We start from the raw sequence: 118,324 nt of genomic DNA on the forward strand, positions 1-118,324 counted from the left end.
GTCTGCGCACAACGCCGAAGAGTTTTTCAACTGTTTGTTCTAGAGCGTGTGTTTTCTTTTCCAAGTATGCGGAGCAATGTGGCACCTTTCAGATATTTTGCAGCCGTAATCTTTAGATAGAAGCAGTATTTATTGTCAGACAGCACACTCTCTCATACTAATAGACAGGGTGGACTTCAAAGGGGGAACACAAATAGACTGGCATTGTCCTGTCTCTATATCCTCTAGAGTTCAAAGGAAGAGTTTTGAATAGCAGTGTTTCCAAAGCCTCTCTTTCAAACCTGCTGGGATGTAAAGCAGGTAACCTGCTATTGATACACGAGAACACACACACACACACACGCTCGCGTATATGTTCGTTCGCTAGTAAACGCTTCCTGCGAGCCGCATCTCGTAATCGCGGCAGGATAATAAAGCTGGGAATGAAAGTAAACACTTTATTTTGCCGTCTTCGCTCGCCGCCTCTCCGAATAAACAGGTACTTTAGGATATTTGCAGATTAGCGGCGCGACGCTTTTGCGCTGACTGATGTGTGACAGACAGACAGGCATGAGAGCCAAACAGATGTCGGGTACAGGAGTGGGCGCCCTCCCTAAAGACTGATTTAATGAAGAACCGCGGAAAGAGAGCGGGTTAGAGGAGAAAGACAGAAGGAGAGAGCGAGGTAGCGTAAGATGTAGAAAGAGAAGGGCTGAGAGGGGGAGAAGGAGATAAAAGAGTGAGTGGAGTACGCACATCAAAGACTTGCTAATGATGCTGGATGCCATTAGGGCTTGTAGTGGCCTTTGTTTCGGCTTCCTAACACCTGCAATTTGTTGAGGGCTTTCTATGCCCCGCTGAATTACCCACATTTGCATGAGCACTGAGTGAATACCGGAGGGATAAAAGTGGGAGATTTTGCCCCGCTGCATTTGGACTTGAATGTGGGCCGTGGCCAAATCTCGCCAATGTTCGGCATCTGCCTCAGCACTAACTCAGCTATTAGCCAACTGTGTCTAAAACATTTACTAGTCTTGTGTCTAAAAGATTTACCAAACTACTCTTTACTTTGTCTGTCGATTCGCATGAACTTAAGTGTGTTTCCTCAACTATGGGTTCTTTTATGTTCCAGGATCTCTTAACTTTTTAAAAAAACTGTTTGGAAACTTTTCACCATGGCTTCATAATTTATTTTTGTTACTTTTAAAAAATACTTTATTTAAACATGATTATTGTAGCCAGATTTTTGCTCCTAAAATATGAAAATCATAATATTTTTTTAAATTGTCATTATTTGTTACCCTACTCTCAGTAAAAAAAAAAAAAATAAATAAATAAAAATGTTTTTTGAAAATGTTTTTTTTTTTTTTTTTTTTTTTTTTTTGTGGTAATGTTTTATGCTTACCAAGGCTGCATTTATTTGATCAAAAATATAATAAAAACAGTAATATGGTGAATTAATTATATAATGTTTTAAAAAAGTAAATATTCCTGTGATCAAAGCTAAATTTTCAGCATCATTAGTCCAGTCATAATTTCCTTCAGAAATTATTCTAACATGCTGATTTGCAGCTTAAAATAAATCAATTATATATATATATATATATATATATATATATATTTATAGGACAATATATGTATATATTTAAAGATTCTTTGATAAATAGAAAGTTCAACAGAACATCTTTTATTTGAAATTTTATGTATAATTTAAGTTTTTACTGTGACTTTTGATTGAAATTGTAGTGCATGTGAAAATTATTTAGATGTATGTATTTATTTTATAATTTTACACAAATTGGCAATCAGACTACCAATAAATAAATAAATAATAAAAAAATATAAATAATATATAAATATAAATAAAAAAATAATAGCATTTATATTTGGGTAGCACTTTACAATAAGGTTCATTCGTTAACATTAGTTAGCTACATTATTTATGTATTAAAATCAAAGTTGTGTTTGTTAACATTAGTTAATGCACTGTGAACTACCATGAACTAACAATGAATGACTATTTTATTAACTAACATTAACAAAGATTAATACATTGTGTGATAAACGTATTGTTCATTCATGTTAGTTAGTACATTAACTAATATTAGCAAATGACACCTTATTGTAAAGTGCTACCAAAATTAGTTTTTCTCCAAGGAGACAACAGCGTTAGTGAAAGAGCTTAATATGTATGAGAAATATGAAACATGATCTGTGAAGAAAACAAAAAATCTATATAAATATATTTTTATTGTTTTACAAACCAGTTTGTTTGTGAAACTGTATAAAAAGTTAAAATATGATTTAATTGTGTTTATATAAAATAATAATATCCTAGCTATAAAACTGTCTTTTAGCATACCGTAAGTATTGGGTAACACTTCACAATAAGGTGTCATTTTATTAGCATTAGTTAATGTATTAACTGATATGAACGGACAACGAACAATGCATTTATTACACTATTTATTAGTCTTTGTTAATGTTAGTTGATAAAAATACAGTTGTGCATTGTTTGTTCATGTTAGTTCACAGTGCTTTAACTAATGTTAACAAACACAACTTGTGATTTTAATAATGCATTAGTAAATATTGCAATTAATATGAACTAACATTAATAAATGCTGTAGAAGTATTTTTTATTCTTAGTTAATGTCAATTAACGTAGTTAACTAATGTTAACTAATGAATCTTATTGTTAAAGTGTTACCAAATATTGTGTTGAGTACAAAAATTAAATACAGTAAGTAGTTGTGACATGCAATGAAACAGGATGACAAATTTGTCCTGTGATCTAGTGTAAATCTACTGTTAAACACTGAAACACAAAAATTAAATAAATTTTTCCAAAAGTGTTTCAGCGTAAAAATGCTGGATTCTGTAATCATGAGGTATGAGCTGAAGACTATCCTGCATAAGCACGGCCATATGGAAGCGCATGTAGCCCATATCTCCTGAAAATGAGCTAAAGTTTCTTTTCCTGCGGGGCTTGGATAGAGGTCTGGGGAAAATCAGAGCATGAAATTGCGATTAGCCCCTGTTGTTTGTGCAGACCAGGAATAGGCTACAGGACTTGGCATGGCCGAAGGTGTAACCTGTTTTGTTTGGCCTTGCTGAGGCCCTCCCAGATGGTGCTCGCAGCTGCCACTGAGTAAACGCAAGCAGGGCGAGCGCTGAGAGAAGTGGCCAGGACCTGTTTACATTCAGGAGGCAAAACAACAAATCTGTCCCTTACAGTCAGGACAAGCTATGGAAAGAAACTGTGAGACAGTTCAAACGGTTTCGTACAGCTCGTCATAATGTACACACATAAAGATTATGGAAAGTAATTTACCTAATTAGCTTCTAATCATTAGCTTCTCTACACAAAGTGTCATTGAAAATTAGTTCTGTGACATAAAAATAAATAAATAAAGTGGCTGAATCAGTTTTATTTAAGTTTCATTTAATTCATATTTTTAGTTGTAGTTACTTTAGTTTTGTCAGTTTATTTTTTTAAATGTCTATATAGTTTATATTAATCTTTATTTCAGATTTAGTTTGAGTTATTTTAGTATACCAAATGTGTAAAATGGGAGATGTTTACTACTGCAACTAGCCGAAATAAAAGTTTTTTGTTAGATTTTATCTATTTCAAGTAACTTTTTCATGGTTTTAGGTTTAGTTTTAATTATTGACGCTGGGTTGGATGACTATAATACTTAATTACTAAAATGTCAGACTAAATCTTTAATATCTAAAATGTGACTGTGATTCAAACACAGATTAAATGAAGTGTATTGCTTAAGTCTCCTGATTCACAGATTTTTAGTTTGAGAAAAAGACTTCAGTAATCTCTCAGGTCAACTTTAAAGTTTCAAAAGAAGCCGCAATTATTTCTCAAACTGTGATCGGATTTGGCAAGATACTTTGTTTGAAAATGAATCTTAATATAAACTCATATTTCTCATTATATTCTTCCAAGAGCAAATAATTTGAGCTGCCGTCATTTACTTCATATCTCTGTTATTGAGTCACTATTGACTCATTTGTGGATTTACGGAGCAACATTTGCGATAAAGTTGATGCTTAAGTCCAGCTGAAAACTCAGTTATGTCCTTTAAAGTAATATTAAAACGCTCTGGGATTTGCGTTTTTTGCAGCTCTGTTTTGCATCATTCAGTGGTTTGAACAATATCTCTAATTCCAGTTGGATTCCTATTGTTTAATTTTAATTTGTGTACAAAACTGTTTGTTGATAAGAGATTCTAGTGAAATCTGAATGCTAATTATCTCACTGTCTGTGCTCAAACTGAAATGTTTGATTAATTCAGCAATAAAGAAAGCCTCGATTGTCCCAAGGACAAACATCTGCACAGGGCTTCAAACCCCATTAGACTGAATCTAAAATTAGTAAACATCCATGAACTAGATGTTCTGGCCCCTCCGTCTAATCCGAAACCTCTGATCACGCTCGAGGAAGCCAGACGTGACCCCAACAATTACCCCGGGCCGGCGGGAACAGAGCGGGTCAGAGCCGCGTTGCCACACACAGCGGCGAGCGGGTGTTTAAGGGGCGACCTCTCCCTCATCTCCTGACCCGAGGCCCGTCAGCGCACCGCTCCAGCCTGAGCGCAGGCAACAGTATCAGATTTCAGGGGAAAATGTTGGAAATTAGCAAGAGCAGAGTCAGGCTACACAGCGTCGAGGGCAGAACACAATGGCAGCTTTCTGTCAGGGAGAAACTTCAAAGGGCAGCTGAGTGACTACTCTGAGTTGGACTTTGTTGTAGATCACTGAGGAAATTCACAGATGTTTTCTCATACGAGACACCATTACAGAGGCTCTCGTAGCCGGTAGCCCCGAGCATTTCTCTGCCTTTCCATCTCTCCTGCTCTTGTGTGTGAGACAGATGTGGAACCCCTTTCTTTTTTCAGACTTTTTGCTTTATTTTCTTCTGCTGTCTGTCCAGAGAACATGAAAAGTTAGACAGGGCTCTGACCTGTCCGAAAGAAGCCTTAAAAAATCAAGAAACTGTTGATGCTTTTATCAAAAACTTACGGACAATGCTGTGATAACGCTGTCAAAAGTTGTGCGTCAGCACCAAACTCTTGTAGATTAGACTGATATTTTACAATATTTGCGTGTGATTTGATTAAGCTCTTTTATGAGCCATATAAAGCCTACTGTTTTTAGCCATCTAGATTATCAACATGATCAAAACTTTCCTGGAAAATCTTTTGCACACAATCTGATTGATGGTTCAAACTTTTTTTTTAGCAAGTAAAAGGCCATTTAATGTAATTGTAAAAACGTCTCCCATTCCGCTAATGGTTCACATGTCTTTTGATGTGAAATCTTTATTGATTTTCATGGAGTCAGTGAAAAAATAACCTTTATATTGTTAATAATATTTCAAGATGAACACTTACTGGACTGAAGCTACTTAGGTTTATTATTTGATTATCCATGCAGTATACTTAGTAAAATCATGTCAAAATGTCTCAAATATAATACACAAGGATTTTGAGGAACATTTAGATCTCTCAATCATTGTTATGCATTTATTATATGTTTTGCCCACAGCAATAAAAACTAGAGAGCTTTTTATAAAACTATATGTATTTTAAATGTGATCTTACTAAAACATATCATTAGGAGATGCAGAGTAACACTTAACAATAACGTGTCATTTGTTAACATTAGTTAATGTATTAACTAACACGAAGGAGCAATGAACAATACATTTATTATACGATTTATTAATCCTTGTTAATGTTAGGTAATTAAAATGCAGTCGTTCTTTGTTAGTTCATGTTAGTTCACAGTGCTTGAACTAATATTAACAAACACAACTTGTGAATTTAATAATACATTAAATGTTGAAACTAACATTAACTAAGATTATTAAATGCTAGAAGTATTGTTCATTCTCACTCCATGTAACTAATGTAGTTAACTAATGTGAACTAATAAATCTTGTAAAGCTGATGTTTACACGCATTCTATGTAGTCTGCTATTTTTTAATAAATCATTTAAAAAATGTAATCTTACATTTTGGTTACATTTTGAAACGCTGAAAACTAACTACCCTCTTTTTCTTTTACAGATTGCCTTCTCCAGCCTTTTGCTACAAAATGTGTTGTATATGTAAAATAATGAGGGGTAATTATTTAAGTATTCGTTATGTTCAGAGTATTTGGATGTATGTATTTATCATGAAAGACAAATGTGCTATTTATCAGTTTTCTTGTAAAATAAAAAGGAAAAATGCATACTGTGGTTAATTATATAAGGACTTTCCATGGCAGCCTGTTGAACTGTTAATATTTAAATTAATATGTTGCCAAACAACATGATTAGATGAGTGATGGCTCACTCACTGTACTTCAGTTGTTTCTTTTTTTCTGTTTAGTCTGAGCTGTTTATGCGCAACAGACCACAGAACAAAGTGTGTACATCGTCATGAGAAAGAGTGATCAGCTGCTCAATAATGTGCTTTCTTCACTGTACAGAAGCAGAGCGTGTAACTGAGCAGGGCTGTAATGTGAGACTTGCTGTTCCAGTAACAGTTTGGTACAGATCTTAAATCTGCCATTATTATAAAACTCCCTCTGGTGATAGATTCCAACTACACAGTAAAGATTTTAAAAATATATAACATCTGGAAAGTAACACACTGCATTGTTGTGAGTTTGGGTGAAGTTTCAGCCTTGTACAGTGTTGGTGTTCTCGATCCAATCTTGCCAGCTGTTTTGTATCCTAATCTACCTAAAAACTAAAATAAAGAATATCAAGTTTTGTCATTTATTGTGTGCTGCCGTTAAATCTCATTGCATGCACTGCATAACCTAAATCTGCATAAAATACCAGGTATATATTTACATATAAAGAGAGGTTATAACAGTATGCACCATATAATTGGAGGCGACTGTTAAGAAGAATAAACAGAATTGTGCCCTCTTGCAATTCTCTATGGACTGCAGGAAAACTGAGATCTCCTCCCGGTGGGAATCCCCCTCCTTCCCCCATTACTATGTGAGAAACCTTAATCCCATCAAAAGAGCTGATCTGCTTCAACATCAACCACTCCAAACTGCTCGAAAGGGACAGTTTAAAAAGTCATAGATTAGACACATCTCTCCGTGGGTGTTTACTTGTCTTGTTTTTTTTTTTTTTATTTTGCCTACTGCTCACATTTGAAGTTGTACTGATACGACAGCCTGCAAAACTTTGAAACTCCTAAACGCATCCTACTTTGAGGCACTTTTGGTTTTTAGCTCTCACTTATAATGCTTAGTGTTTGATTCCTGTGATATTTGTGGAGGTGTCACATGTGCTGGAGACTGGGTTGCACTGAAGGCTTGACTGGTTCAGGGCGGAGCAGAGGGAGGAGAACTGGAAAATGTTCAGACTTTCTCAAAGATTGGATCTCCTCCTCTTGCCAGCCTGCGAATCATCACACAACTAAGACATCATCATCATCACCATCATGTCACCTCCACACCTCGATGTCTCGACGTTGACTTTCACAGGGTGCTGTGGGATTGTTCTTTCCTAAATAAATTGTCTTTTTAACTATGAAAACAATAAGCAGATGCTTGTTCTTTTTGGTCTTTAATCACAAGCAATTAGTGCAACCAAAAGAAAAGTGATTTGCTTTGTTGACTTCCTACACAATAATTATTTGTTAAAAATTTTGTTGCCATTAAATCTGTTGATCACAGTCATGTGTTTCAGACATATTTTAAGGTTCATTATTACTGTATTAAAATGGTTTTACTGCATTTACTCACAGGACATCTAATTATTACATAAAATATGTACTTGTAAAATATGTCAATTGCACAAGTTTGATGTCTGCATTAGTGTGTTTATATACTGCATACGATATCAGCAGATATTATGACATGTTATATTATGAATAACTGCAAGTCAAACTCCTTGCAAGTGTAATAATCGTAGGCAATAATCGTAAATTGCGGGACAGAAAAAGTACGTGTGAACTTTCCACTGAGTCAAATGATTCCTTCCTCTTGAAGTTATCTCGTAAGCCTGTACCAGATCTCTGGAGATAACACACAGTCCTATTGTCGCACAACAAATCCTTAATTACAGAAAGGGGGATCGGGTGACTCCGGCATCCAATAGCGGGGGTCTCCAGGCGGCGAGGGGGTCTTTGATCAAGAAAATCCAATTATTTGTGTATATACATTTCCCACATAGTGATTACTTCATTAATTGTCCCGCCTTTATCCCCACCCGTCCCATCCCCCCCTAATAATCAGCCCTTTTATCCAGACCAACAAACACACCATAGGAGCTTTGTGTGGATTCAGAGGATTTGCTTCCCCCTCTCAAAGAGCCGCTCTTCTTTGATGATTGGGCAGCGGCGAACTTCAAAGTCATAAATCTCACTCCTGACTGGCTGGCGGCCCACCAAAGTCCTTATCAAATCCAAAGAAGTGATCCTTCACTCCCTCAGATAGTCCAGGGATAGCTGGAGGAGAGGAAGCGACGCGACCGCACTTTCCATGAGAAGACGTATTCAAGTATTTTTCAAGAAGTGAATTTGGCTGCTGTAAATCGGGAAGCTTGAGGAACTCGAGGAAGTGTTGCCATGGCAGCTGTGGCTGTGCTGAGGAACGACACACTACAGGCATTTCTTCAGGTTCGTCAAAAGTTTCAGATATTGTTGAAAATGTCCTGCGTAACGCGCGGATAACGCAAACGAACGCTGGTTTTTGTCGAGAAGTGTCTCTGAACTGCGCGAACTCCTGCTGATAACGAGGCAGTTCTACTTTATTTGGCGAACGATTGTTCGAACGATTTCATATTTAACATACAGCACATAAACAAGACTGTGCGAACTGTAGCACTTCCTTCATCTTTATGTTAAAACGATGTTTCCATCTATTTAATTAGTAATTACTGAGTTTTTGAGAGTTTCAGTTCGATTTTCATTCAATTTAGTGGAAGAAAAGTGCAATAAACTTGTTTTGCACTTCATTTTACATTTATTTTAAAGTTGGTTTAATGCATCTCAGATGAAACGTCTTTTTTGCTTAAACATTACTGTAAACGTATTTCCCCAACGCAGCTAAAGTTATGCATACTCAAATAACCAAATTCCGTCGTTTTATCTAACTTGAGCAGAAATCAAATGTCATTTCATTGGCTGATTTTGAAATCACATCTAAGTAATGATTTGCTTTTGTGGAGAATTTTGTATGTATCTTTAAACAAAACATGGAAAAGTTTATCCAAAAAGTTCAATCTGATCTTTAAAAAGTCTTTTCAAGCATGTGTCATGTGTAATTGTTTTAATGTGGCTCTTTCCTACGATCCAGGATCGCACTCCCAACTCCTCGCCAGAAAACAGCAAGCATTCTCCTCTGGCACTTCTAGCAGCGACGTGTAACCGGATCGGTCATCATCACGGATCCACTCCCACGGACTTTATTCAAGTTCCCTACGACACGACCCTCGGGTCTCCGTCACGGATTTTCCACCCTTGGAGTAACGAGGCGAATCCCCAGTCCTCGCTTTCCAACAATTCTTCCTTTGGACTATCCTCGAAATCTCACCTGCAGGGCTCCTACACCTCCCACCATGAGCTCCCGTTAACCCCTCCGGCCGACCCCACGTATCCGTATGATTTCTCTCCGGTCAAGATGTTGCCATGTTCCATGCAGTCGTTGCAATCAAGCTGCCCGCCGACCTACGTGCCCGCAGTCACCTACGCGGCGCCGGCCCCCATCCCGCCCGCCATGCCCGGTTTCGTGCCGGGACACTCGGGCCTGGTCCATCAGCAGCAGAGACAGCTGTCTCCGAACCCGGGGGAGGATATACCATGGTGGAGCCTTCAGCAAGGAAACCACGTCAGCCACCCGTCGACCCTCGGCCACCACCGCTTCCCCATCCAGAGGGGTTTGGTGCTGGGACACACAGACTTTGCACAGTACCAGACTCAAATCGCAGCCCTCCTCCACACCAAATCACCCCTGGCCACCGCCAGGCGCTGCCGGAGATGCCGGTGTCCTAACTGCCAGTCGTCCAGCTCCAGCGACGAGCCCGGGAAAAAGAAACAGCACATCTGTCACATCCCCGGATGCGGGAAAGTATATGGCAAAACCTCCCACCTGAAGGCGCACCTGCGCTGGCACTCGGGAGAGAGACCCTTCGTGTGTAACTGGCTCTTCTGTGGGAAGAGCTTCACCAGATCGGACGAGTTACAGAGGCACCTGAGAACTCATACCGGGGAAAAACGCTTTGTGTGCCCGGACTGCTGCAAGAGGTTCATGAGGAGCGACCATTTGGCCAAGCACGTGAAGACGCACCAGAACAAGAAGAGCAAAAGTCACGAAAAGAGCTCTGATTACGTCAAACGAGAAGACCTGAGACCTGTGTAGTAGACTTGGATGACCATAGACTAGTGCAATATAAATATATAATCTTCAGGATCCTCATGAAGTGGAAAGAAGTTTTTTATTTTTTCATTAAAAAGGTTGATGAGACTTAACAAGACTGGGAGTCTTTTTTTGGACTTGTAAATATAATTTTCAAGTCATTCTCAGTTCCTAAAGGAACCCTGGAAAATGTTTCCTGTCCCTGAGCTACTCAAAACATTAACAAGTTTTAACTTGTGTTCAGATCTCTGTCTTCGGTGGAAGATTTCTTTATTCTGTAAATATATTGATAGCTTTTGTTGAATGAAAGTGTCAGTTCTCGCTCCTTGTGGGGTGTTTTAGCATGCTATTGAAAACCATCTGTTAAACTTTCAAAATTATTGTGTGAAAATAAAGACTATGACCTGTACATGCCACTGAAACATAAGGCGGTGAAGTGGAGTTATTAAAAGTGCATAGAATTATTTTTTGAAGAGGAAAACAGCACGTTTGAATTCGAGTAAGTTTTATAGTGTGTATGAAACGCTGAAAGAAGAGAAACAGTGAAACTCTGTTAAAAATGAGCAGAGAATGAAGCACTGTGAGAGTTATCAGTTTGGTATCACTAGGATATGTAGATCTCTGATGTTCAGTTCAAAGGACAGCTTTTATACAGATTTTAAGAACAAACTCAGCAAAAATTACAATAAAGCAAACGTTAACTGACATCAGCTGTATTTTTATGTTTTTCGTAACGTCACTCATAAGCATTTTGCAGATGCTGTCAGTATTTGATATGTTAAACATATAAACATCCCCAAGCTATTCAACAAATCAGTTTTTTTGCAAATGCATAAAATCCAAAAATCGCATTAACGAAAGATCGTGAGTACTTGTATGGCGGATGTGTTGTGCTAGACCGTGCAGGATTCCTAAGTTCATATAATACCATCTGTGTGACCCAATTAGAAAATGGAATATTAGTACTGTGGCGTTTAAATCTGCTCCATCTAGATACAACATATTCAGATACACAAGTAATAGCAAGATCTCATTTCTGTGTGGATCCTGATGTTGTTTTTGCTGAACTGAAATCAAATTTATAATCTCAGTCTGTGCATTTAGATTTTGCTTTCTGCCAGTGCACTCTAAATAATAGAAATAGTACTGTAGTTAATTCTGAATGAGGCTACTAACAATTTTGCACTGAGAAAGACAGAAAAAAGTGAGTCATTTGTATTATCTTGCATGCCTTGACAAAGCATTTCATACATGACAACATCTAAAACATCAGATTAGAATATATGAAGTATGTGTGTATTACTGATATTGGGGGGGGGTTGGCACCTAGAAAGATGTTAATTCTTTGAAATCTATGGTGCAGTTTCTCCTGCAATAGCGCCTCCATTGGTAAAATCCTGGCACAAATCACTAAAAGCTTCTCTAATATTGCCCGCTTGGCAGTGTTTAAAGGATCTAGCTATACTGCTTGTTATAGGTGTACTAGTTAGGGTTAGTCTCTTAAGTGACATATATCTATATACACATGATGACTGCATTCATAATTGTTATAGTTTTGCTGTAAATTAATATTCTATGAAAACAGTTATTTATTCCTGTTTCTTAGGAACACTATACAATAAAATTTTATTCAGATTCATAAAACCTCTTTCACTGAGGACATACACTGACAGGTTGTTGGTCGCTTTAGATAACAGCATTCGATAAATGCATAACTGAATCATAGTAAAAGTTTCTTACAATTGGGTGCTTTGTAATGTGTTCCTGACATTATGTACTATCCTTTCAATTTCTAGGAAAATATATATATATATATTTTATATATATTATTGTTTTTTATTCTTTAATATTTTTTTCTAGTTCTAGTTCTAGTTTCCTAACTCCTAATACCAATCATTCAATCATGCGCTGGGTCTTCATCCATAAACACGAGTGAGCTCAATATGTTTACAACCATATTCTGAATTATGTAAAGGAGAGAAGCCCTATTACAATGTTTTCCAAATTAATCTTAATTTGTAAATAAGTTGATATATATTTCTATCATAATGAATAGTGATTTTGTCAACATGGAACTGCGTATTGTTATTTGTTGTTTGTGCAAAACAAGAAGACAAATTATCATAGTCATCTCTTTACATTAATTCATGTTTTAGCATGTACTCTCTTAACAGAGTAATATATAAATACATGATCAGTAAGTTAGGCCTTAAACATCATGAGAAGCCCATACAAATTCATCAATTTACTAAAACATATTCAGTTCACGAAAAAAATTGCAACAAGAGTGTGGTGTAATTTACTTATAATAGTCAAATAATCATGTTGAGTATTTGTAAAGTAATCTTGACTGACAAAAAAACATCTGTCAAGTGCTTTAGTAGATGTGTCAGTCATGCTCTAGAACTAATAATAACTCAAAATGTCCCATTATGAAGTTAAAAACCAACTGCTGAAGGATCTGCACCAAGAGCCTTTTCAGGTACTGAGTAACATGTCTCAATGTGCCTCTGCACCAGCAAGCAGTGAATTCTTCCCATAGGGCAGAAAAGGCTGTTCCTCTCCTTCAGAGAGTGAGATATGGTCAGGCTATCACAACAACACATGTGGCTTTGCATGGAGGGACTGCTGGAGGGAGTTTGTGTTTAAGCCTCACCGTGACCTGATCTGAATGCCACACTCTGATCTTCCTTTGATGTCAGTCTGTTGAAAGTCTGGCAGAATCAGGCATTTAGACACACATACTTAAGCATGCATACTTGAAATCTAACATGTGCTTGTTTATTTTAGAGTATTAAATGTGGGTAAAAAAAAATAATAAACCCAGGCCGGGCTGAGCATCAAAGGTTGTTTGGGGTGTGTTTAAGAGCATCACTTCTGGCTTGAGAATGAAGTGACGCTTTGCGTCAGAAAATTGATACATTTCTCACCTCAGCCTCACCTCAGTGTCCCATGCTACTTTTTCTTTCCTTTCCCTTATTCCCCCCAAAACAACACATTTATTTTGTAAAGCAGTGAGTGACTTTCTAAAAGGGTTACTACATTTAAAAAATATTGCATATACGCTTCATTAAATCATTATTTTATTAAGCTAATTTACTATGTGAAATCCTTCCACTAAAGATATGGCCCTAATACTTGTTTCTGTGCTTTACACATAATAATCCACTATAGGCAGGGTGGATTCCTAAATTAAACAGGCCAAGGCTATGGCTAAAATGCTGTACTGAGCAATCAGAATCCAGGATCAAAACTATTCATATATGCACAACAAACAAACAAACAACTTTTATTAATTAATTAATTAATGCAGGTTAAGTTGTCTTGAACATTCTTTTTAGGCTATGAAATCTTTACATTAACCCTTTAACTGTCACTCCCATTTTTGAACACCAGATCCAGAGTTAATTTTTTATAATTCATGAATAAAAACATTTTGTAATATGATTTTGATGTACATTTTCCGTAGTAATGCAATGTCTGATTTTAAAATGCCTTTCTAAGGACGAATTTTGAGATTTTAAGTTTTGAACTGATATATAATTTCTTATGATATCTAAAACGTGATAGGGAAAAAGGCAGTGAAGAATGTCTTTTGTGACAAAGGTCAGAACTCATCTTATGATGTAGATTTTTTAAGTTGCACTCATGACGTATATTAATCTATTACTTTTCCTATATAATTTCTAACACAAAAATATGGCAAAATATCTATTTAGGAATCTTAGACCTTTCCCAAAATGTATAGTTTGTCTTGATTAGATTAGGATTCATTTGTAATATGGTGAAGTAAACTTAGGCGTCCCACTGGGGGGACGGTGACAGTTAAAGGGTTAATATCGTGGGATTATTATTATCATTATCACTGCCTACCTGAAGCATATGATCTCCTGACCACATTAAAAAAAGTAAAATGTCTAAGAACAATGTTTAATGATATCCCAGTGGCACCTTGATACCATTTTCACATCAGATATTTGTCCAAACTTGATCAAGATGCTGTAACATCATTTTAAAATCAGTTTGGACTGCAATTTCTTCCAGTGGTATCTTAAGTGGGTGAAAACAGGAAGTTAATCCCACACTGAAACTGGTTTAATGTATATGTAGGCCAATATGTTTGACGTTCAGTTGACATCAAATCACCGTCATGTTAAGTTTTTGACGTCAGTTTGATTTGGATATTGGATTTTTGACGTCAGTTTTGATGTCAGTTTGATGTCTTTACAATCATAGTACAATTATTTTATTTTATTATTCTATTTTATTTTGCTGTCGAATATCTACCTAATGTGTCTCGGGGTTTTTATATACAACATGACATAATTTGCATAGACAAAAAAGGTGCAAGCCATGACTGAGCTTTGTGGACCGCTACTAATATGCCAGCGCCATCTTGCGTCGACTTGAGGTTCTGAGGCTACAAAGTGTAATCATATTCTGCTTCTGTTTGCTGCTTTTTACTGAAATTACTATGGCATGGATGGGTTATTTAAACATGACATGATCAGCTGTACTTATAATGCATAGGTGGGTATAGTTCCACAAATTCGCGTTACAGTCAAGAACAGCGATGTTTGTTTTTTTTTTCTACTGCAAGACCAGAAAACTTGCAGTAACAGTGCTTTATTAGGTAATTACCACAAATGTCTAATGTCTATGGAAAAAATACTGATAAAAAATAAATATATAGTTGCACTGTTAAAAAGTTTCTTAAGTTACTCAGTAAGGGTTTCTTTGTTCAACAAACAAGCAAGTGTAACAGTAATTTAAAGAGCTCTATTCAACAGAAAATTATTCTCCATAGAAGAAGCTTTTTTGAGTTGGAAAAACCACTGAAGAACCTCTTTGTAAACAGTAAACAGCATGTATAATGAGTTTTCAATTTGATTAACTGAAGCTTAATATATGCTTAGTGCTGTTTTTGTTGCAGTCCTTTTGCAGATTTGAGTCACAGAGGGAGCTGTCCAGGTGCTGAAACGCCACGACGATGTCCTACATAAATATTGACGTACAACATGACAGAATCTAGCGATCGGTATTGTTCCTATACCGTAGACTCATTCTATCATTTCAAAATGTTTAAGGAAAATAAAGCTTAACGAAATATTATCACCTTAATGAAAAAAATAAAGGTAAAAAGCACTGCATGCATGAACTAAGAATGTGCGTGTGAACCGCATGAGTTTATTACATTAATTGAACGCTTGCTGCCACCATGTGGAATGCTCCTACAACACCAGTCTGAACAGCATTCCCATTCGTGTCCAACATTTAGGACTAAAACTTCTCAGACAAGAGCTTCTCTTTTCAAGGTTAAGAAGATCGCTTGCCCTTAAACATATAGGCTGACCCTTCAAAGCTCGATGAGTATGACGCGTAGAGATATTTATAATGAACAACCTGTTCAGAAACAGGTGATAAAATGCACGAACACTCTTGACATGTGGTGTTCTACAAGCACTGTTGTCCTTGATGATTCAAGGTCAGAATGACCCAGACTCCTCTCACAGCCTCTTAAGCTCCAGAGCAGCATGTAATGTATTGTGTTGTGCGTTGCTGTCGTGTGTGGCTGTTGTGTCAAACTTGCAAAGAGTTTGTTCGTGACTTGCGTTCTCATTTAAGGCACAAAGTCCTGCGGGAACGTGCCAGAGCTGTCGTAATGCCCGTGCTGATGCTTATGTAGAAATGAGATGTGTTTCAGAGCCAATCTGATGTTGTGGAGAGGGTCCGAGGATTACTAACGCGCATGTAGTGTCGAATAAATACTGCTACGATTGACGCCTTGAGTAGCAGCGAATAAAACATTGCCTCCGGAAAGGTCATCGCGAGCCGTCAATGAGATTTTTCGGCTGATATTTGTGAGCTGATTTTGGAGGATTGAGGGCGCATCTGACGTCGAGGAAATTTAGTTGCGTGGAGATTTTGGATACTGTTGCATACTCTCGATTCTTTCACAGGTAAGCAGCTTCCTGGAGTTTTGAATGCTTTTGTTGATCGTGTAAAGTAAAACTGTAATTATTAATCTAACAGGTGCTTCACGACAGTCAGGCGTTCAGTAAAGCGCAGTCTATGCTTTTGTACTTTATGTTCATTCGGTAAAGCAGTAAATCTTATGTTATCCGAAAAAAATCCGAAAAAATTTTAATATAACAATAGCAATCTATATTGCATACTGATATCAGATTTCTATTAACCTTTCAACAGCTATCAGTTTCGATCATCCATATGTCACCTGAATTGAGAAATCAATATGCACCATTTCTTAATCAATGTTAACATGTGTAGGCTATATTAATCAAGACAATATGCGATTCCTGTTGGCATGATGATGAGCACCAAATCGATTTCATGTGACAAACTTTTAGAGAACCGTTTCAGTTCAAAGGTATTATTTCAGTGCAGAGGTCTTAAAATCATTTGACATATTGATCCAGTAGTATTTCATCAGTGAAGGGGGGAAAAGCTAAATCGTCATGGGTTTGTCATGGTATGCTTATTCTCGGCTTATTTGAGAAAGTTATCCTACAAGAAATCATTTTAAGGCTGGACAACCTGTGTGCGCGTAATAGTTTAACTTTAAACCGCATTCACTTAATTCTTTATGCTGAAACGGTTTTGTTAAGGTTCTGTTCTTCTGCTATTATTTGGGGGAAAATGTTCTGTTTTCAGAAGAGCTTGTAACCCAAAAAAACCTAAAGTAGCCTATTTTATTTTTTTAAAGAAACGTGTGGCACATACAGACTATATGAAACCATCTAGTTCGTTAGCATATTCGACATAATTATTGTTTTAATTTATGACATGAAAAATCTGTTTCAATTAAATGATGCTAGATATGGACGTTAAATTATGCAGGTATTGGTGCTGAGCTTCCATATATCTCCCCTGCAGTCAGCTTGACTTTTTTTTGTCTGCTAAAATAGGAGCCGTTTCTCTGAGAGTGACAGCGCTCTTTGAATTGAGGACTTAAACACTGGGGCTGATGGCGGCGTCGGCACCCTCCTCCTCCTCCTCCTCTGGCGGCGATCCGGATCCCAACTCGACAAATTTACGGCCACCTTCCTCAAGTAGGTCCATCACCGATAAACCGCTATTTCACTCAGGCTATTTGCTTTGTGGCCAACGTCATTAATCTTGTCGGTGAGGCGGGAAAACGGCGCTATTCGCAACGCGTCAGGACCTACAAATCACCGCAGCATTGAGCGCGCCGCGGACCTCCCGCGCCAGCCGGCCAGCCAGACCAGTGTCGTTGTCAACATAGGTGATGGCCTTTAAACACACCTGCTCAGAGGCAATTAGCGAAGACAGACGAGCAGCCAACTCTGATGCGTCATTACTCATTTGAAATACATTTTTGCCGTGCTAAATGTAGTAACAGGTAGGCTAATCTGTAAAACACTATTGTTTAAAATGTATTATTTAAATTATCTTATTTTTATAATTAGCCTATTATTATTATTATTATTTAATATTGTATTATATTTTTGTGGTCTCTGTCTAAAAGGAAAAAAGGGAACAAGTCTGTCTGCAGAAGTGTGTAATTATATGAAGTGTAGCTATAATTGTAGGCACTCTAAATCGGTACTAATGGCTCACTGCTCGCTTCAGTGTGTTTCTCTGTGATGGGGGAAGCACACAGCTCTGTTTATTAATTTCCTTATGACCGGAACAGAAACACGCTCTTCAAAAATTAGTCACGGCATATTGTGACTTTGTGTATGTCTGTAGCCTAGCCTCGGGGTAAATTCATTCTGAGCTCTGTTTTCTTTATTTTTTAGATTATTTCTCATATTTTTTATATTGTTTTTAAGAATTTTCAAAAGCGTAAAATCATCGCTATTTATTCTGTTCCATTATTCTCCTCTTTAAGTGTCTTACACTCTTAAAAAAATAAAAGTTCTTCATTGGCATCGATGGTTCCATAAAGAACCTTTGAACATCAATGGAACCTTTCAAATGCAGAAAAGGTTCTTTAGATTTTTAAAATGTTCTTCCAAATGGTTCATTTAAGAACTGTTCACTGAAAGGATCTTTGGGGAACCAAAAATAGTTCTTCCATGCAAAATCACCTATCTGGAACCTTTATTTTTAAAAGTGTATATGCAGTCTTTTCAAAACAAGATGTTAGTAAATTCGTCATTTAGGCCCCTATTAAAATGTAGAAATATACAATTTCATCAGATTTCAAATAATCATTTTATGCCACATTTATCTACCAAGCATGGCAATTATTTACATCACAGTCTAATAAAAGTAAATCAGAATTGCAGTTGAAATAGAAAACGATTTAATGCACCTGAGATGAATAAAGGAGAATCCATTTGGAGAAGAATGGGACGGAATTGCTGGGAGACGCTGGGCGGCTGAGCTCTGGACCGACAGAGATAATGAGCTGGTAAATGGTGCTGAACTCGTAATAGCGCTGCTGAGGATTTGGGCCGCAGGGGCGGGACCGCGGCGGAGCTCCAAATGAACCTCTTGTCCTGATTTGGCCTGTATTAATGCTGAATTCTGTTCAGCTGCCACATTAATTTCATATTAGTAGCATAAAGGATGGCGCATTTACCGCTTCGGTACATTTAGAAAGAGCGCTTCAGTTGTATTTTGTGGGTAGGCGGGAACCATAATTATTGCTTTATTTGCCAGATTACTTAGAGGTTTCGCCGTTTTTTCCCCGTAGACTATGACTGGAGTGGAGTCGCTCATGGATGTACGAGGAAACTTGGAATGAAGATATGCGGTAAGTTGAAAAAAAATAAATAATAATGTTAATAAAAAAAACTTGACTTCTCTATAAACAATTCAGTAAATAAGAGGGAATTGTTTAATGGTTCGTAGGCCTGAAATAGCTATGCCAACGATTTTGAAATACCACCTGGCACTGTGATGCATAATGTCTGTATTAATTGCTTTTTGATAAGCAGACGTGATAGCGCCCCCTTTTGGTGGTGTCTGCTGGTCACCTAATTGATAGTCAACAGCACCATAGCAATTACCTCTATTATGTACCCATGAATGGAGAAGACTGAAAATGCTTCTTTTTATAGACACATTTAAAGGGGTGAGTATTTGACTCGTCTGAAAAAATGAAGATGCATTGCAGTAAATAGACCATTGAAGAAAAAAAACAAACATTGTGAATTTTACAGAATTTTCTAAATGTTGCTTAAAGAAAATACCTTCGAAAAGGTGCGGTTATTAAAGATAAAGAATAGCTTTACGATTGTTTTGTCCGGCATATAGTTAGAATGGAGTTAAGAGGTGAGCAGATAAATCTCTATGTGTCCCAAGAGAATTTATGCTCAGTGGAGATCTATTAAACGACGATCCGTCAAGCCTCTGTTTTGCCGCGATAACACAAGTCCTTTACATAATGCTTACTGATAAGAGGTGCTTTCAAAAGAAATGGTCTTTCATGAATCAGTCGTGCTAAGTCGGTTTAGGTTGTGTTTCATTAGATACAGACGAATGAGAATATAAATAAACATTTTCGAATATAAATAAGACTACCTATAAAATGACAATGTGTTTTACGGAGTCAAAAAATATAGCCTATCATTTCTGAAAAACAATTTAAATGAAATATTACGTCATTTATAATAGGTTCATTTGGCGTATTTGAAATGTGACGCTGCCGTGGTAGAAAAAGAGCGTTCATAAGCACCGCTTGAATGATCCAATATCAGCTGAGGAACATGAGGACGAGGACAATGAGGAAGCCGAAGACGACAAAATGAAATAACCTCCAGTGGCGTTCATTTGCGGATGGAAAGCGTCTGCTGCTGTCTCGATGCAGAGTTTTTTTGTGTGTGCATTGCTAAACTAACGTTATGCTATAATTCCTCTGTAGTTGTAAATGCAGTGCGATGACATCTTAAATTCTGCACTCATGTAGATGTTTTGTTGGTTCTTGTTTTTAAACGAAAGCACCGTGCCAAGCTAAACAATTAAACTAAAATTATTTAGATTTTTACAGATTTTTATTATTAATTATTTTAATTAATAATAAATACAAATTTCTAAACTGCAGTACATCATCAGCGCGTCCCCGCGTCTCGGTCTCTGTGGTGTTGAGGGTTCATTGGGCATTTACAGTCCATCTAAATCACTGTTACACTGATGTCATCAGTGGTGGCCTCCCCCCAGATAACCTGTGCCATAAATACACAGGAGTCGGACAAATAAGAGCATCCTCACTGCTCCGAAGAGAAGTTTAAAGATATTTAATCTGTGTTCAATTATTTGCTGCAATGTTTGGAAATGGAGGCCGCTCATTTCAGTCTTCTTCTCTGTGTAATGATATAGGATTTTTGCAGAAGAACAATAATGTTGACGACAAGAGCCGAATTGTCGGGTTTTTTAACGATCAGCAGCCAAAGAGCATTTTAACACGGGACAACGAGCCAGACTCTCGCTTCAGACGAACAGAGACAGACTTCTCCAATCTGTATGCAAGAGGTGAGTGACAAAAGCCAAAAGCTGCTGTTTTACAGTAGCCTGGTGTCTTTTTTTTTTTTTTTTTGGCCTTTTAATAAAATAACTATTTTCTGGTTCAATTCAAAAGCTATCATATTATAAAAAACACTTCTACAATTTCTAATATAATTTGCAATGGGATACTTTAATTGTATTGTACATATTTCTTCTGATATGCAGTTAATTATGTTTCAGAATGAATAAAAACGTAAATAAATAAATTCCAAGGTTTTCAGCAGTAAAGCAGATGTTACAACAAAAGATGTCTCTGCATGTCTATATGTAGTTTTCATATAAATAGTTTGTCAAACTAAATGTTAACATGATTAACATTTTTGTAAATTATTTACATGATTTACATTTATGACATTTATAAGTATTTTCAGTTTAAATATTACAATTTTTTAAATGTTTTTGAAGAAAGTGTCTTGTGCTCACAGGCTACATTTATTTGATCAAAAATACAGTAAAAATGTCATATTTTGAAACATTATTAAAATTTTAAATTACTGTTTTCTATGTGAATATATTGAAAAATGTCATTTATTCCTGTAATGCAAAGCTAATTTTCAGCATCATTACTTCAGTCTTCACAATCCTTTAGAAATCCTACTAATTTGCTGATTTGCTGCTCAAGAAACATTTCTTATTATTATCAATGTTGAAAATAGTTGTGCTGTTTAATATTTTTGTGGGAACTGTAAATTTTTTTTTACATTCAAAAAAAAAACAATATGAACAGGAAGTTCAAAAGAACAGCATTTATCTGAAATAGAAATCTTTTGTAATATAATATGTATTTGCTGTCAATTGCTAAAGTATTCATTTCCTTCTTTGACAAAGTATTAATTACTTTTTTAACCTTTGAATTGTAGTGTATCATATTTGCCATCATTGGAATACATTTTATTTCAAAACATATTCAAATAGAAAATGGGTATTTTCAACTGTAATAATATTTCATATTATTATTTTTTTATGTATTTTGATCAAATAAATGCAGCCTTGGTGAGTGTAAGAGACCTCTTTCCAAACATAAAAAAGACAAGAAAAAAAATCTTAATTATTCAAACTTATTTTTATATTGATGATGGCAACTGTCAGAACAAACTGCAATTTGATTGACTCAATATAACAGTGTAACAAAATTGGTCACAGATCTACTTCCTGCCAAAAATGGTGAGGAGTATACAATGCAGTTCCTGTTGGAGGTGGTGGACATCCTCACTAACTATGTGCGGAAGACCTTTGACAGATCCACTAAAGTGCTGGACTTCCATCATCCTCACCAGTTGCTGGAAGGAATGGAGGGCTTCAACTTAGAGCTGTGTGATCAGCCAGAGAGCCTGGAGCAGATCCTGGTGGACTGCAGGGACACGCTCAAATACGGTGTCCGCACAGGTGACCCATACCTGCTCTTCTTGCATTATTCAATGAACTTTTCAAGAGCATTACAGTAACACGTGGTGAGTATGTCTAATTTTCTTTCCTTATTTCTCTGCAGGTCACCCAAGGTTTTTTAACCAGCTGTCTTCAGGTCTAGACATCATTGGTTTAGCTGGAGAGTGGCTGACCTCTACTGCCAACACTAACATGTGAGTTCAACCTTCCTTCCAGGTGTCATTTGTTTTGTTGAGTGAGTAAATTAAGTTTTACGGTGCTTGCAAGACAGAACCGTTAATGTTCCTCAAACTTCCTAGATAGAGCTTGTTATAAACCTCAAATGTTATGTTAAGTATTAAATGTTTACTATTAATTTAGACCAGACAGTTTAAATGTGCAGCCTCAATTCAAGCTTTGTCAGATTTACAGTAGTTTTACATCTGCTGCCAAGAACCTTATTGACTGGTTAATTGATTTGATTTGATTTTTTTACAATTTGAAAACCTCCTATTGATTTGATGTCAAACATTCAACAACCATTCATTCTGTAAAAAGTGGTGACCTTTGTTGTATGTAGGTAGGTTCAGTGATTAGTTAAATTAAATAATTGTTTAATATTTAAATAAATTAAATAATTATTATATTTTTTTTAACATTAAATAAGTTGCACAGTATTTTTGACTTAAACTGAACCAGTAACTTTAGATGTTACTATTTTCCACTGCAACAGAAGTAACATTTTAACTTTTGCATAGTCAGTCTATTCATGCACAGATGGCAGAAAACATTATTGTACTAATGCAGCATAGAATCAAAGCCTGAAACATAAATTTAAACTTATTAACCCTTTTAAACAAAAAAACAAACAAAAAAAAAACAAAACAAATAAAGTGTAATGCTGCTCTGTAAACTGAAGGCTGGGATAAAATGTACCATGACTGGCATGTACCTGCTTGTGGCAGCTCAGAATAACACACATTAGCTCTCATCAGAAAAGCTCCAGTGATATGTGACAGCATGTGGATTGACATGGCCAGAATGGGGAGTAACACCTCATTGGTCAAGACTAATTTACAGCTACACGCTGAGACACAGTGCCAGCTGAGACTCTGACACAATCCACACCTCCACCCCCATCACTCCACCCATTCATTCATCTGTCCATCAAACCATCCATCCATTCATCTGTTCATTCTAATGGTACACTGGTATCTGTAAGTAGTGTTCAAAAATGTCAAAAATAATAGTGGTATTATAAGAGTAAATATACCAAGATTTTTAAAAAGAAAATATACTTCCCAATGCATTCTTAGCCACAGTGTTAAGGCATTGCTTTGCTGTTGTTAAGGTTTTCTGGTTGTTTTAGTGTGTTGCCATGCAGTTGCTAGGTTGTTGTGGTTTCTTAGGCACAAGGCAAAAAAGCCCAAAGTCTTTACAATGTTCTGATCTCTAGATATTTCAATAGTCTAATAGTCTAAGTGAGCTCTTTGTTTTGTTGTATAGCAGGCGAAAATGGATTAGTTTTTGTCATATTCTGTTGTACAAATGATGAGTGATGGGCTACATGTTTGTTCAGATCCTGAATCATGAGCTATATATATATATATATATATATATATATATATATATATACTGACCAAAATTATACAACACTTTTGTTTTTGCCCTCATTTTTCATGAGCTGAACTCAAAGATCTAAGACTTTTTCTATGTACACAACAGGCCTGTTTCTCTCAAATATTGTTCACAAATCTGTCTAAATCTGTGTTAGTGAGCACTTCTCCTTTGCCAAGATAATCCATCCACCTTACAGGCGTGGCATATCAAGATGCTGATTAGACAGCATGATTATTGCACAGGTGTGCCTTAATTTATTTATGAAATTGTTTATTGAACTTTTGGACAAATGAAAAGTCTGAAAAGCATGTGCTTTTTGTTGAGTATCATATTTGATACATCAGGCTTTTATGGTTCATAAAGTATGATATAGGGGAATATGGAGCTCATATTTAAGGAGGAAAAAAATAATTCAAATTAGAAATGAATTTAAAATTAGAAAAATTAGAGGACCAAACTAAACAAAACATATGCAATTTGTTGCAGTTGCTGATATTTATATGGCCAGAAAGTAAACTGAAATTCTCACAGCTTGTAATGTAAATCACACAAAATGCATATAAATATCAGTTGTATTTCCCAATAATGTGTATAGCAAGTTGATATTTAAATGCTTATTTTTATGATCAAAGCCCAGTTTGAAAGCATAAAATGCAATGCAATGATGATTGAGAGGATAACCAAATAAACCTAAGCTGCTTCAGTCCAGTAAATGTTCTTGAAATATTATTAACAATATAAATGTTCTTCTTATTATTATCATTTACAATTATACAAAAAAAAAGGCTAAAAATACACTGGGATTCCAGCTGTTTTTTAACCATGCTGATAATTTTGAGGCCTTATAAGTTTATGTATCACATATGATACAGTAGGCTTTGTTAAACGTAAGATATGTAAGGAATACTAAAACTAACCAAGCCAGTCCTTTAAAAAACTATATGGCTGCATGGTCTGGTCTAATGAAATGTCAGATTATAAAACTAAAAGGAAGTTTAATTCTGCTCTCTTAGTATTTTTATGGGTCTGTTGGGATCTTCTTCATTTATATAAGGACAGCAGCAGTGAGTCCCCTGATGCTGTTTGACCTCTGAGAGTCAGAGATTTTATGACGTCTTTCACAGTCCATGCCCAAATTCTCCTTTGATCAATAAAAGATTTACTCCACATTCTCAGATTTACTTTCCTCATTCCCAGTTGACTGAACCTTTGGATTTTAGAGGCTGTATTGTGTGACACTGCTGCTTAACGCCTATAATGGCCAACAGTCAGTTTTATGACAGAAATGATGGTGTCGTAAAAGCAGCTAATTAACACTCTTAGAAAATGACATCCAATCTAAGCATGAAAGGATAAAATGCCGTGTTTTCTTCTTGAAGTACTTCAGAGTAAACATATACAGATGTTTGTATGTGAGGAAATATATAGAAAAAAATTGAATTTTGATCTTTTATTCAAAACTCAAAGTGAAATAATTGTGAAGCATAATACAACTCAAAAAATGACAAAAACCAAGAGATGCATTTAAACCGTTGTAATTTATTTAATAAAATGATTATTTTATTGGATTTACCCAACAGCTACTACAAAAATGGTCATCTGGAAGACAGAATGCACATAAGAAATACTAAATGTAAAACCACTGATAGGGAAATCACAATGATAATTGGACTTTTCACTAGAAAACTTGTGACAACTAGCCCCGGTCTACTCTGCAGTATATGATTTCAACTTCTCATGTTCGCACATGTTCACGTTGTTTCTAAATTATATGTCAGCACTGTTTATATTGATTAGACAGAACTGCCTGAGCACTTGACATTTGCATGTACTAATGAGCTGCTCATCATTACTAATCACCGTGGATGATTATTGACTAGCGCTAATAGGTTGAAGATGCCTCCAGTGGGGTTCGTCCCATCACAATGATTCTGTGATGGACTGAACAGACTGACATGAATACAGATAGTTAGTTAGTGAATTACCTCCTGCTGTCAGGACACTCATTAATGTGGGACAAGTAGAAACGAGGTGTGTGTGTGTGTGTGTGTGTGTTTACAGGTTCACATATGAGATTGCACCGGTGTTTGTACTGATGGAGCAGCTCACCCTGAAGAAAATGCGAGAGATTGTTGGCTGGCCAAATGGAGAGGGCGATGGCATTTTCTCACCAGGTGTGGTTATGTAAACAACAGAATAATGAACAGTTTGAGAAATGTTAATATAAAACATCAATGGCTAATGTTTTCCTTCTTTCCATCTTCATCTAGCTGCCATGTTAATATGTGTTTCTGCTGACAATTATAAATACATACATGCACAAATATGAACTTGACCCAATATAATCCAGCCACAGAATATTCTAAAACTGGCTTATTCCATATTCTGTTGTTATTCAATTAAGGCTAATGTGAATGTTTCTGTCTGCTGAAAAATTGAGGCCCAGTCTGAGCAAACGTGTACATATATTGCCGTTTGTGTACAGGTTTTTCAGCAAAGTTTTGATCATGTTGAAAAAGGCCTTAGAAATGTGTGCATCAGATATGATTTAGTAAGCTTTATAGACCCATTAAATGTAGTAAAATGTGTGTTTTTGCAGGAGGAGCAATCTCGAACATGTACAGCGTGATGGTGGCACGATATAAACATTATCCTGAAGTTAAAATCAAAGGCATGGCAGCTGCTCCCAGACTGGTGCTTTTCACCTCAGAACATGTAGGTCATTTACTCACACTCTTTCTTCACTTTCTTACTTTTCCTTCCTTCATATATACAGTTCCTTGAAAAAGTACTCATACCCCTGGTGAAAAAAGCAGCATATGCTGGTTGGTATGTTTTGATGCTGGTTTAAGCTGGTCCTTTGCTGGTTTATGCTGGTCATGTTGCTGGTCAAGGAGCAGCATAAACCAGCAAAGGACCAGCTTAAACCAGCACCAAAACATACCTACCAGCATATGCTGTTTTTTTTTTATCAGGGACCCCTTCATTTATTCATGTTTTGTTATGTTGCAGCCTTATGTTAAACTGCTTTAAATTATTTTTTTCCACATCAGTCTACACTCCATACACCATAATAACAAAGCACAAAACAGACCTGTGACAACTTTCTAATAAAAAAATCTAATAAAACACTGAAATAAGTATATTGCATTATTACACCAGTACTTTATTGAAACACTTTTACAATCTCAAGTCTTTTTGGGTACAATGTGACAAGTTTTGCACATCTGCATTTGGCAATTATCTGCCATTCTTCTTTGTAATTTAAAAACAGTTTAACATACAGCTGCAACATAGAAAATGAAAACTTTTGCAAGGCACTGTATATATTTACATATAATTGCAGTTAGATGCTTATGATTTGAGAGCCTGAAAATGTTATTTAATAATAATAATATTTAAGTTATTACTCAGCTTGCATTGTTACTATCAAATGTTTCAAAAAGCAACACATAGAATATGAATGGGACAAAATAGGAGAATTCTGTCATCATTTACTCATCTGTGTGATTTTCTTTCTTGCGAAAGAGAGAAGAAATTTTTTTTGCAGAATATCCTGGTGTCTATTTTTCATATGCAGTGAACTACAAAACTGACAAAACAAGCACCATAAAGTAGTCTATACAAATTGTGCATTGGGCATATATTGTAAGTTTTCTGAAACAATATACTAGTTTTTTTGTGAGACCAATTCACTGTGAACCTTTTCCATTTGCCGTAGCTCTCACATTTCATTTGCATGCATTAAGATATGCATTAAGATATCAAATGATCTTGGTTCCATGGCAGATCAGCATTAATGTCAAACCTGGTGTGATGTGCACCATTTGAATGTATGCCAGGGCAAATGCAATGTGGAGTTGCTAGATGGTGCTTCCCTGTTAAAAAAAAAAAAAAAAAACAGCATATGCTGGTTAGGTAGGTTTTGAAGCATCAATGCTGGTTTAAGCTGGTCCTTAGCTGGTCTTCTGCTGGTCCTAAGCAACTAGCTCCTGCTCAGGACCAGCACATGACCTACTAAGGACCAGCCTAAACTAGCTCATGACCAGCTAAGGGCCAGCTTAAACCAGCCCAAACCAGCATTGATGCTTCAAAACCTACCTAACCAGCATATGCTGTTTTTTTTCAACAGGATTCTTCCTGTGTCTTCTCTGTCAGATATGAAGCTTCAGATGTAATTAAATGTACATACCACCATACACTTACCAGTTACAATATTGTTCCCAGAGTCACTACTCTATAAAGAAGGCCAGTGCAGTTCTGGGTTTCGGCACAGAGAATCTAATCTTGCTGAGGACAGACGAGAGGTAAGTGTAAGCTCCCTGTGTCTGTGCTGTGTGTTTGTGGACTGTCTCATCAACGAGAGTCTGTGTTACATTTGCGTGTCTTTGTTAGAGGTAGAGTGATTCCGGCTGATCTGGAAGCCAAAGTCATTGATGCCAAACAGAAGGTGAGTCTCCTGTGCACAAGAATAAACTCTTCAACTCTAACCAAAAGACTTCAACATTATATGAGATTATTGTGTTTAAATTGCTTGCTGTCTTTGTACAAAGTTATAATCCAGCCTTGACATTTCTGTCACAATCATGTAAACCCTTTAAACACAGTCATTCTTTTTCTCACAATAAGCAACAATGAAGTCAATAATGCATAATAATATGTTTGTCTGTTTTTGTCTTTTTTTTTTTTTTTTGTGTTTTTTTTTTTTTTTTTTTTTTTTTTTTTTTTTTACAATAGCTCAGATAATGCACTGTGTTATAAGGAACCGTTAATAGTGCTTGAGGAAAATGCAAACTGCATTTTAATGAGTTTAGTGAAAGATTTAGTTCTGAGCAGCTCTGATTTCCATTGTGTATGCGAAGTCAGTTTATCTGGTGAAATGGCTTTGGTGTGTCTCTGCTGTCCAGGGGTTTGTGCCAATGTTCGTGAATGCTACAGCTGGATCTACAGTGTACGGAGCCTTTGATCCAATCAATGAGATTGCTGACATCTGTGAGAAATACAACATTTGGCTTCATGTGGATGTACGTTTGTGATTATTTCATTAATCACTTTAACAGACTTATGGTGAAATGCTTTGAACTGATGGTGTGAATATGTGTTTTAAGGGAGCGTGGGGTGGAGGTTTACTGATGTCTAGAAAACACAGACACAAACTGAATGGCATTGAGAGGTATGATACATTATTATCAGTTTGCTCCATGAGTATTATTTGGGTGACATAACATTCACATAGTAGTCCTAATTGATTTGATAAAAACAAAGTATGTGGGAATTGCTGCTTAACTTTCTTGTTCAACTTAGTGAAAAAGAAGTGAGCTCTAAATTGTATTGAATGCCCACTTGTAGTGTACTTCAACTCTTAAAAGTATATATATATAAAAAAAAAACTGTACATGCAGATAATATTAATGAAATAAAGACACTTAAAGTATACTTAAGAGAGTACACATGATTGTTTCTTAACCCACTTAAGACTCTTTAAAAACTGCACTTTGTAATAATGTCAAAATAATTTTTTATGTTTTTGATGCTTTTTCTAATATTAATTGCTGATAATATGCAATTAATTGTCCAAAAACATTACATTCATTCCCTGCAGTTGACTGGATTTTTTTTTCGCACTGCAGATATGCAACGTAATACTAAAATATAATGATTTTCCAAAAGTGATGCAAATTTCAAATTTCTAAATGTTACAACTGTTGCTATGCACCTGATAAACAAACAACATGTGTGAACAGCGTGTTCTGATTAATGTTGTTTCTGCAGAGCAAACTCTGTCACATGGAACCCGCATAAGATGATGGGCGTTCCACTACAGTGCTCCGCCATTCTGGTCCGAGAGAAGGTAAGAGGAAAACAGAAATGAGGATATCAGAGTAAATGAGTCTGAATAGCAATGGAATGGAGTAGAATTCAGTAATAGAATACAAAGAAAACTGAGTGAGGTCGAGAAGACAAGACAGGTGGAGAGACAAAGAGTCAAAAGAGAGATGGCTGCTATATGACGTTATTATGTTTATCTCAACTCAGTGTTTCTGCTATCCCATTGTGTTCCTGTGTGTGTTCATGTTTTCAGGGTCTTCTGCAGGGCTGCAATTCCATGTGTGCTGGATATCTCTTTCAGCCGGATAAGCAGTATGATGTTACCTATGACACAGGGGACAAGGCCATACAGTGTGGCCGCCATGTAGACATCTTCAAATTCTGGCTTATGTGGAAGTCGAAGGTGTGTGTGCACATCCGTGAAATCGTGAACATCGGTGTTAATGCATTATTTTTTATGTTTTTAAAGGACGGATGAAAAACAAATTGGATTGGTTGTATGGGTGATGAATGCATTGGGTGGATGGATGGATGGATGGATGGATGGAAAGAAGGAAAGAAGGAAAGATGGATGGATAGATAAATGAATGGTTGGATAAATGATGGATTGATGGCATGGGTTGATGGCTAGATTATGGATAAATAGTATTATTATCCATATAATAGTATATGGATGGATGATGCATTAATTGATGAATGGATGAACAGATGGATTGATGAACAAATAGATGGATGATGATGATGAATGGGTGGAAGTTGAACGGTTGTCTGTATGAAGGGGTGGATGTATGTATGTATGTATGGATGGATGGATGAACAGTTGGAAATGATGGATGGATGGATGAACAGTTGGAAATGATGGATGGATAGATGGATGGATGGATGGATGGAAGAATGGGTAGAAGATAAATGGTTGTATGTTTGCAGAGGTGGATGGATGGATGGATGAACAGCTGGAATTAATAATGGATGGAAGAATAGATGGATGATGAATGGTTGCATGTTTGAAGGGGTGGATGGATGAATAGTTGGATGGATGGGTGGAAGATGAATGGTTGTATGTTTGCAGGGGTGGATGGATGGATAGATGATAGATGAACAGTTGGATGGATGGATGGATGGATGGACGGATGAACAGTTGAAATTTTTAATGGATGGATGGATGGATGGAAGAATAGGTGGATGATGAATGGTTGCATGTTTGAAGGGGTGGATGGATGGATGGATGGATGCATAGTTGGATGATGGATTGATGAATGGGTGGGTAGAAAATTGAATTGATGAATGGATGAATAGATGATGGATGAATAGTTAGATGGATAATGGATAAATGGGTGGAAGATTAACAGAATTATATGTATGAAGGGGTGGATGGATGGATGGATACATGATGCATGAATAGTTGGATATTGAATGGATGGATGGCTGAAAAATTGGATGGAAGATGGATTGATAGATGGGTGGGTAGATGGAAAATTGAATTGATGATGAATTAATTGATGAATGGATGAATGATTAGATGGATGATGGATGGATAAATAGTTGGATGAATGGTGAATAAATAGGTGGAAGATGGACAGTTGTATGCATGAAGGAGTGGATGGATAGATGGTGGATAGATGAATGGATTAACAGTTGGGATGAATAATGGATAAATGGATGGATGGATGGATGGATGTTTGATGCATCTTTACTGTATTGTAATGTATAGAATATAATGTCAATCCAACACGATGTCTGTGTAGACTATCAACTGTCATGTTATGGATCTCTTGTCTTTAACAGGGCACTATAGGCTTTGAGAAGCACATTGACAGATGTCTGGAGCTCTCGGAGTATCTTTACCGCAAGATAAAGAACCGAGAAGGATATGAGATGGTGTTTCAAGGGGAGGTGAGTGAAAACAATCACAACAGAGTTTGCCATCACATGTCTATCACATATTCTATAGTATTATTGAAAGTCAAGGTTTCTTTCGTAACTTTTTAATGCTGTCCTTCTGTCTGTTTCTTAGCCCCAGCACACCAATGTGTGTTTCTGGTACATTCCTCCAAGCCTCCGGCTCCTGCCAGATGGAGAGGAGAAAAGACAACGACTTCATAAGGTAAGATGATACTCAGACTCACTCCTTCTCTATGTAAGTTGCTATTTCACCGCTAACATTATTTAGCCATGTTACCGTAAGCTTCTGTCCTGTGACTTCTATCTAGGTTGCCCCCAAGATCAAGGCAATGATGATGGAGTGTGGGACGACAATGGTGGGCTACCAGCCTCAAGGTGATAAGGTTAACTTCTTCAGAATGGTCGTCTCTAATCCGGCTGTAACCAGGTCTGACATTGACTTCCTGATTGATGAGATAGAAAGACTGGGACAGGATTTATAAAGCACAAAGGTTGGAAAGTCTGTAGAAGTATGGGAAATGGAGAAGACATTCTGAAGTATTGTATCAGCTGGACATTCCAGAGTATTAGACCAGTGAGGTGCTCTAGAATAATGAACCTCTTGGATATTCTAGAATGTTCCACTAGGAAACTGGACATTCCAGAATGCGGAGGTGGTGAGCTCTTCAGACTATAATTTCATAATGAAGGATCAGATTTCCTCCTATGACATTATATGTCCTCTCCTCTTCCCTTCTCCCAGTGGCTCCTGTCTATTGTGTTCTCTTCTTTCTTTGGTAACACTAACAATAAGGTTCCATTTCTTAACATTGGTTAACTACATTCATTAACAAGAAATGACATCGAAAAATACTTAATATTTACTAATACATTACTAATTTTTTTTTATAATAAAGTAACCAAGGTTAATAAATACTGTAATGCAAATTTTGTTCATTGTTTGTTAATGTTAGTAATAATAAGGGGCTGTTGAAATCTTGATTCTTATTTTCAGAGTTAAAGTAGTTCCAGTCATTACAGTTATAGTGCATTATTTTCTAATAATTCAATGCCCCGTTGTCAGTTATTCATTACTTAGTGCGTTAACTAATGTTAAGTAATGAGACGTTATTGTACAGCGTTACCCTTTCTTTTAAAAGAAAATATTATATTCACTTTACAGCACAAGTGTATATTAAAGAAATGTTCATGGTTCAATACAAGCTAAGCTCTATGATAGTGGCTGTGATACTCGGTTGATTACCACAGAATTTAGAAATAATTTGTCTCTCACTTTCTACAAAGAAACAGGAATTGTGCTTACAGTATTGCTCTCAATGCAAATTTAATGGGCAAGGCTTCGGATTTTTGTATAAACTGAGGGACGTGACTTTTCAACTGTGAACATTTCCTTTAAAATCCGGATCTGCTCTGTAAGAATATACTGTAATATACCACCATCAAAGAGCCATCTGGACTGTCAGTGTGATTGCACAAATGCATAACTTCTTAGCTGTTATGTAATGAAGATTAATTGAAGTGTGTACCATTGTACCAAGTACTGTATTGACACGCTGTGTTTTTAGAATTTATGACTCTTTGTGTAAATTGTGATTGTTTGTGACAAACATATATCACATAGTTTTACAGTAAGAAATGTTTGAATAGTGGTAAAGATTCAATAGCTATAACTATTTATATCATAAGAAGAATTGTGTGACAGAGATTATTCCTCTATTTGTACCCTCCAAGTATTTTCATTTGTATTTTGAGAGACAATATTTATCTATATTGTTTAAAACAGTGCATTAGAGATTTTAATTAATTTATTAACCAAAGACATGGAACAAAATGACATTTCATTGTCAGTCAACACACCTGTAATACTCTGCTACATTATATGGCCAGAAGTATGTGAACATCTCATTCTAATTAATGGGTTTTGCAATTCCAGTAACTCCAGTAAGGATAAATGTCAGTGTTACACCATAATGCCCATCGAGAGAAATGATGTGGTGGGGAAGACCTGTTCTGTCCTGCACAAAACACAGACGTGAACCCCACTAAACAACTCTGCTAGACCCCCCTCATCCAACATCAGTGCCTTTGGCCATATAGTGTATCTAACTTAGTGTAAGAAATGAATGTCTAACTTAGGATATCAATATAACAGAGCATTTTCTAACCATAGTGCAATGAATGCTGTAGCTGAGATTTAGTCACTGGTGTTCATGAATTAATATAAAAAGTTTAAAAAGGAAATAAAAAATCTAAAATATAGTCTCTTAACTTTTGTTAAGAGAAAAGCACAGCGACGTCACAGCGATGATCCTCCAGAAATGGAGATGTATTTTATTAGCAGCTATTTGTAGTATTAGTAATTAGGTTTCATTTCTTCAGTATAGACCAAACAAAAATTCACATTCCTGAATCAACAAACTATGCTAATATTTTGTGTACGCTATGCTTACTTCCGTCTGCACAGTAGATGTAAAGCTAATGATCTCTAGATTGAAGGGCCTGAGTGTTTACTAACTAAAAAAATGTGCATTAACTGGCTTGCAGTATGTGCAATATTACTGTTCACTGTCACCGGTACAAATAAACACTCAGCTTGAAACATGTTGAATTATTTTGTGTGTATTCATTAAAGGAAGGGTATAATGGTTGTCATGTATCACTGAACAGAACGCTGCTGAGAATAGAGCACTGCTTAGAAATGATTTGCGCCGCTTCTATCTACAGTTGCTATTGAAATGGTTCAACCCCCTTGACCTACAAGACATTTGGCTGCAAAGAAAAAAAAAAGTGAAAACAATTCAACAAAGGCATCAGTACACTATTAGAGAAAGTTTATTAATACACTTAAGTCATTCTGGGAATGCAAGTTGATGAATAAAAAAAAAAAATCAAATTTGCTCTAAACGTTCATGTTCAAAATTATTTAACCCCCAAAAGTCAAATTGGTGTAGAATCTTTTATTCTTTATTCTTTTATTCTTCTGTCACCTCTCTACTGCAATCTTGGCCCATTCCTTGCCTAAAAAAGCTTTCAGATCACTGATAATCTTTGGTTTTTACTTTGCCACTGCTTTCTTCACATTCAATCAAATATTTTCAATGAGAATCAAATCTGGAGACTGAACAGACCAGTCATGAACATTCTATGACTGATCCCTGAACCAAGCATAAGTAGATTTGAATGTTTACTGTGGGATGATTGTCCTGCAGGAAGGTCCACTGATCATTAGCTTCAGTCTTTGCACCGAATGCATCACAATTCTTGCCAAAATGGCCTGATACTTCAAAAAATCCATAATGTCCTTCATATGATCATGATTTCCATATCCTGCTACAGTAAAACACCCCTGCAACTGGACTAATCCATCTCAATGTTTGACGATGGAGATGACATTCTTCTGCTCATAAGTTTTGCCTTTTTTTTTTGCACCAGACATACCGCTGATCCATGGGTCCAAAAAGTTCCAGTTTGGTAAAATCATTCTTCCAGTACTCCACAGGTCTAGCCAACTCAGTTTTAGCATATTCAAGTTTTATGTTTTACGTTTTATGTTCTTCTTGCTCAAGAGCGGCATTCAGCAAGATGTCCCAACATGAAATCCATACTTGTCTTGTGTTCATCTTATACTCTGCTTTGAAATGTTTTCCCACCTCTCATTGGGTAATCTTCAATGTCTTTGGCTGTACATTGCAGTTTTTTCCTCAGTTGCTCTGATCAAACATTTTATAATATTGTGCTTTTTCTTCAACACCCTCAAAGGTTTTCTGATTCAACACATTTTAAGCCTAGGAATAAGGCTGCCAGCTGTGTCTCTAGGAACTTTTATTCTCTATAGCATTTCTAAAGCTTTTGTATGAGCACTGTTGACTTTGCCATATTTGCTACTCAATTTCAACACATGCATGGGCTAACTGCATATGTGTAACAGCTCAAGCTAATTCTGTTTACTAATAAAGTTCATAAGTGTTTTAAGATAATTTTGTTCCATGCCATGCAAATAAGTGACATATGCTGCATTCACACCATATCGTAATTACCGTAATTTCGAGATGATGTACCAGGTGGTACAAGGGTCATGTGGTACAAGTCGTAGCTCTCAGAAGACTCCCAGTTCACAAGCTGGGTAACACTTTAGAATACAGATCTGTCATTAATGAATAACTACACAGGAACAAATGACTAATGTACTATTAACATTCTAGTAACTACTATTAACTAACAAGAAATTCTGATTAACGAATCAGTAAGTAATAGTGTTCAGTTGATCATAGTAGTTTACTATTAGCTAATCAGTAACTACTGTTTTTTTCATATCTCCGAGAGAACTACTAAGAACTACTATATACATGTTCACTTTAGAATACAGATCCAAAAAAATAGTAATTCCTTCTGAAGTATTTGGTATTACGTGAGTCATTACTAGTGGTTTAACATGATCTTTACTTTAGAATTAATTATACATTTTGCATCATTCACATTAATTATGAACATATAGTAGTATATAGTAGTTCTTAGTAGTTCTTTGGGAGATATGAAAAAATAGTAGTTACTGATTAGCTAATAGTGAACTACCATGTTCAACTGAGCACTATTACTTACTGATTCGTTAATCAGAGTTTCTTGTTAGTCAATAGTAGTTACTAGAATCTTAATAGTGCATTAGTCATTTGTTCCTGTGTAGTTATTCATTAATGATGGATCTGTATTCTAAAGTGTTACCACAAGTTGTAATTACAAGTTTTACAAGGACGTGAACGCTTTTTACAAGTTGAAATCTCGTAATTACGGGAATATGGCATGAACGCACCTTAAAAACCAGCAATATTGAATAGGGGTTCAGTAATTGTGACACAGCTGTGTTATAAAAAAACCCTAGAACTTAAAAATATTACATTATTTATTGACGTTATCATTTTCAATATGCAAGTAATCTGTTATAGATGCAATTTTTATAAAGTCTCAGATCTTCAAAAAATGTTTGTATTTGTAAAGTACTGCAATCTCTGAGGGGTTGAATAATTTCAAATACAACTGTATGTAGAAGCAGATGAAAGGAATAGTTCACCCAAAAATGTAAATTTGCTAAAAATTTACTCCCTGAGACCATTCAAGATGTAGAGTTTTGTTTATTCATGGGTACAGATTTGGAGAAATGTAGCATTACATCACTTGTGAATCGGTGCCGTCAGAATGAGAGTCCAAACAGCTGATAAAAACATTACAATAATCCACACCACTCCAGTCCATCAATTAACATCATGTGAAGCGAAAGCTGTGTTTATAAGAAACAAATTCATCATTAAGATAAAAAAAAAAAAAACTAATTTACATCCTGAATGACCTGAGGATGAATACATTTTCAGCAAATTTTTATTTTCGGATAAACTATTCCTTGAATATCTCAGATCAAAAATAAATGTGTTCTATGTTATAATGGTTTTCTTTGAAGAAAAAGATGGATGTCTTGGGGTCAGTGCATCAAACAAGAGTAACAAAATCAAAGCACTGCGTGAGGTCATCATTCATTGTAAGGGCCTACACCACTCATTAGACTCCATAAGCTGCTGAATTTCCATGTTCCAGCCCATTTCACAGGGATTATCTGTGAATTTCACAGCCATTGGATATAATGTTGAGACACAGCTGCAGCATTAAATGCATCTCTCTAATCGAAATGCAATCACTACAAAACGCACCATTACCTTACCCAAAAAAGCTTCTTATGGCAGATTTCAGTTTACTTTGCCATAAATGAAAGTGATTTGCTTAAGGACAAGGAAAAGAAACTTCAGATCTACAGATCTCATCTTATATCCAGCCTCTCTTTCCTAAATCTCCTCTGTCACTCCTCATTTCTCACATTAATAACCTTGATCAGGAGTTTTACTGTGTGATCACAGCAGTGAAGTGTTTCCAGTCCTGTGGGAGCACGTTTGCTCATCATTTACCTCTTTAAAGATATTTATCATAAAAGGCATGAGGGCTTGTTCTTTTTCATAAGCAAAAGCAGCCTGTGGGGAGCCAATTTCAGCGTTCTGCTGGCTGAACGCCTTTTATCTGGGTTTGGGTTAATGCAGGAGAAAGGTATATTTCTGTATTTTTCATTTCAAGCTGGGTTTCATCCTGCAGCCTGAAACGTGTGATTTCTGGCACTGCAGAAGACATGAAAAAACAACATCAGCATTACTCTTTCAAAAAATAAAGGCTCCTATTCTAGTTCCATAATAAACCTGGCATTATGAATATTGGCTCTTTGACAAATTGCCCTGTTCGTCTTTGTTCCTTTGGATAAAAGCGTCTGCTAAATGCATGAATGTAAATGTAAAGGTTTCAAGGGGTTTTCACATTCATGCCATAAAAGAACCATAACAATATATAGACATTAATTATAGAATAGCATGTATTGTTTACATTAATTGTATGCGTATGTAACTTCAAAGAACTCTTTATTAATTCTCTGTTGTCTTTATTAATTCTTTATTAATTCAATGTCTCTGTTGTTCTCTCTCTACTTGAGATTCCACTGGTACACCTGCAAATGTTATTTTCACATACTGTCAAATGGAAAAGTCTTGTGGAAAGCAGCCAAAAGCGTTCTCGCTTGCTCACATTAGCTTCACAGTCTTAGCAGAGCTCTTTTGCACCCATCCATTCCAATTACAAGCATTATTAAATCTAGAGCTGCATTGGAAAGAATAAGGTTGGCTCTGTTCCCTCACACACACACGTCTCAGGTGTGCTGTGCAGACTGTGACCAGTAGACTGAGAAAACCAGCCGTCTGCTCTGACTTTACACCCCATATACACAAGGCAACTTACCCACACACACACACACACATATACACTTTCACTTCTGCCATTGCATTAGATAACTATCCAAACCAAAACAGACTGCTGTGAAATCTCTTTACAGTTAATGTCTTTTTTTTTTTTTTTTTACAATAACATAAAAGTAGCACGATATTTTTTGAAGTGCCTTTGACTACCGTGCAAATACAATGGTACATGAATATGGTAATCATTTAGTATCATGGTGCATAACAAAGTAACTTGGTATTAGCATCTGACACGTTGCCACATCTAGTGCAAAGAAACCATCCAAAATCTACATATTTTTCTGACTGATGGAACAAGAAATTTGAACCTGGTTTTATCCAATGTTCTGTTCTGGAAATGTATGTAAATTAGCGCACATTTACAGTGCCCTCCACTAATTTTGGCAATCTTAGTAAATATGAGCAAAGGCGACTGTGAAAATAAATCTGCATTGTTTATCGTTTTGATCTTTCATTAAAATAATCACAAAATTCTAACCTTTCACTGAAGTAAAACAACTGAAAGTGGGGGGAAACTCACAAAATAAATGCTTTTCTCCAATGCAAGTTGATCACAATTAATGGCACCCCTATAAATTCTTATAAGTAAAATATATCTGAAGTATTTTCATATTCACATGTACATTTTTGAGGCACATAAAGGTGACTAGGAGCATAAAATTGTCCAGCCATGACTTCCTGTTCCATAGGATTATAAATACACCAAGGCCAAATTCCCTTAATCATTCATGACAAGGAGTAAAACAAAAGAATATTTGATGTGCAGAAGAAGATTGTTGAGATTTACACAACAGAAAGTGGCGGTACGAAAACAGCTAAAGCATTGAAAATCTCCATTTCTACCATCAGGGCAATAATTAAGAAGTTCCAGTCAACTAAAGATGTTACAAATCTGCCTGGAAGAGGATGTGTGGCTATATCATCCTAATGCACGGTGAGGAAGAGAGTTTGAGTGGCCCAAGACTCTCTGAGGATCACAGCTGGAGAACTGCAGAGATTAGATGAGTCTTGGAGTCAGAATGCCTAAAATAAATAAATAAATAAATAAATAAAATTCAAACAGCCCCTACATCACTACATGTTGTCAAGAAAATTCCTCCTAGCTCATCCAAAAACAAACTCCAACATATTTAGTTAGACACGACTGGAACTTCAGATGGGACTGGCTTCTATGATGAGATGAAACTGAAAAAAAAAGCTTTTGGCAGCAAACCCACCAGATGGGTTTGGTGCAAACAGGGATAAAAAGTAAAAAGTTTCTGCCAGGGTTCCTACACATCTTGTTCAGATAGATGAGATCATGGATTCTATCAAATACCAGCAGATAAAAAATCTAAACCTGACTGCCTCTGTTAGAAATCTTGTAGGTCGTGGTTGGATCTTCATCAGGACAATGATCCAAAAACAAACATCAAAGTCAACACAAAATGTGTCACTGAGAACAAAATGAAGCTTCTGCCATGGCCGTCCCATGCAGTTCCCTGAACTGAACCCTTTAGAAAATGATTAGGGTGCACTGAAGAGAAGAAGCCTCTTGTCAGGCGTTCTTCAAACTGTTCTCCAAGATCAGACATTATAGGAGAAACCTCAAGAGCTGTTATCTTGAGAAAAGGACATTGCAATAATTTAGAAAAACACTGATGTCATAATGAGATTTTCCCCCACTTTCCATTGTTTTACTTCAATGATACACTTAAAAATAAAGGTGCTTTAAAAGGTTGCAATGCCATAGAAGAACCATTTTTGGTTCCATAAAAAAACATTCTGTAAAGAACCATCTCTTTCTTACCTTTTTATAATCTAAAGAACCTTCCTTCACCACAAAGAACCTTTTGTGAAACAAAAAGTTTCTTTAGATGTTAAAAGTTCTTGATGGAACCATTGAGACCAAAAATGTTCTTCTATGGCATCGTGAAGCACCTTTATTTTTAAGAGTGTAGGATAGAATTTTGTGAATTTTTTGAATGGAAGATAAACAATGCAGATTTACTTTCAAAGCCACCTTTACCAAGGCTGCCAATTATAGTGGAGGACACTGTAATTAGATAATGCATCATAACATTTTAGAAAACTTGTAATATAAAACAGTTCTCGTAATGTACTGTGACTAGCTAGTATTCACCTGTTGTGTCTTGCCTTAACTGTAACCTACTTAATGGATGAAGTTAACGCTAACTTTGTACACTACCAAAGAATTTATGGCAATGATTTATGTACTACATAAAGAGACTTGATCTGTATGGTATTCAACTTGTTTTTTTTATTTATTATTATTATTTTTTTTTTTGGCTTATAACAGCCAGTATGAATCAAAACAAACAAAACAAACAAACAAAAACACTGTGCACTGCGCAGTATGCAGCAAGCCGTGAGCTGTTCCGTTTCAAACACACCCCAACATCTCCTCAAGTCAGCGCTCCAGCGCCCTCAAGCGGTCCGATCTGCAGCTGCTCGCTGTTTTCTGCCTGCGTCTGATAAATACCGACAGCCGCTCAGTGCTGAACCCTGCAACTGAAACCGTGATGATATTGACAAAAACGGGTTGGAGTGGTGTCCATTTGTTTCCTCGTCGTTATTTTTTTATTTGTTCCTTCCTAAATCTCTTTCCAGAACGCAGTATAATCAGTGCAGCGCTGATCCCCTGTTCCCCTGTTGAAAAAAAAAACAACATATGCTGGTTAGATAGGTTTTTATGCTGGGATGCTTGTTTTAGCTGGTTTATGCTGGTCCTTAGCTGGTCATGTGCTGGTCCAGGACCAGCTTAAACCAGCTAAGGACCAGCAAAGAGCCAGCATAAACCAGCAAAGGACCAGCTAAAACCAGCATCCCAGCATCAAAACCTACCCAACCAGCATATGCTGGGCTTTTCAACAGGGTCTGCATACGGGCGTCTTGTGCAGTCCTTACTAAATTATAAGCTACCGTGTTAACCATACTTCACTGAATATTCATTCAGCAATCATTCATAATAATTACAGCATAATTATCCATGCCTAATCAGTTATGTAAAATATTATTTATTATTGAAATAGGAGCTCTTTGAAAAGGATCATCATTTCCACAAGCAATTGTTAGCCTACTTGCTCTGCGGTGCGGTGCTGGTCTGCTTCAGAAGTATTTGTTTGGTCCACAGTGTGTGAGTTTGTAATGGGGCTCTTGTTATGTTAACAGTCTGCAGGTGAGTAGCTAATTAAAAAGCCCAAATGTCCAAGTACGCACAATAAACAGACAAGCTGCGAAAAGAGCTGAAACAGAAACTGCATGAAACAATGAAAGAATACACATCAGCCCTTTTATTAGTCAGAAACACATTGGCACATAGGAAGGGGAGTAATGGGCTGTCAGGTGGTTATACAGACATGTACTTTCAATCCGTGGATTCCATTCACTTCATTTGTTTATGCTATGCCAGCTGGACATCTAGCGGTCGATCGCGGTATGCAGCGCTAACTCTCATTTATCAACACTTTACACACAATAAACGCATTATTTCTCGGATAAAATCATGGAGAAATTTGTTCAGTGTGGTGGAAATGAAATAACTGGTATGAAAGGTATAAATAAAATGTTTTAATAAATGTTTATTAGCTTATAAACTACCAGTCAAACGTTTTTGAACAATAAGATTTTTTTTTTTTTTTTTTTTTTTTTAAAGAAGTCTCTTCTGCTGACCAAGCCTGAATTTATTTGATCCAAAGTACAGCAAACACAGAAATCCTTCTGATATGCTTATAGAAAGTAATACTTTTATTTAGCACGGATGCTTTAAATTGATCAAAAGTGATAATAAAAAAATCCATAATGCTACAAAAGATTTCTGTTTCAGATGAATACCATTCTTCTGGATTTTATTTATCAAATTAACCTAAAAAAATCTGCTCAGCTGTTTTCAACATAATAATAATAATAATAATAATAATAATAATAATAATAATAATAAATGTTTTTGAGAATTTTGAGAAAGAAATGAGAATTAAGCAGCAAATCAGAATATTAGAATGATTTCTGGATCATGTGACTGGAGTAATGACGCTAAAAATTCAGATTTGAAATCACAGGAACAAATTACATTTTAAAATATATTCAAATAGAAAAGAGTTATTTTAAATAGCAAAATATTTCAAAATGCAGGCTTGGTGAGCAGAGGAGACTTCTTTAAAAAAACATCAAAATCTTACTGTTCAAAATCTTTTGACTGGTAGTGTAGATATTATAGGCCCGTTAGTTCATTATTAAAATTCTACAGAATTAAAATTGAAAAGTTTTGCGGTAACTGTATTTCTTTAATTTCATCAGCTTTAAATTTTTTACATTTATTGACTTGGGCTTTAGACTTGGGCTTTGGGGACCATTCTGGTTTTGACAGATTTTTAAAATAAAATGAACTGAAATGTAATTTAATGTAATTATTATTATTATTATTATTATTATTATTATTATTATTATTACATTTATTAACTACCGTTTTTTGACATTTTATGTGGCTTTGAGCGATTGCCGTTTTATCAGTGTAAGTATGCAATAACCACACAACACGTTACTAACACGTCACAAATACTGCCTATAACTTCAATAAACTGTTTTTAATGAAATCTTAGTTCCTCAGCATACTAGTCTTATTTTCTTTGTCAAGTATTGCAACAAACAACAGGCTGAAAATTTGTTCTTTATGAGAAATATTAGGCTATTATAACCCTGCTGTATATACTAACATCTGAAACCAGAGTATGCTGGTTTTAGCCGGTCTTCCATCTTGCTCATAGCTGGTTTGAAGACTGGTTTTAGAGGGGTTTAGACCAATCTTTTATTGGGTTTTATCTACAAAGATTCAGGACCTCGGTTTAATGTCTCATTTTAAGGACGGTGCTTTTTGACAGTGTGCACATATACTGGGGCATTAGGACCCATACAGACCACAGGGTCACTAACACCTCTTCCAGCAGCAACTTTCCCAGGGGGTCTCCCATTCAGGTACTGACCAGGCTCAACCCTGCTTAGCTTTAGTGGGCAACCATTCTTGGGCTTCATATGTCTTTTACCTTGTACAGGTGGAAATGCATAGAGCCATGTTTGGTGTGATGAGACAAGTGTTTCTGCTAGTGTTTCTGCACATAGAGGGCTTGATGGACAAGCATGTTGAGTACAGTGTGAATGTGTGTGACAGTGTTTGTCACTTCTATGCAGAAATTGTATTTGTAAAATGTGTGTTTGTGTTTTTGTCTCGGTAAGAGTGGCCTGTTCAGGGTCGACGGGTAAGTAAAAAGCTGTCAGGAGCTGAGGAAACATTCTGGGCCTGTATGTATAAAACTTCTTAGAAATGCTCTTAAGAATAGTCTTAAACTTTGAAGTGTCAAAAAATTCTTAGTAAAAAGCAGGACTTTTCTAAGAGTAGGAGACTCTTATAAAGAAGCTAAAAGCATCTTTCAGTAAAGTCTAAGACCGATTCTTAAGTGTTGACTGTGGTGTGCACAGCAGCACAACACCAGTCACTTGATGTCACTACAATAAAATCACTATTTGATATTTCAGTGTATTTTTTAATGCTTTGCATTGTGCAAAAATATCACAAATTATTACTGATGTTTTGAAAACCTTTTTCAACTGGTGTGCCTCCTCGTTTACAGTTGGAGTAATGATGTGAACATGAGTTCCATCAACAGCTCCAATAACTCCAAGAAAGCCAACAGTCCTCATAAAAGGGTCTTGTTTTTGCAGCATGGTTTGACCATCAGTTGGAAAGTCAATGAACTCCTATAGTGGCCAAGAGAAAAAAAAAAGTACACATATTGCATATTTGTTTGGTGTCAATTGTATTATTTCTGATAATAATGCAATGAAACATCCCAAATTGTGTGGTCATAAAAACAAGAGAGGACCACCAAATATTAATAACTGGTTATGTTGTAGCCAAAGTCATTGTTGCCAATTTAGTGATAAGTGTTTAGTGACTTCCTCACCCCTTTTGAGACTATTCAAAAACCTAGCAACAAAATCAATTTCTTGGACAAACTTTATTTAGATTACAACACTCTCCCACTGATCTATTTACATTTATATAGATCAGTGAACCGCCATTATGACCTCATACTCATCAGCTACATTTAGTAGCTTTTTTTAGCTACTTTCAGTTAAAAGCACTTAGCAACACCAATCAGTGTTTTTTTTTTCCTTTCATAATTTATTGGTTTAAGTCAAAAAATCACTTTTGGCCACTCTTGTATTTGGTGGGGTTAGTGTCACAGTATTTAAAGGGGTCATCGGATGCAAAGTTCACTTTTTCATGTTGTTTGAACATTAATGTGTGTTGGCAGTGTATGTACAAATCTCCCCTATAATGATAAAAATCCATGCAGTGGTTTTTAATTAATCTGTAAAAATAATATCCCCTTTTTCAAATCGAGACGTTCTCAGAGGCCAATCCCATGATAGTTGATTGACATGAGCGTCTTACCTCAGATCAGCTATAATAGTCCGACCTCCACTGTTAGTTAGACGAATATCTCTGATTGAGCGATTGAAGTGTTGTGTTGCTGGATGTAATAATGAACATAGTGGTCGTCATTTACTCCCGACATCTGAGCCGCTGAAGATGCAGTAGATTACGTTTGTTTGTGGGAATGCCCCTGTCGATCTGCATAAATGCATCTATGTTTGCGCAAATCATTAATGAATCTTTGTGATTGCCTTTCCTAATAACGTGCTAGTTAGCAAGTTTAGCGGCTAAACGTGGCTAAATGCAACTAAAATAAACAGGCTCATCACACCACAGAGAGAAGAGAGGGGCGGGGCGAACAGAGCTCATTTGCATTTAAAGGAACAATCCCTCAGAATGAGATGATTTTTGCAGAGCTCATTTTGACAAGATAAAAAGGGTGTTGTTTTACATTACCATTGAGAATTTTTAACCAAAGGATATTATAGACATTTAATTAAGACCCTAAAGAATTATATCAACTTGGGGAAATGGGCCCATGACCCCTTTAAGACCCTGCTTACTGTCTAATCACTAGTGCATTGCTGCATTTTTCCAATTTTACAACAAAAAAACTTTACTACTTTTATTACTGCAGTTAGAGCATTGATTTGTAGAGTGGAATAAGTTAATAAGTTTCTTACTTGGTCAGTTATAAAAAAATTGCTTGATGATCAAGTTTGTATCATTTTATCGATTCCATTTCATCACATAACACCAATAGGTCATATGTTCATTGGAAGGTGTGTATCTCCTCTTCTTGCTGCCATCTTGTTACTCCTAACTCTCCAGCTCTCTTAAATAATTTAGGAGCTGAGACCTAGTGTTAACACTTAGAAACCTTTGTGAATCACTCTTATTTTTAAGTTTACACTCTTAAAAATAAAAGTGCTTCAAAAGGTTCTTCCCAGCGATGCCATAGAAGAACCATTTTTGGTTCCACCAAAAAACATTCAGTCAAAGGTTCTTTTAAGAACCATCTATTTCTTACCTTTTATAATCTGAAGAACCTTCTTCCGCCACAAAGAAACTTTTGTGAAACAGAAAGGTGCATCGTGTTAAAGGTTCTTTATGGAACCATTTAGACAGAAAAGGTTCTTCTAGGCATCGTGACGCACCTTTACTTTTAGGAGTGTAGGAAAAAGGAGTAAAATTACGTCATTCTTAGAATTTTGACACACTTAAGACTAAAATTTTACTCGATGTTCCAGCTTAGGCAGAGGGTATATTGCTAATCCGGCCTCCTTATTAAACCGGTTCCTCAGGGACTCTGGACTGATTCCAGAGCCACACAGGTCTTAAAGGGGAAAGTGTAGTTGAGGCAGTGAGGCGTTAACATTTTGAGCACATACTGCATACAATGAAACAAATTTGCACATCTAAATATATTCTTGATTTTTAAATCTCATAGATTCCAAAGAGGAAGAACTGAATCAGGCCCTGAGGACGATCCTGAGCTGTCCTCTGTTACCTCATGCTCTTCCTGTCCCATGTGGCTGCTGAGAGTCATTTACATCTCATGGCATCTGAGAGCCAATAGTGTTTGTACAGACTGATACTTCAGTACAATGTAACATAAGGAGTGAGGTTTCTACAATATTACATGCACAAGTTTTTAGGGTCTTATAAAACACAAAGCAGGCTGATGTAGCTGTCAAGCATAAAAAGGAAGACGAATGTCTAATGTATTTAGTAAAGTAACACTTTTGTTACTTTATTCACCTTATTCATCCTATGCCACACACATATCCTCACATATCCACCAGCAACACAGCAGTGAGTTTTACTGTTATAAGTCTGTTGTAAATGGTGGCATGTGACTTAGATTATAAATTTAATTAGAGTGTTTTTAAAATATTGGTGTTATTCAGTGCTAGTCATTGCAAAACATTGCAAATAATTTTTTCATAAGAGTTGTATTTGTGTGTCTGAGGATGGAGACTGGACTGATGAAGAGTGTATCCAACAGCTGCCATTCACAGAAATCAGGTCCATATTCTGAAGACACTATCCATCTACAAACATGCACACGAAGAATGCTGATTATTATGTTTATCGTAATTCATTTATTGTAGATTGCTTGTCAATCCAAAGCCTAATAATCATGCTTGTTCTGTGTATGCATGATCCAGCTCAAAGCATATGAAATAGCATGAACTGGTCAGACTTGGAGTTTTTGAAGGAAATGTTCCCGTGCACTGGCAAGTACACAGTTGTGTATTCCTGTGCATGTATCCGAAGATCAGAAATATCAAGCGAGTACATCTATACAGGTCATGACGTGCATGAGCAAAAAAAAAAAAAAAAAATTCTTTCGTTTTTGTCCCATGGGAACAGCACAGAGAATGATTAGAGCTGTGAAGAAGGCTAAGGATTAGGGACTTTCTAAGGTGAAACCAGCATGGCAGTAGATCACCAGAAAATACTGAGGTTGTTGTAATAGTGTGATTTCTGCAGTTTACATTTACATTTTTTCATTAACTTAAAAGGTGTAAGGTTACAAAAAGATGTCTTTGTTTCTAACTTTTGAAGCATATAATGAATTTTTGATTTTATGTAATGTTTTTGACTATAGTCATATCTGTTTCAGCCACAACATGTCACCAACATGGCATAAACATACTTGTCTTGTATGAAACTTGCATGCAAAAACATGACAAAAACCCTTCCACTACATGATATATATTTACAAGGTATAAAGGTTGGCTCATCTTCCCCATAGGAATTTCTGAACTTTCATTTCACAGAAATGTATTCAACTGCGCATTTGATAAACTCTGGCTTGATGCAAGCATAGAGCGTTACTTTGGAAAGCCATTGGGTGGCGCTACAGACTGCTTGACAGAACAGCATTTCACATCAACCATATTCAACACACTAAATGGAGCTTCCTGGCATTTATTTGCAATTATTCTTTTAACAGGACTGTACAATTTATACCCAAAGTACATTATACAGCGGTTTGAAAAAGAGCAACATCAAAGCAGCAAAATCAAGGAAACACACCAGGAAACCAAATTTACAAGAAAAAAAGGGGCAAAATGTTAAACCTCTGTACAGAATGACTCTGCTGCAAGTTAATATCTGAAATCAAGGTCCTGTACAACAAATATACATGGATTCTCCAGAGGGGATACTTTTATTTTGTCCTGCATAGGATTCTGTACATTGCCATTCGTCTACATTTGGTTATTTTGTGCATTTAACATTAGTATGCTGCCTGGGCCTAGTGTGCCAGTAGCCGCTCTGTATGCTAGAATTACATTCTCATAGCTAGTAGAACAAAGCAAGGAAAGCTAACACTGTTGTCTGTACCACATAACATTACTACAGAGTGAAGAATGAAACCTTTGCAGGCCAGTTACAGTAACTCTGAACGCAGGCTCTTCAAAGAAATCCTTAATTTACGGAAACCCAGCAGAGACCGCGGGAATTGATAGTGGTCTCTCTCCTTTTTGAACGTGGAGGCAACCGTGTGAAAAACCAAGTGACAACAGTCGCATTTAACAGTAGCTGTGCCCTATCGAGTCTCCAGAAGGCATTATTTTTCTTCAATGACTTTATCGTGACATTCTCTGGGTGTCTAAATATTCATGCTTTATTTTTCTTCATTCTCTTCCAAAACACTTCTCTTAGTAAACCCAAATCTCATTGCTGCGAAAGCACAATAATTCAACACACACTTCCTCAAGCGGAGGAAGCCAGCTTCTTTTCCTCATGGCTGCCTGGAAATGGTCCCGCCCTGCTCCAGGGAAGGGAGATCAGACGCTGGCCGGTTACGGCTGTCAGTCAGAGTGTTCAGTGCAAGTCGTCAATAGGAGGTGGAGTTTGGCGCCAGGGTTCCTGACGAACTGGCCCGTCTGATGTGAGGCAGCAGGTAGGAGTCACTGCCCAGCTGGTGCACATCAAACCGGTCCTCCTTCCTGTAGGCTAGACACCGGCGGATGAACGCCTACAGAGAACAGTAACATGCCAATTATTACAAATGCAATCACTAAATATTATTGATACGTTTTCAGCAATTTGACAGTGAAAACCAACTCTGTGGTTAAACTCAAGTGACTGAGTTGGAGAGCCAACTCCTGTTTTAATATTACATTTTAATAAACAAAACAACATCTGTTAAGCCTAGTTGACACAGCCAGAAACAAAGCAACAGCATCCCATTTATTTGCAAAGGAGTGCTTGCAACTTTAGGCAAAATATGTGACAGTTGACTATGAATGACACAATGAAGGTGAGTCCACTGACAAAGATGAGAATTGTTTAACTTTATGCAAATATAGAGCATCTTTTGGGAGTGACGATAGGAGTGAAGACATACACCAGTCAGGCAAGTGCAGACAAGAAAAGACAGTGACTTTATTGTTCTATGTGATTGATCTGTAACCACATGCATGGATATGTAACAATATCAAAATCTCACGATAGAATGATATCTTGATAAAAAGTCCACAGTGTGATATTTATTGCGATATTTAAAAAAAGACCTGGAAAGAATGAACATTTTGTACATGTTTGAATTATAAATTATTCTAATGCACTTTGAGAGTTCTAAATGAAGAAGTCCAAACCATGTTCTTAACTGAGAAAACTTAAGTCAGAAAACAGTCTCAATTGACTTGCTCCTAAACTTTAAAGGGGACTCAATCCTCTTTTTAAAACAGCCTTGATGTAGGGATTAAGCCGTATTGTGCTTTCAGTTTTAGTTTGTTTGACAGATACTGTGCCAAAGCATAATGGTCCAAAATACAACTTTAAAGAATTTTTATGTTAGAATAAGAAGTTTAAATATATTTTAAAAGCTAAATTTTTTGCTCGGAAGACCTATCGTGTCATATCGTCATGTGACCACGATGATACAGAAACAGTACCATTACATCCCTAATATTACATACATATATAGCAGTCAACATTTGAAGTGGATCCAAAAAATCAAAGATGTCCTATGACAAGAACAGGTATTGTTTTGGTTTTAGGACAACTTTGATGAAAGGTTTTGATCCACTTAAAATATTGACTACTGTATATATATGATGATGTATATATAAAGGATGCATGGAAAAGAAACTCAGCAGTCTTACTAAATTCGATTAATTCACTTATAGTTATTGTTCATATATGATGCAACGAGCAGATTCGCACAGGTGCAGTTCATATTAACACAGCAGTCTCTGCATACTGTTTCTTATTGGGAGAAAAAGCTGATTCTTTGCCAAATTCAAACGACTCTCAGGAAATTTCGACAGCATAAGTGAATTTAAATCACATTAAATTAATATTATTAATATATTGTTTGTCTGGTTAATAATTTGACGCACTAGCACTACTGTAGTTTATGTAACATCACTTTTCAACAGCAGAACGTTATTTTTTTTTTTAGAAAACTAATTTCTAGTCACATTAAACTGGCAGGGCTGGTGAACGCAGCTTTGGTAATCTATATTGCTATTGTATGTGGGTAACTGAAAAGTAACACAGACATGGACGTTTCTTCAATATTTTAAAGTTTACATTCACATTTACAGGTTACTGGTTCCCAATTCCGGTCCTTTGTCAGATAAAACACATATTTCAAACAAGTTACATTTATTTACATATTACATTTTGCAATAGAAATTTTAGCACTTTAAATATCACAACTTATAATAATCCAACTATTGATAATTTCATATAAATTGCACTTGTTTGTATAACACACATATTAAAACTAAACAGGGTATGTTTTTTTTTTTTTTTGGCAAATATTTATTAATTTAAAATTTATTACTTGTGCCATCATACCTCAAACTTCTCTAAAATGCCCTAATCAAGTTCAGTCTGTTTGATGACAGTGCAGGATGTTCTGAATGAATTGTTTTGTCAAGTAAAGTGAACAGTGAACACTGTGTAGTGACCTTTCAGTCGGAACAGTTGAGTTCATGAAGTTCTCTACTAATGAACTGATGATCTGAATCAGTTGTCTTACAAAGAGACATACGAAATGTGCAGACTGGAATTGGGAAGTGGATATTCTTTCCATTTTTAGCAGTTCATTTTAAATAGTTCTACAGTGCAACAAACCATTTAAGCACAAATATCGCATGTCAGCTCTAAATTAATGTCAGCCTGTAACAAATGCATGCATCATTTTATAAAGAATTTGCATGTGGTTCTCAACCAGGGGGGTCAGCAAATTTCCAGGAGGATGACTTATTTACAACAAGATTATTTAAAATTTCAAATGACTTAAAATCTAATTTCAATTCACCTCCACAACAATTATTTCTTGAAGAGCTACTGTTTTAGATTAAGTTAACGTCACACTGCAGAAACTGCAACATTGTCATGTCAACCATCCATATATATTTTTTTATAATTCCATAAAAAAGGTGTATATTATTTTTAAAAGAAAATCTGAAATGACCTTGGCCTCATTGCTGGCAACAGGTTTGGAAGGGAACTGAACCTCTGTGGCTTTCAGGATGGTGTTCTCCTGTAGGATGTCCTGCTGGGACTGGTTATGGCCAAATGGCTAGAAAAACAAAAATCAAATTTGCATAGTTAACCATAGCTAGCTCTAGTTCTACAGGTGTACTAGAAATCAGGGAAATGACAGCCATTTTCAATTTTACACCCTAACCTGTAGATAATACTAATTATATTCCAATTAAGTCAGATAATTGCTCCTCACCTTTCTTCCATAGAGGCACTGGAAAAATATAACACCGACAGACCAGACGTCCACCTTATTGGAGATCTTTGGAGGCTCTTTACCCACCACAAAACACTCAGGGGGTAAGTACCTTACAGCCAAAACGAGACACTATTGAGTCACATGCTTTAAAAGGCAAAAGCCAAAATGTTAACGTATCTATAAGTCTTACCAGTAAGTGCCTGCCCCTTGTGATGTCAAGTCCATCCCATCTACTCCATAGTTGTCGTCGTCCATGATTTTAGACAGTCCAAAATCTGTGATCTTTATCTCACCACATGCAGTTCCATCTACCAGTAAAATATTCCCTGGACACAACCACAGATGCACAAATAAATACACAAACACATTCCCTATACTGGATCATCTTGGTTATATCTTTCAAATATGCATAATAGACTGAAGAAGGGCACAAACATCTTGCATGACAATGGGGTGAGTAAATTATCTGTCATTTTTTTGTTCTGGAAGCGAACTTTATAAACTCAAAGCTGTATTAAATTTATCAAAAGTGACAGTTAAGAAATTTACTGTTCATTGACAGAAGAAAAATATCTAATTTAAATAAATACTTTCTACTTGGCAAATAATCCAGAAAACAATGTATCCGTTTCCACAAAATATAAAGCAGTGCAACGGTTATAAACATTAATATAAATGTTTCAAATCAGCATATTCAAATGATTTCTGAATGATAATGTGCCATTTTTTAAAATATGTCTGACAACATTTCTGTTAAACTATATTTTTAGTTAAATATGTAGCTATAAACTTTACAGACCTCAAACTTCTAAATGGTTCTAAACATACACAAGCCTATATAAATGCATAAATGCAAATTTTATAAGTTAAAAAAAAAAAAAATAAATAAATAGATAAATAAATAAATAGCATTAGAGCTGTCAACGCTAAAAAAAAAAAAAAAAAAATCTAATCAAACATTTTTCTGAAATTGTGAGCAATCCCACCTAATATTCAAGTTTCAAAATATACTTTTATATTGCAATAACTTCACATTCAATCTTCAAATTAATGTAGAAACAAGTAAGACAGTATAATTTTAATATTTGTTAAATATTTTTTATAATTGAAGGTGATCACTGATACCAATATTACTGTTGTCTCTAATTTTTCTAATATTTAAACATTAACTACAGCCATTCAACATTAGTGTACTTGAGAACTATCAATTTGAACATTTATTAGATTTTAAAAAAATAATCATTTTTAATTTAAGTGAACTTAAAACAATCTTCACATAAACCCATTATTTGCCTGTGCCCTTCAGCAAGTAGGAAATAGAGGAGTTATTAAACACTAAATTCTAAATTAAATATACATATACACATGACGTGGATCTGACACTCTTGAACATGCATGAAAAAATGTGGTCGTAAAGATGTTCTGAGACAAACTAAACTGTAAATAAACTGTCAAGAAAAGAGACAGAAGCAGCAGTTGTGTTTGAACTTCCAAATTAAAATGTTTTACCTCAAATGCTTGTCTTGTCTATTCTCAGCAATGCACATGCGAACTCTGTGTAATCCAGATTCCGGGTCAACACAGTTAGAGTAGGGCAATTGTCCTACATTGCCGCAGAAGTACCGACCCAGTGTTTACAAAATTAACGTGCAAAGATGATCAAATGCCCTTTACAACAAAGTTAAAACAGCGATGTAAGATGATTTTGAAGTTGGAGGAGAAAATGAGATTTCCGACCTACCCTACCTGTATTGACCCGGATTACACAGAGTTCGCATGCGCGTCGCAGCGAACAGACAAGACGAGCATGTGAGGTTAAACAGTATATAAATTGTACACTTTATGAAAAATTTCCTTGGCTGGAATTGTTTAGAGCCCTGAAGCTGCACTAAAACTGTTTTTTGAAAGTTTAAACTTGCAGGAACAATAGAAGTCCACTATAATCAGAGAAATTCTGGAATGTTTTCCTCAAGAAACAATTTCTTTACGACTGAAGAAAGAACGACATGAACGTCTTGGATGACAAGGGGGTGTGTTAAATATTTTTAACGGTGTTAAACTGGAAAAATTAATCGCCTGCATTAACATGCTCATTTTAACAGCCCTAGTTTGCATATCTGTGTGTTAGACAGTTGTGAAAAGTAAAATAAGACAATGTGTGTTCACCGGGTTTGAGGTCATAGTGTATTATGGGTGGCTTGATCTCGTTCAGGTATCGTAAAGCATTAACAATCTGCATGACGATAGAGCGAGCTTCTTTCTCAGACATCAGCTTATGCTGCTTCAAGTAGAAATCCAGATCATTTCCTTCACAGTATTCCAAAACCGTACAAAACCTGCAGGAAACAGAAACACTCATGTAACTTGTGCCCATCTCACTGATGTGTTTTGATAGTTGATAGGTGAAATCTGCAGGGCTGGAACTCACGTGTCTGTGTCCAGTGAAAAGTAATCGTACAGTTTTACTATTCTGGGATGATCCAACTGTTTATGTATTCGGTATTCCCGACAGGCGTGTCTGCAGAGAAGAGAGGCACAGGTTACCATGGGCAACAGAGGTGAGACCCAGGCGGCCAGCGTCATGAGAGACAGACGGACTAGATTTCCAGACATTTGAAGTTCTGCACCGAATACCAATCGGCATGGAAATACAGCCTTACATAACAATGTCCCCACACCACAATATAAGCCCGCAAGCCTGCTACATATCAATCGTGAATAAAAAAAAAAAAGGGCTCTAAAAATAAAAAAAGAGCTTTTTTAACCTTAAAGAAATTGTCAGGGTTAAATACAGCTCCTGTGGAAGCTGTCAGGGTGGATGAACCGAAAATCAAAACGAGGCATTGTCAGTGCTGTGTTTGTCTACTTTTTTAGAATTTTTTAAAAGATATTTTTTAATGTTTTGTTGGATGAATGATCTTGACCATCTTAAAGGTTCACAACAACATACTGAGCAGGTTGTGCATCTATTTCCCTTTCCATCATGCTGTATACCCCGTCTATAAAGTAAGAGAGAATAATTCGCATCTGTTCTGTTTATACAATCTGAAATCTAATTTATTTCTTGTGGTGATGGGCAGCATGCCACAGATGCATTTAACGAGAACATTTCCTTGTACAACATCAAAAAGGTGGAACATACTTGTGGTAATTTTCTTTTTTCTCCTCTCTCCAGTTTTTGTTGAGCTGATGAATCTTCACAGCAGCGTAGCGTTGCTCAATTAAGTCAAACGCCTGAAGAGCAGAATGATGAATCAAAATGATAGGTTTCTTTCTCAAAGGTCAGCATATATCAGTCTGCGTTATAAATGAAGGGTAAAGATACCTTGTAGACCTCACTGAAACCACCCCTGCCCAGCAGATGTAACAGCAGGTAGCGCTCATTCAGGGTGGGATGATCCTTGAATCTGAGAAAGATTAAAACAATACAAAAGAACAAAAAGAGAAACAGGAGAAAAAGGGAGGGTGGGTGGAAAATAATCATGTAGAACTAAATCATGTTTTTGGTAAAACAAACAAACAAATAAATATAAGCAGAAAACATTATGTAAAAATGCTTCAAATGTGTAAAATATGGGCCTTTTACAGTCATTAAACTCATCAAACAGCTGTTAATATGGGAAGTCGATGTCCAGTGCAAATGACACAAAATAACAGGGAAAAAAAAGAAAGAAAGATCAGAGGCTGATGTCATCATAGTGTCGGTACATACTGTGAGCTGTCTTCATTGTTTATTCTTTTCAACTCTCGGATGTGAAGATTTCGCACCCTCTCCAACCTCTCCAGCTCTGCCTGAATCTCTGCCTCCTCCTACAAATACAAAATTGCATGAAGAATACAAAAACACAAACATAAATGTATACATTTATATTTATATTTATTTATATATATTTATATACACATATACAGTTGCATGTGAAAGTTTGGGAACCCCTTGCAGGATCTGTAAAAATGTGAATAAATTTAACAAAATAAATATCATACAAAATGCATGTTATTTTTTTTTTATTTAGTACTGTCCTGAGTAACATATTTTATATAAAAGATGTTTACATATAGTCCCGAAGACAAAAAAAAAGCTGAAAAGCTGAAATGATTAAAATAGCCGCCTCCAAAAGTTTGGGAACCCTTGGTTCTTAATACTGCGTGTGATTACCTGGATGATCTATGACTGTTTTTCTTTTTGCTTTGTGATAGTTGTTCATGAGTCCCTTGTTTGTTCTGAACGGTTAAACTGAGCACTGTTCTTCAGAAAAATCCTCCAGGTCCTGCAGATTCTCCAGTTTTCCAGCATCTTTTGCATATTTGAACCCTTTCCAGCAGTGACTGTATAATTTAGAGATCCAACTTTTCACACTGAGGACAATTGAGGGACTCAAACACAACTATTAAAACAGATTCAAACATTCACTGATGCTCCAGCAGAAAACAGGATGCATTTAGAGCCAGGGGTTGAAAACTTTTGGACAGGAAGAAGATGTCAAACTTGTTCTTATTTTGTTCAAATATCTTCTTTTTTTCCCCATTTAGTACTACCCTTCAGAAGCAACAGAAGATACCTGCATGTTTCCCAGAAGACAAATTAAGTACAATTTACCTTGATTTTAAAATTCTCCCCCTGGCTCTTAACGCATTTGCGCTGGAGCATCAGTGAATGTTTGAACCTTTTTTAATAGTTGTGTTTGAGTCCCTCAGTTTTCCTCAGTGTGAAAAGATGGATCTCAAAAATCATAGTCACTGCTGGAAAGGGTTCAAATATGCAAAAGATGATGGACAACTGAAGAATCTGCAGGACCTGGAGAATTTTTCTGAAGAGCAGTGCTCAGTTTTACTGTTTAGAACAAATAAGGGACTCATGAAAAACCATCACCAAAAAAAAAGAAAAAAACTTGTAGATCATCCAGGTAACCACACACAGTATTAAGAACCAAGGGTTCTCAAACTTTTGAAGGGGGTTATTTTAATAATTTCAGCTATTTTTTGGTAAACTATATAAACATCTTTTATGTAAAATATCTTACTCAAAACAGTACTAAATAAAAAATAACATGCATTTTGTATGATCTCTCGTATTTTGTTAAAATTATTTACATTTTCACAGATTCTGCAAGGGGTTCCCAAACTTACGCATACAACTGTATAAAATCACATGGTCTGATATTCTGCCACTTCTACTGATAGTGAGATTAGAAGGTGCACAGAAAAAAAAACGGTACCTTGCTACCTTTTCTTTTTGAAAGAAATTAATACTTTTACTAAGCTAAGACACATTAAATTGAACAAAAGAAACAGTAAAGACATTCATAATGCTACAAAAGTATATGCTTTTCTTTTGGAGTACTGCAAAAACAAAGACAGAGATTACCTTCCCCATTTAAATTGTTTTACATGTTCTGAAATGCATGAGGATCTGAATCATACAGGAGCCACTGAGCTTGTGCACTGACCTTTTTGAGATGGCCGAGTCTCAGTTTGAAGATCTCTTCTTGCTCATGGTACTCAGCTAAAGTAAGCCTGAAGAAAGATCAGAGAAACAAGATTAAAAACCTACATACACGTAATGGGGTAGGATGATCTGACTGTCAAAGAACTGGAAACAATCACATGATTCTGAAGGAGCTGATGCAATTTCTCCACTACTCACTTACAGACTTGTGTGTTGCAGCAGACAAAAAGTTAGTTTTCCATATAGTGGAAAGAAACGTCATGTAAATGAAGACTTGGCTTCTAGCACTAGCTTCTCTATTCTTTTTTTATTCTATCTGTTTATCTACTCTTTTTGTATTTATCAATTTGCTTTTTATTATACTAATAAACAAACAAACAAACAAACAAAAACACACTAAAAACACTAGCCTGCTTTATCCTTTTTCTATTATATCTGTTTTCTTTATTTATTATACAATAAAAAAAAAATAAAAAACCTTGCTACATGTACAGCCTTAGGCTAACTGAGACTTGTCATAGCACTTACATATCGCTCTTTTGTTAATTTTGAATGCTTCCATTGTCATCATTTGTAAGTGTAAATGACTAAAAGTAAATGTAATATATCTTTAATTCACATATAGAATTTATATGTGGCCACAAAACTATTTTCAAACATTTACGCAAAAGCCTTTAGATCAAAAAGTTAAAAAAAAAAAAAGATGTCAGTCAAGTGTGTCCAAAATTGGTAGTGTATATTCCTGCTTAAAGATAATTTTGCGAGAAAACGTGAAAATCTGTGAATGTTAGTGATGGTACATTCTGGTAATTTTACTGCAATTTATTACAACTGCAATGTATTATAGCACTCACAACTGAGGAAGGCTGGGTTTGAGGAAAGGGTCGTTCTCGGATCCGTTCACAGCCTTGGTCTTGCGTTGTTTGGGCTCAGAGTTGGTGCTGGGTGACTGTGAGCTGCTGGCTGATGGTGGTTTTCTCTTAGCTAACAGTTTCCTCTGTCTCTCGATTTCTTCACGTTGTTGAATAATCCATTCCTGCTGTCTGCAATAAAACAGAAAATGAAACAGTTAATATAAATTAAAAGGTCTAGTTTACCTAAATGCTAATAAAAAAATAAATAATTATTAATGCACTCATGGATCTACAAAAGACCTACTAAAAATGGGTGAAAATTTGAGTAAAGACAAAGACGTGATTGTTGAGGGACTTTGGCCCAACGTATTTAACAAGTCAAGTTATCGTAATGTGCAAATCTGTGATGTGCACCTGTGTTCACACATGCAGAACAGTGTTTGCTTAAAGGACTGCATGTGCAAATACAGAAGTATACTTTGGGTTTGTGCTGTGTCAATCTTCATTAAGCATCTTACTTGACGAGGTTCTGGAAGGCGTAGCCGTCTGTCCACTGCTCTGTAAATGAGGCTCCGTGTCTCACAGTGGTGAAATGACCCAAGCGCAGTCGATCCTGCATGCTCTTCTCTCGACAGGCCTGCTTCTCCTGTGTGCTCTGGACAAATACACACACCTTCCTAAAGATCTGATTTGCCTCTTATTCTTTTTACTGTTTTGAAAATATTCTGACATTTACAGATTAGCACTGGGTCTTTTTCAAGTGATAAAACACTGATTTCTGAAATATCACAAGGATTCTTCACCTTCTCAATCAGAAGTTTTTTGCTCATAGTGATACACTTGTTTAAACGTTCTTTGTACTTTTCTAGAAGCTTTTGCTGCTCATCAATTTGTCTCCTAAGATCACAGTTTGCCTGCAGAGAAAAGGAAATGTATTTTTTAAATATTTTCTGTTAAAAAGACATCAAATCACATCAAAACCACTTAGAGTAAATCTAATTTTGTCAAAAGTTTGCATAATAATGATAGCAGAATGTACCCCAGTCACTCAATGCATCTGAACTGAAAACTAAAAAAGACATTTTTTTAAATAATATTATGAGTGGTCTGATACATAATTTCTGAGATTAACTAATTTTCTCCCTTCTCATCTCTTCTTTTTTGTTTCTCATCTCACCCGCAGAAGATCGTCTATCCTGCCCTCCTTCTTCTCCAGGTCCAGGTTCTTATTGCTCTCTATAGTGGCCAGTTTTACCACAGTCAAGTCAGTCTACAGGGGCAATAAAACACATATTCATGATTGACATTCTTCAACTACAGTCATTAGTCACAGATTTCACTTTTTTCCCTTTTGCTATATGAAGATTACATCAAAATGACCATGGAAACTTGGAATTTTCCATGCATTATTTATTTGTGAATTTCTTTTCAAATGCGTTTTATTTGCCAATTTTATTGTTTTGTGATGATCCCAGAAACTTTTTTAAAATAAATAAAACTCAAATACATTTATGACTGCAAAAAAGCTAAATTATTTATTTATTTATAAATATATAATTTATGTATTTATTAATTAAAAATTTTTTTTTACCAAGAAGAGTGTCGAGTTAACAACAACAAAAAAAAAAATCTATTTTTTTTTGTAGTTAACTTGACTATTGATTAATTAATTGATTGTAGTAATCTACTGATAGTAATTATTCTAAATGGACTGCAAATTAGCTTCTTATTATTCAATTGAAAGTGCATTTATACACAGTCCCACCTGAACACTCTTGACTGCAATCTGTCTAGAGGAAATCATGGAGTCTCCAAAACACAGACTGGTGGGAGACGAGCTGCTCTGCCGGGTCTGAAACACAACATTGTACAACATTAGACTGTGTAGTAATGAGAGGCACACACAGGCAGTTTATATTGTGACTGAGCTAAATGTATTTTAGGAATATATACAAATGTTGTAACATGTAAGTGTGTGCTTGTTCCTGTGTGACAATGTCAGCTGTTTATGGAGTGTGTGTGTTGAGACGTGCTTGATTATGATGCACAATTATTGGACTGAAATTATTCAGAGCATTAGCATCTGTCTTGGATGACCAGATCATAAGTGGCCAGGTGTAAATAGTAAAAATATTTTTTGCTCAAACCCACATAGTACCGTTGTAGTCAGAAACGTGACTACTGGTGTAATGGTACACAAAAATGTTCAGCATGCACCTTTTTAAAGTCACTGTTCAGCATGCTTTTAGGTACAGCAGGTAATTGCTTCTTTTTTGTTTTTATTAAATAGTGTGGTTTTCAGAGTATGGCTCTCTCAGTGAAAAAAATAAAGTCTGTCTATACTGCTTCAAAACACAGTACTGCAGTTCATGGTGCTGCTGTACATGGGGGAAGACATTTGAAGTGCTTTCACTTTCGGATGCTAAATATTTAGCAAAATGTATATTTTAGTCAGAATCATGCTCACATTCTATCTGTCTTTTTTTCAGACATGCATGTGCACACAGGTGCTTGTTCAGCAAAGTTTGTAGTTTAACGGAGACTAGCATCTTTCCAATTTCCCATTTATTTTTCAGACATGTTCACAGCATCAAAGTGCATCAAGATAAACAGTACTGTCCCATCCTAGGAGGGAAACTCGTGTTTCAAATCACATTGTGAACACAGAAATTCCACACATGCAGTGGATAAAAAAATCCTGCATTCATTCAATACACATGCAACTGAAAGACCTGTATCAAACGTTTTTGGTACAAATATTTTTTGTACCATTACACACCTTACATCAACTTGAAGCAACATGCATCCAAAGTTCAGTTAAAACAGACGCTCCACTAATCATAATGAATATTCTGCTCGAAACAGAACAACACAGTGATGTGTGGAGTCATGCAATCAGAGACCCTCCTTTTGAAATATGAACAAGTGTTCGGAACAGATGCATGTTACTACCAAGTATAACTAGTGGTCTGTCTCACCTGTCCACTTGTGATCAGATCACGCAAGGGAGCTCTTAATGCCAGGTGTAAACTGGGTATGATTGAGTGTGTGACTTACACTGGATCCTGGTGCAGAGTGGGAATGTGAGTTCTGGGGTGAACGGATGACTGGTGGTAGACCTCTTACTGGACTGGACCCATTACCACCTTGAAACTATAGAAAAGGGAAATAAACAAATTATATGGTGTTAAATAACCATCTACATAAGCAATTCTAGACACCGCTCCACTGAACACCATATGGATTTTTTTTCTTTTTTTGTCCTTTTTGGAGTTTGACAGCTGCTGGTTATTATATGCTTTCACAGCATGGAACAGCAACTTGGACACTGCAAAATTATTTTACTTTTGTATTTGACTGAAGAAAAACCATTTGCACTTGGAATGACACAAGGACGGATAAATGACAGAAACATTTTTAAAGGAGAAGTCCACTTCCAAAACAAAGATTCACATATAATGTACTCACCCCCTTGTCATCCAAGATGTTTATGTCTTTCTTTCTTCAGTTGTAAAGAAATTATGTTTTTTGAGGAAAATGTTTCAGGATTTTTCTCCATATAATGGACTGATATGGTGCCCCGATTTTGAACTTCCAAAATGCAGTTTAAATACGGCTTCAAACGATCCCAAATGAGGTTGTAAACGATCCCAGACGAGAAAAAAGGGTCTTATCTATTATTTTCATACAAATAATACAATTCATATACTTTTTCATGTCAAACACTCGTCTTGTCTTACTCTGCCTGGACTGATTTTTTCCGGTTCATGACAGTTAGCGTATGTTGAAAAACTCCCATCTCATGTTCTCCCTCAACTTCAAAATCATCCTATATCACTGTTTTATCTTTTTTGTTAAGGGTGTTTGATCTTTTTTGCATGTTCACTTTGCAAAGACTGGGTCAGAACTTCTGAAGCGATGTAGGATGATTTTGAAATGATTTTTTAAGTTGAGGGAGAAAATACGATTGGAGTTTTTCAACATACCCTAACTGTCTTGAGCCAGAATACACAGAGTTCAGATAGAGCAAGACAAGACGAGCGTTTGAGGTTAAAAACTATTTAAATTGTATTTTTTAATTAAACTAACCAATCGTTTCGCTAGATAAGACCCTTCTTCCTCGGCTGGGATCGTTTACAGTCGCATTTGGGATCGTTTGAAGCCGCATTTAAACTGCATTTTGGAAGTTCAAAATTGGGGCACCATATCAGTCCATTCTATGGAGAAAAATGCTGAAATGTTTTCCTCAAAAAAACAATTTCTTTACAACTGAAGAAAGAAAGACATGAACATCTTGGATGACAAAGGGGTGAGTACATTACATGTGAATCTTTGTTTTGGAAGTGGACTTCTCCTTTAAAGGAGATTACGTAATATTTTCAATGTTAAAACACTTTCTGCTATGCCAACTTAATGTGGAGAGACAAAAATCAGACCAATGGCAGACATGGAAGGCATTCAGGAAACCGATTTGAAAATATGCTACATCATTGCAAAAATATTCACAGCATGTCTAATGATGCTACTAGTGACGCTAGTAGCACAAAGATGATACATTACTACAGAACTAAAACCAACACATTATCATTTTTAATAAATGTAATTTTATTAATAATATCTTTTTATTTGATTTAATTTTATTAGTAAAATCTTATTGTATCGACTTATCAGTTTGTTACAAAAAAAAGAAGTCTTTCATCGATGTAAAATGTTTTACCACCTCTGAAATGACTCTGATGTAAGCAATACTGCCTGAGTGGGAATATTTTATTACTTATATTTTATATTTATTTATTTAAAATACACTCTACATTATCCAAATCACCGGACAAATAAAATGAAGTCCACTTCCATTATTTCTTTACAAATTTGTTCTGGTTGAAAATTTAATTTTAACTGTGCTATGCTGCAAATACGGTTGAAACATTAGTTACGCTTTCATTAAGCCAATGCCAGTGATTTATCATATGCTTTCATTAGCTTCCCCTTAAATTACAGACAAATACTCACATCAAAATAATCACTAATTTTGGGTCCCCGAATGACAGACTTTCCTATGAAACAAAAGGGGAAAAAAAAAAAGACACGATTAAACATGTTATACTAAAGGTAAAGAACATACTAGAAAACAGAAAGAGGGAGGGAGAGGAAGAGAGAGAGAGAGAGAGAGAGAGAGAGAGAGAGAGAGAGAGAGAGAGAGAGAGGGAGAGAACTCAAGCGTGTACCCTGACTGCTCTCTGATTGGTTGTCAGCTTTCCTCTTCCTGCCCCGTGATGATTCAGAGTGCTTCTTTTCAGGAGTCTATAAATGAGAGACATTACATTCATACACCTCTTGTTATGAATTTATTCAGGCCTTATTTTGCAGCCGATGCACAATACCGCTGGCCTCAGCAAGCACTGAGCACCACATTTAAATTCACAGTCTCCAGAGAGCAAATCGTACAATCTTTGAATATCAGCTGAGAGTATAACGAGACATATTGTGTGTCTTCAAACAGTATTTAATGACTCTTGAGTCTAAATGACTCTAAGAATATCTCTTAATGTGAGAGTGTATAATCCGGGGCCTGGACCAATAATCACAGTCTATTTTCTCTCTCGCTGGGGAAAGGATGCAGAAATATCCTGCTCTTTTCAGCACAGACAAAGAGGGGTGTGCTGCCAAGGGCATCTTTGCATTCTGATCAGAGAGGAGTTCTCGCTCACTGGCTTGGACTGAAACCTCCACGTCTGCCACCAAACTCCAGCACAGATTTTGATACCCACACACCAAAGCTATTAAGAGATAAACTGTGTCCTACACACACAGTTAATCTAAAAAAAGAAATGCTGGCTCATCTATATGTTGATTAAAATGCTAATCTCTTCATAGCTGTGAAACAGAAAGAGAGAGTCTCCAAAACAGATGTGGTTAAACTCCACCCTGTTTATTATACATCGCTCCTTCATATTAATTTCTCATAATCTGAGCTTAATTTGAGTTTAGCGTAAATAAAATGACGAACTCTTGTGTGGGCTAGGCCAGTGCGTTTCTGGAAACCACATCACGTCTCTCCGAAGAGAGGACTGCCGATGTGACTGAACCAAGAGCCTCCAAAAGCATCATTTATGTCTCTTTTCAATTCTCACATGACTGGAACAGAGAGACTTACTGAATACGCAGGAGAACTTCCTCTTTTCCCATCTGATCCCTGCAACAGAGAAAGAGGAAGAAAGAATGAGAGAAGAGGAAAAGGAAAAGGGAAAATAAAATAAAATGAGAGAATGAAATATAAATGAGGAAAAGAAAAACTAAAAAAAAAAGAAAAGGATGAGGAAAATAAAAAATACAAAGAGGTAAATGGAAGGATAAGGAAAAGAAAATGAGGAAAAAAGAGGAAAGGATAAGGAAAGAAACTAAAGGAAAAGGAAAAAGATAATGAGCACAAAAAGGAAATATGAGAATGACAATAGAGGAAGAAAAGAGAGAAAAGATTAAAAAGATAATAGGAAATAATAATACGGATGGGAAAATAATAGCATAAGGAAAAAAGGGAAGTAAAAGGAAACGAGAATGCAAGGAAAAGAAAAACAAGAGGAATATACAGGAATGCAGGCAGAAAATAAAGGAAATTAGGATACAGAAAATAAAGGAAAAGGATAAAGTAAGGAAGAAAATTAGGGTACAAAGAAAAGGATATGAACAGAAAGGGGAAAGGAAATGAGAAAAAAGAAAGAGAGGGGAATAGATAAAAAATAAAGGGAAACAAAATGAGATGAAAGAAAAAAGGATAGAATAAAAAAGGAAATGGAAGAAAAGGAGAATGAAAAGAAAAAGAAAATGATATGATAAGGAAGGGAGAAAGGAAATGAGAGACTAAAGGAAAAAAGAGTGGAAAGGATAAAAAAAAAATAAAGGGCATAGGAAAAGGATAAAGAAATGGATAAAATGAGATGAAAGGAAAAAGGATAGAACAAAAACAAAATGGAAAAAATGAGAAAAGTAAAAGAGAATGAAAGAAAAAGGACAAAAAAGGATATATTAAGGAAGGGAGGAAGTAAAAGAGCATAAAAGAAAAAGAAAGGGAAGGATAAAAAAAATTAAGGGAAAAGGAAACGAAAATGAGAAAATGTAATGACAGGAAAAAGGATAGAAGAAAAAAATGAAAATGGAGGAAAAAGGACAATGAAAGAAAAAGGAAAAAAGAAAAGCATATGATAAGGAAGGGAGAAAGGAAATGAGAGAATAACAGAAAAGAAAGGAAAGGATAAAAAAAGAAGGGAAAAGGAGAAAGAAAAGGAGAAAATTAGAAGAAAGGAAAAAGGATAGAATAAAAAGGAAATTGAAGAAAAGGAGAAAAGGAAGACAGAATGAAAGAAAAAGGAAATAGAAAAGGATATGTTAAGAAAGGGAGAAAGGAAATGAGAGAAAGAAAGAAAAAAGAGAGGAAAGGGTAAAAAAATGAATAAAAAAAGAGAATGGAAGAAAAGGAGAAAAAGGAAGAGAGAGAATGAAAGAAAATAAAGGAAAATGATAAAGTAGGGGAAAAAAGAAGGTAAAAAGAAATGGATATGATAAGGAAGGGGGAAAGGAAATGAGACCAGAAAAAGAGGAAAGGATAAAAAAAAAAAAAAAATGAAGGGAAAGAATAAAGAAAAGGAGAAAATGAGATGAAAGGAAAAAGGATGGAATGAAAAAAAATGAGAGAATGAAAGAAAAAGGAAAACAAAATGGGAACGGATGAGGAGCAGAAATGAAAGGAAACAGGATAAAGGAAAGTATAAGGGAAAGGTAGAGGAGAGGAGGGATAGGGAAGTGTTTTTAGATGCGAGTGGGTCAGGAGCTGCAGACTATAGGACTGAAGCTGGTGTTTATAATTAGCCCTCAGTGACAATGACAGAATGTCACGGTGGCCCTAACGAGCCGGCACAGCCTGATATTGATGTTCTGCACGCTCCAAACTGGCACTTTTGGGTCACAATGGCCACAAGCTCAGAACAAGCAACACAAAGAAACACGCTCGCCATCAGAGAAAATCTACCACCGCTGTGATACAATTACTAAAGCTCCGATATAAGATGCTGACGAGATACAAAGGCAAACAGAATTCAATGCATCAAAAAAAAAAAAAAAAAAAAAAGAGAACAATCTGTGCTTCTTCATCTGTCTGTCTTCATTTGATAGAAGCTATAGAGGAAGACACTTCACTGCATGAAGACTTCTGAAATACAAAGATTACATAATCTTCATTCCTGTCACTGAAAATGGAAATCCTTGATATATACATATATTCAAATCCATCATGAATATGCAAATCAGTCTGCACTAAATGAGTCATGTGCTTCAGGCTGCAGGTGTCGGAGGCTGTGATTAGCGTTCGGGGGATTATGGGTAATCTAGTGTATGTAGTCTGAGGTGGGGCTGTAATGGAGGTTTTGGCGTCTGTTGTGAGTGAGTGAAAGTCTGACGGGTGTGTGTGTGTGTGTGTGTGTGGCAGTGGCAGTGGCAGTATGTGTGTGACAGGTGTGTGTGTGCAACTACACTATCTAGGTGTCTGACATCTGGCATAATAAGCAGCTCACAGCCACATGAGAGGAGTTTGTTCTCAACCTCCCAGTTCACTTTCTCTCTCCCTTCATAACTCGCTCCATTGGCTTCCTACTTCTCTCTCGCTCTGATTTATGTCACAGCAGGTGTGTTGTGCAGGGGGAGGGGAGGACAATTCTCCTTACTATGTTGCTTCATGTGTGTGTGCACGCACATGTGTAGTGCTTTGCCTGCTGATGGTTTAACTATCGGGGGTTATGACAGATGCCAACCCAGCTTGAGTCTGCTACGAAACCTAAACACACACACACACACACACACACACACACACACATAGAGTGACACAGCATCCTCTATGAGGCAGAAGCACAGCCCTCAGCACACAGAACTAGAGCTTCATTACAGGGAACATTTCCCATCGGCCTGAGTCACACTCACACACCAGCATCAATTTCTCTGTAACGCTTTGATTCAAAGAAAACAGCAGAACGTCTCTGCGCCATCTGCTGAACTATGAACTGAGTTATTAACAACAGCTTTCATCAGGACTCAACCGTGAGCAGTTAGAAACAGAGCATCCATTACAGATCTCAGTTTGGCTTCAGTGTACAATTAACTGTTTTACAGATCTATTTATTTTCCTGTCATTCACAGTCCTTATAGAGAAAATGTCTACAAATCTCACAAACTGTGATTCACACACTTCCTCGCATGGCGAGAAAACACCTACAGCACAAATGCCTTTGTGGAAATAAATATCCTGAAGGTTGATTCTACTTGCTATAAGCAATGAAAAAAGCCAACCTTTTATGTGAAAGTATTTTGAAATAGTATTTTCTGATGGAGATCTCCTTTCCGGGATTTACCGAGAATAAAAGCTGTGCTCACAAGTGTTGCTCCCGAAGGCCAGTGAACACTTACTCACACAAATACTTGCTCAAAATTCACTAATAAAAGATCTGAAAACAAAAAGTCACCACTTTTCTAAGTTAAAATTCGGTAATCACTTGCTCTGAAACCCATTAGACTTTTGTTCATCTTTGAAACACAAATGTAGACATTCTTAATTAGAGGAAGCCACTGCATGTCCATACCTCATTAGTTGAATTTTTTTTTTTTTCTGCAAAATATATGCACTCTATTGCATGTTCAATGCTTAAAGGTTTACATTTCAACATACTGAAGTAGAAACATGATTATATAATAAAAAAGTTAATATAAAAACTGCCTTATGTACAATTTTAATCTTTAGATAAAACACTTTCTATCTGGGTGTTAATTATTTAATAAATTAGATTAATTAATTGATTATTGGGTTTTCAGTTAAATGAACACTTTAATTTCAGTTAGGGTAGAAAATAAAACATTTCAGTGCACCACATTTTTAATGGAATCGGAGATAGTTCTCTCTCCACTGAAATCCCATTTCAACAAATTTTTTGACACTTCAAAAGACATTATAAAAGAACACCATATGAACTGATTTATTGATCCAGAAGCTCAATCATAGTTGCTTGACGTGTGAGAACAAACCTGTTTCTTGCACATCAAGCAAGCATGTTTGACATAGCATTTACCATATACGATGTGCTCTGTGTATGTGGATTCATCAAGGCTTATACGTGACCCGTGGTGGCGAAATTAGTCGTAATGCGCATGGTCTAATTATGAGCTACAGGCAAAAGAAGTGGGAAAAATGTCAATTTTGGTCGAATTTGTTTTTTTGTTTTTTCTTTTAACAAAAATGATTTCAATAAACCCTCTTCCAGTGATCTCAATGCTCCAAATAGTAATTAAACATCTAAAATGATCTTTGTTTGTACATTTTCTGAGAGGAGTACCTTTTTCTCGGCTCATTTCTAGACGACTGCTGCTTTTCACAACTGCACAGTTGTAGGTCTGTTGTTGCAAAGTGCAGCATTCAAGCTTTGTGAATATTCATACTGAATTCTTTGATGACCAGTCCAACCAGTGAAATATGATTTTCAAACCCATGCTGAGGAAACCAAAGCGATCGTGTTGACTGACATTTGCAAAGCACGTGCATAAGACGCGCTTGCCTGAGAGCACGCAATCTCACTATAAAGTACATAATTGTGAAATATGTCTTGGTGAGATGCACAAAAACATAATTAACATAACTGTTTAGTTAATGGTTGGGGAAAAATCTGATGTGTAACATTATATTTGATCCATGCATTACAGTAGGTCTTAATATAGATTTGTCTCTATGTTAATCAACATTAAAAGACAAACCAGAATCACTCACTGACCTTGATTAAACTACTATATATTTGCATTTTTTTTTCTTATATCTACTAACAAAGTTGGCATAAAAATAGCTATATTGTGATTAATAATATAGTAAACATTACTAAGTAAAGAACTGGAGGAAAATAAGCAATGTTGCTTGGTGATTTTGCTTTGGAATATTCAGAAAACTTCAACTTAATTTTACTCAAAAACAACTTTGCTGACTCTATTGCCTTCAACCGGCTATGGCTCAGTCATTTTTTGCCCGATTCCAACAAGTCATATATCATTTAAGGTATTTTAACAGATGAAAGTAAAAATAATTCATTTTTGAAAATTTGCTCATTCCGACTCATTTTGCCAGGACGGGTCACAAATGTGATAAAAAAGGCATAAATTAAATTAGTTAATCATATAAAGCATTGCGTCCCTTCAGGAGACTTGGATTAATAGGTTAGATTTATACGGATTACTATTTATATATCTGAAAGCTGAATAAATAAGCTTTCCATTTTGCTAGGATAGGACAATTTTTGGCCAAGATACAACTATTTGAAAATCTGGAATCAGAAGGGTTTAAAAAAAAAAAAAAAGTAAATACTGAGAAAATCTGTAAAGTTGTCCAAATAAAGTTCTTAGCAATGAATATTACTATTAAAAATTTAAGTTTTGATATATTTAGGAAATATATCTTCATGGAACATGATCTTTACTTTATATCCTAATGATTTTTGGCATAAAAGAAAAATGTATTGTTTGACCCATACAATGTATTTTTGGCTATTGCTACAAATATACCCATGCTACTAAATGGTTTTGTGGTCCAAGGTCACATTTGACATATGATTATTTCTGACTGAATATTGTTTGGAAATACATCACAGTATATAACAGGTGCTACAAGCATACAGAACTAAACTCACCTCTGACTCTTTATCACTGGAGGAGCCCAAACTACCAAAACTGTGATTGGAACATTCGTTGTTTGTCAAGGTCTGTACAAGAGAAATACATTTACATGAGTCAATGCAGATGAGCCAGGCGGATGAATCTGAGGTATTCATGCAGCAGGTGTTATGAATTAATTATTTGACAACTTCAAGGAGAGGACAGTTGTATAAGCAAGACAACATCACGCAGCAAAAGAGAACTGTGTTTCAGTCTGAGGTCCACTGTAACCTGACATGAACCTCACAGTCACAATGTCCTTCCTTTCAGACAAGACAATTTCTTCAAAAAACTCATCATGAAAGTAGAAAGACTTTGAGCCTCTTCCATGAAACTGGCTGTGTCTGAAACAACACCAAATCAAGCAGCATCCATACAGAGGCAAGAAGCCACGTCTAAACGCAATGTTTGTGTATCATCCTGTTAGGACTGCACAATCAAAATAAATATGGCCTAGTGCGATTTCCAAATCAATTCAAATCAGATTTGCAAAGGCAGCAATTAAACTGAATAAATATATACAAAATATATGAATGTAAAATTAAAAGTTAGTTTAACAATTTCAAATGAATCTAATAAGAAACGCATAAATATCAGTATTGTAATTTTACAGCTGCAATGAAAAAAAAAAAAAAAAAAAAAAAAAACGAATTATATTCAAAATTTTATTTTTCCTATTTTTTATTTATACAGCAAAATATTACAATAGGAATTTTTATTTAATATAAATTTAAATTATATAAATTGTATTTATTTAGCCAAAAAATAGCATTACTAAAATTAAAATTGCCTTGATTTATACTTCATCCTATGTGTTTGGTAAAAAGAACTGGTGTCTGAAATGCTAAATGTAACCTTTTTTCTTACAACTATATCTGCCAAACAATTATAGAAACCAAAGCATTATAGTTATCCTAACTTAAGCATAATGGGACCTTGGGATCCACAGAGGAGCTTTCTTTCAACAACACTACCTTGTTTCAGACACAGCCACTGTTTGCAAGCATATGCGTTTGATAAACTCAGCCACTAACTTTGGTTCCTCCGCTAGCGCTGCCAGTGCTGCCTGCTGTGTTGCCACTAACTCCGCCCAGAAATCTGGCCTCCAGCAACTCCTGCCGGCGCGGGTCCAAACTGTGCAGCTCCTCCATAGCACCTGAGTGATAACACACATACACATGCACATATAGGTCAGTCTAGATGTGGTGCAGCCTTGGAAAATGCTTTGCTTGTAATCACTTCATATAGGTAGACAGAAAAAAAAAAAAAAAAAAAAAGCACATGAGGTCATATGTAACAATCTCTTGGGTCATGTGTTCACAAACACAGGTACAACATCCCCCAGAGCTTACATTGCACTCAAAACTAGATCACAAACAGGTGAAACACCAACAATCAGAGACACAAAAACATCCAGTTTATCCTTTAATGAGAAGAAGAAAAAAAAAAAAAAAAAAAAAATGGGCTGCACTTTTCTAGTTAGCATAAAAATAAGCACTCTGAGAGAAAAAAAACCCCTCAAAAAACACTATATAATATAGAAAATAATTAAGAGAAAAATGAACAGCCAAGTCCAAAATTAAAAGGCTGCATTTAAATGATGCCGTGATTCTCTGCCATGTAAACAGACTGTGGTGTCTTTTCATGTTTCAAACTATTCCAATGTTCATGATCAGATCTGCCTCTGTCCAAGCAATACATCCACACCTCTCATCTTTTATGCCTAGCGCACACACAAAAACTGGGCCGTATTCACGAAACATGCCGAAAAGGAATGTGCAAATAGTTCATAAAACAACTCATAAATAACTGGTCTTGAATTTTAGCGCAGGATTGCAGGTATTGCACATAATTCTACACATTTCCACAAATATTTCAGTGTGAAAGACGCTTGGGACAGATGACGGAAAGTATCATTTTGTTTTCTGTGCGCTCACACCAAAAACATGCACATACAGCCGCCTCTGAAACAGCGTTCTACTACAGATTTATGTTTTGGGCCTTATTGCACATAAAAGGCTAAATACATACTAAATTATGTCAAAATACCTTTCTTGGTGAGTATTCACATAAATACAGTCAGTTTATATTAAACATAGTCAGTATATAAACAGTTGATGAACAAAACACATGCATAAAAGTATTAGATTTGTGCATGAGCTCTTAAAGAGACAGCCCCATAAATAAACCTGTAAATAACCAGTGTTATTTTACAGTTATTACTCAATAGATTACTCAGTTTTTGTAGTTTTTCTGTACCTGAATATTACTGTTAGACCTACACTGTAAAAAATGAGCGTGATTTTAACAGTAAAAAAAAAAAAAAATTCATTGGTTAATGGTTCCCTTACTACATACAGTAAAAAAAAAAAAAAAAAAAAAAAAAAAAAAAAAAAACTATAATGGGCATTTCATGTAATTTACGGTAAAATACAGCTCTTGGAAATGAAAAACGTAAATTGACATTCCCAGTTATATTCCATGAAAATAACTGTTTGTTCTTAGTTTTTACTTAACTTACCAGTTATGTAGGGTTGTATGTTGCATCTAATTTTGTTAAATTAATGTTTATTGCATTATTTCAGTATCATGTGTGTTACCATGATGGTGTTTAGTATTTGTGTGAATGACACAGCACACCTCCTATATATGTAGGGTTTGGTATCGAAAAATCGATTCCGATTCCAGAATCGGATACTTAAGGTCAGGAATCGGATACTTCTTGTTTTAATTAAACACGATTCAAATACCAACATGATTCTGTTCCTAAATTACAGTGATTCATCCGTTTGATTCCTCAAACGTTCTTCCGTCATACTAATGTGATCTGAACATTCAAATCTGCATTTGTGCTGCCGCTGACCTAAAGAGAGCCACTGTTATGCATATGAATGAAATAGTTTCACAGTCTTTCCAACCACACGGTTTATTATTTCTGTTACAAACTTTCAAATAATCACAGAAGTACTGGGATAAAAGTTCATAGTCCGGATATAAACTCTGATATGTACGGTAGAGATCAAAATAGAGTAAATCATCCTTTTGAAAGTTAATTTGACATTCCAAATAATGTTAAAGATTTGTCAGTTACGTTGTTATGTCTTTGATCATTCATTCAAAAACACTTATTCATCCAGTAATGAACCAAGTAAATCTTGAATCACTGAATCACTCACCTTTAAATTAAGCCTACATGTGATTTTGTTTAGTTGTTTAGTCTAATTATTTTTTTCTTAAGAATAGTAAGAGAACCACAACTTCCTTAAAAAAAAAAACAACAACAACCCAATTTACCCAGAATCACTCAGCTCGATTTTTTCTTAAGTGAATCTTTTTACGTAACCTGTTAATTTTTGTTCATGGTATTCCCATGTGCTTTAGCTGACCATGTGACTCTCATCGCACCTGCTTTTCAAGTATGAACTAAACATATTCGCACTTCAGTCACAGTGAAATGTCCTAACAAAACATTTTTCACTGTATCAATATTTTTATGGTCTCATTAACTTAAAACAGCATATTACAGTTGCGTGAGCCAAGGTGATTCAGGCAGTTTTCTCAGCCACGTCAAACTGCAGCTGTCTTGACTATATACTAAAGGATGCGTTAAAGATTGTTGCTAGGATGCTGTCATTACGCACTTTATGCTTAAAAATGCCTAACTGAACAAAAACAAGCTTTGTCAATGAGAGAATAGCAAAAAAGTAGATTGGCTTAAGATAATGGAAAACAAATTCAACCAGGTGTGTCAAAACTTTTGAGAGGTAGTGCACGTGTGAATGGTTTTACATATAAATTGAACAAATACATTCCTCAAGTGTTTCATGAAAAAACCTCATTGTCAGTCCATACATGAGCGGTCATATGGATCCGTGAGAGCACACACGTTAACATGCACTGAGGAAGACTACAGTGAAACGCTGCTGTACACCCAACACAAACACATTAAAACTGACATTTGAACAAAAATACCATTGTTCGCATGATTACGGTCTCCGAAAAGCCACCCCATCCCTCTTTACCACCTCTCCCTCTGCTTTTCCTTCAATCGCCCACTTCCTCCTGCTTTTCTCTCAGTCCTTCATCCTCTATTCTCCTCTGTGCTCTCTATCGGCCCCTGAGGCGTGATGGAGCGAGTGTCGCTGCGAGGGTTCTCTGGGCGTTCTCGTCCGGGTGGGCTCCTCAGGGCTCACCCTGCTGTCATTATCTCTCTCTAATGAGCCGCCATTACGGCTCTACTCCAATCACAGTTACCGCAGCACAGTGCAGGAACCACAGAGGAGCTCTTCCACAGGGAAATACTCGTATACTGCTGAGAGTAGTCAAAAAACCCCTCCATGATACTTAATTTTAAGGTAAAACTTATATTGTTAATTATACCCACACATAAGTGCACTGTTCCAAAATGTATTGAGCTGTCAATAGACAATTTTAATGCATCACAGGTGTGCTCCTGATGTGAAGGCATCTTCATTACGCTGCCAAATTCTATTGCAACATTGAATACATCCTTAATGGAGACTGAGGACATAATGCCCTAGGTATATAGTGTTGAAAAAATTTGTTTTGACATACCATTATGGCTAGGAGGCCGATTTAGAGGGCAAATGCATTTAAAAAGCAGTATTACGCAAAGCAGCTCACTTTGAATTTATAGAGCTCATGCAATATTGGGAAGGTTCAAACATAATGCTAAACATTACAGCTGAACTCATTTATTATGAATTAACAACATCCAGTATTTAACACGTATAACTAAATGCAAAATATTAATGTGGTTACAAAAAGCAGTAATGGCACATCATTTGTCTGCCTATATATTTAAATAGTTTTTTATACTTTTAAAAATTTTATCATATAGATACAAACTAGATTAAAATAGTTCCATTTCCTTTGAGTAAGATATAGAAATTTAGAGACACAGTAAATTAAAACAGGATGTAGTTTACTAGTCCACTTGATTGTACTGATAGGAATGTATAATATAATTGGTGACCACATGAGTAACCAACATCATTTTTAAAACTGATACATAAATTTCATTGTGTTTTATAACAAAATATTTAAACAAGCGCCAATTCCAAATAAATGGTGATAGTGATTTTTCCAAACTAACTTCATTTTGCTCAGTGTCTTTGAATCTATTGGGTTGATGATTTTTGGTGGATGTATCAAGTCAGTTTTTCTCAAGATCACCCTGTGTTCTAGCAGAGAAACCACAGGTGTAGATAATAGGGGTGGGGGAAAAAATAAATAAATAAATTCCATTCAGATATGAAATCGCAATTCAGTGTTCTAGCTATGTGCATCGATTCAAACATTTCAAAATTAATATAATAATTAGGGTTGGGTATCGTTTGGGGTTTTTTCGATACCGGTGCCAAATCGATACTTTTAAAACGGTACCGGTGCCAAAGCGGTGCCTGAACCGATACTTTGAAAAAAGCCACAAAGTGGTGGATGACACAAAAATATATTTTTATTGGACAAAAAAGTTCTTTAAATTGAACAATGTATTAAAAGTAAAAAAAAAAAAAAAAAAAAAGTAGTAGTACTATACATTATTAAGTCAATGCAAAACGCAACAACAATAAAACCTAAGCCACCTAACCCAACTACAATAATTTAACAGCTTAAAATTTCAGAAATTCTTTTGCAGAAATATGACTATATGTGATGAGATCTGGGAAAACCCATCGGATGTAGCGGTGGGACGTTTTCAGGAAATTCGTTTTTCATTAAATTATTATTCTATAACATCTTGTCTACCATCTCTGAAAATATCTCTTCGAAATTGACTTGTTTAGTGCAGAAAAATAGAAATTTATTGCAGCAAGCAGAAATGACTGTCTTTCTCCTGTTAAGAACGCGCTGCGGAGGTGCTTTCCCAAACAGTTAACCTATCAAAATAAACCACATAACATATTTAGTAAAGGCGTATCAGTTCACATTCTCCACCAGTCCTGTGTAAAGTACGGCAAGCAAATTTATTCATTTATTTATTTATTTACTTACTTACTTAAATATCGTGAGATGGCGGAGCACAACAACGCCGTCTAAAGTACTGCAGCTGCTCACGTAACCGATCTTACTCGTCTCAATCTGCTCAGTTTTGGTGATGTCAGTGCCCTAAATGATGTTGCGGGCTATTTCACATCCAGAGATGAAGGATCGGATGATGAAGTTACTAAAGAGGAGTCCGATGACAGTCTGTTTTATCACAGTGCGCGAACAGTTGCGCTGCGCTCGCTTTTACTACAAAGTAGGCTGCATTATTTACTAAACATAAAATGGGTGATCAACGGAAAACAAACGTTAGTCTGTTTGTCTAATGATGCAGTAGCGCTCCTAACTTGACAGACAGCTCTCGTTAAACCCGTAAAGTGAAAGTGAAAGCCGTCTCACTTTAAAGCCGTTTTTCTCAAAATCCCATTCCTGAAAATCATCGCTATCAGCCAACCTAAGATAGCCATAACGTAGGTTATGTAAAAAATAAAAGTTTTGGAAAGGGGCCTGAACGCAGCTTTCATATGGTGTTAAAACCTAAAAAAAGGTAAAATTTCACCATGTGTTGGGTTTTCCTAGATCGCATCACATATTCTGGCAAAATACGACACCTCTCCAGCTGATGTCTGCAAACTGTCAAACACGGCGCATCCCTCTGCTTTCAACTTTATTCCACATACCATCAAATGTTTCATGAGGTTTGACGCGTTTTCCCCTTCACACGCAACTGCTGTAAAACATTTGCTGCACGTCGCAGTGTCTGAATCATTTCTCGTGAAATATAGCCACACTTTAGAATGTTTAGTTTTTGGCATTTTAAGTTCGACGCGTTTAATGTAGCTCGCTAAGCTAACGGCAAACCACCTGCTGCAGTCAGAGCAAGTGTAACGATAGTTGCAGCATTCACGCGCTTCTCGGATGCATTTCCAGACGATTTGTGCTTTTAATTCGAAAAGTGAAAATGGATAGTAACTACAAAGATGTCTTGGATTTCTATCATCAAAGCTTTCCGACTTTCCCGAGTTTTCTCATTCAGTAAAAAAATGTTCTGATCATTCCGACACCCCATGAATGCAGTATTTAAATTTAACTAGCGATCATGCATGTTGATGAATCAATGCTTCTACATCCGTGTCATAGCACCAGAAGACAAATATTTCAATCGACAGTTCAGGCATTTAAGTGGCACCGAAATTCGCGTTCTGATTCGGTCCGGTACATACCGGTCACATGGGTACCGGTGCCGTATTGGCACCGGGTTTCGGTACCCAACCCTAATAATAATAGTACGATTTTGTCAGAAAACGACAACAACAATGGAGGAGGAAAAATAAATACATCCTGCCCCGTTTTCAGCGAGGGCAAGTGTATGAAAAAACATTGATCTTTTGTTGTTATGGGAAGTAGAAATGTACCCAAATAGTGAATCCGCATTGGAAAAGGGACGGAAAGCGAAAAACATGTTCTATGGACCCACTAAAGGGACATAGTTAGCCTCTTGCTAGCAGTAGCCTATTAGATTAGAGTACATAATTTCACTTACCACATAGACAGAGTAAAGTGAGATGACAGATAGCATGATGGCGAATGATTTGCAGAGTCCAATGACAAACATCTAATCTTGTAAAATATCTGGTAACTAGGCCTACTGCCACTCTGTGTGATCGTAAATATTGAAAGTGATAGTAAAACGCAAGCACACACTCAAAAGGTTTCAAAGCCCCACATATTAATAATGGCTTCCTGATGACCACAATTTATATACAGTATAATTACCCAATGATATAATTGTGAGAAAAGGTTTTCCTCCCATCTCGTATTTAGAGGTTTCGTAGTACATGTAATTTCTTTTCTGAACAACGTATCGTCAGATTCAGACCAGAGTATGTAAGCGGAGCATAGTGGTGTGATTTTGAACGAAGCGAGAAACTTATTTTTTAAAAGCCGGAGCGCTGTAGTTTTCTTTCGCTCCAAGAGCGCTCCACTACCCGTAATATAACTGCATATTTAGCAAGAACTCACGTGTTAAACATAGTCAGCTAGCTTGATATAGATGGATCATGAGCTCAGAAAAAATGTGAAGATTATAAATAACAGCAATATACATGAGCGGGAGGTTTAGGAGGATAGTTTGAGGAATTTTTGCTCCTTCTAGATACTGAATATTTTCGGATAAAAGCATGATTTAAACAGGTACAACACTTATTTACACACGCAGCTGCTATCTCAATATTGGATTCAATCAAATCTAATCTGCTTCATCTGTATGACAAAAATGAACTATTTTTTTTTTTTTTTTTTTTATCTATTACAAACAAAATTTGCACTGAAAAAAACAGATGATACTTTTTTTTTTTTTTTAAGCTGACAACCATGTAACAAGCTTGATAGGAATGTGGTAGGAAAATTGTTTGCACACTAGCGGTCCAATAAGCCACAAAACTTCTCCCCAAGTATTTTATTTTGTTTTACTTTATTGTAATACATGTTATGTGATATTTCAAAACATACTGAAATACTTTAGCCGAAGGTGGAGCGGTGTTCCTGATCAGCTGAGCGAGGAGTGAAGCAGGGAGTGGGAAATGGTGAATCCGGAGCGGAGTGATTATTAAATGGTTGGAGCACGGAGGGGAAATTGTTGCCGCTCCACTCCGCTCACATACTCTGATTCAGACACATCCCTAATGGGATTCATTAGGAAGTTTATAGTTAATAGGAAACACTGATTTCTTAAGTCAGGACCACCCATCCTATAGACTGGTATGTTTTTGTATTAAAATACTGGTACATTTGATGTCCAGTGTGCACAAAAAATAAAAAATAAAAATAAAAATTGTGAATTGATTTTAAATCAAATTATGACCCCAAGAATTGATATGAATCAAATCATGAAAGACGGAAAGACTCCCACCCCTAGTAGACAATCACATTAACTTTTAAAGGGATCATCAGATACCCATTTTCCACAAGTTGATATGATTCTTTAAGGTCTTAATGAAAAGTCTATAATATACTTTGGTTAAAAATTCTCAATGGTTGTGTAAAACAACACCCTTTTTACCTTGCCAAAATCAGCTCTGCAAAAATCATCTCATTCTGGTCGAGGTTGCTTTAAATGCAAACGAGCTCTGCTCGCCCCGCCCCTCTCTTCTCTCTGTGGAGACACGAGCCTGTTTACATTAGCTGCGTTTAGCCACTCAACTTGCTAACTAGCACATTATTAGGAAAGGCGATCGCAAAGATTCATAAAAAAAAAAAAAACCCTTATACTCACTTCTGCTGTAAGTGAAGCTGGATCACGAATGATTTGCGCGAACATAGACGGATATATGTAGATCAGGAGGCGCATTCCCTTCACAAACAAACGTAATCCACTGCATCTTCAGCGGCTCAGATGTCGGGAGTAAATGATGACCACTATGTTCATTATTACATCCAGCAACACAACACCTCAATCGCTCAATCGGAGATATTCTTGTCTAACTTACAACAAAGAGGGTGGACTGTTACAGCTGATCTGAGGTAAAACACTCATGTCAATCAACTATCGTGGGAGTTGCCTCTGTCTGTGTGACGGCACACTGACAGGCATCTGAGAATGGCTCGATTTGAAAAAGGGAATATTATTTTTACAGATTAATTAAAAACCACTGCATGGATTTTTATCATTATAGGGGAGATTTGTACATACACTGCCAACACACATTAATGTTCAAACAACATGTAAAAGTGAACTTAGCATCCGATGACCCCTTTAACATGATCAATAGGGTTTTCAAAAGGTAAAGGGTTCAGTACCTTCGGTACTGAAATTTTAAAAACGTCTATTTCCCGCTCACATTTGAGCCCATTTTTAAGCATGGCTGACTGGCCATAGTGTTCATGCGCTCAACAGACATGACTGTGATTGGCTACAATGATAAGCGCATTACGCTCCTCACTGAGCGCTCACATATAAGCACAACGGGAGCGTTTGAAAGCCGCATCTGTCAGTGGATCTGTCTATATGCAGATGTATTAGGGATCCACTTACACGTGTGGTTTTCAAATGCTCCCGTTGTGCTTATGTGTGAGCGCTCGGTGAGGAGCGTGAAGCGCTTATCATTGTAGCCAATCACAGTCATGTCTGTTGAGTGCGTAAACACTATGGCCAATCAGCCATGTTTAAAAATCGGCTCAACAGTGCTAAAATGTGAGCGGGAAATGGACGTTTTTAAAGTTTCAGTACCGAAAGTACCGAACCCGGTACCTTTTGACTCTAATGATTTTCTACCTTTTGACCTCTTTAACTCTAATGATCAATAAAAGTTTCTCAATCTGACTGTCTTCATTTTAGACAGTATATCTATTCATTTGAAATTGTGTCTTATAACACTGACCAGTAGTAATTACTTGTCCAGTAATTAACCAAAAACCACTAGTGACAGCACTGATATTAGTGGTCAAACGCTGCAAGATGACCTTGTAATAACATCATATCACTCTGTTTTACATTACCAATCTCAGATAACATATTCATGTGTCCCCACATCAACAAACTAGAAAAATAAACAGCATTTCGCTCCCTCAACTGGGACTCATCAAAACCCTAGAGTCTTTCTTGCACAGCACCAGAGCGGCTCTAAACACGATACTATATACTCAACACTATAGAATTCACTTCCAGTAATTTGAATCATATGACAGAATTGCTCTAAGAAAAAAACAACAACAACCAAAAAAAAACAAAAAAAAACGGATAATTCTGAGAGTGCAGTGTCAAATTAAGCATGAGGTGGCTGACTGATGGCACTGCTGAAACTAACATGTATTCACACTGATCAATGATTCTCATATAGAATAATACTGCTGGACCAAACCACATACAGACATGAGAGAATCTGATGCCACACTCCTTCACCGGTGGGTGACCACACATACACACACATTTGGTTTTTCTCTCCTTCTCTGGAAAGAACAAAGACAGAACACAAATATAATAAGGAGAGAAAACACAACACCCCTGAGACATACAGGATTACATCAGGGGATATTTGGAGACAGAAATTCAAGAGAGAAATGAATACAGGATTACAGCTAGTGTCAGACTGACACAAACGAAAAGTTAAACACATAAAGATTAATTTACTGTGTAAATGACAAGAACAGTATATGGTGTAACACTAGTGATGGCTGTTTAACACTGCAACACATCGTAACACAAAATCACACGTACTAGTGCCGCTATAACTACTAATGCAGATCTGCTCTGCAGTGACACAGAAAGCCATGACGCTCAGACAAGATACGTAGAGAAACCTGAGAAATGTCACGTCACACGATGGGACTGAGAACACAACATTCACACCTGCAAACTCTGGACCAATGAAAAACCTGTAAAATGTCCATAAAAAGGGTGATCTAAACAACTTTACAGTTCATATAATACATGTTTTGACCAACAAATAAATAAACTGATTAGAAATTAATTGTTAAATTGTTAAACCTCACATTTCCTCCTTTTATCCCTAGAGAAAGGTGAGGAGTTGATCACAGTTGATTAATTGGACTAGGGCTGAAGCTACCGATTATTTTAGTAATCAAGTATTCTACCGATTATTCTACCGATTAATCGAGTAATCAGATAAGAAGTCATTTTAAAGTAATACTAAATATACAAGAGAAAAGAAGATAGGTTTCTTAAAATAAACAACTAATTTGTTTCCTTTTTAGAAAATGTAAATTTTTATTGCTGAAATTGCATACATTAATAAACTAGAAAAACTAGAAAACTAAACCCATTTAATGCATTTTTTTTTTTTGCCAAATTACATTCAAAATGCAAATACAAATATATTTGTACACACTGCCCTCCAAAAGTTTGGAAACGCCCTAAAAAAGTGGGGTTTTGGACAATATTGGCATGAATCCTTTTTAATTTGTGATAATTTTGCACTGATAAGGGACAACACAAACTACGAAAACATTTTATTACATAAAAAGTTTATAGATGCACAAAGCAGCACTGCACTTATAAACACCACTGGATTAGGCATTATATGCAGGTAGGTCTGAAGGACGAAAAGAAAATGGCATCAAAACAGTTGCCTTCACAGATATGGCCATGTAGAATTCAAAATTGTTCTTTAAGAGAACAAGAACGAAAGTTCTGTCATTATTTATACGCAAATAGACCTTTATCACAGTCCGCGTTTCATCGCTTCCAGCTCCGATTAGTAGCGTAAAGGAATTTCCGCCTGCATTATTCTCAATGGACAGACGCCAGTTTTGTTAAGAAAATTAAATGAATTTAGTTGGACTTAGCAATAAACCTCAATATTTGAAACAGTATATTTATAATGATGCCCTATCATGCATGTCATCCTTGTTTCAACCAACACTTTCAAAATTTAACGGCTTTAAAAACAACTCACAGAAAAATTAATCCTGCTTGTGTTTGATGAATAAGGTCCTCTGCATTTATTTGCTACTAGTAAACAAATATCAACCAAATATACAAAAAGCCAAATAAAAATATGTTGAATATCTTTCCATGATTGAAATCCATGAAGCTCATAATGTGTCAAATCAAATACTTTTTCCCCAGAAACACTGACTGTGCATTGTGGCATTGCATAAAGCCAACCAATCAGATTGGAGTTTGAGATTTTGAGGAAGCTCTTGTCATTTTTGTGTGGAACATGCATCAGATATTCCATGAACGGTCCTTGACTGTGCTCCCTGAGGCTAAGACCATCAAGCAGAACTTTACATACAGCTAAAGTAATGTCTCAAAGGACTAATGTCGCCCACAGTACAAATGTGTTTTATGATGCTTGTTCATAGAGTTTATGTTTAAACAGCCACAATAAAACATTTATTGCAACTGTGTAAATGATAACCATTCTGGAGAGACTCCCACCCACTCAGACACTAAATTAAATGAGAGCAGACGCAGACAGTGTTAGTATCGCTGACTTCATAAATACAAGAGATTATTTAATCAGTGTCACTTAGACAGAGTGAAAACTTCTTTGTGACACTCTAGCACCATGTCGCAAAGAAAAGACAAAGAATATCTCAATCCTAACACTGACTGTCATATTTCTTTTAAACAATTAGTGGCCTCAGATGAATTTGGACAGATTAGTCATATTTTAAAAGTGTCAGAATGTTACTGTAGTAACTGTACTTGATGTAAAATTCCAAAGGATGCGAATGTTTCAAAGAAAAGTTGTGCAACATTTCACAAAGTAGTAGTTTATCAGGTTTGTAATGTTAAATAATCAATACACTGCTTAAAATGAAGACACAAATAAATCCATTTTAGTTGGAATAAAACAGATGTGCTGGATAATGTAATATTTAGTCATTTTTTAAATAATAGCATTGTTATATTATTAAATATTTAATTAAGCTTAATTATGCTTTAGAAATAAAATGAGAATGATAAGAAGTTTTGCCTCATAAACCAGCTAAATAATAGCTTTAATAATAATAATAATAATAATAATAATAATATTTAATAATAAATAATAATTTTACTATTATTTTTATCAACAAAATGTCAACATGAGTCAACGTTCACACGAAGAACATAACTAGGATCAACACAAATGTCCTTTTTAAGTGACATTTAATTGACTGCTTGGAAAGTCTGGAGAGGTTTACCACAAGGTCTTGCCCCTAAAAGTATTTTACTGGTCATTTTACTAACATTACTGGTCTACTGATTTAACTGTCCTGGAAACTATTGAATAAGAACACAGATGAACTGAATTGTAATGAATAATGAAACTATAGTCTTCCATAGAGTTGCTTAAGTTAAAGGAGAACTCCACTTCCAGAACAACAATTTACAAATAATTTACTCACCCCCTTGTCATCCAATATGTTCATGTCTTTCTGTCTTCAGTCGTAAAGAAATTATGGTTTTTGAGGACAGCATTTCAGGATTTTTCCGCATATAATGGACTTCACTGGTGCCCCGAATTTGAACTTCCAAAATGCAGTTTAAATGCAGCTTCAAAGGGCTCTAAACGATCCCAGCAGAGACAAAAGGGTCTTATCTAGCAAAACGATCAATCATTGTTTTCGAAAATAAAAATTTGTATACTTTTCAAGCACAAAAGCTTGTGTAGCACAGGCTCAGGGATGCGCGCCCATGGGTCATTTTTGAACGATTCGTTCATTCCACATTCAACATCCTATTAGGTTCTGTACTGGAATTAGTTTAGCTGTTTTGAGTCTTCGGGTTTTTCGAGTCGTTCGTTCATCTTATGGTGCTGTCAAGTGATGCTGATTCGTTAATTTTGCTGAACGAGACTCAAAGGTCAGAGCCTGTAAAATGATCTGAACTTCTCATCACTACTACGAATCACACCTTCGAACAAGTTCACTGTCTGTGTACTCCGGCTCAAAAAGGTAGAGTATGGCGAAAAACTCCACGTTATTTTCCTACAACTTCAGAATCCGACATCGTTGTACCTTTTTGTTTGTAAACAGTGTTTGACTTACGTGCACTTTCTTAGTCTTTGTTCCGCATGACCTTTTGACATGATCCAATAGTATGTGAATGCGCATGCCAGAGCCTGTGTTACACAAGCTTTTGTGCTTAAAAAGCATACAAATTTTTATTTTCCAGAAAAAAAATGACAGATTGTTTCGCTAGATAAGACCCTTCTTCCTCGGCTGTGATCGTTTAGAGCCCTTTGAAGCTAGGGCTGCAACGATAATCGCACGATGTCGTGAGGCGCGTCTAGTCAATGTATTACTTGCCGCTTCAGCTGAACGCACGTGATGGAGCTTTACTACTAATCAAAGTACCGGCTTCATTGACTAAACGCGCCTCACGACATTGTGCGATTAATCGTTGCAGCCCTATTTGAAGCTGCATTTAAACTTTTTGGAAGCTCAAAATCAGGGCACCAATGAAGTCCATTATATATGGAGAAAAAACCTGAAATGCTTTCCTCAAAAAACATAATTTATTCACGACTGAAGACATGAACATCTTGGATGACAAGGGGGTGAATAAATTATTTTTGAGTTGTTGTTCTGGAAGTGGAGTTCTCCTTTAAGTTCTTTTAGAATTCTAACTGAATTTATTGATTCCTAACATCAGAATTTTGCAACACTAGTGCGGTCTTTCCTGTTCATTACTGTAAAACTGCTTTGAAACAACTTTTAAATAAACACGTTTACATAGATAAATGTGACTTTTACTATCAGATATCTACCCCACTGTCAGATCGGCATTTCAGCTGTGAATTATGTGTTACTGTATAAAACATGTTGTGTAACATCATGCTGTGAACAGGACTGAAACAACAGTATAAAAGAAGCGAGCAGCTCCCTGTAGCAGACACTGCTGTATGAAACTCTCTCTGGCAGCATAGTGTCTGGCTGCAGTCTTTTAACCAGGCTTATCCCTCTCTCTCTGGAGGACCAAGAGCCAACATGGATGCCCAGCACATTCCCACTGACACAAAATGGCAGTGCAAAGATCAGTGGTGTTATCAGGCCAGGACATAGACAGGACTGCAGGGGAGCTTTATCATTAGAGTTCCTAATGGAGGCCGACGAGAGAAGGTGAGGCTATTTTGAGCAGCCTAGGACTAGGATGTGTTTCAAGAGTGCTAAATAATCCGTTTATACTTCAAAAACAACACATCTGGGAGATACAGCTACAGTAAACAGATGCAGCTTAATAGCATCACCTAAGCTTGATAAATTACATTTCCACATCGCAGTATGAAAATAAAGAAGACAACACAACTCAAGGACTAGGGTAGTTAATACTCAATGCTCCCTCTTGCTCTTTGTCCTTTATACACTCTCTAGTGAAGAGGCATCATTTCCTTGACATTCTGCACGGGTCTCCTGCTCTCAGGCCCCTGCACATGCACCCGGGTGAACCCTTACAATGCAGGGATGTCATTTTAGCTCTCTGCTCCTCACAGGCACACTGTCCACCTGTTTCTGACACATACTTATGCTGTCAATCAAGCAGCTACTTTGCGTTTTATGCCATAACTTTTGTATATACAAACATATTTTTATTTTCCATGTATTATTATATGCATCCATAATAAATTAAATAAATCAATAAAAATAAATATAACCTCTAAACTTTAAAAATTCAATAAACAACTCTTTGTGTTCGTGCTAGACCTCAGAGCTAGTTTGCAATCTCTTTTCTTGCAGTTAAACAGCTCTGTAGAGGTTCTCACCTAAACATCACCCTGGGGGGATATCACTTATCTTTAGTCTCTTTGCAATGAAAACAACACATGCAGTAACAACAGCATGGAAAGACTAGAGCAAAATGATCTCCTTTTTAGGCATGTTGACAGACAAACACATTAGTATTAGGATGTAATGCTCGGTGACAGGATGAAAGGTCAGTTGTGTGCACTGACACAAGTTGACAACTGGCCAACAACTCCAATAATATCCTAAATGCCATATGTGTGGAAGTGGACGACACCTTAACACAGGCACAATGCCAAATTTACACCCATTACACCAAGACCAAGCCCAAACTGTTAGAATAACACTTCGGTGTGACTATGTGTGTTTGAAGGTTTCAGCGTGCTTTAGGACACATATGTGCATGCAAACATGCACTGCGATAAAATCTAACGTCCAACAACTACTAACAAGTGGATTAACAAGAAAAGTGAACAAAACGAGCGATGGAAAACAAAACAAATCCATTTTGCTCCATGAGCGACACTGTTTGCCATCATGAACCAGAGTCTCCAAGTCTGACTCCTGCTCACTATAACCTCAAATCTTTCACCCAAATCGCCAGTTCCCAACCTAATCTTTAAACGCGATATCAAATCGCCAAATACCACATGCGTGTTTTAAAACAACAAATTACAAATGGACGTTTTCTTTATTTCTTATTCGGACTTGCTGGAGCTCATACTGAGCAGTTGCACTGTAGTACAGTATGAGCTTATGATGCTAATTAGCCAAAAGCTAAGATGCTAAAACGCTAGTCTCAACTGAATGAGGTTTCCATGCTAACCAGCTAAAATGCTAGCACGCTAGCCACACACAATTCGTTTTGACGGCACAAGCTAGGTGGCTAACTAGCCAACACGTTAGCATGCTAAGAGGCTAACACGCTTGTCAGCCAATACCGAGCTAGCAGATTAGCTAGAATGCTGTCCAGCTAAAAAAGCTAACCCGACCGCAACCTGCTAACCTCATACTGTAACTCGTAACCCAAGTCGGTCGAGTAATTTTAACCTGATTTTAACTCGACTGGCGGAACCTTTCACCAAAGCGCTTCGACTATCCAAAACTACAAACTTATAAGAATTAAACAAGCATACTTTACCTTCTTTGGCTGGTGCGAGCGGCGCACTGTGTGTGTATGTGTGTGAGTACGGCGCCGGGGACGCGCTCGGGAGCCGCCGCTGCTGCTGCTGGAGCTAAGATGGCGCCCCCTCCAAACTTCCACTGTTACTTTGCGCACTCATCCAGCCACTTTAGAGAACCATAGAGCAAAACATCAATCAGCTGTCCACGCAAACGACATCAGACAAAATGTGGGAGGTTAAGTGAATGATGATGTTTTTTTTTTTCATCGGGGGAGGAGGGGCTGTCAACACTTGGGACAGACACACAAACCTTCATCGCCCTCTGCAGTGCGTCTAGAAGCGCCTGCTGCTGCTACTGAAGGGGGTAAAGATGAAATGAAGACATGAAGCTGCTTCTTGAAACACTATCGCGATACTTGACACTCATCCCATGAAAATGAGATGGTGGGGGCCACTCAGAAATTACTGTCCCATCAGTCTCAACTTCATTTCCATCACACACATGGTTACGCCTATGGAAACATGGCTATAATTATCTATGTATGACTGACAGACAAATCAATATCAAGGTAAAAATCAAACCTCATGCAATCTTATGCAATGTAATTTGTACATGCAATAACATACTGAGATACACATAATTATTATGACTGGGGAATATTTGTGAAATAGACATTTTTTAAAACAAATTTATTTATTTGAAAAATCAATTTGCAACTGCAAACATGTACATTATAAATAAAAAAAAATATATAAACATACCACATCACAAACCATTCTATAAAAGCATGAGCAAATACAGTTGAGGTCAAAAGTTTCCCGTTTCAGAATCATTAAAAAAAGTTAATTATTTTTACCAAAATAAGAAGGATCATACAAAATGCATGACTGTTTATTTAGTACTGACCTGAATAAGACATTTCGCATAAAAGATGTTTACATATAGTCGACAAGAGAAAATAGTAGTTGAATTTATAAGAAATGACCCTGTTCAAAAGTTTACATTTGCTTGATTGTTAACTGAATGATCCACAGCTGTGTTTTTTGTTTAGTCATAGTTGTTCATAAGTCCCCTGTTTGTCCTGAACAGTTAAACGGCCTGCTGTTCTTCAGAAAAATCCTTCAGGTCACACAAATTCTTTGGTTTTCTAGCATTTTTGTGTATTTAAACCCTTTCCAACAATGACTGTATGATTTTTTGAGATCCATCTTTTCACACTGAGGACAACTGAGGCACTCATATGCAACTATTACAGAAGGTTCAAACACTCACTGATGCTCCAGATGAAGAAACCATGCATTAGGAGCTAAATACTAAAACAGTATAGTAGTACACAAAATCATGAGAAAAAAATAACACTTTATAATAAAGGTTCATTAGTTATGGTAACGTTAGTTAACTACTTTAGTTAACATGAACTAAGAATGAACAATAGTTCTACAGGATCTATTAAAATTAGTTAATATTAATTTCAGCATTTACTAATGTATTATTAAAATCAAAATTGTGTTTGTTTACATTCAAAGTTGTGTAGTTAATGCACTGTGACGTAATATGCTAACTAACAATGAATGACTATTGTCATTAACTAACATTAACAAAGATGAATAAATACTGTAATAAATGTATTGTTCATTGTTTATTCATGTTAGTTAATACAATAACTAACATTAACTAATGGAACCTTATTGTAAAGTGTTACAATTAAATCATATTATGTATGTTTCTAAATTAAATGCAGTGGTAAAATGACATGTAAAGTGACTTTTAGAAGAACATTATTGTTAAATTTCAGGACTCTAGTAATTCACTCAAGTACATTAAGTACAGGCACATCGGAAGTTAAAAGGAGTATAAAAATGGATTTCTTTCTTGGTGTTTTTATAATGTCATCTCCATCATTTGCTATACTTGAAGTCTATCACAAAGGAAATGTCCTTCAAAATCTTGATAGGAGTTTGTGTTCAAGTGAAGGCTTTTAGCCCAGTTCTTTGAGAGCTTAGTCTGCTAGACTGATGCTGGAATCAGATAAGGTTTTCTGTATTTGCTTTGCATCCACACTCTGTGCATTACCACCTTCTTTCCTCTGTTTACCTGCAGCCTTCTGTCTTCCAGATTCTGAATCTCCTCCAAACCAGCATTAGAAAACAAATGATGAACCTCATCTATAAAACAGATCAGAACGTTCAGCGTGTATAGTAGGTGTTTATACAAGCCATAAACTGGATGGAATTCAAAAATAATATGTAAGAAATTTAACAACATCTGCTGAAAGTGTTCTACCTTTTGTGAAGAAATAAACACAGGTTCCATCCTGACGCGTATAGAAGTTTTCAGACAAACACTGACCTGTAAAAAGTGGTCATGCATGGTTTTACAAGAATCGATCAATCAAGTTTCAATATTACAAAAACACAACAATACAATATTGGGACTGTCATGAGAATAAAATAAAAACAATCTGGTGTTTTGTGTAATAAGAGGCATAACTCATTTAGTTATTTAAGGAAACAAAACAAAATAATGTGACGTATATTGATGGTGTTGTATACTGTATTGACGATTTGGAGATCAATTAAAACAGAATCACTGTAGTAATGGACTTTGTAATAATATTAATTACAATGATAAATGAAACCCAGTGTGAGTTAATCAAGCACGTGTCTGGTTTGGTGTAGTTGAAGAGGTACAAGAGACAAAATGCTAATGTGACTAGTGACAATTCTGAGTATGGGAGAAAAACAGTGTATACTGTATGCACTTATACCATGTAATTTGTTTAACATGCATTTTAAATAGGATACACACCAAGGGTCTGACACGTGACAAATGAAGTGAAAAGACTGACTCTGAGTTTAATGAATCCAGAAGCAATCACCTTTTTTAAATCTTAGTTGTGACAGATCGTATCTGCCATAGTCTCTGAACAGCATGATTCCTCCCGGCTTCAGGAGTCCAGCCAAACCCTTCACCACATCTTGAGCTCTGCTGAAGGAAACCAAAAGGGTTAGAAGTGTTTTAAGCAGATTAATCTTTTAATATTAACAGAGATGCTATAAAGCTATCACGTGGCATCAGATGACTTTCAGTATAACAACAATTTCTCCTTATAATTTGTATGGACACCTTTTTTGGATCCTGACAGCCTGAATCACTATTGTATGGAAGTTTGGATATTCTTGGATATAAATAATGAGTTTGAATGACATGAGGGGGAATAAATGATGACAGACTTTTCATTTTTGATCTATTTAAAGGGTTTCCAAATATAATTAAACAGATTTTAGTGTCTAAAAATAGATTTAATAGTTGTTTTAATATAACTGAGATATTATTACAGCTTTTTGAATTAGTTTTTATTTTATTTTGTAATTTTAATTACAAGTTTAGTCATTTTGTCATTTGTGTTTCACCATTTTATTTTTTGTTTTACTATATAGTTTTTATTATTTTTATTTGAGTCTTCACTTTATTTATTAGTTATTTATAGTATATCAATTTAAACTAAATAAAAATGACACACTTTTCATTTTTGGATCGCTTTAAAAGGTTTCCATATATAATTAAATAGATTTTAGTGTCTAAAAATAGATTTAATATTTGTTTTAATAGAACTAAGATATTATTACAGCTTTTTGAATTAGTTTTTATTTTATTTTATTTTATTTTATTTTATTATAATATATATATACATATATATATATATATATACACATTAAATATATTTTTTATTTTAGGTACAAGTTTAGTCATTTTGTTGCTGCGTTTCACCATTTTATTTTTTTTAATGTTCTGTTTTATTAATTTTATTTTAGTCTTCGCTTTAGTTATTTTAGTACATCAATTTAAACTAAATGAAAATGACAGACGTTTAAAAATAGATTTAATAGTTAATTTACTATAACTAAGATACTATTAGAGCTTTTTAAATTAGGTTTTATTTATTATTTTCATTTTGGGTACAATTTTGTTCATTTTTTTGTGTTTCACCATTTTTTTTTTTTTGTAACTATATTGTTTTTATTAATTTTATTTTAGTCTTAGCTTTAGTTATTTTAGCGCATCAATTTAAACTAATTGAAAATGAGAAATGTTGCTTTGGCAACTAGCTGAAATAAAATAAGTTTAAGGTCATTTTAATATTTTATTTTACTTCAGTTATGCTCATGAAAAACAAACAAACTGCGACCCCCTGGCAATCATGTGTACTGTGTCCAGATTTTTTCAATAATGTCAGATATGTTTCCTAGCTATAGCTATGAAATCTTGCTGAAAGACACTTGATTACTATAGTGGGACTGAACTTGTAAAAATGACTCAAGCAAGGCCTCCAGATTCAATATTGAACATTTGAGGGAATGTATAAAACTCCATGATTTATCTGTGAATCGTATAAGGAAACAGAGGTGGAAACATTAGTTCAACAGAGTACGAAGAGGCTAGAGACACTTTGTTAATGCAAACTAGAGGAAATAGATGCTAGTCTGTGGTACTGCGAGTGCAGACAATTTGAGCTTATTCAGACAGTTCCTGTTTTCACTTTTTTCACTTGGGAAAAAAACAAATACTCCAGAGATGTGGTAAAATATGTAAACTGACCATCTCCAACACTTAAGTTTCCATAACACTGCTAAAGAGCTGTCAAGATCATGTTTATGTTTGAAGATATCTTAGATAACAATGTTGGCCATCCACTGAGTCTGAGAGAAACAAGTCAAAGAATGAACTTTACCATTTTTTATTATTTGTGGACTGGAATGATGTGAAGTATAACGACAATTCTAAATATTAAAAAATAAAAGTGGATCAAATAAAAACATATTTATTATTTTAAAGACATTTAAATACATGTTGCGTTAGGTAGATTTGATTGAAGAACAGAACAGCATGGTGAACTGGAAATGGCTGCTATAAGCGAAGCAGCAGTAATGGCCGCTGTGGATTCTGCTCAAATAAACAGACTCTAATGTCAGGTGCATGCTGGGCAAGTGTGTTACAGTGTTAACATAATGAATGTGTGTGTGAGAGAGAGTATATGACCTTTATTACCGTGCTGGGTGGATGGCAGAGAGCACAAAGACCACCAGAATAATGTCCAGACTCTCAGGGGGGAAGGGAAACGGGGACGTCGTGTCACAAATGTCCCGCACAAATGCATGACACACTGCAGGGTCATAATCTGGGTGTTCCTGCAAGGGAAAAACATGCGCAACTGTCCTCAAATGACTGCAGTTTTACTGAAGCATTTTACATTTACACTGCGGATATTTTATCACACTAATACAATTAACAAATGTTATGAGTTCCATTTATTTTAATATGAAAGCTGATGACACTTTAATTTCAGAAATACGTGGGAATGATAATGACATTGGAATTGCTTTAATTTCATTTTGAATACGCTAAATAAAATCACTTTCAGGGTGACTCCCACAATGAAATGTCCATGTCAAACTTCAGTCAAAAATGCATAAAATGAAGCCTATGAAGAACTGTATTAAAACTAGCAAATACTTCCTTAAAATATACAATAGTACTTTATTGTATACCTTATATTGTACATATTTAAACAAAATATTTTTAGCAATGAGACATGCTGTTTAATAACTTGCTAACAAAAAAGGTAACATGAAATACTTTTTTCATATAATATTCAAATATTACTCTTGATTTAACATGTCAGCAAAATAAGAAAAATAACAGGCCGCTCAGTTATCTCAGGTAAAACAATAAAAAAGTAATATTGTGAAATAAAAAAAAAAAACAAACAAACAAAAAAAACTTTTTTTTTAATATATTTCAAAAACTCCAGTCTTCAATACACTTTTCGTATTATCAAATTTAAAAACAGTTGTACTGATTAATATTTTGTGGAAACTGAAATTAAAGAGGATTTATTTAAAAAATATTAAATAAAAAAAATAAAAATGATATATAAAATTATACACACACACACACACACACACACACACACACACATATATATATATATATATATATATATATACACATATATATATATATATATATATATATATAGAAATATAGAAATATATATATATATTGTTAAATTAAAAAACTCTACTCTACTCTTTAAATTTAAACTGTCCTTGCTCAGTTAAAAAAATGCCTAAACTTTTAAACGGTAGTCTACATCCACGTCATATGGTCCAGGACATCATAGAGACTCTGGGTGGGCTCTTTTGACTTGGACTTCTTCACAAAATGTAGAAATATAAGTTCATGAGAACAGTTTTTAAAGCAGAACGAATTTTACTCACAATCAAGCATATATTGACGGAATATAAATGCTGCTGTTGGCATGCTGTGGATGTCACTTCCCCCACTATTCAATATGTTCTGCTGTTGGCATTTGATGAAGGTCTCTGCATACCAAAAAGCATCAAGCACCAGGAGACAGAGCCAAACTCCCACACGACTGATCAGCCGTCATTAATATGAATGGAGAACAGGACATGTTGCCCTCCCCAACTTTATCCATTCTCAAAGGCTTTCACTAATGTAAATCTGGGATGTGTGTGGGCTCTGTTTGATGTAAACGTGGCAGGTATAATTATGCACTGAGGAACAGAGACGTGTGACTGTCGTTTACCTGGATGAGCTCGATAGCTCGAGATGAGAAGTCACAGCAGTACAGAAACACCTTACTGCCCCTAAAAAAATACACAAAACACCTGTTTACTCCTGATAAGTAAAGAGTTTATTTGCCAAAATGTTTTTTTTAAACCATTTTTTAATTGTTCAAAAACCTGTTTTTTTGTATTATGTTAGCATGTTTTTAGATCTAATCAAAATTACCCAGCTGCAGTTTGACTGAGATTAATTGGACTGCACAATGAAAAAAAAAAAAACATGATTTTTGAAAAGAGTTAAAAACAGAGTTATCTTTTTTTGCAAATGAACTCTTCAAGTGTTTTTATTACAACTTTTTGATTTTCTCTCTTCATCTAAGAATTTCATATCTATGGGATAATGTTCATTTGTATGGGATAATGTACAGTCACGCCTCTGCTTTGTGTCCTGTTTACCCTGTGAGAGTCTATTTTGCGAATGATAATTATCTTTACTGACTGTATCAGTATCGTACTTCTTATCACACAAATATTGACAAAGTTTATTAAGCTTGATATTAGTAGTTTAACTTATTGTATTACACAAGAAGAATGTTAAGATATAGATCCACACATAAAGCTATTATATTGTTTCAGAAGAGAGCATAAGACCTGCGCTAGTGTTCAAAAGTTTGGGGTCAGAAAGATTTTTGTTTGTTTGTTTGTTTGTTTTTAAAGGAATTATTTTTTTTTCTTTAGCAGGGATGCACAAAAATATTAAGTGGCACAACCAGTTTGAATAAATATTGATAATAATAGCAAATCATCATATCAGAATGATTTCTGTAGGATCATGTGACACTGAAGACTGGAGTGATGATGCTGAAAATTCAGCTATGCATTAAAAATATTAAAATACAAAATTGTTATTTAAAATGAAATGCTATTTCACAATATTTCTGTTTTTAGTCTATTTTGGTGAGCAGGGATTTCTTTCAAATACATCTATCTCCAAAACGTACTGATTTGAATTTTATGGTACTTTTTGTCCTTTGCTAGGGCAACTAATAGATAAACCTACATAAAAAAAAAATATATATAGTTTTTTCTTCTGAAAACAGTGACACTCTTACCCGATGGTGCTGATGATTGGAAACACACTGTTCCCTGCACCACAGCCCACCTGCATAAAACACACAAATCAAAATCAGTGAATACAAGCTTGAGAACACACCATAAATTGTGTAGAAATGAATAAATTGTTTTTGAGAGATTGAACGGAGGCTGTTATACCTCTAGTATCCTGAAAGCAGCATGCTGTCCAGGGAAAGTGTCCATATCACTAGTTAATGTGCTGGAACCGCAGGGCTGCTGCTTTTCTCTGATCCCAGACTCTGAGCATGAGTCCACCTCACTGCCCGGCCCCTGCTCCGGGCTGCACATCCCTGCAGCATCTGGAGGGAAGAGCTCTGGGAATTCAATGTAAAGCCACGTTCGGTTTTTGAAGAACTTTCTCTGGTGCATTTCATAAAACCGGTCCCAATACTTATGAGCTTCTGTGTCATATTTGGCTGATGGGAAAGAAAACAACAAAGGATCAAAACTAGAAAAACAAGCTGGCAACCATTAATGCTTTAACATACATCTGAATGTTGGGTTTTGAGTCCTTACATTGCTCTTCTACAGGAATCTTCTCTTTAGAGTTGTCCTCTGCTTTTTGCCGGGCCTTTTCTGTCTCCTCCTCTGTCCACTGCACATGATCCCTGGAGTAAAGCACACAGTATGAACATTAATGTCACATAGCTGATCAAACACTTCTTTTTCCGAACTTAAAATATTATTTTTTTAAATAAGGGACAACAACCAGTATTAACTCTTAATAGATCTGATTACCCAAATAAATAAAAGCTTAAATTATTGTTTTGAAGTTCTTAATTTTTAGTTAATGCAACCTCATCTGTGTCTTGGTTTCTCCTAAGGTTTCTTTCTCATCTATTTGCACATCTTAAGAATGTTTTTCAGTTTCAGGTTTATTTTATTTTACGTGTTTCATTCTTACTCCTAGTGATTTGTCTCTATGAGGTGTCTCCTTTAAGTGAACGATGAAATTAAGTTCCCATCTTTTTTTTGGCACACCGTGTACCATTATGAGAGGGATTTGTTTGGAATGATTGACTAGTTCATTGTAACGTTCTATAATAGTGACTTGAGGTTTTTTTTATTTATTTATTTTTTTTTTTTTTTTAAATTGATGTATCCTGGGAAGGTTTGCTATAATAACATATAATATAATAACACAAACATACAAATCTTAGGTCAAAACATTGCTAAATTTGGCTGAATTCTAAAAGCCAGAAGTGGGCCTGTTTAGGGGCCTGAAAGAGCCAGTTTTTATTGTTGCGCTGAGCCAAATGATCCAGCTTCCTAAAAAGAACCAGAAATTACATTTCTATAAAGCTGTATTGGAAGAATATGTATTGTCAAAAGCAGATTAAAATAATAAAGGAATTGTATTTTTTTTTATCATGTACATAATTTAAACTGTCCACAATAAAAGGTTTCTTTAATTTTGTTTATTTTTACCAAGCAACTGGTTTGACTTTAAGTAACTTGAAATAACCTTATAATGTCTTTTAACATTTTTCAACATCATTATTTTACAGAAAAGTATGTGTATTCTGCAATTCACCATTTTATTTATTGCTATCCACTTGAATAATACTTATATTAATATTTTTACTACATTTTACAGTAATATTTAGAAATATTTTTACTATTATAACTGCTTTCTATTCAAATACATTGTAAAATGTAACTTATTTCTGTGGTCAAAGATAGATTTTCAGCATCATTACTCCAATCTTCAGTGTCATATGATCCTTCAGAAATCATTTTAATATGCTGATTTGCTGTTTAAGAAACATATATTATTATTATTATTATTATTATTATTATCATCATCATCATCATCATCATCATCAATGTTTAAAACAGTTGAGTACATTTTCCAGGAGTCTTTAATGAATAGAAAGATCAACATTTATCTGAAATAAAAAGCTTGGAACAAACATTATACACTATACCATTCAAAAGCTTAGAGTCAGTATAATTCTATTATACTGGTGGGAAAGAAATTATAGAAATTAATACTTTTATTTAGCAATGATGCTTTAAATTGATCAAAATTGACAATAAAGACATCTATAATGTTACAAAACGATTTCTATTTCTGTGAAATTACATTGTTCTGAACATTCTATTCATCAAAGAAACCAGAAAAAATTCTATTCAGCAGTTTTAAACATAATAATAATAATAATAATAATAATTATTATTATTATTATTATTTTTTTAACAGCAAATAAGAACATTAGAATGATTTCTGAGTAACTGGACTGGAGTAATGATGCTAAAAATTCAGCTGCGAAATCACATGAATAAATTACATTATAAAATATTTCAAATAAAAAAAACAGCTATTTTAAATAGTATAAATAAAAGCAGACTTGGTGAGCACAAGAGACTTCTTTAAAAAACATTAAAAATCTTACTGTTCCAAAAACTTTTGACTAGTAGTGTATGTATATTAAGTACATAGAGTATATTATACGTAAGCCTCAGTTAATATGAGCTCATAAAACCAAGTATAGAGTAGAATATGAATACTAGAATATGAATACCACTGTACTGAATTACTACATCAGCCTTCACTGATATCAGGTCTGTTTTTTTACGAATATGTCACCTAAATATGAACTGTCTGAATATGAACGTATGCTGAAGGCAGCTAATAGCCATCATAAAAACTCAGTCATCTGTACCACATATTATGTTGAAAGATCTCATCAGGATTGGTGAGAATTCTTCCTCCTAAAGGCGCAGGTGGTCTTCCTCCACTGTACAGCCTGCGGGGAATGCAGCTCACAGCACGGACAGTCAGCTTCAAGAACCCCCTCATCTCCACACTCATCTAAGAACATCAATTAATGATTATGATTACAAATTAAACACACCACTATATACTAATATGAAATATTAAACTACAAATCCCAGCCGGAAACAGCGGGCATGCGCTTTCAGATGACGTACACCCGGAAGTTTTTGTAAATACATGTGAGCAGTTTGTATGCCGATTACATTTTCAAAGCAAGCCAAAAAATGACTACTAGAAGCAGGCAACTGTAAGATTTTCATACGAATATATCCTATAATTTTGCCACGTTTTGGAAATGCTAGATATGAGGATTTACGTAAACAATGGAAATTTTAGCAGTTAACAGTTAGCTTAGTAGCAAATAATGTCTACTGAAACCGCACATTTAAATATGATAAGAGTAACTGGATTAATGTACATGCTTATATTTGATTTATGTAAGTCATAAGACGCAGATGTTTTGCAGTTTATTCGTTAATGTTAACCGTTGTAGTTTGCATAGCACTAATTGAATTTGAGCGACGCTAAAATGATTGCAGAGTCTGAATATAAAAAAACAGAGAGTTGACTACACCCAGCACTTACTTGTATGTCATTTCTGAAGATTATTCCGCATGGTTTTGTCTTAGTCAGTGTATTTTATATGAATGGTGTGAGTAGTACTGTCCTCTATGTGCGCGCTGCCGTCTCCACGTGCGCAGCGCCCCCCTGCGTGCACACGCACTACTAAAAACAGCTGTGATCTGCTGACTTCAAGAGCCAATGGATCCTGCTCCAATGACATTGGCAGATTGCTGGGAGCAAATCTTAAGATCCTGAGAAACATCATTCTCCAAGTAAGTATTGCTGTGTTTAATACACTTTTTTCTATTTGCCTGATGTTAATTTATGTCATGCTTTTGTAGGAAGGTGCAGAATTCACAAAGGTTTGGAGCAAGACTTCCAAGTCCCTCATCTCCTATGAAAGCGGACGGATATACTTTGATAATTACAGGTGTTGTTACAGCAGGTAAACTATTTTCTGATGTTTTTGTTTTTAGACACTTGTAGACATTTTTAGAAATTGGTAACTACAGTAAGGTTTTATTTGTTAACATTAGTTAACGTGAACTAACTGTGCAGTACTTCGTTTATTAATCTTGGCGGCTTTTACTAGTACATTTTTAAGATCAAAAGTTGTGTCTCTTGTTAAATTCTGTTCATTGTTTATGTTAGTTAATGCATTAACCAATGTTAATATTGACTGTCACAGATTACATATATATTCATATGGTTCACATTTGTTAAAAATCACAGCCTATTGCCTGAGCCTAAACAGCTGTATGAGCTCCCCAAAGCTCCCAAGACGGAGAAGATTGAAGATGCTTTGTTATGCCAGTGTCCTCTGGTGAGTTTGGTCATCTACCGCACATCATGTGTATTTGCACATTCAGAATAAATAGATGTTTTAACTTTGTATGTAACTGATATTTTTGCAGGACAAGGTTCTACCAAATGCTTCAGATCAGAAATCATGTCTGCTGGCTCTGACAGCTAATAACTGGTTATATCGGCTCTCAGTTGACACAGGAAAAACACTAGAGCGAGTCTACCTCTCCTCTCATTTCAAATTCAGGTAATCTGTCTAGCTATCTATCTATCTTTTCTATCTAGTTTTCCATACAGACTGTACAAACCTCAAAACCTTTAAATTTCAAGCTTTTAAACTACCTCAGACTCTTTGGTTTGAGAGTTTTTTTTTTTTAATCTAGTTTTAACTGTAGCAACCTAAAGAAAAAAAGTAGGTAGTGCTAATAACTTTAATGATATGCTGCATTTTGTGTCATGTTACAGTATAATTTCTGACAAAGCAGTAATCTCATTAACATATCTAAAATGAGTTTTGACAAACTGTATGCTGGAATGTGTTTTTATTGTACTAATATGAGTTTGGTAACAGATCGTTAGGTTGGGACTCCTCACAGGAGACGTTTTATGTCAAATCTATTCAGAGCAAACAGACGACTCTGGAACGACAGGTCAGACGTTACTAGGGCTCATATCTGTATGTTGTACTTGCTCCATATACAGTTGGGTCATTCTCTTTCTCTCTCTCAGGCTGGTGTTGATAATAACATCCTCATGCGTGTGGCAGTTTTTCAAGTCTTTCCACTGGAGCTTGTAGGAATGTTGGAGATAAATAAAAAAGTAATATCTGCATTATAGATTTATTTTTGTTGTTGTTGTTGAAAGGTTATACATTTTTATAATCATCTTTTATTAATTTATTTCAGTTTAGCTTTGCTTATATTATAATGTTAATTTTGTTTAGTCTTTTTTATTATATGAATAGTTGAAGCATTTTTAATTGAGTGAATCAAAGTAAGTGGGTTGTGTTGTGTTCAGGTCTTTGGTAAGACAGCTGTGGACGTGCTGCTGTCACAGGGAGTGTTAGCTGTATCACACAGCTCAAAACACGTCAGACTTTACAGTTTTGAGTACATCGTTAAAAAGGTAATGGAAGCATTATTGTTGTATGATTGTTTGATTTATTGGCCCTGTTTCTTCTGTCATTGCGTTCATCATATGTGTTCTTTTCACTTCAGTTTAGAAATGAGGAGCTGGCTCTGGGGCAGCAGTGTGAGCTGAAAGGAATTGTGGGAGAAGCTCCATATGGTATTCCGGTCAATATTGACATTCATGGTGGGTGTCTGGTATCTTATATACTGTTAAAAAATTATGTCCACTCTAAAAAGCAGAAAATATCAAGTATCAGATCTTAAATGGGTGATTTCTGTTCATGCAAGATAATTGATCGTATTCTTTATATTTTGAAGTGAAATATTGTTGTGAGATTCACCCAAATTTAAAAAATGTCACATTTAAAATGGCGTAATCTGTTTGTAATTCATATTGAGCAGAAACTGTCAAAATTGTCAAGTTATTTCCAGCATCATTTATTTTACATTCAGAACCCCATGCCTCATATATTTTATTTCCATTTTGTTGAGGACGCAGAGTAGCCTCTCACTTTGACAGTCCAAGGCCATAACAAACTCATTTTCCTACCACTGAGCTTAATAACACTACAAAAACTTGATTGCAAATGCTATATGACACCTCTTAAAATCCTTGGACAAAACCGAGCCTGTAAAAACATCTCTTTAGGTGACCTTTATCTATGGAGTATTATATAGTAACACAGTACGTCAAGCTACTTTCTCTTTGGATTTTTGGTGCATTTTTGCCTATTTTCAGTGATATCTAAATTCTGCCTGAAAAGGCTGTTCTTTATTTATTTATTTTTTTTTTTTTTAGAATATCCAAAGATTTTCCTACTCCTTTCGTTAGTCATCACTATAATTACTATGGACCTTTACTGAAGAAAGTTGCAGGCAGTTAGAGGTGAAGTGTGTAATTGTTGGTGTGGAACAGACAATGAGTTGGATACCACAATGCTACATTGTTTACACTTTTTTTGTTGCTTATTTTTTTTTATTAATTTTTTAGTAAAAAAAACACACACAAAAATGAGGAAAAATAACCAAAGTTGCCATGCCTTACATCCATACATACTCATGTAAATTTTCAAATACAAACATCTATTCTGCAGAGGAGAAAGCTGACCATTTCCTCCATTCGTTCTCAATATTTATTTTTGCAGTCTCTCTGTATACGCTAGCCTGTCCATTTCTTTGACCTCTGCTACTATTTGAAACCACTCTTCTCTCATAGGCGGACTATCTTTGTACCATTTCCAGGTTCCCGCTTTTTTTTACGTTAAAGGAAAAGTCCACTTCCAAAACAAAGATTCACATATAATGTACTCACCCCCTTGTCATCCAAGATGTTCATGTCTTTCTGCCTTCAGTCGTAAAGAAATTATGTTTAAATGCGACTTTAAACAATCCCAGCCGAGGAAGAAGGGTCTTATCTAGCGAAACGATCTGTTATTTTCCTTTAAAAAATACAATTTAAATACTTTTTCAAGTATTAGACAAACGCTCATCTTGTCTTGCTCTCCCTGAACTCTGTGTATTCTGACTTAAGACAGTTTAGGGTATGTCGAAAAAACTTGTGTTTTCTCCCTCAACTTCAAAAATGATTTCAAAATTATCCTACATCGCTGCAGAAGTAGCGACCCAGTCTTCGCAAAGTGAACATGCAAAGAGGATCAAACACCCTTAACAAAAAAGGTAAAACAGCAATATAGGACAATTTTGAAGTTGAGGGAGAACATGAGATGGGAGTTTTTCGACATACACTAACTGTCATGAACTGGTCCAGGCAGAGTAAGACAAGACGAGCGTTTGACATTAAAAAGTAAATAAATTGTATTATTTTTATGAAAATAACTGATTGTTACGATAGATAAGACCCTTCTTCCTCGGCTGGGATCGTTTGAAGCCACATTTAAACTGCATTTTGGAAGTTCACAGTCGGGGCACCATAGCAGTCCATTATATGGAGAAAAATGCTGAAATATTTTCCTCAAAAAACATAATTTCTTAACGACTGAAGAAAGAAAGACATGAACATCTTGGATGACAAGGGGGTGAGTACATTATATGTGAATCTTTGTTTTGGAAGTGGACTCCTTTAACAATGATATCTTAAACGGATATCTGTTCTCCTTTTCAACCTCAGGGATATCCACCAAATATAAATCTTTAAATTAAATGAGTTAGGAATACAGAGAGCAAAGATACAGATAATAGTAGGCTAAATCACTTCCCAAAAACGATTTATCTTTGAACATTGCCAAAATAATAAGTGCATGATGTGCTTACTAGTATTTACACTTTCTAAAGGGAATCAGTTGAATCTGTTGACTCTGTATGACTAAGTTAAGAAAAACAGATTACACATTAAAGTAATCTTTAAAATCTTAAATCTTAAAGTCTGAGAAGATTTTGGAGAGCACTTCTGAATTTATGTGTAGGCAGTGTGTGAGTTGCCAATGCTTGTCTTTACAGAGTGTCCTCCTGTATTGTTTGAGATGTCATACTTTGAGAATGGGGTTCAGATCGGAGGTCATCCCTGGCACTACATCTACACCCCTAACCACAAGAGACACAGAGGAACCCATCACATCTGCTCTATCACAGACGGAGCACTGGTGAATACTCTTATTCCTACAGATATGCATAGAAATTTGTTCTACAAAAAAGCCAAGCTGCAATATATTTAGAGCTTGGACATGCAGTAAGAGTTAATGTCTGTCTGTTACCTACAGGTTGCATTTTAGTTATAATTATTACAGTATTGGGTTTATATCTTATATTGCTTATAAAATTACACAGAAAATTGATGAATGTTTTGAGACTTTGCAACTAAAATAACCATTGGTTCTATGAACAACAACTTATCTTCAGTAAGTGACATAAGTGGCATTTAAGTTTTTCTTGGTTATATCGTTGCAGAAATCTAAATCGACCAGCTGTAAATATAAAGTTGGATGTGCATTATATCCAGTGTTGGGAAGGTTACTTTAGAAATGTACAGATTACAGATTACTCGATTTAAAAAGTAATAAGTAGTGTAACATTTCAATTACTTTATTAAAGTAATGTAACTTATTACTTTTGATTACTTTTCTAAATTTGTAATATTTTCAACTGTTAATCATTTTGAAACATTTAAACCAGGCAGAGTTAACCTTACATTAGCACTTAACACTGATTACTGTCAGACTTTCAAAATCCTTTATCACTTGAATTACGATTAAAGTAAGGGATAATATACATCTTTATTTTGCAATAACAACTGGTTGGATGTACATTATCCCACTTATTACACAGCTGCTTGCCACAAAAGTAAATAATTAGACACAAAACAATGATCTGAGTTGAAATATTTGAACTGAAAGCTTTCATGAAACCAGTTGCTAACAAGTTCAAACTAGACAGATAAAGTGCAGTCATACCACTTTTATTACACAACATTTCACCACATAAATATTTAAGTACTAGTACTTACGGTACTAGTTTGTTAGTTATTTTATAATCCGTTACAGTGTACAAAACAAAATGGCAGCAGCTGCATTTGTATAAAACAATAGAGTCCACGATACCAGGATGACAGAATTAAGAAATTGTACGCATAATATTGAATTGAGATTTAATATTTTATTAGCTAATCAAACGCAAAGCTTCCACCAAGAAAAACTATAAAGCGTATAGCACCGATTTAAGTTGCCCAGATGAGTGTGTGTTATTAGCTTTTACCAGTTGTTATTGGGGAATAACATACCTTGCAATGTCACGACTGATCAATCAGAATCAAGCATTCCACAGAGCTGTGTAATAATTTAATTTAAAGCACAGCCACCACAAATTCAGACTTAACACCTCTTATTTATTTTGAGATCATTCTGAGGTTAAATACAGATTTGAAATCATAACAAGAAATAGTTTAATAGCTGGTTTTGAAATGAAAAAGTTTGCATATCCAACTTTATATGTGTACATACAGAACGCTCATATGGAGATACAGTGCCTTGCGGAAATATTCATACTCCTTAATTTTTTTTCATGTTTGTTTATTTTGTAGCCTTATGTTAAACTGCTTTAAATAACTTTTTTTCCCCACATTAATCTACACTCCTTACACCATAATGACAAAGCAAAAAAACAGATTTGTAACAACTTTTCAAATGTATTAAAATAAAAAAAAAGAAAAGAAAAGTATATATGTAAATTTATATATGTGAATTTCAAGATGGCACCACACATGGCAGCCACAGTGTTTGGCTCTCCAGTGTTTGTACTGTTTTTGCTAGTTTTTCCTGTTTTTTGTCTCTCAAACACAATCGGTTTTACTAGGGATGAACTGCTGAACATTCGGCAGAACACACCTCAAAATATCCTTCCGGTGTTCGATTATTCGGACGTTTTGCTAAACGTTGTAGTTGGCGGAGCGGCGGCACTGAGTGTTTTTGAAGCTGCTGTCACCGATCTGGATGAGCTCACAGAGACTGTAACATCCTATATCAGTTTTCTCCTACCAGGACTTATTTAACATTTAACAATGATAAGCCATGGTTTACAGCAAAACTCAGACATCTTCGTCAGGCCAAAGAGGACGCCTACAGAAAAGGGGATAGAGTCTTGTACAATCAGGCCAGGAACACACTGAACAAGGAGATTAGAGTGGCTAAAAGGACCTATGCAAAAGGGTTAGAAGATCAGTTCGCTTTAAACGACCCAGCCTCAGTGTGGAAAGGTCTGAAAGCCATCACAAACTACAAGATGCCATCCCCCAGCACTGAGGTGAATCAACAACTTGCTGAAGACCTGAATGAGTTTTATTGTACATTTGAAACCCCCCACACTCGTTCTGACCATCTCCTTACACAACTATTAACACCCCCAACAAACCCCTTCTCCCCGCCTCCTGCACTTCAGATTAGTGAAGCAGATGTGCGCCAGGTCTTCAGAAAGAACAAAAGAAGAAAAGCACCAGGCCCAGACGGTGTGAGACCAGCCTGTCTGAAAACCTGTGCTGATCAGCTGGCCCCCATCTTTTCACAGATCTTCAACAGGTCTCTGGAGTTGTGTGACGTTCCATCATGCTTCAAACGCTCCACCATCATCCCTGTCCCAAAGAAAACCAAAATTACTGGACATAATGACTACAGACCTGTGGCGCTAACGTCTGTCATCATGAAGTCATTAGAAAAACTGTTTTTGGCTTACCTGAAGGACATCACTGGACCCTTACTGGACCCCCTGCAGTTTGCTTACTGAGCAAACAGATCCATGGATGATGCAGTAAACATGGGACTGAACTTCATCCTGCAACATCTGGACAGACCAGGGACTTATGTGAGGATCCTGTTTGTGGACTTAAGTTCGGCCTTCAACACCATCATTCCAACACTCCTCCGGAATCTTGGCACCAGAACAGACACCAGAAGACTACAGAGAACGGTTCAGACCGCTGAGAGGATTATTGGTGCTCCCCTGCCCACCCTTCAAGAACTGTATACATCCAGAGTGAGGAAAAGGGCTCAGAAAATCACTCTGGATCCCTCACACCCATGTCATCCCCTTTTTGAACTTTTGCCATCTGGTCGGCACTACAGAGCCACAAATACCAGGGCAGCCAGACATAAGAACAGTTTCTTCCCTCGGGCAATATACCTTATGAACAGTTAAAAGTTCCAGGTCCCAACCCCCCTCATTGTGCAATTAAAATATGTGCAATAACCTTATATTTGTTACCACCTACATCTCAGTACATCCCGACATCTTATTCTATTCTATTCTGTTCTTTTTCTATCATCTGTAGCACAACTGTATATACAACTTATTTATTTTCTTAAATCTTATATTGCAATTTTTGTCTATTTATATTTACATATGTGTATTTTTTTTATTCTCAACTTATATTATTTTCTCTGTGTTGTTGTTGTCGTCTCTGTTCACTGGAAGCCTGTGACACCAAAACAAATTCCTTGTATGCGTAAGCATACTTGGCAATAAAGCTGTTCTGATTCTGATTCTGATAAGTGCATAAGTATTCATACCCTTAACATGGTACTTAGTTTGAAGCACCTTTACACCCTCAAGTCGTTGTGGTATGATGCAACAAGCTTTGCACATCTGCATTTGGCAATTGACTGCCATTCTTCTTTTCACCTCTTCACCTTTCAAGCTCTGTCAGCTTGGATTTTTTAGGTTTTAGGTTTTTAGGTTTCTCTAGAAATGTTTGATTGGGTTTGATCCCAGGTTTAGTTGAGTTTTGCTCAACTGCCATAAAGCCCGGATTGGTGGAGTCTTGCAGTGATGTTTGTCCTTATTTAATTTCTCCCATCTGCACATATGATCATGGAGCTCAACTAGAGTGACCATCAGCTTCTTGGTCACCACTCTAACCAAAGCCCTTCTCCATCAGTTGCTCAGTTTGGCCAGGAGGCCAGCTCTACGAAGAGTCCTGGTTGTTCCAAATTTCTTCCATTGTGGATAATGAAGGCTACATGCTTCTGTGAACCTTCAGTGCAGCAGATTTCTTTTTCTGAACTCTTTACCAGATGAGTGGCTTGACACAATCCTGTCTCCTATGCTCTACAGGCAGTTCTTTTGACCCCAGGGCTTGGTTTTTGCATATGCATTTTCAGCTGTTAGACCTTTTATTGAAGTTGTGTGCCTTTCTAAATCATACTCATTCAAATGAATGCTCCTGAGCTAAATTTCAAGTATCCAAGAAAAGAGTATTAATACTTAGTTGTGTACAAAGTTGTTACAAACCTTTTTTAGTGTAGAGTGATGTGGGAAAAAAGTTAACATAAAAAACATAAGGCTGCAACATAACAAAATGTGAAAAAAGGGTTATGAATACTTATATACTGTATAGCAAATTTCAACTGCCTGATTTTTTTTTTTATTTGCAAAACGTGACTATATTATTGCCCAGCTTTTTATGTGAATTTAGGAAAATATTAGTATGTCAAATCCAATGATCTGTCATCTGTGTGTTAGGCCAAGAATGGTGTCCAGGACATGAAATGTGACTCTCTGGAAGCAGACTGGATCTTTTTTTCACCCGGATGACTCGGGTCGAATTGTTCATGCTGGGCCCAGCACAATAAAGTGAGCATAATAATCATTATATATGACAAAAGGGACTAAGCTGCACATTGAATATTGTTATATAACAGGAATCTTCTTATAAACAGTGTCCTTGAACAAGGATAAACAAGTGAATGAGAAACCACGACCTTAACAATCAGAGTATTGTTTTTAGTCATGTACCATAGAAACCATGTAGATAGACATCTTCTCTACATTTTTGCTTTTCTGTCAATTATTTTTTTTTTATTTCTCTATGGTTCTCTTTTACAGTGTTTTGAAGATCATGGCTGAAACAGGATGTGACTGGAAATATGAGATAGTCACGGACTTCTCCATCACCGCTGCTCGTGACAATAGTGTAATTGTTGTTTATGGGTTCATCACCATCTGTTGTAGCAATGGATTGGACTTTTTCATTTTTAAACTCAGCAGAAATACCAGCTGATATTTATTTTAAAAGAACATTACTGGATTGAATGATGTTTTGTAAACATTTTTTCTTTCTCACAGGCCCCGCAGGTGGTTGTGACGTCTTCTGGTCGTGCAGTGAAAAGGAGATTTCAGTTGTTAGACGATGACCCAGCGCAGCAGGTACTGCAAATCATGGTTCTTCAGTAGTTCTTTGTAGAATATTGGTGCACAGAAGATCAGTCTATTCATCAAGACCTATTGGTCTGTATAGAGTTCTTAAGTGAGGAAAAACATACTGATTTTACTTTTTAGGTTCTGTAGATCAGCATATTGGTGTCTTAATTCTGTCATTATTTACTCACCCTGACTTTGTTCTTGAACTTGTATGACACACAAATTGTGTGGGCCAGGGCCATATAGTGACATTATAATGTTATTTTTTTCATTTTGGCATGATCAAAATATGTGACGTACAAGAACCAGCTGACAAACCTGGTAAAATGTGTCTTCATGTGCTAGTTTGAACTTCACATGGGCTTCTTTAGTGGTATTTTAGAGAGCATTTTTCTTAGTTATATCATTAGAGAAATCTGAACTATTATCAGGTAGCTTTGTATGAGAAGTTGGGTGTATATTAAATCCAACTTTATTTGCATAAATACAGTACACTTGTGTAAAGTATTATATACTGTCTAGCAAATTTCAATTGCCTGATTTTCGTTTTTATATAATTGCAAAACATGACGTTATATTGAAGTTTGCATGTAGTAACTTGTCATTCTTGTGTAGACATTCAGAATGGTGAAGTACGAAGATGAACTTGATCTGTTGGCTGTGGTAGAAATCAGTCACATGGAACATGAAGGACAGGCACATCTTCAGCTACATGACAATAAGACGGGGGTTTTAATAAAAAGAGTTCCTCTAAAAGAGCCATGGGATGTGGTATGATATTTAAATGAACGTCTCTGTTTTTAGATATCATTCACTCTTATCTGTTATAAACCCGACATCTACTGTGCTTTGTTTTCCAGACCTACAGTCATGAGGTGTACTTTGATAGAGACACAATTATTCACACTGTCCAGGAGAAAAATAACATGTTCTGCTGCCATGTTTATAAAATGAAGAGACGACCTTCAGATGAACCATGAGCACATTTCATAATAATGTATGTGATGATTAGTAATGGACTGTAGTGCATTTCTCAAAAAAACAAAACAAACAACATAAAAACATACAAGTAAATGCATATATTTTTTCTATGTGGAATTTTGAGAAGCAAAATACATTTGTTTTTAAAATATATGAATCTTTCGCACACTCATTTGAATTGAAACGGCACTTGACAAACTCATTTGTTGATGGCACTGAACTTAAAACACTTTCCTATTTAGTTATTTTATGTACTTGTAACTTTACTAATAAAGACTAGTTTGTGACAAATACTCTCTTGTCATCATTGTGAAACTAATGATGTTGCATAAGTTTAAAGTGGTGGGTTATAAAATTGTGTTGTAATAAAAAAAAGGAAAAGAAAGAAGTCTCGTCCCAAAACCTAGTGAGGTGCCTACCTAGACAGCATTATGGGCATCATAAGTCTAAAATTAAACACATTGTGTCCCAAAATAGTAAATGTTATTGGGAATTATAGGCTTCACAGGCTGCATTTTGGGTATGGCTAGCTACCTATCTAGACAGAGTTTTTGGACGTCATTTCTGGCCATCATCTATTCTTAAGGTCAAAATCTATTGTGCTTCCTGTCTAGACTGCATTTTTGAGTATGGCAGGCATCATTTAAAGCTACATGTTGACGCCCAGCAAAGCTGCCCAACTAGGCAGCTCACTTTGGTTTAAAACAGAGCCTCTTGTTTGGGTGAGAAAGCGTAAAAGTGACCCAGCCCCTCGTCCGACGTGTTATATGTCGTTGCTCTGCTGTAGTCAGATGAGTTTGCTTTAGACTTGAGGATGGAGAGCTACACGCAGTTTCTCATTTTCTTCATTCTGGCGTTGGCGGTCGGTTTTGTGTCGATCGCGTTCGTTTTAACGTGGGTTTTACATTACAAAGAGGGGCTCGGCTGGGACGGAGGAGAGGCTGAGTTTAACTGGCACCCGTTGTTAATGGTGATCGGGTTTATTTTTCTTCAAGGAATCGGTAAGACGTTTGAGTGTTTACATTTGCACATTCCTGAGTCTTTACTCACGATTAAGTAACAGGTCGCTGTCAACAAAACTACATTTAGTCATGTAAGTTACTTTGTTAATCTCCAAAAATAAATAAAGCAACAATTTTAGTTATGTAAACAAAGTTATGTTTCCGCTATGTTGCATTTTCCTGGAGAATTTGGTGAGATAGGGAAGTTCGTAATTTAACTTTCAGATTTCGAGAAATGGTAATTGCATTATGTTTGTTCCACTTGTCGTAACATTATGTGGTTACTTTTCAGACACATTGAGATAAAGATGGTGGCTGTATAAACGTACTGAGCTGCCTAGATAGACAGTGGGGACTCATCCCAGTTAACAAAAAATAAGTTATGAAAATAATGTTATTTCAAACTGCTGGAAAGATTGAATAAGTAATCTAGATTGAGTTAAAATTACATTTTAAAAAACGCCCACATGTTTATTTATTTGATTTTTTTTCTTCAGCAATTTTAGTGTACAGGCTGCCATGGACCTGGAGGTGCAGCAAGCAGATGATGAAGCTTATCCACGCAGGGCTGCACATTCTCGCCTTCATCTTGGCTGTCATTTCTGTGGTGGCTGTGTTTGATTTCCACAATGCAAAAAACATTCCCAATATGTACAGTCTGCACAGCTGGATTGGTCTGGCTGCTGTCATACTCTACCCAGCCCAGGTTTGCTTTCACAGACACACTACTACATCTATCCCTTTACCCAAAGGGGGTCATTATCCTACACTTTTGCCACATCCAATCCACTTACACCAAAACCAGTACTAATTAAGTACTAAAATGTAGTAAAATGTAATAGTACATGCTGCTATGATTATCTACACTACTAATCAAAATATTGGGAAAATTATTATTATTATTTTGCTCACTATGGCTGCTATTTTTTTAAATCAGTAGTTTGTATCCTTTTTTTTGCAAAAGCAATGATCTTGTGAGATATTATCACAAGTTAAACTAAATTTTTAGCAGCTATTATTCTAGCCTTTAGTGTCATATGCAGAAATCATCAGATCATTGTGTATATTCTGATTTGCTGCTCATATATTATATATATATATATATATATATACAGTACTGTGCAAAAGTCTTAGGCCACTAGTATTTTCATCAGCTAAAAAATGGTTTAAAGTCAGTTAAAGTCGGTCTTTTGCTGTAGTGTGTCAGTAGGAAATATCAGTTTACATTTCTAAACATTCATTTTGCCATTAATTATAATAATTCAGTGAGATTTTTGTATGGAGCACAGGCTGCTGTCAGACTCCTTGTGCAAACAGAGATCTGATTTCTCCATCATTCAATCCAGTCTGTCTTAAGAAACAGAAAAAATGGAGACAGACTAAATCCAGAAGAACTGTGGCAACATCTCCAAGATGCTTTAAGAGTCCTATACCTACAAAGCTACAGTACTGTTAAAATTTTTAGGCAGTTAGGCACATAAAATGAGGATGCTGTCAAAAACAATGTCATAAATAGATTTTCTTTGTCAAAGAACTTCTATTAACTAAAATAAATAAGCATTTGATGTGACCATCCTTTGCGTTTAAAGCAGCTTTTGCCCTATGTGCACTTGTGCAGAGTTTTTCAGGTAGCTTTGCAGGTAGGTTACTTGAAACATCTTGGAGATGTTGAAACAGTTTTTCTGGATTTAGTCAGTCTCAGTTTGTTCTGTGTTTTCATGTCATTCCAGGAAGACTGGATGATGGTGAGATCAGATCTCTGTGTGGAGCACTGGCTGTTGTCAGATTGCCTGTAGAAACAAAAATCTCACTAGATTATTACAATTAATGGCAAACAGAATGTTTGAAAATGTAAACCAATATTTTTTACTGACACATTACAGCAATAGATAGAAATAACTTACTTTAAACCATTTTTAGCTGGTGAAAATACTAGTGGCCTAAAACTTTTGCACAGTACTGTATATATATATATATATATATATATATATATATATATGTATGTATGTGTGTGACCCTGGAAAACAAAACCAATTACGTCGCTGGGGTTTATTTGTAACAATAGCCAAAAATACATTGTATGGGTCAAAATTATTGATTTTTCTTTTATGGCAAAAATCATTAGGAAATTAAGTAAAGGTCATGCTGCATGAAGATATTTTGCAAACTTCCTACTGTAAATGTATGAAAACTTACTTTTTGATTAGTCATATACATTGTTAAAAACATTATTTGAAGAACTTCAAATGCAGTTTTCTCAATATTTAGATTTTTTTGCACCCTCAGATTCCTGATTTTTAAATAGTTGTGTCTCGGCCAAATATTCATCCGCATCCTGTCTTAAGGTGATCTGGGCCTTGAGTGGTCCGCTCCGGAAGAGCCCGCCCACGGCCTTTTGGACGAGTGGTACCTGCCGGGAAGCCTCTCGCCAACGCCCCGCCCGGTTCTTGCCTGCAGTTCATGACGAACTCACCAAAACCTGGCGCACACCCTATTTGGCATGGGTTAATCCTTCTACAGCAGCAGCTTTCACGAAAGGGACGAAAAAGAATATAGCAGTTTTCCCCTGCTGGAGGAGGTGGTAGCTGTTCATCTGTGCCCGCTGAGGAAAATGAAGGGCTCAGTTCTGTCCTGGTCAGTCCTGGAGCAACGCCTGTATATCAACTGCCTGGAGATGTTGGTGGTTTTCTTAGCCCTCAAGAACTTCGTCCCAGCCTTGAGGGGGCACCACGTCTTGGTCCAGTCGGACAGCATGTCTGTGGTAGCCTACATCAATCATCAAGATGCTCTTAGGTCACCTCCCCCCTTTACAGGTTGGCTTGTCGCCTCCTTCTTTGGGCACAGAAGGATCTCCTTTCACTAAGAGCAGTTCATGTGCCAGGCTCACCTTTACGCTTTTCCCTCCGATAGCCCTGATCCCTCAGGTCATCGGGAGGTTCAAGGAGACCAGATGCTCACTCCTTCTAAGGCCCCCCCTCTGGAGGAACCAGACTTGGTTTCCATAGCTGATGCAGCTCTCAGTAGCAGTGGTGCCTCAACGGGAAAGAGTGAGCAATACCATTTTGGAGGCCAGGGTGCCGTCTACGCCGGGTCTTTTCCAGTTGGTGTTCAGAGCGAAGACTGGACCCGTGCTCATGTGACATGTCCCACGTGCTAGCCTTTCTACGGGAGCTGTTGGACAAGGGCGAGCCCCTTCCATGCTCAAAGTATACGTGACAGCCATCGCAGCGAATCATTTGCTCGAGTCTGGCCATTACACTGGGTAAAAACGCTTTTTTTTTTTTTGGTTAAGATCTTGAAGGGCGCTTGGAGGCTTAATTCCTATAATAAACTATAGCATAGTTTATTTTATTTGAGAACAACTACAAACTGTTTATTTCATAAAGTTTAGTTTTGAAATGTAAGTCAATAACAATAGGCTGAAGCCAGAGCCAATGGGGAAAGTCTTTGTGTGACGAGACCCCGCCCCATTTTGGAGGTTCTGCCCACTTTTGGAGTTCCCACTCCATTTTGGAGATCTCCGGTCTGCAGTTTTATATACTTGCTCCTTTTGAGCAGCTCACTTTGGCCGACCTACAGCCTCTTTCGCTTAAAACAGCCGTCCTTTAGCCTTGTCATTGGTTAAGCGAGTAGGTGACTTACAGGCGTTGTCAGTCAAATATAAATAAAGCCCAAAAGAGTTTTCTCCTATAAACTTGTTTCAGGTCCTTCCACAAAATTTAAATTGGATTATGGTCCAGACTTTGACTCAGACGTTCCAAAACATTAACTTTGTTCTTCTTTAGCTATTCTTTGGTAGAACAGCTGGTGTGCTTGTGGTTGTTGTCTTGTTGTGTGACCCACTTTCTTTTGAGATTCAGTGTTTGGACAGATGCCCTAATATTTTCCTTTAGAATTTGGTGTAATTCAGAATTCAGTGTTTCATCAATGATGGCTAGCCGTCCTGGCCCAGACGCAGCAAAACAGGCTCAAACCATGATGCTACCACCACCATGTTTCATAGATGGGATAGGTTTCTTATGCTGGAATGCAGTGTTTCTCTTTCTCCAAACATAGCGCTTCTCATTTAAATCAAAAAGTTCTATTTTGGTCTCATCTCTCTACAAAAAAAATCCTCTGGCTTGTCCACATGACCTTTAGAAAACTGCAGGTGGGCAGCAATGTTCTTTTTGGAGAGCAGTTATCTACTCACAGATATGTAATATTACATTATTTTCCTGAATAAATAAATGACAAAGTATATATAGTTTTTAATTTGTTTGATTAGATTCTCTTTGTCTACTTTCAGGAGAAAATAAAAAATTCTAAAGGGTACACAAACTTTTAAGCAGCACTGTATATATACATCTTATTTTATTTAAATTTTCTAATGTTAATGTTAGAGCCTTCTCAAGTGTGATGTTGTGTTCTTCTCTCTCATTATTTACTAGATAGTTATGGGCATTGCCGTCTATCTGATACCTGCAACTCCAGTGTACGTGCGTGCAGCTCTTATGCCTGTGCACATCTACAGCGGCCTGTTCGTCTTCACCAGTGTAATAGCCACAGCTCTCATGGGCATCACAGAGAAACTCATATTTGGCCTGTAAGTGTATCTTTAGACAACATAAACCATACAAATCCATTGTGTTCTGGATCTGTACATGACATGTAATCAGTTTCTGTCATGTGTGCTTTAAAAGTCTAAGTAAATTTGGACTTCATAAAGGTATTTCTTAATGTTGTTTGTAATGTCTTACAGGAAGAACCCTGGTTATAAAGACTCTCCACCAGAAGCTGTTTTGGTAAATGTTCTTGGGCTGCTCATTGCTGCATTTGGTGGCCTTGGTCTCTGGATTGCTACTCGCCCCTCTTGGAAGAGGCCAAGAGAAGAAATTGCACAAACTGTGAGCAATAACAGCACAAGCCCAGAGGACATCAAAGTGGGTACCGTCATGACTACAAGAACTGACCAAGAATCCAGCCTTGAGACACGTAGACGCAACGGAAAAGCAGAAGAGTCTGGATAAACAAAGAGTTTGAAAAAAATAGTGGGTTTTAGTTCAGAAGAACAGCATTTTTCCAAACAATTTGTTTGATATGTTGAAAGTTATTCAGAAAAACTTCACACTACGTATTACTTTAATATCAATGCTAAAATCTCTGCTGTTGTGGAAGGGGATTTTAAACTGACAGCTGTCTTTGCGCTGTATTATCTCTCAGAATATATAGATGTGTGTACTGTCCCTTTCTGCTGCTTTTAAAGATTTGTCTTTTTTAGATATGTTAAAGTATTTGCACTATAACATTCAACACTGTGTACATTAGTTAAGTTCAGTTACATAATACAGCATTATTACAGCCATAAATAGTTTATATTACTCCTTATTAATCAGTCTGTTCATTTTAAACATGCAAGATTGTATTTGAAATACTTCGGTTTTGTTATGATAGCAATATGTTATGGTAAGGGACATAAAAACAAGTAAAACTTGTTGTAGAACATTTTTGTATATATGCTGGAACATATCAAGATTTTATATTACCAAAATGATTTATCATGTGATGAATGATTTTTGTATGAAATGCTCAAAATCATTCAATATTTTAGCGTATTTGTGGATTTTTTTTCTTTTCTTTTTAAATGACAAAGTGAGGGAAACCTCATACAATAAACCGACATGTTTTGTACCTTATTTAGACAGCCAGTGGATGATTGACCATGTAAATATGTACAAAACATGGCTAAGTTTTATTGTCTGTTAAGTATACATAAGTATATATATGCCAGTGTCCATATTTTCCAGACTGCTATGAAGTCTGATATAATAGTCTTCACTTGCAGTACAGTATTCATAAGCAATAAAAAGATGCTTTATTGTTGACAAACATGACATTTGCAAGTTTTGTTACCCTGGTGCCTCAAAATTTTAGGTTCAGTCAACTCAAATAAGTTTAGTCAACCTGAAATGTTAAGTTGTACTAAGTAACACCTTAGAAATTTGTGTTCGTTAAACTTAAAAGCTGGGTAAGTAACCCAGCTGCCTTAAAATTTTAAGTTGAATCAACTCAAATATCTAAGTTGTCACTTAGCATAACTTAACATTTCAAGTTAAATAAACATTTTCGGAGTCGACTGAACTTAAAATTTTAAGGCAGCCAGGTAACAAATTATTTTAAGTTTTTAACTCAACAAATTGTTTTTCACAGTGTGGTCAGGCGTCTGATTGCACACTGACCCGTCAAAAGCATGCGATTTGACAGCAAAACACTTTACTTTACTACTTTGGCTTGCCATATCAAGCCGCCGGCTCCTCTCCAGTAGCTGTACCTCCACACTCCTTAGCATCTCTTGTTGCCAGGAGATAGAAAACAAAACATTGATGAAATTTTACTGTAACATTACTGTAAATTATTAGTGGCACAGCGGTACTTTACTGGTGCTCGATAAGTACAATAATACAACAAAATGGAAAAAAAAAAAAAGTTTTGTTTTTGTTGTTGTTTTTGTGCTTTTCCCCGCCATTTTGACCAAGGTTTCTGAAGCTTGTTTAAATATCGAGCTATTAAAATTGTGGGTGACCAAAAAATAAATGAATGATTGTATTAATTAATTAGTATTAATAATATTTAAAATTCTCTATTTACACTACAAAAACGAGCAGCCGAGCCGAGAAATAAACATTAAACGCGTTCTGTACCTGCTCATGTCCAAGAAGCATCTGATTTAAATAAAAACAATCTGCAGAAGAGCGCGAAAATGGAACGTTCGATACAGTTCAGTAAAAATACAGCGGTAAAAGCGCGTTCGAAACAACTTACAGGTGTAGTGTGTGATCAGGAGTAAGGTAAGTCACATATCCAATGGAATAACTAAAATGCCTTTACATGTCGGCAAAATAAGCGTGTCTAATTGTTCGGTAAATATTTACAATGGCATTATTTTTAAGTCCTTCTCATTACTGATTACAAAATATTTACATTTCCAATATTATTGCCCTGAAAGCAAAACGATGCATATAGCATGTTGCCGCACTGTATGGGTTAAATTGTCACAAAGAGAATTAATTAACAGACTAATAATTTCTTTAATCAGTTTTCATTTAAAATGATTGCATTTTTGTCTTTCTAGAAAAATAGTTTGCAACAACGTTCATTGTCATACAATGAGTCAAAAAGTCAAAAGTGAGAAGAAGAAAAAGATGTGGGGCAAGCTTGTGTCATCATCTCCAGATGTGGTGGTCTCGGCTGCTATACCTGCTGATGAGACCAAGTTGTCCTCCTCTTCCCCTTCCTCTTCCCGGAAACGCAAATTTCCATCTTTGCGCCGGGTTTTCCGCAGAATCCTCTCTGCGATTCTGCCATGTGTGTCGTCATCCTCTGAGCTGGACGAGTCCTCCACCATCGAGACTCAGACCACCAGCGGCGACACACATACTGATGTCTCATCTGATGTGTCTTCTTCACCTGCAGTCAGCGGATCCTCCGATCCAGAGGTTGATCTGCAGGCTGCGACCCACGAGAAAGAAGCCATCAGAGGTTAGTGAATGTTTTAAGGCTTTTACATATTTAACAGTCGTCCATCTTTTCTAGTGTACATTGAAGTTGTAATTTGCACAACTGTATTATTATCCATTCACAGACATCGATGAAGAGCAAAGCTCTCCCTCCAGCACTGAGGATACTTCCTCATCTGCAGAAAGTAGCCCCTCAGATCTGGAGACCAGCGGAGGTTACACCTCTACCAGCGCTGTGGGTGTTTCCTCCTCTGAAGAGAGTGGGAAGATTGATCTGCTGGCTGAACGTCAGGCTGCAGCAGTTCTTGAAGGTTAGTAAAGTTCATTAAAACTGTTTTTATTGTACTGTATGTATTTTATTAACTGTATGTATTAATCAAGTACTATATTAGACTAATGTGCTATGTATAATAAAAAACTATTTATTTAAACTCATTTTGAATCTCTTCGCAGATGCAGCTGGTGATCAGCCCATCTCTGATGTGGATCTTGACTGGTGAGTAATGGGAATTAATATTGTGTGTTGATGTAATTGCAGAGACTACTTACTGAAATCAAAACCTCACATGGACAAACACAATATAAAGCACTGCAGTGAGGATGTATTTTTGTAGTCCAACACAGATGTTAACATCACCTTCCACAAAAATGTTTATTCCTACAAAAACATGTCATCCCTGCAGCACTGTATTGTCTAATATATTCATGATGTTTTCCCAGCATCCTCAGTGTGTTAGCCAGTATGGCGCCCCAGTCCAACGGTCTGTCCCAGACTGAAATACTGGAGCTCATACAGAGCAGTTCACAGCAAAAGCAGATCAAGATCGAGCAGCAGATCAGTGAGAGCATCACGGAGGATGATGTTGAGCTGGCTGATGTTGCACAAACAGTGCTGCCAACCAACATCAAGCACTTGGGGTAAATGTCGCACAACTAAAAGTCTGAACACACAGATATACTCACATACAGTAAAATGTGCTTTTCAGAACAGCTTTTTTTTATTGAAGACTTGTGTTGCAGTTTCCCCAATTTAGGAAACACGTGCTACATGAACTCCGTGTTGCAGTGCCTCCTCACCGTTTCCCCTTTCCGAGACGATGTGCTTTCCCAGCGGAAACGGTGGAATGAGAGAAGCACAATGCTCAGGTACCGACACGGTTAAACATTTATACAACATTATATTTCAAAATAAATCAAGCAGCAACATGAAAGAAATTCTATATAAATTAAATGTATGACTTTCTCTCCAGGGCACTCACAGACCTCCATATGACTAGGCTGACAGGC

General features: G+C 36.0%; 6 protein-coding genes across 9 annotated transcripts; 4 read left to right on the plus strand and 2 right to left on the minus strand.

Annotated features, from left to right (window-relative positions):
• The first annotated feature begins 8,272 nt into the window (after window positions 1-8,272).
• Window positions 8,273-11,001, plus strand: sp5a (Sp5 transcription factor a). The gene is made up of 2 exons (XM_051118947.1): window positions 8,273-8,630; window positions 9,310-11,001. Exons 1-2 carry the CDS (start codon window positions 8,580-8,582, stop codon window positions 10,369-10,371), a joined length of 1,113 nt encoding a protein of 370 aa, XP_050974904.1. The 5' UTR covers window positions 8,273-8,579; the 3' UTR covers window positions 10,372-11,001.
• Window positions 11,002-15,663: 4,662 nt separating this feature from the next.
• gad1a (glutamate decarboxylase 1a) lies at window positions 15,664-34,186 on the plus strand. Of its 2 annotated transcripts, XM_051118941.1 has the most exons (17): window positions 15,664-16,328; window positions 17,295-17,438; window positions 19,052-19,111; window positions 20,677-20,829; window positions 22,006-22,248; window positions 22,352-22,442; window positions 25,909-26,021; window positions 26,447-26,562; window positions 28,075-28,154; window positions 28,243-28,297; window positions 28,755-28,871; window positions 28,956-29,020; window positions 29,620-29,698; window positions 29,930-30,079; window positions 31,462-31,569; window positions 31,691-31,780; window positions 31,887-34,186. In XM_051118941.1, the coding sequence occupies exons 2-17, from the start codon at window positions 17,354-17,356 to the stop codon at window positions 32,058-32,060; spliced, it is 1,779 nt and encodes a 592-aa protein (XP_050974898.1). In that variant the 5' UTR covers window positions 15,664-16,328; window positions 17,295-17,353; the 3' UTR covers window positions 32,061-34,186. The 2 variants fall into 2 exon arrangements, with proteins under 2 accessions (XP_050974898.1, XP_050974899.1); XM_051118942.1 differs by lacking the exons at window positions 15,664-16,328; window positions 17,295-17,438 and adding an exon at window positions 17,445-17,749.
• A 13,582-nt stretch (window positions 34,187-47,768) lies between these two features.
• tlk1a (tousled-like kinase 1a) lies at window positions 47,769-87,224 on the minus strand. Of its 2 annotated transcripts, XM_051118939.1 has the most exons (22): window positions 86,931-87,224; window positions 70,627-70,748; window positions 69,568-69,639; window positions 64,017-64,055; window positions 63,088-63,163; window positions 62,873-62,916; window positions 60,920-61,015; window positions 59,628-59,714; window positions 59,040-59,132; window positions 58,666-58,776; window positions 58,381-58,517; window positions 57,863-58,051; window positions 57,010-57,076; window positions 55,275-55,372; window positions 54,888-54,969; window positions 54,705-54,796; window positions 53,991-54,080; window positions 53,729-53,898; window positions 51,753-51,888; window positions 51,560-51,671; window positions 51,293-51,400; window positions 47,769-48,838 (listed from the first exon to the last, which is right to left on the minus strand). In XM_051118939.1, the coding sequence occupies exons 2-22, from the start codon at window positions 70,741-70,743 to the stop codon at window positions 48,698-48,700; spliced, it is 2,157 nt and encodes a 718-aa protein (XP_050974896.1). In that variant the 5' UTR covers window positions 70,744-70,748; window positions 86,931-87,224; the 3' UTR covers window positions 47,769-48,697. The 2 variants fall into 2 exon arrangements, with proteins under 2 accessions (XP_050974896.1, XP_050974897.1); XM_051118940.1 differs by lacking the exon at window positions 64,017-64,055.
• A 369-nt stretch (window positions 87,225-87,593) lies between these two features.
• mettl8 (methyltransferase 8, methylcytidine) lies at window positions 87,594-98,121 on the minus strand. 2 transcript variants are annotated; one of them, XM_051118949.1, is made up of 10 exons: window positions 98,006-98,121; window positions 97,308-97,456; window positions 95,158-95,249; window positions 94,780-95,057; window positions 94,620-94,669; window positions 93,528-93,588; window positions 91,964-92,103; window positions 89,793-89,899; window positions 89,198-89,263; window positions 87,594-89,079 (listed from the first exon to the last, which is right to left on the minus strand). In XM_051118949.1, the coding sequence occupies exons 2-10, from the start codon at window positions 97,454-97,456 to the stop codon at window positions 88,922-88,924; spliced, it is 1,101 nt and encodes a 366-aa protein (XP_050974906.1). In that variant the 5' UTR covers window positions 98,006-98,121; the 3' UTR covers window positions 87,594-88,921. The 2 variants fall into 2 exon arrangements, with proteins under 2 accessions (XP_050974906.1, XP_050974905.1); XM_051118948.1 differs by having other exon boundaries at window positions 89,793-89,902.
• Window positions 97,558-108,820, plus strand: dcaf17 (ddb1 and cul4 associated factor 17). The gene is given in 16 exon segments (XM_051118945.1): window positions 97,558-97,667; window positions 98,178-98,256; window positions 98,326-98,429; window positions 98,717-98,807; window positions 98,899-99,035; window positions 99,360-99,438; window positions 99,518-99,607; window positions 99,806-99,913; window positions 100,006-100,102; window positions 102,376-102,518; window positions 106,882-106,935; window positions 106,937-106,992; window positions 107,245-107,332; window positions 107,485-107,565; window positions 108,175-108,330; window positions 108,420-108,820. Coding segments are annotated over 16 exon segments (1,506 nt in total). The 5' UTR covers window positions 97,558-97,644; the 3' UTR covers window positions 108,540-108,820.
• A 432-nt stretch (window positions 108,821-109,252) lies between these two features.
• LOC127170741 (plasma membrane ascorbate-dependent reductase CYBRD1) lies at window positions 109,253-114,811 on the plus strand. Its single transcript, XM_051118951.1, has 4 exons — window positions 109,253-109,541; window positions 110,039-110,247; window positions 113,972-114,126; window positions 114,283-114,811. Exons 1-4 carry the CDS (start codon window positions 109,355-109,357, stop codon window positions 114,548-114,550), a joined length of 819 nt encoding a protein of 272 aa, XP_050974908.1. The 5' UTR covers window positions 109,253-109,354; the 3' UTR covers window positions 114,551-114,811.
• Window positions 114,812-118,324: the final 3,513 nt, after the last annotated feature.

Source organism: Labeo rohita, chromosome 9 (genome assembly GCF_022985175.1).
Source record: "Labeo rohita strain BAU-BD-2019 chromosome 9, IGBB_LRoh.1.0, whole genome shotgun sequence".
Taxonomy (NCBI): Eukaryota; Metazoa; Chordata; class Actinopteri; order Cypriniformes; family Cyprinidae; genus Labeo; species Labeo rohita.

Coding starts and splice junctions, on each gene's coding strand:
- sp5a (XM_051118947.1), top strand. CDS start 8,580: ATGGCAGCTGTGGCTGTGCTGAGGAACGACACACTACAGGCATTTCTT. Junction 8,631..9,309: donor CACTACAGGCATTTCTTCAG/GTTCGTCAAAAG, acceptor CCTACGATCCAG/GATCGCACTCCCAACTCCTC.
- gad1a (XM_051118941.1), top strand. CDS start 17,354: ATGGCGGCGTCGGCACCCTCCTCCTCCTCCTCCTCTGGCGGCGATCCG. Junction 28,155..28,242: donor TTGCTGAGGACAGACGAGAG/GTAAGTGTAAGC, acceptor TGTCTTTGTTAG/AGGTAGAGTGATTCCGGCTG. Junction 29,699..29,929: donor CCATTCTGGTCCGAGAGAAG/GTAAGAGGAAAA, acceptor TCATGTTTTCAG/GGTCTTCTGCAGGGCTGCAA.
- tlk1a (XM_051118939.1), bottom strand. CDS start 70,743: ATGGAGGAGCTGCACAGTTTGGACCCGCGCCGGCAGGAGTTGCTGGAG. Junction 59,715..60,919: donor ACTCTGCACCAGGATCCAGT/GTAAGTCACACA, acceptor GTTGTGTTTCAG/ACCCGGCAGAGCAGCTCGTC. Junction 51,401..51,559: donor AGTGCCTCTATGGAAGAAAG/GTGAGGAGCAAT, acceptor TTGTTTTTCTAG/CCATTTGGCCATAACCAGTC.
- mettl8 (XM_051118948.1), bottom strand. CDS start 97,456: ATGAGTGTGGAGATGAGGGGGTTCTTGAAGCTGACTGTCCGTGCTGTG. Junction 94,670..94,779: donor CTGCTTTCAGGATACTAGAG/GTATAACAGCCT, acceptor TGTTTTATGCAG/GTGGGCTGTGGTGCAGGGAA. Junction 89,264..89,792: donor ACAACTAAGATTTAAAAAAG/GTGATTGCTTCT, acceptor CACTTTTTACAG/GTCAGTGTTTGTCTGAAAAC.
- LOC127170741 (XM_051118951.1), top strand. CDS start 109,355: ATGGAGAGCTACACGCAGTTTCTCATTTTCTTCATTCTGGCGTTGGCG. Junction 109,542..110,038: donor TATTTTTCTTCAAGGAATCG/GTAAGACGTTTG, acceptor TTTTTTCTTCAG/CAATTTTAGTGTACAGGCTG. Junction 114,127..114,282: donor GAGAAACTCATATTTGGCCT/GTAAGTGTATCT, acceptor AATGTCTTACAG/GAAGAACCCTGGTTATAAAG.